General features: G+C 38.3%; 4 protein-coding genes and 1 long non-coding RNA gene across 6 annotated transcripts; 1 reads left to right on the top strand and 4 right to left on the bottom strand.

The window, feature by feature from the left end:
• Positions 1–77719: 77719 nt before the first annotated feature.
• LOC140837482 (uncharacterized) lies at positions 77720–78939 on the bottom strand. Its single transcript, XM_073203653.1, has 2 exons — positions 78804–78939; positions 77720–78345 (listed from the first exon to the last, which is right to left on the bottom strand). The coding sequence occupies exons 1-2, from the start codon at positions 78869–78871 to the stop codon at positions 77805–77807; spliced, it is 609 nt and encodes a 202-aa protein (XP_073059754.1). The 5' UTR covers positions 78872–78939; the 3' UTR covers positions 77720–77804.
• A 41-nt stretch (positions 78940–78980) lies between these two features.
• On the bottom strand, positions 78981–79607 carry LOC140837483 (probable calcium-binding protein CML29). Its single transcript, XM_073203654.1, has one exon. The coding sequence runs from the start codon at positions 79563–79565 to the stop codon at positions 79098–79100; it is 468 nt and encodes a 155-aa protein (XP_073059755.1). The 5' UTR covers positions 79566–79607; the 3' UTR covers positions 78981–79097.
• A 499-nt stretch (positions 79608–80106) lies between these two features.
• Positions 80107–90076, bottom strand: LOC140837480 (mitogen-activated protein kinase homolog MMK1-like). The gene is made up of 6 exons (XM_073203651.1): positions 89792–90076; positions 89558–89687; positions 88403–88540; positions 81583–81915; positions 80538–80718; positions 80107–80459 (listed from the first exon to the last, which is right to left on the bottom strand). The coding sequence occupies exons 1-6, from the start codon at positions 89995–89997 to the stop codon at positions 80284–80286; spliced, it is 1164 nt and encodes a 387-aa protein (XP_073059752.1). The 5' UTR covers positions 89998–90076; the 3' UTR covers positions 80107–80283.
• LOC140837481 (uncharacterized) lies at positions 83802–87560 on the bottom strand. Of its 2 annotated transcripts, XR_012119333.1 has the most exons (5): positions 87546–87560; positions 85704–86683; positions 84809–85617; positions 84596–84714; positions 83802–84483 (listed from the first exon to the last, which is right to left on the bottom strand). XR_012119333.1 is itself a non-coding variant. In XM_073203652.1 (3 exons), exons 1-3 carry the CDS (start codon positions 85161–85163, stop codon positions 84331–84333), a joined length of 627 nt encoding a protein of 208 aa, XP_073059753.1. In that variant the 5' UTR covers positions 85164–85595; the 3' UTR covers positions 83956–84330. The 2 variants fall into 2 exon arrangements, 1 of the variants encoding a protein (XP_073059753.1); XM_073203652.1 differs by lacking the exons at positions 85704–86683; positions 87546–87560 and having other exon boundaries at positions 83956–84483; positions 84809–85595.
• Positions 90077–121985: 31909 nt separating the features above from the next.
• LOC140836219 (uncharacterized) lies at positions 121986–122533 on the top strand. Its single transcript, XR_012119034.1, has 3 exons — positions 121986–122068; positions 122182–122233; positions 122366–122533. It is a non-coding gene; the product is annotated as an uncharacterized lncRNA (long non-coding RNA).
• The last annotated feature ends 21646 nt before the right edge of the window (positions 122534–144179 follow it).

Genomic DNA, 144179 nt, shown 5'->3' with positions numbered 1-144179 from the left:
GCCCTCGTTTGTTGTGGATGGTTGGACCCCGTTGGCCGACGGTGGTCAGGTCACCGGTATATCCACAGGTTTATTTTGGTATGGGAGCCACCTCCTGGTGCGACGGCGCAGAGTGCTACATACCTTGACGTCATTTACCTGAGCAGTATTTCGTTATACCCAGATCCTGGTATCCAGTACATTTTGCATACATGCATGTCATAGTCTTGTATACTCATGCTTTCGGTGCTGAGCGTTTTATGCTCACGTCCTCGGTTTATCTCTGTTTTGGACACCCTATTCGATGGGGCAGGTCTCAGGTTGGACGGTCCAGGAGGGAGTGGACAGGGAGCTGGCAGAGGTTGACTTGTAGTTGTCGGTATTTGTTCTTGAATTTAGTTCGATCTGGTTGTTTAAGTATTTTTGTACTTACAGATTCGATTGGGTTGTATTACTGTTTTTCCGCTGTTTACCTGATTCAGTTTAAATGTTAAATTTTGCATGCTTAAGTTCTGATTAGTAGGTGATTCTGGAACGGGTCACTACAATAGGTAAGGAGCAACACATGAGCCTAATCAAAGGAGCAACACATGAGCCTAATTAACTTGTTCATCTTCCTGATTAGCATTCGAGGGACCAGCCTCAGCATCTCCCCCATTTTGACCAGAATGCACACCGACCTCAAGGAGTAGTCTATAGTCCGCAATCAATTTTTCATAATAGGTTGGTTGCGGAGACAATGGTATCCCGGGCTTGTTGAATCTGTTGAAGCCCAAACGCAATTTGTGCATGAACCTCGGGGACCATCAAAGCGATATAATCATTTGAGTTTGAGTAGGACGAGGTAGGAGTGTAAGGCTCGAGAATTATCGGTATTATTGATGTGGGAATTGTAGAGATAAGAATGCATGAATTATGAAATTTTGAGCAGCAGGGCCGAAGCCCCACCGCACCCGCGGTACAAGAAGGACCGCACCCGCGGTAATAACATGACCGCACCCGCGGTCATCGAATTTTGGAAAATCATGGGGCTGCCGAGAGCATAGCGCACCCGCGCTCTTATGCTGCCGCACCCGCGGTCGTGCGTGTCATGTGACAAACATGAACACTCGTCTCTTTGCATGCAACATATGATATGTGTCTTCATTTCAGTAACATATTCAGAACAAGAACCGAGAGCATCCTTGAAGAGAGAACTCATGCCTTTTGATCTTTGCACTTGAGATTTTGCTATTTCCGGTTATTCGATTTTAGATCCGACTTAGGTTTTGAACTCACCTCGTCAAGGGCTATCAAAGGATGTAAGTATTGTTTATTTCCAGCATGTTTCGATATGTATGTATTGAGGGAATTCAGATTTGAATTGGAATATGTGGTCTTGAGATATAGAGCATCGGATATTCGTTGTCAGATTGAGTTTCGGACACAGTATGCTATTGTTTCGATTTTTCAGCATGTATTGTGTTGAGCATATGCAGATTTCAGCATGTATATTGATGTTAGATGAGATTATGAGTTGATTGTGATTGAGTATGCTATTACTGAGTTATCGGTATCGAAGAAGTACGCCGTTATGCCGTTCAACTGTATTGAAATCAAGTATTGTTTGTATATGAGTTGGTTGTGTTCTATATTGATAGAAGGTGCATCTATATTGCTATTTCAGATTTGAAGTGACATGTTTGACATTTGATTCGAGATCTCGACAGACTGTGCGACAAGAAAGGTATAATTCATGTGGTCACGGGATTGCATAACTCGATTCAGATTTGATACGAGTTTCCCTAAATCACATACTAGATTGTTATTACATTTGATTATGTAATGCCTTGTTTATTGATTTATATTCGAGTCCTGAGATAGGAGAGATTGGCAGACTTGCCAACACTAGACGTTTTGGTGTATCGACGCATAGGAGCAGATTTGCTATATGTGTAGACCCTCGATACAGAGTTGACCGAAGTCTAGGAATAAGACGTACCGTTGCCCCGAGTGGTTGGGTAGGTGACAGACCGTCTTATTCACACCGGGATCCCTAGATTAGAAATGAGTCGAGTCAAGAATGAAATGTTGAATACAGATTTGTATTCTTCTACATGTTTAGATTTTATTCATGTTACTTGATATAGTCTATGCTTTTGTACATGATTATGACATTGCATGCATCCATGTTTTATACTGGGTTATGTTCTCACCGGAGTTATCCGGCTGTTGTCGTGTCTGTATGTGTGCATGGCAACAGGTGGGGCAGGATCAGGGTCACGACGAGGAAGAGAGAGTTGATAGCGTGGAGTTCTCGGGCGTGGAAGATTCCTAGTGTTTCCTACTGGACTTGTAGCACTTATGTTTGTAGTTGTTATTGAACACTAGTGTATGTTTGTACGCACAGACTTGTATGTACATTACGTTGTTTAATTTCTATTGAGACATGTGATGCTTTCGTTAATACATTTAAATTAATGTTAAAAGCAAAATTTTGACCCACATTTTCGAACAAAGATCCAATTAAATCCCAAAAGAATAGAGTTAGAGCCCGGGTCCCCACAAGGAGTGTTGCCAACACGAGGGGCAACACCAGAAGATTCCACGTTGGCCGACCAGGGAAGGTCCACTTTCCGTTTACCTCGGAGGAAAGCAGGAGAAATTTTTAAAGGTTCTCCGATCGCCGTTAGTTGATAATCTTCATCCGGCACAAACCCTTGAGATTCAAGCAGCCCAAATATAAGAGAGGGAAAGGGCAATTTCACTGACTTCATCTGGCCTTCAGCAAACTGCATGACAGTAGTGAAGACCAACTGTCCAAAATTAAAAAGACGCCGGGTGCCTATAGAGAACAAGACAATGGCTTGTGGCCGTGTGACCACAGTGGAGTTTGTAGATGGGGTCCAGTTTCGAATTGCTGTTTTGTGTAGCACAGAGTAAAACGAAGTAAGGTTTGCTGCAGAAAGTCATTGAGGTAGGTATGGAAATGTAGAGATAAATCCGCCAGTGAGCACAGAGGTGATAGTGTCAATGTGAGGAAGGTCAGCAAAATCAGCTTCTGATGGGGTTCTGTAAAATTCATTTATCGATGACGGAGAGAAATCGTAGATACTATCCCGAACAAATACTCTCCCGTACTTGACTGAACGCTCATCTCCAGTAGCAGAGATCAAATTGCAGTAGAATTCAAGTATTGGTCTTCGAGCATAAGGCATGACCGAAATAACAGTGGAACTCAGCCTTCGTTGTTGCAAAAATGTGGAGACATTATACCTTCTGTATGCCTCAAAGTCGATATTGCGTTCTTCGATAAATTCACGATGAGCATACAGAGCCCATCTCCTAACAGCCGCCTCAGAGTAAAATCTTGTTGAAAAGGAATGAGCCAGATTGTAGTCTGTGTTGTCAACATTATCTGCAACACCATTGTCAACACCATCAGAAGGGTCTGCAACTTCAACTTCAGGAGCAGAGTCACTCACTGATTCTGTGGGTTCAGGGTTAGGTTCAGTCTCCTTAGGGATAACTGGGGTGCCGTCATCCTTAGAAGATCCCACTGTGTGCGCACCTGTCGCCGCTTTTAGACTGTTCATAAAGTCAGCCAGTGATTGTTCATCCTCAGAAGAGACACATACATCGGTCGAGGGCTCAGAAGACTTATCAGTTGGAGGAGCGGATGAGGATGATGGGACTGATGTTTTCTTGGTACGAGATGACTGCTTCCGATGGACCAACTCGAAATTGTCATCACCTGAGTCATCTCCGGACGAAAAATCTGGATCAAGTGTAAAATAGGTGGCCATTCGGGGTTTCTTTGGCACATCGAAGTTAGGACTGTAACCTGCTTGCCGCTTTGATCGCCTTCGAAATACTGGAGGTTGAGTGGGAAAAACCCTTCGATAAATCTCCTTGTCTATTGGGTTGTCAGCATCCAATGGATTACCAGGCTCTCCAGGGAGAATTTCTTCCAACGGGAGAGCTTCGGGGTCAACAGCCACCATCTGCAATGGGTTTTCAGGAGGTTTCTCAGATGGTGGTGTTGTTGGCGGTTTTGTTGCCGGAGGAGAAACACCTTGACTTGCCGCCATTTCACTTCGTATGTCGTGTGGATCGAATTGATGATCTGCCATTTGTTTTGAAGGAGAGGGAGAGTGAGACTGTAAATAGAGAAGAGGAATTTTTCACTGTTACGGAATGAAACTGAGAGCAATGATCAAATTTGATAAATCTGAAAGAAACGAGCAAAGAAAAATTGATCAGAAATTAATTAGGTGGGAATATAAACCCTCACATCAACGGTAACAAACATTTTAGATTTTGAAAGTTGCACAGTACCGGAAACAAAACTCGGACTCAATGATTACCATATTCGAAATTATCTTACTAAATTGCACTTTTGCTCCTTATACCCAACGGTACGGGATAATTCAAGGCGCAGTAACATTAAAGATCAGCCTGAACAAAAACACTTCGAGTTCATCCCATATCCATAAGACGTCATTTCTTTTGAGCATGGTCAATTAAAGTTTCTATCAATCGTCATGAGTCAACACTGATATGTCACTGAATATGATAAGTTCACGAAACAAAAAAAATTATGCATGACTTACATATGCCTACAATAAGATGATTTCTCAGAAAAAGTCAGGTAGTCTATAATTTTGTGCAGTGTCTGAACTTGGTGCTGGCAACACTTCTGGCAACACCACTGAGTTAGATTCGAACTTCCATAAAATTTTCTTTTGTTTCAGAGATGGTAGCTCCCACTCTAGAAGAACAGTCTTCAATGGACTCCCCTAGGTAGCTTTTTCCATTACTATTTTTACTTAGAAGTGGTAGCTCCCACACTAAAAGAACGGTCTTCAATGGACTCTTCTAGGTAGCTTTTTCCATTTTCTTCTAAATTTTTTTTTTCCTTTACGTTTTTTCTGTTTTTCTCCTTATGCTCACATTTTCCAAGTCACTTTTTCACATTGGACAAGATCACGATTTCTATGAACATCCTCAACTACTCGATGGCTTGGATTGAGCATAATTTATTCCTCAACATTTGATTGGAAGTATGAACACTCAGAGAGTACCTTTCAGAAATTTCCGTCACTGTTCAGACATTACCCAAAAAAACAAAATAGGATATTTATGATTATGCAGTATGCCTAGCATCCTAAAAATAGTCATGCAGAAATGGGTGTTGTCTCTGGTGTTAAAAACACCATGGACAACACGGAACAAATTTTTTTAAAGTAAACACATGCTGAGAGATTTTCGAAGATTTGAAAATCTCTCGAAATCCAAAGGTTTCGTGAAAATATCGGCCAGCTGGTTTTCAGTCCTGACAAACTCCGATCGTATAATACCTTTTTCAACCAAGCCTCTGATAAAATGATGTCTTATATCTATGTGTTTAGTTCGAGAGTGTTGAACAGGGTTCTTAGAAATGTCTATGGCACTAGAGTTGTCGCAATACACAATCATTATGTCACTATGAAACCCATAATCATTAATCATTTGATTCAACCACATAAGTTGAGTGCAACAGTTTGCAGCTGCCACATATTCAGATTCAGCTGTGGACAGGGAGACACAGTTTTGTTTCTTTCTAGCCCATGATACAAGGTTATTTCCCGAATAAAAACACTCTCCCGAAGTGCATTTCATATCATCTAAGTCACCCGCCCAATCAGAGTCAGAAAAGCCTACCAAGTTTGTGTTTGTGTCATGAGTGTACCACAACCCAAATTCTAGTGTACCTGCAATGTATCTTAGTATACATTTTACAACTTTAAGGTGCGAAATTTTTGGATCATCCTAGTACCTAGCACATAAGCACACACTGAACATAATATCGGGTCTAGTAGCTGTTAAGTACAGAAGACTACCAATTATGCTACGATACATGGTGTTGTCAACACCCTCGGCAACACCATCCTTAGATAACTTGTCACTTGACCCCATAGGTGTTCTCACATGTTTTAAGCTGTCACCAGAGAATTTTTTGATCAGATTTTTTGCATACTTGGACTGACACAGAAATATACCATCATACAATTGCTTAACTTGTAATCCAAGAAAGAAATTTAATTTTCCTACCATGCTCATTTCGAATTGAGATGCCATGCAGTCCACAAACTTACTCACAAGTATTTGGGATGAAGCACCGAAGACAATGTCATCAACATATACTTGAAAAATCAAAATATCATTATTTTTTGTTGAATGAAAAGGGTTTTGTCAACCTCACCTCGTTTGAACCCCAAGTCTATCAGATAGTCAGCTAACCTATCGTACCAAGCCCGTGGATCCTGTTTCAGTCCATATAGTGCCTTTTTTAGTTTGTAAACATGGTCCATGTGGTGAGGATCTTCAAATCCCTTAGGTTGACAAACATACGCTTCTTCATGTAGAATGCCATTCAAGAACGTGCTTTTCACATCCATTTGATACAATTTAATACGCATATGACATGCAACAGCAAGTAACAATCGGACAGACTCCATTCGTGCCACAGGTGCGAAGGTTTCATCGAAATCCACCCCCTCAACCTGTGTATACCCTTGAGCTACCAATCGTGCCTTATTTCAAATAATGTTACTGGATTCATCTGTTTTATTTTTGAATATCCATTTTGATCCAATAACATTGGCGTTCGAAGGTCTGGGAACTAAGTCCCACACATAATTGAGAACAAATTGTTCTAGTTCTTCATGCATGGCATTAATTCAAAATTCATCCTTAAGGGCCTCATTCAGATTTTTATGTTCAATTGAAGACACAAAGCATGAGTGGCTTACCTGGGCGAATGTGGAGTTCATACACACTAATCCGATCATTTTCCGGTAGTCAACCTTCTCCTTTTTCCTTGTTTGCACCTCATCATGTATTTCACCAATGACTTGTGACGATGGGTGATCCTTTTGAATTTTGCTTGGAATGTCTCTTCTTTCATTGTGTATTATCCCATCATCGTCGTCGTTTTCATTTTCCATGGTTTCGGATCTGTTTATTGGCGGTGTTGTACATGGTGTTGCTTCATTGGTCTCAACACTAACCTCAACACCAATGCTGGTTGAAGGCTCACTTGAATCCAACAGTCCCTCAATATCATCCTCTTTAGATTTTCCTGTTAGTCCTGCAAGATCATCAAAAACAACATTAATAGATTCAATGGTAGTTCTTGTTCTTAAGTTAAACACACCAAAAGCTCGACCATTCATTGAATATCCAAGGAAAAGGCACTTATCACTTTTGGAATCGAATTTCGCGAGATGTTCTCGATCATTTAGGACGTGGCAAATACATCCGAAAACTTGAAAGTATTTGAGGTTTGGTTTCCTCCCCATGATGATTTCATAAGAGGTCATATTGAATCCACTTCTTAGAAACACACGATTAGAAATGTGACAACCCGTGTTCAAGGCTTCAGCCCAAAACCTTTGAGACACATTCTTTGAGCTCAGCATGACTCGTGCCATTTCTTGAAGAGTTCGATTCTTCCTTTCGGCTATACCATTTTGTTGGAGAGTTTTAGGTGCAGAAAATTCATGAGAAATTCCTTTCTTTTCACATAGGGAAGTAAAGAGAGAATTTTCAAATTCTTTCCCATGATCAGTTCGAATTCTAACAACTTTCTCATCATGCAAGTTGGTTATTCGTGCATGCAGTTTCTTGAAAACATCAAACGTATCCGATTTTTCTCTTATAAAACTTATCTAGGTGAAACGGGAAAAATCATCAACACAAACGAGTGAGTATTTCTTACCTCCCAAGCTTTCAACATCCATTGGACCCATTAGATCCATGTGTAGAAGTTCAAGACACCGTGTTGTCCCGAAGTGTTGCAACACCGGGTGAGCAACACGGGTTTGTTTCCCTTTTTAACATGATCTACAAATATATGCATTATCAGAATATAAATTAGGCATACCTCTCACATCTTCATACTTACAGAGATTTTTCAAGGTTTTGAAGCTCACATGACCCAGTTTCTGATGCCATAGATCCAGATTGCTTACCTTGGCACTTCGAGAATCTTCACTATCTCCCACAAGATAGCAATTATCAGCAGACCGTGTTCCTGTCATAACACAAACATTTTCATCATTAAAAACTTCACAATTATTCTTGTTGAATCTCACATGTAAGTCATCATCACAAAGTTGACTTATGCTTATTAAATTCGAGTTAAGTCCTTCAACATGTAAGACATTGTGAAGCATGGGAAGTCCATAAACATTTAGGGTTCTTTTGCCTACAGTTCTCCCTTTGGCACCACCTTTATAAGTTATACGTCCACTTTTTAGTTCGGAATAATCAATGAGGTGTTCTTTAGAACCTGTCATGTGACGGGAACACCCACTGTCAAAGTACCATGCTCCTGCAATGTAAGTTTTCAGCAATGTATAAATGACATTACATGAATGACAGTTTTTGGTACCCAAATTTTTTTTGTGGAAGAACTTTTGGATGTGATGTTGGACATGGTGTTGGACAACACCTTATGCAACACCTGATTTGAATGCCACCTGAGATAGTCAGTTCTGAGTTTGTAGCAGAAAGATTTGATGTGCCCAGTCTTACGACATTAGTGACAGATGAAATGATGCTTTCGTTGCTTGGGATTTGAGATTGTTACATGCTTCTTGCCTTGAGCCATCTTTGCTGAGGAATGATTTTTTTGCGGTGAGGAGCCCGAACTGGATGTTTTCAGCGTTTGTTCCTCGACCAGCTTTGAGCTTTGTACAGTTTTCATTGGTGAATTTTCTGTTTTAGTGATAGCATAGACTCCTGCACCCTTTACAAATACTGTGGTCCTTGAACTGGAGTTAGACGACTCACCATGTTCATACATACTTGGAACATAACCAAGGCCAGATCTGCTATCCTTTCCCATAGTCAGTACTGCGTCAAGTTTTGATGAGCTTGTATTGAATTTGGCAAGAGTTTTTGATACTTTCTCAAAATCATCTTTGACTTTACATAGTTCGAGATCCTTTCTACTTAGCAAAACCTCTAGACGAGACAAGTTGTTCTTCAACTCAGTGTTTTCTTTTGACACAATGAATAAGCCTTATTTCTTTTGAGCCAGTCATCATAGAGTTCTTCATACATCCTTTGGACAATTTCAATAGAAAACTCTTCTTGGTCAGATTCCTGAATTTTGTTAGCTTCTGAAACTTCCAGAGAGTTGGAATTGAGACACAGTGATTCTGACACAGTGTTGCGCCTTGGCGTCGCAACACCAGCGGAAACACCAAAGGGATTGACCTGCAGTTTGTAGGTTTTATCCTGGACAGCGGATAAAAAGGTGCAATCATCTCCTTCCTTGGTTTCAAAATCCTCATCACTCAGTGTAGCTGCCATATTTTTGTTTTTACGAAGCCGATTTGCGCACTCATTTGCGTAATGACCAAATCCAGAGCATTCTCTGCATTGGTCTGAATCAAGTTTCTGTGTTTCTGTTCGAGCTGATGAATCATTTCTCGATCTGAAATTCCCTTGTGTTGATGCAATTATTTTATTTCTCTCATAAGGAACAACTGTGGTCTTGATGTTGATACAATCTTCTTTTTATCACTCATTCTTTTTAGGTAGTCACCAAATTTTTTTGTGATTAAGGAAATTGATTCCTTGCCAAGATCAGAGTCCTTTGCCTCCTGAATTAGATTATTCACATAATCATCCGTAGTTTGTAAGGCAACAGCCTTCCCAGTATCTCTTTTCCGTAGGTCTAGATTCATCTCAAATGTTCTGAGAGAGCTGATTAGATCCTCCAGATTAAGCTTAGAGGTGTCCTTGGATTCGTCAATAGCATAGATTTTGATATTAGAACGCTCAGGAAGAGATCTCAGTACCTTGCTAACTAGTCTTTCATTTGACATAGAATCACCGAGACTAAAAGTCTCATTTGCTATCTCACGCAATCTCTGATCATATTCCATAATAGTGTTTTCCTCCATCCTTAAACTTTCAAATTTAGAGGTCAACATTCTGAGTTTGGTTCTACGAACACTCTCAGATCCTTCGCAGTGCTTTTGAAGAATATCCCAGGCTTCTTTGGCGGAGATGCAGTTGGTGATGAGACGAAACATGTTGATATCAACAGAGGTGAAAATAGCATTTAGCGCCTTGGATTTGAAGTTCGAGATTTGAACTTCATCATTGGACCAGGAACTCTCAGGTTTGCTTCGACTGTCTCCATCATCATCAACTATCCTTGGTGGGGACCAACCATCTAAGACTCGTTGACATGCCCTTTCTTCTATAGACTTGATGTACATTTTCATCTTGACTTTCCAGAGAGCATAGTTCGAACCATCTAGGACTGGTGGTCTAAAAACCGTGTTAGACACTAGTGGATCCATTAAGCTATCAGTGTATTTCCTAAAAACTGCAATAAACCAGAATCAAACACTTAGTGTATCAAGTGATGGCTCTGATACCACTTGAAAGAATTATTACGCATTAACTGTCAGGAAATAAATATTAAAAAAAACTTGTATGTCAAAATTGAGTGTTTTGCTCAGTGTTGTCAACACGGCACACAACACAGCAGCGGAAATTTATTATTTAATATGGACGTAACATCAACAAATGAATGCTTGAATTTCACTTATGCACAAGTATAAATACTTGTGCAACGCCTCATGGCAAAAATTCACTAGAACACTTATATCAATCGTTTACACCAAAACAATCCTAGTGAAAAGAAAAACAAAATCAATTCCCTTGACACTCCAAGGAATTAAACATGCATCAAAATAAACCACCTAAAAACTAGATGCAGTAAATAAAACCGTATTGCTTAAAATCAAATGAATTCACTCTTCGATCAACACTCTGCGTCAGTGTTGTTCTTGAGTGTATGAAACACCAAACTGCAACACAGTCACTCGACTAACGAACTCCCGTGCTTTGTATGCAAATCTTCACATGTAAAAACTTTAGTGACCGTCGATCATCCCTCTTTATTGAGAATGGACCCTTGTATATATAGTCTCTCATTTGACATAGATCTTTATGGATCCTTCACACCTATAAACAAGGAAACTGGAGTTTAATAGGAATCAAACTTCAATTTAGATACCATATCTTATATCTTATAGATAATTTTCCAACTATATTGAATCATTTCTTATGATAGGATATAATAAATATCGAGAAAATCAAATCTATTAAATTTGTCTAGAAGTGCAAAATCAAAATAATATCTAAAATGAATTTGGAATACAATATTCCTTTCAATGTGGTTCGGTCGAAGACCTACATCCACGGGAGAATAACCAAGCTTGTTTTATTGATGTCTGTCACCCCAAATCCCTGGACAAGTTTTAAAAAAGAAAAAAGCTTGACTAATTACAGAGTTTTGCCTCCTTTTATAACCCTCGGATATTGTTCCACAAAACATGGATTCTTCCCCATGTTGTGCTTATCTAGATTTGCTGCCATATATCAGTTTTTCCAGCTGTTATGCTTATCTGGACATGCTGTCATGTAGGAGCTCTTCTGGCAGTAGGTTTATGAAATTCCCTATCAGTTATGGTGTCCAACTAATAGGCTTCTTATCCTGATGTATTTGGGTTGAATGGTCCAACTCTTTGTGAGTCACACTCCCACAATCTCCACCTTGTCTTCAAAGGTTGGCTACTCTCCATCCCCTTTCGGGTCAGTCTCCTGTTAAAATGTTAACCAAATTCAGACATGTTTGAACTTGGTTTGGGGTAAAGGTTTTGTCATGGCATCAGCTGGATTGTCATTGGTGGAAATCTTCTCAACTTTGACATGTCCCTTTGACAAAACGTCCCTCACAAAATGTAGTTTAACATCAATGTGCTTACACCTTTCATGATAAATTTGGTGTTTGGTAAGGTGAATTGCACTTTGATTATCACAATGTACTGGTAAGCATTCTTGTTCTATCTCAAGTTCACATATTAGCCCTTTGAGCCACATAGCTTCTTTGATGGCTTAAGCGAGAGCTATATATTCTGCCTCGGTCCTAGACATGACAACAACTTATTGAAGTGTTGCTTTACAACTGATTGCTGTACCAAAGAGCATGAAGATAAAACATGTTAATAATTTCCTGGTGTCTAAGTTTCAGCTTAGTCCGAATCCACGAACCCTTTGACTGGTTGGGTTACATCTTCTTGTTTCTCAAACTATAAACCCAATTCAGGTGATCCTTTCAAGTATCATAAGATCCATTTCAGTGTTTCTCAGTGTAATTTTCCGGGATTTTCCATGAACTTTGATACTACACTTATGGCATAAGCTAGATCTGGATGGCTGAACACCATACCATACATCACATTGCCTACTCCACTAGAGTATGGGACATATTTCATTTCTTCCTGCTGGTCATCACTTTCAGGTGATTGATCACGTGAAAAAATTTGAAGTGTTGTCCTAGTGGTGTTGACTCTTCCTCGGACTTATGCATGTTAAAACGTTGCAACACCTTTCTGATGTAAGATTCTTGACTTAAGAATAACCTCTCTGATCTCTTGTCTCTCTTGATCTCCATACCCAATATCCTCTTTGCTTCTCCCAGTTCCTTCATTTCGAATTCAGATCGTAACATGCCTTCAAGAGTTTTAAGCTATTCTTTGTTGACACTAGCAATTAGCATGTCTTCTATATATAACAATAGAAGAGTTCTCACTATATTATCCACCTTCTTTATGTATACGCAGCTGTCACATTTACTTCTTGTAAAGAATATTCGAGTTATAAATTCATCAAATTTTTTGTACCATTTTCGGGGACTTTGTTTGAGACCATACAATGATTTTTTCAGTAAACATACCTTATTCTCATCTCCATTTTTTATGTATCCCTCCGGTTGTTCCATAAAAATGGTTTCTTCGAGTTCCCCATGAAGAAATGCAGTCTTTACATTGAGTTGCACAAGTTCAAGTTCCAACTATGTTACTAATGCAAGCATTATCTTTATCGAATAGTGTTTCACAACATGTGAATATATTTCATAAAAATTCACTCCTTCTATTTGCGTGAATCCTGTTGCGACAAGCCTAGCCTTGAACCTAGTCGGTGTAATAGTGGAAAATCATATTTTACCTTAGAGATCCACATGCATCCAACTACTCTTTAACCTTGTGGTTTATTTACTAGCTGCCAAGTATTGTTCTTCTTTAGCGAACTGATCTCTTCATTCATTGCATCAAGCCATTTTTCCTTGTCCTTGTTGGTGATGGCTTCCTTGTATGAGGTCGGTTCTGAGTAGTCCACCTTCTCTGCTATTGTGAGTGCATATGAGACTATATCAGCTTGTGCCAATCTTTGTGATAGTGTTTTTCCCCTTCTTACTTGATCCCTAGCAAGCATGTAACTATTGACTTTCCCTTCTGATTGTCTTTCTTGTTCTATGTCCTAGCAAACATGTAAATATTGACTTTCCCTCTTTCTTTTTCTATGTCTCTTTGATCATTATCATCTTCATGATATTTACCAACCTCTTGTTTCATATCCTTTCTTTGATTCTCCACCTCAATTTGTAAGTCTAAGTCATTCATATCTTCCGTCAAGGGATTGTTTTTTCGGTAGGTGTATCCTATTTTGGATTCATCAAATATTATGTCCCTTGAGTTGAATCATCGAGTTCCTGTGGGCTCGAGATTCCAAACTTTATAACCCTTCACTACCTCTGGATATCAGATAAAGATACACCTGAGAGCCCTGGCATCCAATTTATCTTTTTTTACATGCACATAGGCCAAAAATCCAAATACTCTCAAGTGAGAGTAGTCCGTAGGAGATCCATTCCAGTGTTCCATAATAGTCTTTAAGTTTAAGGAACTTGATGGGCACCTGTTGATCAGATAGCAAGCAGTGGTGACTGCCTCACCATAGAAAGACTTTGGTAAGCCAGCGTTTAATATCAATGATCTAACACTTTAAAGTAATGTGTGGTTCATGAGCTCTGTCAGGCTATTCTGTTGTGGTGTCCCGCAACTGACCTGTGTATTGTAATACCTTTTAGCCTGCATAACTCCTTAAATTGTTATGAAAAATACTCTAACCCATTGTCAATCTTTAGATGTTTAAATATCTTGTCCAACCTATTTTCTATTAACATTAACCATTCCTTGAATTTAATGTAGGCTTCATCCTTTGATTTCAATATATAGACCCACACTCTTCTTGAGTAATCATATTTATTGACATGAAATATCTTCCCCCTCCATGCGTTGTGCCTTTAGAGGGCTCCCATAGGTCGGAATAGACGTATTCCAAATGAATTGATATATTATATTTTCCCGCTCCAAATTGAACTCTTTTAGCCTTCCCCAGTATACAATACTCACAAGGTTCTAGACCTTTAATCTTGTCTCCAAACAACAAGTTTTTTCTTGACAGATCACTTAAACCTCTCTCACTTACATGCCCAAGCCTTAAATGCTACAGCTTGGATATTTCTAGCTTTCATTGGACGGTCGAAGTTCTTCCAACCACTAAGTTTCCGAAAAGGATGTATAAAGAATTTTGTCTTACTGCTTTCATTATAACCAATGAACCCTTTGTTACTTTTATACAGCCTATCTCAGATTTAAAGGAGTAACCATTTGGTTCTAGAGTGTCGAGAGATATTAAATTGTGTTTTAGCTCCGGAACATTCCTTACATCTTGCAAGATTCTGTCTATTCCATCTTCCATCCTTATTCTGATGGAGTCTATCCGTTTGACTCTACATGCTTTATCATTCCCTAAAAGAAGGAGCCCTTGATCTGATTTCTAAAGTTCCTAAAACCAGGATTTAGTTGGGCACATGTGGAAAGTGCAGCCTATGTCCAGTATCCATTCTTTAGTGGAATCTTGATCTTATATGGCTAGCACTTTAGCAGACTCATAGTCATCCGAGGCTACTACTGCTTCTCCATCGTTCATGGGTCTTTCTTGAGGCTTTTTCTTCCTGTCAGGGCAGTCCCGTTTAAAATGCCCTTCCTTGTGACAATGAAAGAACTTATAGACTCCTTTAGTTCTTGATCAAGGCCTGCCTTTAAGTCCCTTATTAATCTTCTTTCTGTCCTTCCCCGAGCAAGCAAAGTTTCTCCATGTGATTCTCCATTGTTGTTTATTTTCTTTTGTAACTTCTTTGATTGGATGACAGATTGCACTTCTTCGAAGGATATTGCTTGTTCTCTGCCATAAAGCATGTCATCTCTGATGTTTTCATAAGACTTTAGGAGAGCATTTAGTAAGATTAGTGCCTTGTCTTCCTCCTCTAATTTGATTTCGATATTCTCGAGATCATCCAAAATCTTTATGAATTCGTCGATCTGATCCAGTAAGTTCTTATATCAAATGAATAGAGTCTTTGTTTCATATATAATCGATTTTCCAAGGACTTGGTCATATATAGGTTTTCGAGTTTGAGTCACATCCCAACGGATGTTGTCTCCTTGGACACTTCCCGTAGTGGTTTATCCCCGAGACATCAAATTATAGCACTTTGTGCCTTTTCCATGATATCGGTCTTCACTTTTTCTTTATCAGCATCATCCTTGTTTGAACCAGATGATCCATCATCTTTCTTTCATGCTTCAATTAGGCCTTTTTGAATCAAGATTGCTCGTATCTCGATTCTCCATAATCCGAAGTTGTTTCTTCCAGTAAACTTCTCATTATAAAATTTCATCGAGCCCATCTTGTGCTTGATTCCCACATACGACGCCAATTGTTATGCTTTTGTTTTATTTTGTTTATTAGAATTCTTGAAATAAGCTTCGATTGTTGTTTAAAGAAGGACACAAGAATCTCGAACCGAATATTGAACTCGAAACTAGATCGGTGACTATGAATCAAACACTACGAACAAAGATATTCGCAACAAGACACAAGAGAATTTACGTGCTTCGGTCAAAGACCTACATCCACAGGAGAATAACCAAGCTTGTTTAATTGATGTCACCCCAATTCCGTGGAAAAAGTCTGTCTAATTACAGAGTTTTGCCTCCTTTTATAGCCCTCGGATATTGTTCCACAAAACATGGATTCTTCCCCATGTTGTGCTTATCTCGATTTGATGCCATATATCAGTTTTTCTAGTTATTGTTCTTATCTGGACATGCTGTCATGTAGGAGTTCTTCCAGCCGTAGGTTTATGAAATTCTCTATCAGTTATGGTGTCCAACTGATAGGCTTCTATCCCGATGTATTTTGGTTGAGTGGTCTAACTCTTTGTGAGGCATACTCCAACAGTTAGTTTTAACAGTTATCTGATATGACAAACAATAGAACATATGTTGAGTTTTGAGGTAGTGCAAGAAATGGACATTTCAAACTTTCCATCACTTCCTCTTGGATTGGCCATTGAATTTTTTTGCAAGTCATTTCTATCTTTAAGATTGCCGGTGGCTTATTTTTTGAACTTCACGACCCCAAAGTTGGGTCATATCTTGAGAAAATTCCCTCTACTCACCAGTAAGACTTGTTTCTGCTGGAAGAAACTTAGAAAACCAGTAAACCATACATATAGAAGGTATAATAGGCAGCATCTTTTAGCAAACTTATTGCTCAGAGCATGCAAAATTTTTCTTTTCTTCGTTTTCCGAGATCTCATCACTAGGTAGAAAGGACACCAAAAGAGTGCAAATCGACAACATCAAGATATAGAATATTGACTTCGGAAAAAATCAAACGCGTTGAAACGACAAAATTGTGACTATTTTCAGGACGTGTCTGGTTGAAGAACCCAGCCACGACAAAGTACAAGTCCACAAATAAATCATGATGTATATTTGAGCCAACCAACAAGATTTGTAAATCCAAAACCTAAGTGCAACTCAAGCCCCACCGAATGATATTGGAGATCCAAATTGAGGTAACTAGAACCCAATGTAATATTTGTAATGTCACTGATAAATCATTAGTAATCACTAATGAAATGGAAAAATCCAAACCCCACGAGGAGGAGAAATTAGGATGAAGCAGTGGAACAATGCGACAAAGATTTATAATGGGAAGCGGTGTAGAATTGAAAACCCATAACTAGCCACAAATGCAACAACTGCCAGAAAAAATTGTCGGTCCATGGCCGAGATGGAAAAGATGGTGCTCGCAGTACTTCCCTAACTGAGATTACATTGAATCTTTGTCGTCGAATTAAATACAATTGGCCTCGAGATCTTCTCTTGAATATCTAAAGTAGTAAATTTGGTTTACTTTCGGTCTTACGCGGTAGTGATATGAGAAGTGAAGCAAGATGTGTGCTCAGGCGAGCAGCTCGTGGTGAACGCACTTCGGGTTGATGGCTCAAATCGTGGTTCTCGGTAGTGAATGTAAGAAAAATGGCATATATCAAAAGAAGAATTAATTTGTAGGAAATTACGACGATCATAAGTCTCAAATTTTGACAAATGATACATGCATTGCCTTAACTTTAGAAAATTGAGACACGCATGCACCTCTTTGGACTCTCGAACTCCCGATCAACTTATTGATGGTATGAGAAATGCCTATAAATAGCAGTGCTTGAGGTCCTTAAGCACACACCTCATAAGGAAAAAAATACATCATCTACAATGAATTGGAGTGCTTAGAAGACTTCAATCGGAGGAAAAACAAAAACTTAAAAATTATTAGATGGCCGGATGCAATGCTCAATCCTCTTCCATATATTGTTTATCATGTTAATAGATATGTAGAAACATGATTTTGCTGAAAAACCCTAAAATTTGGTATCAGATCCGTGATACTTCTGCTTTGAAAATATTTTTTTTCATTTTCTGAAAATTGGATATCATGAAATTTTGGAAAAAATTTATTTATGGAAGTTTTGCATATGAAACTTGAAGTTTGAAGGTCGGACATAATAATATTAAGAAACTTACCTGAAAATTTTGTTTTTGGTTGCATCTTGAAGTCTTCAAAACTAAATAAAGTTTCTGAATTTGAAAATAAAATGAGAAAACTTTTTAGATGAAATTTTTTGAGAGCAACAAAACATTAAAAAGATGAAGAAAACATGTAGAAGATGAAGGCTTTTGAATTGCATTCAATAATTATAATACAATCAAGTACATGTTGTAATGCTCGAGAATTAATCACTGTAATAAGCGGATGATTGATTTATAAATTCATGTGATTATAAAAAGAATTAATCGGGACACGATTTGAGTCGGCGTGGAACGAATTATGTGCGAGGATAGTGCCTCTCGCGCACATGCGCGACATGAGATGCGCACATGCGCGAAATGTCCAGAGAGCCTCGTGCATATGCGCGACGTGTATTCGCGCATATGCGCGAGACAACCCGAGAGGGGGGTAAAATGAACATGGCCTCGCGCATATGCGCCAGTAGGGGCACGCATATGCGCGAGATGCCGTGTACACACGCGCTAGGCTATATTGCCTAGCGCATATGCGCCAGATGCCGTGTACACACGCGCTAGGCTATATTGCCTCGCGCATATGCGGGGAAAAAGGTCGCGCATATGCGCGAGACGTGTTGCATGTAGGATCGGCCATTTGCTTTACATGCGTGAATTCAATATATATATATATATATATATATATATGTAACAAGCTTCGTTCCTCCTTCATTTTTCCGAGAAAAGAGTCGAGAAAGGTCTCTGTGAAGTTATAGAAAATCCTTACGCCTTTTGTGCAAAATCCGTCCGTCTGATTTTGAATCCGACTTCGGTACCGAGTTCCTAGCAACATAGGCTACAACTAGACGTAAGTTTTACTACGTTTTGACACGTCTTGAAATTATGATATTGTCAGAATTGAATAGAATTCATATATGACGTTCTTGGCATGCTAGACATTGTAGAATCGAAGTCAGATTGAGAAACGAACTGATTATAGATATTGATTTATACCGGACAGATGTGAATTGGAACTGGATTATAGATTGTATTGGTTATTGGTTATAGATTGTAACTGTTATCTGGTGATGTTGTATTGACGGGAATATTGAGAATGTACCGTTATACATTTGATTTTGAATTAAATTCAGATTAACCAGATTCAGTGTTGAATTGAGAATGGAATATTGATATTATGATTCTCAATATGTCGTTTCAGATTTACAGAGACAGTCTTGAGTTCAGATTTGATATTGCTTCAGACCGAGACTACAAACGGAAGGTATAAGTCAATGTGATATTGGGAGATCGACTTGAGTCGGTTTAGACTTGAGTTTTCCTAAATCACATACTTTACTTTATTGCATTGATATTTGCATTGATTGGACTGATGTAATTGTCTTCTTGAATTATAGATAACAGGTATTCAGACGAGTAATCTTGTGACAGAAGTGCCTGATAGTGGCGGGATCGCCACGGGCACATTGCAAGATGTCACAAGATAGTATAGAAATCTTGGGACGGAAGTTCCTGATAGTGGCGGGATCACCACGGGTACATTGCACGATGTCTCAAGATAGGATATTAGCGATAAAGCTACAGTCTATGACGGTTAGGTCAGGACACCGGATGTTTGGTTATATCAAGTAAATAGAATTGGAATTCCTTCTATTACGGAATTCGATATAGGAACACCATATTTGGTTATATCGAGTAAATAGAATCATTGTTCCTTCTATTACGGAATTCGATATAGGAACACCACATCTGGAAACCGGGATCCCTAGACTAGGATTGAGTCTAGTCTGAATTGTAGAGTTACGAGCATTGTCGACAGTCTGTGATTGATTATGTTTCAGATTTTGATACATATTAATGTTACGTGTTACATGCTTTATATTCTTGGTAATATGATTGCATGTTTCGTTGATTTATACTGGAATTATATTCTCACCGGAATTATCCGATTGTTGTCTTGTTTGTATGTGTACATGACAACAGGTGGGACAGGTTCAGGGTCCAGGAGATGAAGAGAGATCGTGATAGAGTGGAGACTTCGGACTTGGATGTATATAGGGTTTTGACACTTGACATTTAGATGTTGAACCTTAGTTTTACTGATTTGTAGACAGTACAGGACTTGTACTTTCTTTTATACTGAGTTGTATATTAGTTGATTTCACTATGTTCCGCATTTTAAAAAAAAAAAATTAGACCCTGTTTTATAATTGATTAATTAGTCCCAATGATGATTAAGAACTTGATTAGCGTCCGGGTCCCCACAACAGGTGGTATCAGAGCGATAGATCCTTGAGACTGAGATAGGAGCTAGTGAGCGGGGTAGATTGAGATTTTCTTTCCTTCTTTTGATTGCTAGCATGATTTACTGCTTTAATACATGTTTACCTGAATTATCTGATTTTGATATGGTAATATGTATTATTGAGTATGGATCAGAACCGATTCTTGATCAGAGGTAGGATGATCAGAAAGGGGCTGAGACATATTTATTATGTGATTGCTAACCTTTTTGATATTCAGATATGCCTCCCCGACATGTACCAGAACAGGGTAGCACCTCGAATCCTCCCATGGACGTTACAGCCACTCCAATGGAGAAATTGTTGAAAAGTGTTCAGTCATTCCATCCACCGACTTTGAAGGGTACGGAGAATTCCGTGGAGTGTGAAAGTTGGTTGGACGATATTGAAATGATGTTCGAATCATTGGAGTATACTGAGGAGAAGAGGGTGAAACTGATAGGACACCAGTTGCATGACATTGCCAAAAATTGGTGGATTACAACGAAAGGGGCACTGGAACAACGTGGTACGGCCATTACCTGGAATGTGTTTAAAGCTGAATTTTATCAAAGGTTCTTTCCGGTATCGTATAGGAAGGACAAGGGAGCCGAATTTGCAAACTTGAGACAGGGCCATTTAAACATTGAGGACTATGTGGTCAAGTTCTCTACACTGTTGAGATTTGCTCCCCATGTAGCTGAGCATGATGAGGCCGTTGCGGACCAGTTCATAAATGGCCTAAATCCAGAAATATTTACGTTGGTAAACACTGGGAGACCGAACAATTTTACCGACGCACTGAACCGAGCTAAAGGAGCTGAAGCCGGTTTATTGAGACAGAGAGAAGCTTTGTTTGTGCCTCCAGCACTGGCACCACAGCATCCACCTCCCAGATTCGAGAGTGGTAGTGGTAGCAGGAAGAAGGATTTCTTGAAGGCTAGAAGAAAGCAATTCAAGAAATCGGGAACTAGCTCGTCCAGTTCAAGCGGCTCGAGACAGATCAGTCAGGGCCAGAGTTATACAGGACCATATTGTAGCGCTTGTGGAGGGAGGCATTTCACAGAGCAGTGCTGAGGAGTGGTTGGTAGCTGTCGTATCTGTAGACAGCAGGGACACTTTGCCCGAGTGTGTCCCCAGAGGAGTGCCCAGGGATCACAGGCAGCTGAGTCATCGGGATCAGTTGCTCAGGCAGGTAGACGACCATCTGCCGTTCATTCTTTCCAGCCAGCACCGTCTACTCAGTCACAGCAGAGGCCTGGAGGAAGCCAGACAGTGAGCCAGCCTCCGAGACAGCAGGCCCGAGTGTTTGCATTGACTGAGGAGCAGGCACAGGATGCACCTGATGATGTAGTTGCAGGTAACTGTTTTATTTTTGGTTATCCTGCATATGTATTGATTGATACTGATGCATCACATACTTTTATTTCTGAGAGGTTTGCATTGAGTCGTGCATTACCTATTGAGTCATTGTCTGCGGTAGTGTCTGTTTCTTCCCCGTTAGGAACAGGTTTGATATCGGTGAAGTCTGTGAAATCTTGTATACTGCAGTACGATTGAGTTAGACTGTATTGTGCTTGGTTTATCTGATTTTGATTGTATTATCGGTATCGATATGCTAACCAAGTACCGAGCTACAGTTGATTGTTTCCACAAGATTGTTCGATTCAGACCTGAAATGGCAGAGGAGTGGAAATTTTATGGTAAGGGTTCTCGAGCTCGAATTCCTTTGATATCTACAATGAATATGACTCGATTATTGCAGAAAGGAGCGGATGGATTCCTGGTATATTCAGTTGATTTACTGAAGACGAGCCCATCATTGGCAGACTTGCCAGTGGTGTGTGAATTTGCTGATGTCTTTCCAGATGAGATTCCTGGATTGCCTCCGATTCGAGAAATAGACATCAGCATTGAGTTAATGCCAGGAACAGTTCCGATTTCGAGGGCTCCATACAGGATGGCACCGATCGAGTTGAAAGAGTTGAAAGAACAGTTGGAGGATTTACTGGCCAAGGAGTATATTAGACCGAGTGTATCTCCTTGGGGTGCTCCAGTACTGTTCGTAAGAATGAAGGATGGGTCGATGAGACTTTGTATCGACTACAGGCAACTGAACAAGGCAACGGTAAAGAATAAATATCCATTGCCTCGTATTGATGATTTATTTGATCAGTTGCAGGGTTCTTCGGTGTATTCCAAGATCGACTTGAGATCTGGATACCATCAATTGAGAGTCAGGGACTCTGATATCTCTAAGACTGCATTCAGAACCAGGTATGGACACTATGAATTTATTGTCATGCCATTTGGTTTGACGAATGCACCAGCGGTATTTATGGGATTGATGAATCGCATCTTTCAGAGATATCTGGATGATTTTGTTATCATATTCATTGATGATATCTTGATTTATTAAAAGAATGTGATGGAGCATGCTGAGCACTTAAGAAATGTGTTGAGAATTTTGAGGGCGGAGAAATTATATGCTAAACTGTCGAAATGCGAGTTTTGGTTAAAACAGGTGATATTTCTGGGACATATTATATCCAGAGACGGGATATCCGTTGATCCCAGTAAGGTTGAGGCAGTGATTTCTTGGTCGAGACCGACATCAGTACCCGAGATTCGTAGTTTTATGGGTTTGGCAGGATATTATCGCTGATTCATTAAAGATTTTTCGAGTATTGCCAAACCAATTACACAGTTGACTCAGAAAAATGCTCCATTTATTTGGTCAAAAGACTGTGAATCTAGTTTTCTGGAATTGAAAAAAAGATTGACCAGTGCGCCTGTGTTGACGATTCCTTCAGGTACTGGTGATTTTGTCGTTTATTGTGATGCATCTCACCGCGGATTGGGTTGTGTTTTGATGCAGCAGGGGCATGTGATTGCTTATGCCTCGAGACAGCTGAAACCCCATGAATCTCGTTATCCAATCCATGATCTGGAATTGGCAGCCATAGTCTTTGCATTGAAGATATGGCGGCATTATTTGTACGGTGAGAAATTTGAAATATATTCTGATCACAAAAGCTTAAAGTATTTGTTTTCCCAATCAGAATTGAATATGAGACAGCGAAGATGACTGGATTTATTGAAAGACTTTGATTGTGAAATTAAATACTATCCGGGAAAGTCCAATGCAGTAGCAGATGCATTAAGTCGAAAGGTATGTTCGTTATCCTTATCGACTATGGGAGTTTCCAATTTGATTGAAGACTGCTGTTTGTCTGGATTAGCTTTTGAAACAGATTGTCAGCCTCTGAGATTATGTACGATTCGAGCTGAACCAGAATTGATAGTGAGAATCAGAGAGGCACAGAAGGGTGATCAGAATATACAGAATTCGATTGCAATGGTCAGAACTGGTCATCAATCGGAGTATCGAGTTTGTGACGGTATTTTGTATGTGAATAATCGTTTGGTTGTGCTGAATGTTTCGGATTTAAGACAGCGAATACTGACAGAAGCGCACAACAGTCGTTTTAGCATTCATCCTGGTGGCAGGAAAATATACAATCATTTGAAGACACAATATTGGTGGAAACAAATGAAGACTGATGTTGCAGAATTTGTTTCCAAGTGTCTAAATTGCCAACAGGTGAAGGCTGAAAGAAAGAAACCAGGAGGATTATTACAGAGTCTGTCGATTCCTGAATGGAAATGGGATCACATTTCCATGGATTTTGTGACACAATTACCAAGATCCTCCCGAGGTAATGATGCAATTTGGGTCATAATTGATCGATTGACCAAATCTGCATGTTTTATTCCATATAAAATGACGTATAGATATGATCAGATGGCCGATATCTATGTCAAAGAGGTTGTTAGATTACATGGAGTGCCGAAGTCCATTGTTTCAGATTGTGATCCTCGATTCACTTCGCACTTCTGGCAGAGTTTGCAGCAAGCTCTAGGTACAAAACTACATCTGAGTACTGCATATCATCCACAAACTGACGGACAGTCAGAACGGACGATTCAGACATTGGAAGATATGTTGAGAGCTGTAGTGCTTGATTTTAGCACTAATTGGCAAGATGCATTGCCTCTTTGTGAATTTTCGTACAACAATAGCTATCAAACGAGTATTGAAATGGCACCATTTGAAGCGTTGTACGGAAACAAGTGTCGATCCTCTCTGTACTAAATTGTTATCTCTGAAGTTTCTGAGACTGGACCGGATATGATCAGAGATATGACTGAAAAAGTGAAACTTATCCAGAAGAAAATGAAGGCAGCTCAGGACAGACAAGCCAAATATGCCAACCTTCGACGACGACCGTTGGTATTTGAGGCAGGAGACCGAGTATTCCTAAAGATTTCTCCTTTCAGAGGCGTCCGATTTGGGGAAAAAAAAAAATTGTCTCCACGATATGTCGGTCCTTGTGAGATTCTTGAAAAGATAGGAGATCGTGCCTATCGACTTGCCTTGCCGCCTTGATTATCTGGAATACATAATGTTTTTCATGTATCGATGCTGCGGAAGTACCTCCCTGATGATTCTCACGTGATGCAGCCAGGCGAGACCGAGCTGGATGAGACATTGAGTTATGTCGAGAAACCAATTCGGATTATCGATCGTAAAGAAAAACAACTCAGAACGAAGATGATTCCGTTGGTGAAAGTACAATGGACTCGTCATGGCGTGGGAGAAGCTACTTGGGAGACTGAATCAGATATGAGACGAGAATTCCCAGCATTATTTCACTGATGTAAAAAAATTTTGTTCAGTTTTATTACATACCTTCTTATGGATATGATGAATTGCATGTGATTTCGGGGACGAAATCATATCTTAGGGGGGAGAAATGTAATGCCCGAGAATTAATCACTGTAATTAGCGGATGATTGATTTATAATTTCATGTGATTATAAAAAGAATTAATCGGGACACGATTTGAGTCGGCGTGGAACGAATTATGTGCGAGGACAGTGCATCTCGCACACATGCGCGACATGAGATGCGCACATCCGCGAAATGTCCAGAGAGCCTCGCGCATATGCGCGACGTGTATTCGCTCATATGCGCGAGACAACCCGAGAGGGGGGTAAAATGAACATGGCCTCGCGCATATGCGCCAGTAGGGGCGCGCATATGCGAGAGATGCCGTGTACACACGCGCTAGGCTATATTGCCTCGCGCATATGCGCGGAAGAAGGTCGCGCATCTGCGCGAGACGTGTTGCATGTAGGATCGGCCATTTGCTTTACATGCGTGAATTCAAATATATATATATATGTAACAAGCTTCGTTCCTCCTTCATTTTTCCGAGAAAAGAGTCGAGAAAGGTCTCTGTGAAGTTATAGAAAATCCTTACGCCTTTTATGCAAAATCCGTCCGTCTGATTTTGAATCCGACTTCGGTACCGAGTTCCTAGCAACGTAGGCTACAATTGGACGTAAGTTTTACTACATTTTGACACGTCTAGAAATTATGATATTGTCAGAATTGAATAGAATTCATATATGACGTTCTTGGCATGCTAGACATTGTAGAATCGAAGTCAGATTGAGAAACGGACTGATTATGGAATTGTTATGAATTTTTAGGGTATATTGATTTATACCGGACAGATGTGAATTGGAACTGGATTATAGATTGTATTGGTTATTGGTTATAGATTGTAACTGTTATCTGGAGATGTTGTATTGACGGGAATATTGAGAATATACCGTTATACAGTTGATTTTGAATTAAATCTAGATTAACTAGATTCAGTGTTGAATTGAGAATGGAATATTGATATTATGATTCTCAATATGTCGTTTCAGATTTACAGAGACAGTCTTGAGTTCAGATTTGATATTGCTTCAGACCGAGACTACAAACGGAAGGTATAAGTCAATGTGGTATTGGGAGATCGACTTGAGTCGGTTTAGACTTGAGTTTCCCTAAATCACATACTTTACTTTATTGCATTGATATTTTCATTGATTGGACTGATGTACTTGTCTTCTTGAATTATAGATAGCAGGTATTCAGACGAGTAATCTTGTGACAGAAGTGCCTGATAGTGGCGGGATCGCCACGGGCACATTGAACGATGTCACAAGATAGTATAGAAATCTTGGGACGGAAGTGCCTGATAGTGGCGGGATCACCACGGGCACATTGCACGATGTCTCAAGATAGGATATTAGCGATAAAGCTACAGTCTATGACGGTTAGGTCAGGACACCGGATGTTTGGTTATATCGAGTAAATAGAATTGGAATTTCTTCTATTACGGAATTCGATATAGGAACACCATATTTGGTTATATCGAGTAAATAGAATCATTGTTCCTTCTATTACGGAATTTGATATAGGAACACCACATCTGGAAACCGGGATCCCTAGACTAGGATTGAGTCTAGTCTAAATTGTAGAGTTACGAGCATTGTCGACAGTCTGTGATTGATTATGTTTCAGATTTTGATACATATTGTTGTTACCTGTTACATGCTTTATATTCTTGGTTATATGATTGCATGTTTCGTTGATTTATACTGGAATTATATTCTCACCGGAATTATCCGGCTGTTGTCTTGTTTGTATGTGTACATGACAACAGGTGGGACAGGTTCAGGGTCCAGGAAATTAGGAGAGATCGTGATAGAGTGGAGACTTCGGACTTGGATGTATATAGGGTTTTGACACTTGACATTTAGATGTTGAACCTTAGTTTTATTGATTTGTAGACAGTACAGGACTTGTACTTTCTTTTATACTGAGTTGTATATTAATTGATTTTACTACGTTCCGCATTTTAAAAAAAAAAATTAGTCCCTGTTTTATAATTGATTACTTAGTTCCAATGATGATTAAGAACTTGATTAGCGTCCGGGTCCCCACACATGTGATGTGTTGAATTATTAAAATTAGAACACAATTGAAGACAATTGTCCGGAAATAAATTCAATTTATTATTTTTAAATTTTTAAACAAATAATAATAACAATAATAAATAAATAAATAGTTAATGTGTTATTAAGTTATATGTATAATTTAGTATACATATAATATTTAGTTAAATAATTATACACATTAAAACTAGTTCTAAAGTTTTTGTTTAATTTAATTTGTGTACAAAAATATTTATGCTTTTTTTGTATGGATAATTTATTTTTTATGTATATACATACAATATTCAGTGGAATAATATTAGTACACTGAATTAAAATCATAAATTCTTTTTATATTTTAATATGATATTTCATAATATTAAAATTCACATTATGTTCATATTAAATTATATAAAATTGTTTATAATTTTAAATGAACATATCAAGTAAAAATGTGAATATAAAGTTATTTAATGAAAAAAATTTGCTTATAAAGATTCACATAAATATGGATAATTAAGTTAAATAATAATTATAAAGTGATGTAAGAAAACATGATCTGAGAGAGTTCTTCATAAATCAGTTTTAACTGTCTTGACTTGCCACTGGTCTCCCTAAGGAACGTTCCTCTGTCTAGGCGTTAGGTATTTAAAGGATTTTGCTCTATCTATCTTTCGTGAGAGCACTATTAAAAAATGTTGATTATGTCACTAAATAATTATTATATAAAGTGTTAAGTAAAGCTGAAATTTTGTTCAGTGAACCGTATAATTTTAAATGATTGAGGAATAGCCACATCATCCTTAATTATGAAAAATTATGCATTAAGTGGATTTGGATCACATAATAGAAATCAATTGTAACTAATTATATAAACATAATAAATTTTACCCCACAGGGATTTTGTTATATTTATATAACTAATTAGGTTAAAAACTCAAATTTTATTTTTCTTAATTTACCCACAGGTGTTAAAGAAAATATATTTTGATAGTTTTGTCATAAAGTTCCAGAAAATTCTTATTGAATTAGAATATTATCTCATAGGCAAATTTTATGTTACTAGATTTTTAAAATATGATTTACATTGGTAAAACATGATATTATCTCAAAATTATAAAAATAATAAGCATATTATACTTTTATGCGTATGCAACCTGCGAGTTTTTCAGATATGAAATTTTGCATTCCTGAACTGAAGGGCGATACCTATAAAATATGAAAAGAAAGAATTATTCTTCAATTAAGGTGGATGGATAATGATTATGCTATATGGAAAGACGAACCATCTGCTAGTACCGAAAACAACATTCAAAATGATCTTAATCTTTATGAAAATTGGGAGCGATCTAATAGACTCTACGTAATGTTCATAAAGACCAAAATATCTGCTGGTATGCGTGATTCTGTCGATCAGAATAATAATATAAAAGAATTACTAAATGCTATTGATGAACAGTTTCAGTTTTCAGATAAAGTACTTGTCAGTACCCTAATTATGGAATTCTCTTCATTAAAGCTCATCAGTGTGAGAGATGTGCTGAGCACATCATGAAAATACGAGATATAGCAGCTCGACTCAAGACAATTGAAGTGGAAATGTTTGAAACTTTTCTTGTGCACTACATTTTATATACTATTTTACAACAATATAGACCATTCAAAATTTCCTACAACACACGTAAAGATAAGTGTTCCATAAATGAATTAATGACTATGTGTGTTCAAGAGAAAGGAATGTTGTTAATGGAAACGAGTGACAATATTTTTATGACTACACAAGGAAAATATAAAAAGCAAGCCAAAGTCAAAGGAAGAGGAAATGAATAATTCCACCCCAAACTGAAATGAAGAAAGAATTAAAGTGTTTCTTATATAAAAAGACGGGACACATGAAGAAAAATTACAATAAATTTAAGGATTGGCTTGAAAAGAAGGGTATTCCTATTTCATTTGTCTATTATAAATCTAATATTGATTGATATGATTTATAACACATAGTGGATTAATTCTGGTTCTATAATTCACGTTACTAATGCCTTGCAGGGTATGCAGAGCCAAATTAAACCTCTAAGAAATGAGTGGGACATCCATTCAGGAAGCAAGATGTCTTTGCATGTGGAGGATATTGGGAATTGTTGTCTTATATTGGATAATGGTTTTATTTTAAAACTGGAAAAGACATTTTATGTTCCTAATTTTTCTAGGAATTTAATTTCAGTTTCAAATCTTGTATCCCTTGGTTATTCATTTTATTTTTTGGATAAATCAATAAATTTATTTTATAAACAAATATTGTTGGAAATGGTACAATGATTTATAGTATTTTCTCTATTTCTTTACAAAATAAAAACACAAATATGATTGTTCAAGGAAGTATTAAAAGATGTGTTATAAATGAAGATTCATCTATCTTATGGCACCTGAGATTGGGACACATCTCAATAGAGAGGATTAAAAAATTAGTAAATGATGGAGTACTTAGTACTTTAGATTTTACTGATTTTGAGATTTTTGTGGACTGCATAAAGGGAAAGCATATCAATAAATCTAAAAAGGGTGTCAAGAGGAGTACAGAAATATTAAAAACCATACATTCAAATATTTTTTGTCCAGAAATGAACATGCAATGTCCGAAAGACTTCTTCTTCTTCATTGATGATTACTCAAGATACATGTATATTTACATGCCTCTTAACAAAAATGAAACACTTGAAGTCTTTAAGGTTTTCAAGGCTGAAGTGGAGAAGAAATGTGACAAACAAATTAAGATAATGAGAACTGATAAAAGTGAAGAATATTACGGTAGATACACTCAGAATGGACTGGCACCTGGTCCATTTGTGAAGTTTCTCCAAGAGTATGGGATTGTTGCCCAATATACTATGTGTGATTCTCATTACCAAAATGGCGTAGCTGAGAGAAGAAACCAAACATGATTGGACATGGTGAGAAGCATGTTTAGTATCTCCAAACTTCCTAAATCCTTGTGGAATAAAGCTCTTAAGATAGCTGTGTATATATTAAATCGAGTTCCAACTAAGGTTGTCCCAAAGACGCCATTTGAATTATTTAAAGGTTGGAAACCGAGCTTACAACATATTGTCCTTCAGAAATAGGAGTTTACAAACCACATGAAAAGAAACTGGACCCAAGTACTCTAAGCGGATGTTTCATCGGGTATGCCGAAAAATCCAAATGGTACAGATTCCATTGTCCATCTCACAACACTACAATTGTGAAATCAAGGGATGCAAAATTTCTAGAATATGACTTGATTAGTGGGAATGATCATTAAAATGACATAGTTCTTGAGAAAGATCACATTAATTCACAACCCTCTTATTCCAATGATAGATTGGTTGTTATTCACACCCCTCAATACAAAACGGGTGTCAAGCAATCGGTTATTGAAGTTCCACAAATCGCTGATGAAAATCCAGTAGATCAAGTTGTCAATAAAGAACAAAAGGCATTTTTGATCAACCAAACAACCTAAGGAGATCTACTAGATTAAGAAGATCAGCTATATCTAGTGACTATGTTGTGTATTTAGAAGAATCCGATTTTAACATTGGAGCCGAAAATGATCCTGAAACGTTTGTACAAGCCATTAGTTGTAATAAGTCAAAATTATGGTTTAATGCTATGAAAGAAGAGAAGACATATATGGCATTTAATAAAGTCTGGGATCTTGTTCAGTTGCCTGATGGTGTAAAAGCCATTGGATGTAAATGGGTCTTCAAAACAAAGAAAGACTCATTAGGCAACATTAAAAGCTATAAAGCAAGACTCATAGCTATAAGATTCACTCAGGAGGAAAGAATTGACTATAAGGAAAACTTTTCTACTGTATCTAAGAAAGATTCTTTACGTGTCATTCTAGCATTAGTTGCAAACTTTGACTTAGATTTACAGCAAATAGATATGAAAAGGGCTTTTCTCAACGGAGAATTAGAGGAATAGATTTATATGAAATGTAACGTCCCGAAAATTTAAAGGTCCACGCGAACCACGTGCATTTGAATTATTAAATTCTCCTGTATTTTAATTAAATGTTTTAATTGCATAAATTAATTATGTTGTGTATATTTGCATGTTTAAAATATATTTTTTTCATTGTTGCATTAAAATGTATTTTTAAAGGCTATTCGAGTTGCGATCGAGGAACGGAGACCGAGGACTAAAAATAGAAAATGTTTTTATTGGTTAATTGTTTTTAATTGTTTAAATTAAGGGTGATGCATTTTATTATTTTTGAAAATAAGGGGTTTTGAGGTGGTTTTATACGCCGGGACGTAAATTTTATCGGTGTTGGTTTTTCAACAAAAATGCAAAAGTTTTGGCAACCCGGCTAATAAATTCACAAACTTTATTAAACAAAATAATTTTTATTATTTAATCAAAGATAATTGGGCCTAATTTGAGGGCTTATTAGGCCTAAGCCTTGATTAATAATTATATGAGTATTTAAAATAACAAAACCCTTTCCCCCACCCACATTCACACGGCCACACACTTTCTACCAATTCAAACTCTCTCCATCACATTAAAGTCACGACACACACACGCCCACTTTTAATTTTTGAAAACTCTCTCCCAACCACTCTTATCTCACGGCACACACACTCACAACTTTAGAAAGGAAAAGTCGCAAGGTTCAAGCAAAAACAAAGCCAAGGTTGCGTCCCGTTCTTCGTCGTCTACAGTTTTTCGTGCGTATAAAATACAAAGGCACGCCATATTCTCATTTTACTCATCATCACACCATATTATGATTTATTGCATATTTTGAATGAAAAATTAAGAACCATGATGATTATTTTCGAAGTTGCATGCACATGGATTCTAAACTTGAGTTTTGTTTACCAAAAGCATGTATTTGTATTATGGAAGGGCTGCCATGATATAGGCTATGATCAAGCAACATTTTACATGATTTTAGAGCCTTAGGATATCACTATCAGATGCTACAAACGAAAACACACATGCTGGTATGAATTCCTATCACGAGAGCAGAAGAGTTCGGCTTTGGGTCTTGATGTCTTATCTTGGTCTTGGCTTGGTTCCAGGGCTAGCCAGGGCCGTGGGGGAGTCAAGGGTAGGGTCTTAATTTTTCTAGGGTTCGAAATAAGTGGGCTGGGAGGAGTCCTATCTATCAAGGACTCCTACCCGAGAAGTGCAACATGTATCGTGCAGGGTTCAGCGCTTGTCCAGGGTTAAGTGGCCCGGTCTGGGGACTTCGGGCTGGGCTAGGGGGTGACTTTAGGGTCCTAGGAGAGTGCTTGTGAGGATGGTTCAAGGGTGGGCTCGGTGGTTGGGGCCCTAGCAGCAAAAACGTGGGAAACGTGAGTGGTGGCAGCAAGATAGGCGAGGAGGCTGTTGTCTTTTTCAGTGGGTTCGCTGCTTGCGTCCAGGGGCTGGGTTGGTCTGGGCTGGGTCTAGGCATGGTCAAGGAAGGTTAGGGTCAGGTTGGGTCGAGTGGTTAACAGCTAGTAGGGTCCTAGAAGGAGGAGGAGTCCTAGTGTGCCAAAACACTACACACGTACACATGCATGTAAATTGGGTTGAGAGGCAGCAAGTTTTGAGCGGGTTAGGGTCATCTTCTTTGGGCTGGGCTTGGTCAGTAGGGTCCCTAGATGGGTTGGCTAGCTTTTGGCTCAAGGTGGCTCGGGCGTGGCTCGAGTAAGTTAGGAGATGGCTCGGTGCGTTCTATTAAGGGTCAAAAACGAAAATTAAAAGGCTAAAAATGAATCCATGGGTCCACGGGGGTGGATCGCGACTTGGAAGGGTAGAATAAATATTAAAATGCTATGTATAAAATTTGGGATCAATATATTGAGTTTTGGATTTATTCTGGATTTGATCGCCGCACGAAACACTAATTAACGAGTTAATTGAAAAGCCTAGAGTTTAAGCTTTATAAAATTATGAAACATTATGTTTAAGCTTAAATAGTTATTATAAGTCTAAGTTTTTAATTTGGGAATTTTATATTAAGGTTTGGTTTAATTCGGGATTAAAATGCATTAATATGTCATATTTAAAGAATAAATTAAAAGTCATCGTTTTAAACCAAATAAAAATATGACAAAATTCATGTAGGCTTAAATAATTATTTGGGACATGTTAGAGTCAAGAAATCAAGAAGAAGTCAAGAAACATAAAATGTTTAGTCCGAGGGTAAAACGGTCTTTTTACACCTAGAAATTAGTAAACGTCATGGCAGTGCCCTAAATGCTGTTTTTATGATTTTATGATTATTTTGAAATGTTTATAATGTATCCATGATTAAATTATGATTTTTTTTATGTCTAAGGAATTTTTATGATTTAAAAAGGACATTTAAAATACATGTTGCATGCTTGGTTTCAAAAATGAAAAATGTAATGTTATTCATGATTTTTCTAAAGTGATGTGAATGAAAAATTTTGAAGGAAGTGAAGTGATTGTGACTAATTCATTAATAATGGCGATGTCGTGAGGGTGATGGTCTCAGTGGGAGCCCGACGATCGTGTTTCCATTATTGCGAATATGAGGTTATGAGGATATGAGGTTTGAGGTAAGAATGGGAATATCGTGAGGGGAGAAGGCCCCAGAGGGAGCCCCGACGATTGTATTTCTATTCGATCATGATAGGCCAGGGGCCAGTTGACCGGTGAGAGTGTTGTTGGTGTCCCCCGCCGCCCAGTACTGTGGTTACATGTAGATGGATCCATCGACTTTTGAGGTTTGAGGAAAGTCATAATTAACGATCTGAATTCAACAAAGAAAAAAAAAGGAAAATTTTATGATCATGTTAAAATGTTTTTATGTCATGATAAGGAAAAGGTTAAGGTTTATGTTTGCATGTCATGAAAAAGTATTTTACGAAAATGTTCATGTTTGAAGTTTATGCATCTTCATGAAAACGTATTACTCGTTATCAAGAATATGACGTGTTGAGTCTTTAGACTCACTAGGTGTGATTGATGCATGTTATATTGATTATGAATATGATAATGGAGGTCTTGATGGTTGACTTGACTTGGCTGAAGGTGCACATAACCCGAGGACCGACGCTAGTTTTCCGCACTAGTTATTATTTATGATTTTAAGTAATGTTAAAGATATTTTTACGTCTTTTATTTATGTTATGAGAGATTTTTCAGAGGTTATAGTATGAGCTATATTTTTCAAATAATGTTTTTATGTTGGTAAAATGTTTGACGATTTTATGCTTTAAAATATTTTATGGTTCGGCCGGTGCTAAGTGAGGTTTTTTTTTAAAAAAAAATTAGTACTTTTAAGCAATAAAAAAGGCAGACGTTTCAGTTGGTATCAGAGACAGGTTCCTGTAAAAGGTTGTGCCACTGTTGCGTGTTTTCTTGATTGCTCGCAAGTGCACGACGTCAAATTATAGTAAAATATAATTTTGAGTACAAGTGTCGATCCCTCGAGGAATGTATTTCTAAACTTATATTAATGCTTGTAATTGAAATAGTCTAGACTTTATTTAGAATAATCAATTGACAGATTTGTTTGCACCAATAACTAGATTGAAAATAAATTTAATTATAGTACCAAATAGTAGTAAACAACAATGGAATAAAAGGTCTAGAGGTCCGATTTCACTCAACTATCCACCATGTGTTATTTTATGTAGCTATATTATAAATGTCCTTCTTATTCATTAGCCAAGAATTCTATAATTATCTACTCCTTCTCCCGAGTGCTAAGTAGATACTAATTATCTAACAAAGGATTGTAACGTCCCCGTCAACAATCTATAATTAAATAACACAATAAGCAATAACTTCTTTTAACAGCTTCAATAGCAATATATGTCCTCCCGAACTATATAAATACCATCAATGTATTTTTTCCTTTCTTGTTTAAAAATTCCCTTTTCCAAGTGATAAATTATAAACATAAGAATCATTCAAGATATGGCCAGCAAAATGAAAGCATTAAGATTGGAAAAATACAAATGAACAATAAGGAAAACTTATATAGCATAATTCATAAATCCCAACACATGGTTTCTAGTTTTGTTCCATAATTCCTCTAGAAATAAAAATTAGTTCATAATAAAACAAACAAAACAATAAAACATGGTTTTAAAACAAGACATATAAAATGAAAAATAAAAGAAAGAAGATTTAGAACAAGATGTTGAAGTGCTGATTCCGTCCCCGGATTTGTGCAAAAGAATTCTCAAGAACTTGATGAACTTGATCTTCAATCTTTCTTCAGCAGCCTCCACTCCTTCCTTAGCTCTGCAATAACCTAGATGGTAAGTAAAAGATTCTTTTTTATAGTCCAGACAAGCCTCCCCACGCAGCACACCATTTTCATAGACTTTTATTCGCAGTCCACAAAGTTACAGATTTTTCGGAGTCTGTTTTGCGAAGGACCGTGGGTGCGCTACAACACAGACCGCGGGTGCGCTGCTGTTTCGGGGAAACTTTCATTCTCGAAATTCAGTGACCGCGGGTGCGGTAATGCTTCGGGGAAATCTTTTAATTTCTAACTTCAGTTACCGCGGGTGCGGTCCATATGCTACCGCGGGTGCGGTAATGCTTCGGCCATTTTATCTTTTGCACTTTCCAATTCAACACTTTACTACTCCAAATTCTCATTCTAAGCTTCCAAACTACAATAACAAATCACATAAAACCTGCTCAATAATAACAAAATTCCAAGTTAAAAACAAGTAATAAAAGTACAATAAATTGCACTTATCAAACTACCCCAAACTTAATATTTTGCTAGTCCCGAGCAAAACAAAACAACACAAACAAACAAGTCATGAAATATTTTAAAGAACTTGGCCTCAAGTTAAATTAACAACTCTTCATGCATTCACAAGTAAAATCAATCCAACCACTTTTTTCATCCGGATAAAATCATGCAATCGGTTAATTTTCTTAACTTCTAATCTCTTCAACTCATGTTTCAAAGCATTCTCAATCGATTTCAATTTTTACAAACACAAATCAAGAGGTCTTTTCCGGTAAAGATTGGGTTCAAAGCAAAATTCATTCAAGAAAGGGATACCCAATAAATATTAGATGCAATGAGGTGTGTGTAAAGTTGATCAAGATTCTTACTTAATGAAAGTGTTTATCGATTTTCCATAAGCTACATCCTCCCAATCACTCTCCACTAGTATATTGGACAACTATGACTAGGTTAATAGGATTTTCAATGGTTGTAATGTTAGGCCTTAGCTCATGGCTACAAATAAAGATTAGGAGTTCAAATAAAGGAGTAAGTTGAATTTTATCTCTTTTGCAAACTCCACTTTTTTCTTTTACCTCCATTTTTTTTATTCATTTTATCTCTTTTTCTCCCCTTTTTCTCCAACTTCTTCAATCAAACATCATTCATCATTTTTCTTTTCTTTTCTTTTGTAGGAGAATATCACTTTCTTTAATCTTTTGAATTCTTACTCCCTTGAGAAGGTAGGAAATAATTGTATAAGATATTCAAAGGGTCGGTAAATGTGGGATAATTGAAAGAATATTCGAATGGGGGTCTTTTAGACATATTTACGTGTGTCATTCAAATTCATATAAGCTCAAAGAGGTGACAAATGATAAATTAATTTTATTTGGTGGCTTGAAGGCTCAATCGATCCAAAAATCACCTAAATCATTCCTAAATCATAAGTTGTCTGTATTTCGCCTCGAGTGTTGTTTGGATAGTTCTAGACAAAATCTCGATTCACCAACACAGAGTAGAATCTAATCATCGTGAAAAGTGGTGTCTCAATGCATCAACCAAATACATATATATTCAAAAGAAAAGTGCTTGGCTTCCAAGAAATTTCAAGAACACAATTCTTTTCTCATATAGGCTCAAGAGGGTTTCAAATGAATATTTATGAACTATATAAATAAGCCCAAATAGAATCAAAGATTGCCTCAATCATATATGTGTTTGAAAAAATTATTTCAATGTCAAATGAAAATCACAGAGTTGTATAGAAATTATAAGTCTCAAACTTACCAAATCTCATGATTGTTCTCTAAATTTTTCAAATTGATCGATTAACATGAATGAAATGCATGACCTTTCTTTTCAATACAAAAAATTTTTCATCATTGACCATTTCAAAATAAAATATTTCATGACTAAAACACTACAAACACACAAGCAAACAACTCAAAAAAAATAAATAAACACACAAAAGAAAATAAACACAAAATAAAATAAAATAAATCACATCTCCCCCAAACTAAAACATGTGCATCGTCCTCGATGTAAATAAGCATGAGAATTAGGAGAATACACATACCTCAGGCAACGACCGTCAGTGGTCATCGCCATCCTCATCATCTACGTCATCTTGGGATGGTTGGAACTCCGGCGGGTGGTATATGGATTACCAGAGGAAGAAGCTGATGGAAATTGCTGAGCCAAGACAGACGTAAAATCCATCATATATCCCATAAATGTATCGGTCCTAAACCGAAACGCATCCATATCTTGGCGTTGTTGGCGCATATCTTCTTCCAACTGGGTCAACCTATCTCCCCTATTCCTTTTTTGTGGTTGTGGATGTGGTTCTTGAGCTTGAGCTTGAGCCTGGGCACGTCTTTTTGCAGCTCTTCTGTTAAATTCCATTTCAGCTCGACGTGCCGCAGCGTGTTCACCTCTGACTACCCTATGTGGTTGAATTACCACAATGACATTTTTCAGCTTTAACAATTCTTCATTCATTGCCCAAGTCACTCCCGCATTCTGACATAATGCAGTGATAAGAGAAGGGTAGAGGAGTCCGCTAGGAGAATTACCTCTTGCATAATCAAGTATCGAACTCTGAAGCAATTGACCTAAATCAATTGTCTTCCCTGTCGTAATGCAAAATGTAAGGATAGCCATCTCCTTGATGACGGTGGTGGTGTGTTCGGTAGGCTTAATCCTAGCAGAAATAAATGAATACCAATCTTTTGCAACAGTTTTCAGATCAGACTTTGCTAGGCTGACATGCACATCATCCCTCATTCTTCACTCTGCTCCCTCTATGCAAATTGTTTGAAGAATATTATTATAATCAACATGCTCAGTCCGGTATTCTTCATATTCATCGTGCATTACTGGAGGGATACCATATAACGTATTGATCGTATGTGCATCAAATGCTACCATTTTTCCTCGCACCAACACCTTCAATTGATCATGCCTAACCTCGAGGTTAGCATAAAATTCTCTCACCAATGAAATGACAGCATCTTGTGGCTGCCTGCCAAACTCCTCCCAATGCCGAGCAGTAAGCATTAATCCAATTTCGGATCGAGGAAAACTCAAATCAAATCCCCTTTCTTTTACAATGCTTTTGTTCAAAAATTTTCCGTAGTTCTCCTCCGCTTTCTCGTCCCAAAACCTGTTTGCATCGTAATTTACAGATGATGATGCACCCTTGGATTGTTTTTTTCTTGGAGGCATTTTATCGAACACCTTCCAATCACCAACTTCTCCTCAATAAAAATTACAAAATTTGATGATTCTTCACACCCCAAAACTTGTTAACCACAATAACAACTCCTCAACAATTATACACACCAATCCAAATAACAATGTCACAAATATACTCCACAAAAATTCAATTATCTTCCATAGCCAAGAGCACCAAAATTTCGAATTTTCAACAAATATACAATGGATTTGCTCACCTTGAGTGTGTTGAAATGTTTCTTGAAGAACAAAATCAAAGCTCCATTCAATTGTTGAAAAATTTTCGAGCCCCTTTGAAACCCTAGATTTGGTGTTGATTGTATGAAATGTAGATGGAAATTTGAGTGGAATTTGTGAAGTTATGTAGGTGTGGAGTGTATTTTTGTGCTTGAAAGATCAAAACGTGAGTGTGGAATGTATTTTGAATGGATTATTTCGAAGTGGAGGAGAGAAATTGGAGAAGTGTTCTTCGTTTATGCGTGAATTCTGCCTCATTCTGATTTTTAAAATTTCGACCGCGTGTGCGGCGTGCAAGAAACCGCGGGTGCGGCGTGCAAGGAACCGCGGGTGCGATATGCTTTCGTAAATGTTGCATATCTCAATTGTCGTTGACCGCGGGTGCGGTGCTCTTCCTACCGCGGGTGCGGTGTTCTCTCGGTAAATTTTTATATTTCAATATTTAGCGACCGCGGGTGCGGTCCAGTAGAGACCGCGGGTGCGGTGTTCCTTCGGGACATGTAGCACGGGGGCTGTATAAAACACAACGCGGGTGCGCTGTACTCTCGAGAATTTCTTGTATTTTGAATACACCATAAGCGCGGGTGCGGTGTTCCTTCGGGAAATTTTTTTCTTCTCCAAATTTTTAGTCCTGAAAAGAAAATAATTGGAATTCATTAGATTTGGAAAGATACAAGCACACACTATACTAAAAGTACACAACCAAAAATAATCATAATACAAAAAATAAAATCAAAACCAAAAACACAATGCAATAGAGAAACAAAAATTTGGGTTGCCTCCCAATAAGCCCTTGGTTTAACGTTTTCAGCCTGATTGTCATTTGTCTGATCAATTTGGTGCGCTCAGCTTGACACTGTCGATATTCCTTACTTCAGTCCCATAGTACGGCTTAACCCGCTGTCCATTGACCTTGAAGGTTCTCCCATCACTACACTTTAACTTGATAGCCCCATAAGGAGACACCGTTTCCACAACAAACGGCCCTGACAACGCGACTTTAGCTTACCAGGGAACAACTTCAGACGAGAGTTGAATAGTAGTACTTGTTGTCCTGGTTTGAGCTCCCTTCGTGTTAGAGTAGATGCACGTCGAGCCAAGTGTTGGCCGAGTGTTCATAATGAAACTCTATGTATAAGCAATCTTTATTTTAATAATATTTGAAATTATTGTTTTGGTACATCTTTATCTGTATACCCATGCTAGTTGCATAGATAAAGCCCTTGAATATACAAATAGTAGAAAGAATATAAGATGCTCATATGATGAGTATCATGAAACTCATATTTGGAATACCGTATATTCTAAACAGTTCCTAGTCGATTCAGCAGCCGCTAAGAAAGATATAGGCCGCTCGAGTTCGAGACTAGTATCTGCGATGTGAGTACCATGTTTCATTGGTAGGGGACATTGTGATGTCCGAGCATGCAGATAGGTACTCCAGGTAGAATGCTCTGATACCACTTGAAAGGGATCAATTTTAGGTGACCGAAAGCACAACGGAAGCAACAAAATTTCGAAAATCATATTTTCAAGAGAAATATTTTCGGCCACCTTGTGTACTAGGTGTAGCATATACAAAAACACAAAAATGACATTCATAGTGTGTTTAGAAATTTAACTATCAATCTTAAAAGATTGATATTGGCTCCAACTTAGTTTATGTACGACTAAGCTCTTCAATGGCAAGACAATCTTCAAGCTTCCCTTTGAGCCCACCTTGCTCAAATATTAAGCCCACCACCAACTAGCTAGAACCACTCTAATTTTGCACTAGAAAAATTAGAGCATTTTTCTTTGAGAAGTGTATTGTTTCCTCAACCATTGAAGAACAAAAAAAATGGGAGAGAAAAATAAAGAGAATTTCGTCCAACATAGTGTAGGAGAGAAGGAGAAAACATTTTTCTTGGTTGGGCAAAAAGCAAAAGCAAAAAAGTTGCATGTCATGCCTTGGTTATTGAAAAAGTTGCCTCCAACCCTTCACCTCCCTTGCATGCCTTCTACTTGGGCTTGTAACAATTACAAAGCCCATGGACTTTTATTTAAATGTCTCAAACACATTTGAGACCATTTATCATTTACTTGATTTTACTCAAACCCACTAGTTTAATAATTATTTCTAATTGGGCTCTACAAGACCCAATATTGTTTAATTAATTCAACAATTGAATTAATTTAATTATTTTGACTCTACTAGGTCCACTAGTGTTTAATTAATTCAACACTTGAATTAATTTAATTTAGTCCATAATAATGTATATGAAAATCACAATTTTAAAATATATTATTCACTTGGCCTACTTTTAATTTAGGAACTCTTCCTCAAATTAAAAGTTACATTCTCCTTATAGAAGTCATACTTCTATTTTTTTCTTACGCTTATAAACTCATTTATAAGCCGTTCAACACATTGAACTATTTTACTTCTCAATGGGATCTAGAAAGCTAGCACTTGTGTGGCCCTCAATGGTTCATTGATACAACTAGCCGTGGGTTCACATCTCCATGTGATTCGGACTAAACATGTCCTTATATGAGCATACCCCAATTGCTCCATTCTTACTTATCAACTCTTTGATAACAAGAACGTCAGAACTCAAGTCTGATAGCACCCAACCAATCATGTTAAACGCCTAGAAGCATCGCTTACATGATTCCCTAGGTATCAAATGATCGTGCCTGCAAGAACCATTCAATTATGGTTAGCGTACAGTACGGTCCCTTCAACTCATATATCCCGACCGATTCGACAACCATTGGTTTATCGAGAGTTGTCAATGAATCGATACTATGTGTCATGTTGTAGTTGCATCGATGGTGTAATATATGAAACTCCTTTCATAATTACCATCATACTCTGATCAGAGATTTCATACTACATACACAAAGGATATCCATACCCGAAGGTAAGCGGTGAATCCCCGACTACAATGCATCGACTCCTATATGTTTCGACAGAACACCCAACCTTGCCACCTGATGACCCCTTGAGAGTCGGTAAACAAGTCAGTGTAATTCTAGCACATAGAGTCTCAATGTTGTCCCGGATCATAAGGACTAATGGTGTACAACCATAAACTAGGACGTTTCCACTCGATAAGTGAGAACCACTTGGAAAGTCCTTTATGGAGGGTTGTTCAGTGCACTCAACCAGGAGCACCTATCTGCATGCTCGGACATCACAATGTCCCCTACCAATGAAACATGGTACTCACATCGCAGATACTAGTCTCGAACTCGAGCGGCCTATATCCTTCTTAGCGGCGGCGGAATCGACTAGGAACTGTTTAGAATATACGGTATTCCAAATCTGAGTTTCATGATACTCATCATATGAGCATCTCATATTCTTTCTACTATTTGTATATTCAAGGGCTTTATCTATGCAACTAGCATGGGTATACAGATAAAGATGTGCCAAAACAATAATTTCAAATATTATTAAAATAAAGATTGCTTATACATAGAGTTTCATTGTGAACACTTGGCCAACACTTGGCTCGACGTGCACCTACTCTAACAATCTCCCACTTGCACTAGAGCCAACTACCCAAATGCTACAAACCCATTGATTCGCGATGCATCTCGAATAATGGTCTAGGTAAAGGCTTAGCTAGTGGATCAGCAACATTATCTGCGGAGCCGACTTTGTCAATCGAGACATCTCCTCTTTCCACAATCTCTCGGAGGATGTGGTACTTTCTCAATACATGTTTGGACTTCTGATGAGAACTGGGCTCCTTTGCTTGAGCTATAGTGTAATGCCCAAGAATTATCGTTGATAAAAAGAAAATGGAAGATTTCTTGAGCATGCAGGACCGCACCCGCGGTCTGGGAAGTCCCGCACCCGCGGTTGGCACAAGAAATGAAATATTTCTACAGTAGCAATGGCGCATATGCGCGGAAAGAAGTGGCGCATATGCGCGACAACTACAGTAGCATTGGCGCACATGCGCGAAGAGTGGCGCGCATATGCGCGGATAGTCCAGAGACATCGGCGCATATGCGCGGAAAGAAGTGGCGCATATGCGCGACACCTCCAGTAGCCTTGGCGCATATGCGCGAGAAAGAGTGGCGCATATGCTGAGATTGAGATGTTGGGGAAATTGTAATATGATAGTTATATTGTGTTCTTGATGTATTGAACATGATATATTCGCAAACGGATCAAAGAACAGATATCATATGCTATTGTTGCTATTTTCTAGCATTTTTAGAAGTAAGATATTCAGATTTTGAGTAATATCATGTGTTTCTAATGATGATTATGAGTTGATGAGTTTACATTGATGAATTGGTGATATATGTTGAAAGTTGGATTGACCGGTATCAGGAATTTACGTCGTTATGCCGTCAAATTGTACCAAGATCAAGTATAGATTGTATAAATGTCTTGGTTGAGTTAGAGATTGATAGATTGTGTATCAACATTTCCATTTCAGATTCGTATTGGTGACAGCGACAGCAATTGTGCGACGAAAGGTATAAATCATGTTTTGTTTGGGGAAGACAAGACTCAAATAAGATCTAATTTGAGTTTCCCAACCAAAATCACATACTAGTATGATTATATATATGGTAACATGTTTATGAATTGTTTATAGAATTATATTCAAATCTTATAACATGATTATGCTTTGATTACAGAATTGTGTTCAAGCAAATAAGATCGTTGTGATATTCAGATATGAATATGAGCATGCTTTGTTTACAGATTGATATTCATTGCATTTAAGATAGGAGAGTCGTTAACAGCCATTGTCAACTATCTAGATGTTCGGTGTATCTCAGCTTAGGAGCAGCCCGACTCCTATTGCAGTCGTTGATACAGCTCAGACCGAAGTCTAGGAATAAGACGTACAGTCACCCCGAGTGGGAGGGTAGGTGACAGCCATTGACGTCTTATTCACACCGGGATCCCTAGAGTTCTAGTCGAGTCGAGTCCAGACATGGTTTGATTCGCATTGCATTGCATGTTTATATGGATGTCATTCATTATATCATGTTTCATGTTTTAGATTGATTATATGCATGTATACATGTTTATACTGGGATTTGTTCTCACCGGAGTTTTCGGCTGTTGTTATGTCTATATGTGTGCATAACAACAGGTGGGGCAGGATCTGGGTCACGCAGAGGATGAGAGATGGACATAGCGTGGTGATCTCGGGCATAGCAGAAGAACTAGTAGTTGTACCTTTGATATGTACTGTATTTAATTACTAGTTGTTGAAAATGGATGGAACAAGACATGTCGTACCTGAAGTTTGTAATTTAAATAAAGAATTTATGATTGTTTATATACATTAGATTTAATGTTGAAAAGCGAAAATTTGACCCACTTTTTATATTAATGATCCATTGAATCCCAAAGAAAAGAGTTAGAGCCCGGGTCACCACATATAGCTCCCGTGTTGTCACACAACACCGGGACAGGAGCAACTCCATTAGGAATGACGCCCAACTCTTGGACGAAATTCCTTATCCAAACAGCCTCCTTTGCTGCATCTGATGCAGCAATGTATTTGACCTCTATGCTGGAATCCGCAGTATTGTCTTGCTTGGAACTCTTCCAAGATACAGCAGCACAATTGAGCATGAATACAAACCCAGAGGTTGACTTCGAGTTATCGATATCGCTTTGGAAGCTAGAGTCGGTATAGCCTTCCAATTTCAGTTCTCCACCCCACAGACCAAGAACAATTTATTGGTCCTTCTCAACTACTTGAGGATGTCTTTCACAGCTTTCCAGTGTGGAAGACCAGGGTCGATTGATATCTACTCACTACACTTAGTGCGAAAGCCACGTCAGGACGCGTAGATATCATCCCATACATGATGCTACCAATCGCAGATGCATAATGAATGCTTGTCATCGCCACTATCTCAGCATCAGTCTTGGGAGACAGACTTGGATAGGGACACGCCATGACACATTGGTAGATGTCCTCTCTTGGACACATCCATTGAGAACCGCTTCACGATGGTATCAATGTATGTGGACTGGGTGAGACCAAGCAATCTTTTCGATCTATCTCTATAGATTTGTATTCCCAATACAAACGATGCTTCACCCAAGTCCTGTATCGAGAACTTACTTGCTTACCATATTTTAGTTGATTGCAACATTCCTACATCATTCCTAATGAGTAGAATGTCATCAACATACAACACCAGGAATGTCACAGCACTCCCACTGACCTTCTTATACACACAGGGTTCCTCAGGATTCTTAGCAAAACCAAACTCTTTGATCGTACATCGAATCTGAGGTTCCAACTCCTAGATGCCTGCTTTAGACCATAAATAGATCTCTGAAGTTTGCATACCATATGCTCACTTCCGACAGATGTAAACCCTTAAGGTTGAGAGATGTAAATATCTTCCTTAATATCCCCATTAAGAAAGGCTGTCTTGACATCCATCTGCCATATCTCGTAGTCATACCATGCAGCTATGGCTAGCAATATCCTTATAGACTTGAACATTGCAACTGGAGAAAAGGTTTCCTCAAAGTCAACTCCTTGTCTTTGAGTATATACTTTTTCCTCCAATCGCGCCTTGAAGGTCAATACCTTCCCATCCGCCCCAAGTTTCCTCTTGTAAATACATTTACACCCTATGGGAACAATTCCTTCAGGTGGATCCACGAGATTCCACACTTGGTTCGAATGCATGGAATTCATCTCAGATTCCATTGCTTCAAGCCACTTGGATGAATCGGCATCAGATAATGCTTCCTTGAAGGTCCCTTGGATCACATCCATGGATAGGCTCATCATGGCCCTCTTCAAGAAGCAGAACATACCTCGTAGGTGGTCTCGAGACTCTCTCGGATGTTCTAGGAGCTTGTATCTCCTCTCTTGGCTCTTCAGGTGTGGATTCTATAATTGTGGGTGTCTCTCGAACCTCTTCGAGTTCTATCATCTCCCCTTTTCTATCCAATAAAAAATTCATTTTCCAAAAAGGTTTCATTCCTAGAAACAAACACATTTGTTTCTTGGGGATGATAGAAATAATATCCAACAAAATTCTTTGGATATCCCACAAAGAAACATAAAATGGATCGACTATCCAATTTATCTCCCACTACCTGCTTCACATAAGCAGGGCACCCCCATATTCTAAGATAAAATATTTGGGAGGCTTACCCATCCATATCTCGTATGGTGTCTGCCTTTGAATGGACATTTAATGGAATATCTTTCAATTTTAAATTACAGAGATCGTTTTCAAGTTTATCAGTACCAATCAAACATTCATTCTTGTAAATGTTGCAAATACCTTTGCTAAATAAACAAGAATATCCATCTTTATCAAGCATAGAAATGGAAATAATGTTTTTCACCAAATCAGGTACAAACAAAACATGTCTTAAAGTTAACTTAAAATCATTGTTCAACAATAAGTAAACATCATCTAAGGTCTTGGCAGCAACTCTTGCTCCATTGCCCATCCTTGAGAAGGTCTCACCTTCCCTAAGTCTCCTACTTCTTCCCATCACCTGTAAATCATTACAGAGATATGAGCCACAACCGGTATCTAATACCCAAGAAGTAGAGTTAGTTGAAATGTTTACTTCGATGTAGAACATACCATTTCCAGAACCTTTCTGAACAAGATATTCTCTGCAATTACGCCGCCAATGTCCAGACTTCTTGCAGTGATGACAAACATCACTAGTCTTGTCAGCCTTAATTGGTGTGGCTGCCTCAACGGGATTCGGAGATTGCCTCATCAAGGGCACGTTCTTCTTGGGACGTTGGAAAGAACTCTTCTTTCCCTTCCCATGTGGATCAATCTTCGTACCTGATGAAGAACCCACATAAAGAACCAGCTTCTTTTTCTTGATGGTGGATTCAAACGTAACAAGCATGTTCACCAACTCCTCAAGGGTCGGTTCCATCTTGTACATGTTGAAGTTCACCACAAAAGGATCAAATGAGCTAGGCAGCGATAAGAGCAACACGTCGGTGGTCAACTTCGAAGGCAAGATTAGATCCATGCCAACGAGCTTGTCCACGAGCCCAATCAACTTCAGGCCATGCTCATGGACCGAGGTCCCATCTCGCATGCGCAAAGTGATCAGCTCCTTGACGGTAGCATGCCTAAGAGGTCGTGTTTGCTCAGCAAAGAGCTCCTTGAGATGTAAATGAATGTCAGGAGCACTCTTTGCATCCTCAAAACGCCTCTGCAGCTCATCATTCATAGAAGCCTGCATATAACACATGGCTTTCAAGTCATGGTCACACCATTCCTTGTAAGTCTGCAATTCCTCAGGAGTGCAGTCAGTCGGAGCCTCAACAGGGGCGACTCAGTCAGTGTATATACTATCCTTTCCGAATTCAAGACGATTTTCAGGTTTCTTAGCCAATTGAGGTAATTAGGTCCGGTTAATACATGTTTGTCGAGTATTATAGATAGCGGATTGCGAATTGATGACATTGTCAATTTGTACTGAAAAGTAAAAACAGATAAATGTTGATGACTATTTTAAAATATTTAGTAAGATATGAAGTTTGGAATTTTACTTCATAAATATTAGCTCCCACTGTTTTGACATATTTCACTACTCTCTAGTGAAAACGGGAAACTCCTTTCCTCAGTAGGTACGTAAGGTCCAATTAGCGAATTATGATCCCGAATAATATCAGCCACTCACAATTCCTAAAAGGTAGTTTCCAATTGCATCTCCATGCAACCCTCTACGTAAACTTTTGTCTCACATTTGATTAGGACCCAATAATATGACGTCTTTCATCTTTACATGTCAAGCCTTACCCATCGATGTTGAACCTTAATGGACGGTCGCCATGATTTCCCCCAATAATATGAGCCGAAATCATGGGAGTTCCACGTAGTTCACATCACCATGTCAATGGATGTCACAACTTTCCGGCACCCAGGGCCCCCCCCCAATAATATGAGCCGAGCCCCAAGCACGGGTAGCGTTCATCATGCACCCATTGTCGATGGAAGACATGGAAATTATAAACAAATTTATAATTCTCCTTTTCGGGCTTGATATTAATTTTGAATCTTATTCAAAATGAGGGTTTTTAATTTTGAAAGTTCTCATCATTAATTTTATTTAAAAGCTCGCCATGTTTGATCGTAGGTTTGCCGGATTCATGCAACTTTGTTATTATCATAATAATAACGCACATACTCATCATTTACAACATATCATGCATATATTATAAACAGTAAACAAACAAGGATGATCAATCGCCCCAACACTAATGGCCCGTGTGAGCTAAACACGGGCCTAGGTCCAATCCTAGGGAAAGCATGGAATGCAAATGCAACTATTACAGTAGCTTCCAATATTTACATGTCTTCGATCTTCATAATCATCATGGCCACCATCTTCCAATCTTGATCTTCCACTATACTAATATTTAAAAATAAATATCCATGGCAAATAGGGATACATCTCATGGGGGTGGGAACGGGCCATAAACCAAGCACACTTTATAAATTGATAATTATTACAATCATTCAACACAAAATATCCTAGCATACACCTAGCAAATTAGGCTTGGGCTTTTGATCATCCTTCATGCATAATATCACATATCATACACCATCAATTAATTATCACAATAATTAATTGATCCAATATTATATATCTTGATCCAATTACTAACCGCCACGATTATAAACTAAATTAACAAAGTATACAAACACCTTTGTCTACTTTCAAATTAATTTATTTATAACCCAATTTCTGGTAAATCACCATGTACTATAAATAATTAAAGTCCAACTTCAATTATTTATTTCATGAGAAAATATTTGCAACTTTTGTAAATTTAAACATAAGGGCCCAAAAAATCATTTTTCACCAACAACATTTTGGCTCATTTAAAATTCACAAATGTGTTAGCCATCCAATGGCCCAACAACTTCAAGGCCCATGACACTTTGATAATCCAAAACACTTTTGGAAACCCTAGTCGTCATCGCCGTCGCCGGATTCCGGCCAACAAAATTTTTTTTATTATTTTTAAAGGAGCGGTTCGGGAGCCCCTCGGGCTGCCCTTGCTGCCCGAAATGGGCAGCCCCACGGGCAGCCCGAGCTGCCTGAAATGGGCAGCAACAAGCTGCCCTAAAACCCCTTTTCAAAGCCTTGATTTTTGTTGCAAAAACTCATCTCATGCGGTTAGAAATCGACCTCAATATAATATTATGTATATGCTACACAAACTAGTACCCTTAGCTCATGATACCACTTAAAAGGGATCGATTTTAGGTGACCGAAAGCGCAACGGAAGCAACAAAATTATGAAAATATTTCTAACCACTTGAAATGGATCGATTTTAGGTGACCGAAAGCGCAACGGAAGCAACAAAACCGATCTCTTTCACTTCGTACAATGAGTTTATCGTGCCACTTCTTGGTCTGCTCTTTGTAAATCTTGGCATTTTCATATGCATCATTGCGGAACTCATCCATCTCGCTCAACTGCAGTTTTCTAACGTCACCAGAAGCTTTCAAATCAAAATTTAATTTCTTCACAGCCCAAAATGCTCTATGCTCCAGCTCCAACGACAGATGACATGCTTTCCCAAACACTAGCCTATAGGGAGACATCCCAATAGGCGTCTTGAATGCAGTACGATAAGCCCATAACGCATCATCCAACTTCATAGCCCAATCTCTTCGGTTGGTGTTGACAGTCTTTTCCAGTATTTGCTTAATTTCTAGGTTTGATACTTCATCTTGTCCATTCGACTGAGGATGATATGCTAGTGCCACTTTGTTCTTCAAATTGTATTTAGCCAAAAGTGAGTTGAAAATTCTATTGCAAAAATGCGTACCTTCGTCAATTATGATGGCTCTCGGTGTTCCAAATCTGGTGAAGATGTTCTTGTGCACAAACTTAACTACAACACGAGCATCATTAGTACTGGTGGCAATTGCTTCCACCCATTTCGAAACATAATCTACAGCTAATAATATATAAGATTGACCAAAAGAAGGGGGAAAGGTTCCCATGAAATCTATTCCCCAGACATGAAAAAGTTTAACTTCCAAAATATTTGTCAGTGGCAATTCGTGACGCCTAGAGATGTTTCCTAACCTTTGGCATCTATCACACGATTTTACTAAAGTATAACTATCTTTGACCAAATTAGGCCAATAAAAACCTAACTGTAATACCTTAGCTGCTGTTCTAGATGCTCCAAAGTGTCCATCGTAGGGTGAGGAATGACACTGCTCTAGAATCTTACCCGCTTCTTCCTCTGTTACACATCGTCTAATTATCTGATCAACGCATCTCTTGAACAAGAAAGGATCTTCCCACAGATAAAACTTAACATCATGAAGAAATTTCTTCTTTTGGTGATAAGTTAACTCTGATGGTAATTCTCCTGCAGCAAGAAGATTAGCTATATCTGCAAACCAAGGATGTGTAACACTTACCTTGAAAAGTTGTTCGTCTGGGAACGACTCATTGATAACTCCACCTTCAGTTCTTTCTTCCTGCTCTAGTCGTGACAAGTGATCTGCCACCTGGTTCTCACAACCTTTCTTGTCCTTGACTTCAAAGTCAAATTCTTGAAGTAGGAGTATCCATCGTATCAACCTGGGTTTGGCATCCTTTTTGGCAAAAAAGTAGCGAAGAGCTGCATGGTCAGTAAAAACAGTTACCTTGATGCCAATGAGATATGTTCTGAACTTGTCAAATGCAAACACCACTGCTAGCATCTCTTTCTCAGTAGTTGTATAGTTCTGTTGGGCTGCATTAAGTGTACGACTTGCATAGTAGATAGCCTTGAACATCTTGTCTCGCCTCCGTCCCAATGCTGCTCCCACAGCATAGTCGCTAGCATCACACATGAGCTCAAAGGGCTCCTTCCAATCAGGCACTATCATATTGGGTACAGAAATCAGTGTTGTCTTGATCCTGTTAAACGCCTGCAAACAATCATCGTCAAAAATAAATGTCGAATCTTTCTCTAACAAATTACATAAAGTTCTAGTAATTTTAGAGAAATCTTTGATATAACGACGATAGAACCCGGCATGTCCCAAGAAACTTCTGATCCCTTTCACATTCTTCGGTGGTGGGAGATTTTCAATTGCCACAACTTTGGCTCTGTCAACTTCATTTCCTTTAGCCAAAATTTTATGCCCAAGCACAATACCTTCTGGAACCATGAAGTGACGTTTTTCTCAATTCAAAACTAAATTCTTCTCCTGACATCTCTGCAAAACAAGCATTAGATTTTGCAAACAATGATCAAATGATGAACCAAAAATAGATATGTCATCCATAAAAACTTCCATTATCTCCTCGACCATGTCAGAAAATATGGCCAAATACACCTCTGAAAAGTAGCAGGTGCATTGCATAGACCAAATGGCATTCTCCTGAAAGCAAATGTACCGTATGGACAAGTGAAAGTGGTCTTATCTTGTTCCTCAGGTGCTATGACAATTTGATTGTAACCTGGATAACCATCTAGAAAGCAATAATAATGATAACCACCTACTCTATCAAGCATCTGGTCAATAAAGGGAAGAGGGAAGTGATCTTTCCTAATCGCATCATTCAATTTCCTGTAGTCTATGCATACTCGCCAACCAGTCACTGGACGAGTTGAAATCAATTCATTATTCTCATTTATCACTACAGTTATTCCCCCCTTCTTAGGCACTACTTGTACTGGTGAAACCCACGAGCTGTCAGATATAGCATAAATAACACCAGCATTTAACAATTTTAATACCTCAGCCCTCACAACCTCTTTCATTGCTGGATTAAGCCTTCTCTGATGATCAACATAGGGTGAATATGACTCATGCATCAAGATTTTATGCATACAAACAGTAGGGCTAATCCCCTTTATATCAGCAATTGTCCATCCCAAAGCAGATTTAAATTTCCTCAACACTCTCAACAATTTCTCTTTTTCAGTACAAGTAAGAAAGGAAGAGATGATTACCGGATATGTCGAATTTTCACCTAAAAATGCATAACAAAGGTGGCTTGGCAGTTCCTTCAATTCAGGGGATGCTTTTGGTACATCTTTACTTGCATCTTCAAGTAGCTCTACATGATGCACATCACTCTTTTCTTTAGGCAGTGTATTGAGAGCAAGTAACTCCTCTTGCACATCCCAATCATCTTCATCCAGTGTAGACGTCGATTCCAACAAGCATCTTTCTAAGGAATCTTTCGTCATCCTACCTGCACCAACATGCGATACACATGAATCAATTACATCAATACTATTACAAGTACTTACCTCATTTGGTTCTTTGATTGTTTTGTAGATGTTGAACATGACTTCTTCTCCACCTACTCTCAATGTGAGTTCTCCTTTGTGTACATCTATCAATGCTTTTCCAGTGGCCAAGAATGGCCTTCCAAAGATAAATGGAGTCTCCTTATCTTCTTCCATATCTAGAATGACAAAATCAGCAGGAAATATAAATTTGTCTACCTTTACCAGAACATCCTCCACTATCCCCCGTGGATATGTAAGTGATCTGTCCGCCAGCTGCAAGGTAATAGTGCTAGGCTTCACCTCGCCAAGCTCCAAAGTCCTGTAAATAGAAAAAGGCATTAAATTAATACTGGCACCTAAATCACATAAGACTCTATTTATTCTAGAACCACCAATAACACAAAAAATAGTAAAACTCCCTGGATCTTTGAGTTTATGTGGTAGTTTCCTTTGAAGTATGGCGCTACACTCTTCAGTCAACTTCACTGTCTCGAAATCTTGCAACTTCCTCTTCTTTGACATCACATCTTTGATGAACTTTACATAGTTTGGCATTTGCTCTAAAGCATCAGCAAATGGAATGTTGATGTGAATCTTCTTGAAAATCTCCAAAAATTTTGCAAATTGATCATCCAATTTCTTCTTCTTGAACCTCTGCTGATATGGAAGAATTGGCTTAAATACCGGAGGTTGTTCAACTTCAACTTCAGCTTTGGATTCCTCAGTTTCCTCTTTTTCAACTGTCTTCTCCTTGTCCATCCTCTCTTTGGAACTTTGCACCTCTAGTTCTCTTCCACTTCTCAAAGTTACAGCTTTGCATTGCTCCTTTGGATTCACTTCAGTATTACTTGGGAATTGACCTTTATTTTGATCTCTCAATGCATTAGCCAATTGTCCAATCTGTGTCTCCAATGATTTCATTGTGGCACCCATATTTCCCATGTGAGTTTTGTAAGGCTCGAGATTATTAATTTTCATTGACGTACGACTCGGAGGATATGAGAATGCATGTCATAAGATGAAAGTACAAAATATTTCATGTGTAAGAGGCCGCACCCGTGCTTAGAACAAGAGTGCACCCCCGGTCATAAATTATGGAATTTTGAATGTGCTGCCGAAGCCACACCGCACCCGCAGTGTTAGGAGACACCGCACCCGCGGTGTATGGACAGAAAGTTGGCCATTTTATTCGTAGCATCACCGCACCCGCGGTGCAGAAAGACCGCACCCGCGGTGACAAGACCGCACCCGCGGTCGCTACTTTTGGAAAATGAAAATAGGGCCGAAGCTTGAGCGCACCCGCGGGGCCGGTGCTGCATGCGGGAAATCCACCTTGATTCTTATGTTGACACATGGCAGAGGTATATATATGAATTAGTGCTGATTCATTTCTTTCTCACTTCCAGCAGCTGAACCGAGAGCACTCTAAGAACTCTTCAATTTCTTCAAGGCTTTGGAGTAAGGTAATTCATGATTTAACCATCCGAATTTCATTCCGAGTTGAGATTCTTGTGTCTCTCATCGAGGGCTTTAAGAGATGTAACTTTCATTCATTTCCTACATGATTTAAGATATTGAGGTTGGAGAAACTGTATTTTGCTTATAGATAAATGTTCTTGTGATGATTACGAGTTTATAATCGAAACCGGAACGAAGAAATGATAACGTATGCGTTTGCTATGAATTCTAGCATATATGTGCTGAAAAGATGCAGATTTTGGGGAGATTAAGAGTGTTGTTATTGATGTAATGGCTTGTAGAGAATAAACTGATTATTGGTTGAGTTATCGGTATTGAGAATTACGTCGTTATGCTGTTAAAGTTCATACCGAGATTGATCATTGATAGTATATGTATTGAATTGAGTTGGGAATTGATATTGTATGTATCAACAATTGCCATTTCAAATTTGGAGTGACAGAGTTTGTACCCCGACTTCGAGACTTCGATTTATTTCACAACAAGAAAGGTATAAGCCATGTTTGTTTGGGAAGCCACAACTCAAATAAGATATTATTTGAGTTCCCAACCAAAATCACATACTAGAATTATTGTATATATGGTAACATGTTTATGAATTGATTATAGAGTTATATTCAAATCTTGTTACATGATTATGCTTTGATTATAGAATTGTATTCAAGCATGTAAGATTATTGTGATATTCAGATATGAATATGAGCATGCTTTGTTACAGGTTGATATTCATTGCATTTAAGATAGGAGAGTCGTTGACAGTCATTGTCAACTATCTAGATGTTCGGTGTATCTCAGCTTAGGAGCAGCCTTGACTCCTATTGTAGTCGTTGATACAGCTCAGACCGAAGTCTAGGAATAAGACGTACAGTCACCCCGAGTGGGAGGGTAGGTGACAGCCATTGACGTCTTATTCACACCGGGATCCCTAGAGTTTTAGTCGAGTCGAGTCCAGACATGGTTTGATTCGCATTGCATGTTTATATGATTGTTATTCATAATAGCATGTTTCATGTTTAAATTGATTATATGCATGTATACATGTTTATACTGGGATTTGTTCACACCGGAGTTTCCGGCTGTTGTTATGTCTGTATGTGTGCATAACAACAGGTGGGACAGGATCTGGGTCACGCAGAGGATGAGAGATGGACATAGCGTGGTGATATCGGGCATAGCAGAAGAACTAGTAGTTGTACCTTTGATATGTACTATATTTTATTACTAGTTGTTGAGAATGGATGGAACAAGACATATTGTACCATATGTTTGTAATTTAAATAAAGAATTTATATTTGTTTATATACATTAGATTTAATGTTGAAAAGCGAAAATTTGACCCACTTTTTATATTAATGATCCATTAAATCCCAAAGAAAAGAGCTAGAGCAAAAGAGTTAGAGCCCGGGTCCCCACAACAGGTGGTATCAGAGCCATAGGTTCTGTAGATTGAGATAGAATAGAATGAGCGGGGTAGATCGAGTCATCTTCCTTGTTTATGTCATGCTAGAATATAATGATTTATTACTTTCATTATTACATGTTGTATGGTTATCTGACTTGTAATACAGCATGTATTAGTAAAGACTGAATCAGAGCCGATTCTGGATCAGAGGTAAATGATCAGAGGAGGACTGAGACAGTTTGTATAGCGTGTATACTAACTTGTTGACTATCAGATACATGCCTCCTCGAAGAGCAGCAGTGCCATTGCGACCCATCCCACCAGAGCAGGGTAGCACATCCGGGGATCCAATGGACGTTACGGCTACACCTATGGAGACTCTGTTAAAACGATTTCAGTCCTTCAGACCACCTACCTTAAGGGGTACAGAAAATGCAATTGAATGTGAAAGCTGGTTGGAGGATATCGAGATGTTATTCGAGTCTCTAGAATATAGTGACGAGAAGCGAGTGAAACTCATTGGCCATCAACTGCAAGACGTGGCTAAGTATTGGTGGTTGAATATTAGGAGAGCATTAGAGCAGCGTGGCACAGAGATTACCTGGAAGGCGTTCAAGACAGAGTTTTATCAGCGATTCTTTCCTGTGTCCTACCGTAAAGATAAAGGCGCTGAATTTGCAAACCTGAGGCAAGGGCAATTGAACATTGAAGAGTATGTTGCTAAATTTTCTTCTCTGCTTCGCTTTGCACCTCACGTTTCAGGTAATGATGAAGCCGTAGCAGACCAGTTTATAAACGGCTTAAATCCTGATGTCTTTACATTGGTTAATACTGGGAGACCTAATAACTTTGCTGAAGCTTTGAACCGTGCCAAAGGAGCAGAAGCAGGATTGCTTAGGCAACGGAGTGTTCCGTATGTTGCTCCGAGTCCGAGACCGCCACTACCTCCAGCACAACCTCCTCCTAGATTTGATAGCGGCGGAAGTAGCAGCGGGCGGAAGGATCCGTTAAAAGCAAAGGGCAAACAGTTTGAGAGGGCAGGGAGCAGTTCGTCGAGCTCCAGTGGGTCAAGACAGAGAGGTCCTGGCCAGAGTTTAGAGGCGATGAGTGGATATTGCAGTACGTGTGGAGGTAAGCATGCCACAGAACAATGTCAGGGTATAGTGGGCAGATGTAACATATGCAAGCAACCGGGGCATTATGCCAAGGTCTGTCCTCAGAGAAGTGGTGCATCGAGATTTCAGGCTGCAGGGTCGTCTGCCTCAGTGACTCAGCCTGAGAGGCAAGCTTCATCTGTTCACTCTTTTCAGCCGCCACCTACACAGACCCAGCCTGGAGCCAGAGGTGGTCAGACCGGGAGCCAGCCGACCCGACAACAGGCTCAGGTGTTTGCGTTGACAGAGGAGCAAGCACAAGATGCCCCAGATGATGTCATTGCAGGTAACTGTTCTCTTTGCGGTTATCCTGCTTATATATTGATAGATACGGGTGCATCGCATACATTCATATCGGAACGATTTGCATTATTGCATTCTTTGCCTGTTGAGTCCTTGTTAGATGTCGTGTCTATTACTTCTCCGTTGGGAAGTGGTTTGATAGCTGTGACCACGGTTAGACATTGCATCTTACGGTTTGAGGGTCATGAACTTGATCTAGATTGCATTGTACTTGGGCTAGCTGACTTTGATTGCATTGTTGGAATTGATATGTTAACAAAGTACTGAGCCACCGTGGATTGTTTCCATAAGATTGTCAGATTCAGACCAGAAATGGCAGAAGAGTGGAAATTCTACGGAAAGGGTTCCAGATCTCGGATTCCCTTGATTTCGGCTTTGTCTATGAATAAGTTGTTGCAGAAAGGAGCAGATGGGTTCCTTGTGTATGCTGTAGATGTACAGAAATCTAGCCCGACATTGGCAGATTTGCCAATAGTACGGGAATTTGCAGATGTGTTTCCAGAGGAGATTCCAGGGTTACCTCCAGTGCGAGAGGTAGATTTTAGTATTGATTTGATTCCAGGTACCACTCCTATTTCGAGAGCTCCGTATAGGATGGCACCGATAGAGTTGAAAGAATTGAAAGCACAGTTGGAAGATCTTCTAGCCAAGGGATATATCAGACCTAGTGTATCTCCTTGGGGCGCTTCGGTGCTATTTGTGCGAAAGAAAGATGGATCGATGTGGTTATGTATCGATTACAGGCAACTGAATAAGGCAACGATAAAGAATAAGTATCCTTTGCCTAGAATTGATGATTTATTTGATCAGTTACAGGGATCCTCTGTTTATTCTAAGATTGATTTGCGATCCGGATATCATCAGCTCCGAGTTCGAGATGTGGACATACCGAAGACAGCATTTCGAACCAGGTATGGGCATTACAAATTTATTGTTATGCCTTTTGGTTTAACAAATGCTCCGGCGGTATTTATGGGCTTGATGAATCAAATCTTTCAGAGGTATTTGGATGATTTTGTGATTGTCTTCATCGATGATATTCTTGTGTATTCTAAGAGCAGGAATGAGCATGCAGAACATCTCAGAATTGTGTTGCAGACACTGAGAAATAAGAGATTGTATGTCAAATTGTCAAAGTGTGAATTCTGGTTGAATCGAGTTGTCTTTTTGGGACATATCATTTCTGGAGATGGTATTTCTGTAGATCCGAGTAAAGTGGAAGCTGTGATCAATTGGTCGAGACCGACTTCTGTGCCAGAAATACGCAGCTTCATGGGTCTAGCAGGATACTATAGACGATTCATCCAAGATTTCTCTCGTATTGCCAAGCCAATCACACAATTGACACAGAAGAATGCGCCATTCCTATGGTCTGAGGAGTGTGAGTCTAGCTTTTTAGAATTGAAGAAGAGGCTGACCAGTGCACCTGTCTCGATGATTCCTTCAGGTACGGGTGATTTCGTTGTATATTGTGATGCCTCTCACAGAGTTTTGGGATGTGTTCTTATGCAGTGAGGTCATGTGGTCGCATATGCCTCAAGACAGTTGAAAACTCACGAAACTCGATATCCCATTCATGATCTTGAATTGGCGCCTATCGTATTTGCACTAAAAATCTAGCGTCATTATCTTTATGGCGAGAAATTTGAGATCTATTCAGACCATAAAAGCCTAAAATACTTGTTTTCTCAGTCAGAGTTGAACATGAGGCAGCGTAGATGGCTTGATCTGTTAAAAGACTTTGATTGCGAAATCAAATAATATCCAGGGAAGTCAAATGCAGCAGCGGACGCCTTGAGTCGAAAGGTTTGTTCCCTATCCTTATCGACGATAGGTGTTACAAAACTCGTTGAAAATTGTTGTTTATCTGGACTAGAATTTGATACAGATAGGAGGCCACTACGACTTGCTGCTATTCAAGTTGAGCCGGACTTGATTATAAGGATCAAAGAAGCTCAACGAACTGATCAGAATGTACAAAGATCGATTCAGATGGTCAGAGCATGACATTTATCAGAATATCAGGTACGTGATCATGTGCTGTATGTGAATAACCGCCTTGTAGTGCCAGATGTTTCAGACTTGAGACATCAGATTATGTCCGAAGCACACTGTAGTCGGTTCAGCATCCATCCTGGTGGCAGAAAGATGTACAATGATCTGAAGACACAGTTCTGGGGGAAGCAGATGAAGTCAGACATCGCAGAGTATGTGTCTAAATGCTTGAACTGCCAGCAGGTGAAGGCCGAGAGGAAGAAGCCCGGAGGGTTACTTCAGAGTTTGTCTATTCCTGAATGGAAATGGGACCACATTTCCATGGATTTTGTGACGAAGTTACCCCGATCTTCCCGAGGCTGTGATGCGATTTGGGTCGTTATCGACAGATTGACCAAATCAGCTTGTGTCATCCCGTATAGAATGACTTACAGACACGATCAGATGGCGGAGATATATGTTCGAGAGGAAGTCAGATTACATGGTGTGCTGAAGTCTATCGTATCAGATTGTGATCCACGATTCACTTCACACTTCTGGCACAGTTTACAGCAGGCCTTGGGTACGACATTACACCTGAGTACTGCTTATCATCCTCAGACAAACGGACAGTCAGAGCGGACTATCCAGACACTAGAGGATATGTTGAGAGCCGTAGTGCTAGATTTTGGCACTAGTTGGCAAGATTCCTTACCTCTTTGTGAATCTCTTACAATAATAGCTATCAGACGAGCATTGAGATGGCACCGTTTGAAGCCTTATATGGTAAGAAGTGCAGATCTCCGCTATACTGGGATGACATCTCCGAGGTACCAGAACTTGGACCAGATATGATTCGTGACATGACTGAGAAGGTAAAAGTCATTCAGAAGAGAATGAAGACAGCATAGGATAGGCAAGCGAAATACGCCAACATCAGACGTAGAACGCTAGTATTTGAGCAAGGAGACAGGGTATTTCTAAAGATTTCCCCATTCAGAGGCGTTGTCAGATTTGGTAAGCGTGGGAAGTTGTCTCCTAGATACGTCGGTCCTTACGAGATCTTAGAGAAAATTGGCGATCGAGCATATCGACTGGCTCTTCCTCCTTCTCTATCCGGTATACATGACGTTTTTCATGTATCGATGTTGCGTAGATACATGCCAGATATTTCTCATGTCATTCAGCCTGACGAAGCTGAGCTTGATCAGACATTGAGCTATATTGAACAACCGATACAGATTCTGGATCGGAAGGAAAAGAAGCTCAGAACAAAGACTATTCCTCTAGTGAAAGTCCAATGGAGTCGTCACGGCACTGAAGAAGCGACATGGGAGACAGAAGCCGACATGCGACAGAAACACCCCGAGTTATTTCAATGATGTAAGTATTGATCTAACTTTGATGTTATTACTTTTGATGCTTGCATTGATAGAATGGTGTGCGATTTCGAGGGCGAAATCATTTCTTAGAGGGGGAGAAATGTAAGGCTCGAGATTATTAATTTTCATTGACGTACGACTCGGAGGATATGAGAATGCATGTCATAAGATGAAAGTACAAAATATTTCATGTGTGAGAGGCCGCACCCGCGCTTAGAACAAGAGTGCACCCGCGGTCATAAATTATGGAATTTTGAATGTGCTGCCGAAGCCACACCGCACCCGCAGTGTTAGGAGACACCGCACCCGCGGTGTATGAACAGAAAGTTGGCCATTTTATTCGTAGCATCACCGCACCCGCGGTGCAGAAAGACCGCACCCGCGGTCTTGCAGGGACCGCACCCGCGGTCGCTACTTTTGGAAAATTAAAATAGGGCCGAAGCTTGAGCGCACCCGCGGTGCTGGAGTGACCGCACCCGCTGTGCTGCATGCGGGAAATCCACCTTGATTCTTATGTTGACACATGGCAGAGGTATATATATGAATTAGTTCTGATTCATTTCTTTCTCACTTCCAGCAGCTGAACCGAGAGCACTCTAAGAACTCTTCAATTTCTTCAAGGCTTTGGAGTAACGTAATTCATGATTTAACCATCCGAATTTCATTCCGAGTTGAGATTCTTGTGTCTCTCATCGAGGGCTTTAAGGAGATGTAACTTTCATTCATTTCGCTACATGATTTAAGATATTGAGGTTGGAGAAACTGTATTTTGCTTATAGATAAATGTTCTTGTGATGATTATGAGTTTATAATCGAAACTGGAACGAAGAAATGATAACGTATGCGTTTGCTATGAATTCTAGCATATATGTGCTGAAAAGATGCAGATTTTGGGGAGATTAAAAGTGTTGTTATTGATTTAATGGCTTGTAGAGAATATACTGATTATTGGTTGAGTTATCGGTATTGAGAATTACGTCGTTATGCCGTTAAAGTTCATACCGAGATTGATCATTGATAGTATATGTATTGAATTGAGTTGGGAATTGATATTGTATGTATCAACAATTGCCATTTCAGATTTGGAGTGACAGAGTTTGTACCCCGACTTCGAGACTTCGATTTATTTCACAACAAGAAAGGTATAAGCCATGTTTGTTTGGGAAGCCACAACTCAAATAAGATATTATTTGAGTTCCCAACCAAAATCACATACTAGAATTATTGTATATATGGTAACATGTTTATGAATTGATTATAGAGTTATATTCAAATCTTGTTATATGATTATGCTTTGATTATAGAATTGTATTCAAGCATGTAAGATTATTGTGATATTCAGATATGAATATGAGCTTACTTTGTTACAGGTTGATATTCATTGCATTTAAGATAGGAGAGTCGTTGACAGTCATTGTCAACTATCTAGATGTTCGGTGTATCTCAGCTTAGGAGCAGCCTTGACTCCTATTGTAGTCGTTGATACAGCTCAGACCGAAGTCTAGGAATAAGACGTACAGTCACCCCGAGTGGGAGGGTAGGTGACAGCCATTGACGTCTTATTCACACCGGGATCCCTAGAGTTTTAGTCGAGTCGAGTCCAGACATGGTTTGATTCGCATTGCATGTTTATATGATTGTTATTCATAATAGCATGTTTCATGTTTAAATTGATTATATGCATGTATACATGTTTATACTGGGATTTGTTCTCACCGGAGTTTCCGGCTGTTGTTATGTCTGTATGTGTGCATAACAACAGGTGGGACAGGATCTGGGTCACGTAGAGGATGAGAGATGGACATAGCGTGGTGATCTCGGGCATAGCAGAAGAACTAGTAGTTGTACCTTTGATATGTACTATATTTTATTACTAGTTGTTGAGAATGGATGGAACAAGACATATTGTACCTTATGTTTATAATTTAAATAAAGAATTTATTTTTGTTTATATACATTAGATTTAATGTTGAAAAGCGAAAATTTGACCCACTTTTTATATTAATGATCCATTAAATCCCAAAGAAAAGAGTTAGAGCCCGGGTCCCCACAAGTTTCCATGCCATCAAGACGAGATTCAGTCCTAGCCATCCTTTTACTAGATTCAGCAACAAATGTCCCAACTAGGTCCTCAAGTGAAGGTTTTCCTTCCCCCTTTGATGTATTGAACCCCGGTGGAGGATTCAACACATTCTTATTATTAGCATATGAAAAATTCTCATGATTTCTCAAACCATGATGATAAATGTTAGAGGGAGGGTTACCTCGATATCCTCCGTAGCCACCAAAATTCCTATTGTTGATATAATGAGCTTCATCAGGAATATGTGGTTCTTCAGTAACAACCGATGCATTTTCAAACTCTGATATACTAGCCTTATTCATTGCTGCAATTTGAGTTGTTAAAGCTGAAACTTGAGCGGTGAGTGATGTAATAGGATCTATGGCATAAATTCCAGCTTGCTTCTTTACTCCTGACCTTTCAGACGGCCACTGATAATTGTTAATGGTCATCTGTTCAAGCAAATCATATGTTTGATCAGGTGATTTTGCAAATATCGTGCCACCAGCTGCTGCATCCACAGTGCCTCTTGTTTGTCCATTCAAACCATTGTAAAACAATTCAATCTGTACCCAATATTCAAAACCATGGTTTGGACACCTCCTCAACAACTCCTTATACCATTCCCATGCCTCATATAATTGCTCAAAGTCAGTCTGCCTAAAAGTACTTATCTCAATTTTCAACTGTGCAGACTTCGCAGGTGGAAAATATTTAGCAAGAAACTTGGTTGCTAACTTCTGCCATGTAGTGATACTCCCCAAAGGAAGCGATTGGAGCCATCCTCTTTCTTGGTCCCTAAGAGAAAAAGGAAACACGCGCAATCGAATTATATCATCAGAAACACCATTTATTTTTACCGTGTCAGTGATTTCAAGGAATGTTCTTAGATGTAGATGAGGATCTGCAGTAGCGGTTCCCCCAAACTGATTCTGTTGAACCATGTTTATCAATGCAGGCTTGAGCTCAAAGTTGTTTGCATTTATAGTCCCTCGTGCTATGCCCGAATAATGAGCATGTAGTACCGGCCTAAAATGATCTCTGATGGGTATTGCAGGGGGTGGATTTTAATTATCTCTGTTGTCAGCCATTGCTTGAAACTCTTCTCTTCTTGCCTTTCTTAATCTTCTTACGGTTCTTTCGATCTCAGGATCCAAGATAAGCAAGTCAAGATTTTGCGATCTTCGCATGCACTGTCGAACAAAGACAAAAAACAAATCAATGTTTAATGTAATACAATAAAAACAGCTCTAAATTAAAATCAAGACTAATTGGTAACAATACTAATATAAATTTAAAATAAACACTCCCCGGCAACGGCACCAAAAACTTGTTGCGTGTTTTCTTGATTGCTCTCAAGTGCACGACGTCAAATTATAGTAAAATGTAATTTTGAGTATAAGCGTCGATCCCACGAGGAATGTATTTCTAAACTTATATTAATGCTTGTAATTGAAATATTCTCGACTTTATTTAGAATAATCAATTGAAAGATTTGTTTGCACCAATAACTAGATTGAAAATAAATTTAATTATAGTACCAAATAGTAGTAAACAACAATGGAATAAAAGGTCTAGAGGTCCGATTTCACTCAACTATCCACCATGTGTTATTTTTTGTAGCTATATTATAAATGTCTTTCTTATTCATTAGCCAAGAATTCTATAATTATCTACTCCTTCTCCCGAGTGCTAAGTAGATACTAATTATCTAACAAAGGATTGTAACGTCCCCGTCAACAATCTATAATTAAATAACACATTAAACAATAACTTCTTTTAACGGCTTCAATAGCAATATATGTCCTCCCGAACTATATAAATACCATCAATGTATTTTTTCCTTTCTTGTTTATAAATTCCCTTTTCCAAGTGATAAATTATAAACAAAAGAATCATTCAAGATATGGTCAGTAAAATGAAAGCATTAAGATTGGAAAAATACAAATGAACAATAAGGAAAACTTATATAGCATAATTCATAAATCTCAACACATGGTTTCTAGTTTTGTTCCATAATTCCTCTAGAAATAAAAATTAGTTCATAATAAAAAAAACAAAACAATAAAACATGGTTTGAAAACAAGACATATAAAATGAAAAATAAAAGAAAGAAGATTTAGAACAAGATGTTGAAGTGCTGATTCCGTCCCCGGATTTGTGCAAAAGAATTCTCAAGAACTTGATGAACTTGATCTTCAATCTTTCTTCAGCAGCCTCCACTCCTTCCTTAGCACTGCTATAACCTAGATGGTAAGTAAAAGATTCCTTTTTATAGTCCAGACAAGCCTCCGCACGCAGCACACCATTTTCATAGACTTTTATTCGCAGTCCACAAAGTTACAGATTTTTCGGAGTCTGTTTTGCGAAGGACCGTGGGTGCGCTACAACACAGACCACGGGTGCGCTGCAGTTTCGGGGAAACTTTCATTCTCGAAATTCAGTGACCGCGGGTGTGGTATGGATGGCACCACGGTATGGTACTGCTTCGGGGAAATCTTTTAATTTCTAACTTCATTGACCGTGGGTGCGGTCCATATGCTACCGCGGGTGCGGTAATGCTTCGGCCATTTTATCTTTTGCACTTTCCAATTCAATACTTTACTACTCCAAATTCTCATTCTAAGCTTCCAAACTACAACAACAAAAACAACAACAAATCACATAAAACATGCTCAAGAATAACAAAATTCCAAGTTAAAAACAAGTAATAAAAGTACAATAAATTGCACTTATCAGCCACCATCAGCGCCGGAAAGATCAGTCGTCAAGCCTCAAATTTGTAAGTTTTTACATGCTTTATATGATTTTATGATGTTACCTGCATAAGTACATGAATTATATGTTCACGTCACATGTTTAATAGCTTCATGATAATATATGACTTACATGCTTTAGAATTTTTATACGTGATACGATATGAAATAAGAAATTATTTGATTTCAACGCATGTTGGCTTTGTGGTGGAATTGTACTATGTTGATTTTTGGGTTTTAGTATCGATGTTCTACTTTTTGGGCTATAAGTTAATCGTGAATATTATGAATGCTTTGGGACACGTAGAGTTTCTAAGAAAATATTTATGATCCGTGGTTACTAGTTGAATTAATTTTTTGGAATTACTCATAAGTTATAAAATAAGTTTAAAATTTTTGAAATTATGTTATGGGAAACCAGTATAAGGAAATTAAGAATGATAAGAACTTATGGGTTAACCGTAGGATTTTTGAAATTAAGGACCAATTAAGATAATTTTTGAGGAAATTAAGAATTTGTTTTGCAATTATTACGGAATTTGGAGGAATAGTTTATCAAAAAGTGAGAATTGAATGGGTTAGTTGATAAGAATTTTGATGATTTAAACTTTTTAAGAATATTTGAAAACTTGGAATATCATGGATATAGTGTTATAAGGAATGTTAATCAAGGGTTTTTAGAATGAATCGATGTTAGGCTTAAAAAAAATCTGAGCGTTAGCGGATGTGTTTGGGATTTTAAGATTGTAATTTGATAAGTCGACGAACATTTTGGGTATAAAATAAAGAAAACAATATATGATATGTATGGTCATCCATATTTTTATATTGGGAATTTTAAGAAAAGTTGAAATTTGAGGTTATAATAGTATAGCACTAAGTTATCATGGGACATTTTAAGTGCGAATTTGCAAATAAGGATTTAGAAGAAAATTTATTTGGGATCAAGCAGACGTAAGAACATCTTAGAACTTAAGTTTTATCAGAGTAGCGCAGCGGAAGCGTGGATTTTTGGGATACTAGAACTAAGTCTAAACTTTGATTATCGAGGATAAGCGAATTTTGAGGACGAAATTCAATTTAAGGGAAGAAGATTGTAACGCCCCGAAAATTTAAAGGTCCACGCGAACCACGTGCATTTGAATTATTAAATTTTCTTGTATTTTAATTAAATGTTTTAATTGCATAAATTAATTATGTTGTGCATATTTGCATGTTTAAAATATATTTTTCTTCATTGTTGCATTAAAATGTCTTTTTAAAGGCTATTCGAGTTGCGATCGAGGAACGGAGACCGAGGGCTGAAAGATAGAAAAATTTTTTATTGGTTAATTGTTTTTAACTTTTTAAATTAAGGGTGTTGCTTTTTATTATTTTTTAAAATAAGGGGTTTTGAGGTGGTTTTATACGCCAAGATGTAAATTTTATCGGTGTTGATTTTTCAACAAAAATGCAAAAGTTTTGGCAACCCGGCTATTAAACAAAATAATTTTTATTGTTTAATCAAAGATAATTGGGACTAATTTGAGGGCTTATTAGGCCTAAGCCTTGATTAATAATTATATGAGTATTTAAAATAACAAAACCCTTTCCCCCACCCACATTCACACGGCCACACACTTTCTACCAATTCAAACTCTCTCCATCACATTAAAGTCACGACACACACACGACCACTTTTAATTTTTGAAAACTTTCTCCCAACCACTCTTATATCACGGCAACACACTCACAACTTTAGAAAGGAAAAGTCGCAAGGTTCAAGAAAAAACAAAGCCAAGGTTGCGTCCCGTTCTTCGTCGTCAACAGTTTTTCGTGCGTATAAAATACAAAGGCACGCCATATTCTCCTTTTACTCATCATCACACCATATTATGATTTATTGCATATTTTGAATGAAAAATTAAGAACCATGATGATTATTTTCGAAGTTGCATGCACATGGATTCTAAACTTGAGTTTTGTTTACCAAAAGCATGTATTTGTATTATGGAAGGGCTGCCATGATATATGCTATGATCAAGCAACGTTTTACATGATTTTAGAGCCTTAGGATATCACAATCAGACGCTACAAACGAAAACACTCATGCTGGTATGAATTCCTGTCACGAGAGCAGAAGAGTTCGGCTTTGGGTCTTGATGTCTTAGCTTGGTCTTGGATTGATTCCAGGGCTAGCCAGGGCCGTGGGGGAGTCAAGGGTAGGGTCTTAATCTTGCTAGGGTTCGAAATAAGTGGGCTGGGAGGAGTCCTATCTATCAAGGACTCATACCCGAAAAGTGCAACATGTATCGTGCAGGGTTCAGCGCTTGTCCAGGGTTACGTGGCCCTGTCTGTGGACTTCTTGCTGGGCTAGGGGGTGACCTTAGGGTCCTAGGATAGTGCTTGGGAGGATGGTTCAAGGGTGGGCTCGGTGGTTGGGGCCCTAGCAGCAAAAACGTGGGAAACGTGAGTGGTGGCAGCAAGATAGGCGAGGAGGCTGTTGTCTTGTTCAGGGGGTTCGCTGCTCGCGTCCAGGGGCTGGGTTGGTCTGGGCTGGGTCTAGGCATGGTCGAGGAAGGTTAGGGTCAGGTTGGGTCAAGTGGTTAACAGCTAGTAGGGTCCTAGAAGGAGGAGGAGACCTAGTGTGCCAAAACACTACACACGTACACATGCATGTACATTGGGTTGAGGGGCAGCAAGTTTTGAGCGGGTTAGGGTCATGTTCTTTGGGCTGGGCTTGGTCAGTAGGGTCCCTAGATGGGTTGGCTAGGTTTTTGCTCAAGGTGGCTCGGCGTGGCTCGAGTAAGTTAGGAGATGGCTCGGTGCGTTCGATTAAGGGTCAAAAACGAAAATTAAAAGACTAAAAATGAATCCATGGGTCCACGGGGGTGGATCGTGACTTGGAAGGGTATAATAAATATTAAAAATGCTATGTATAAAATTTGGGATCAAGATATTGAGTTTTGGATTTATTCTGGATTTGATCGCCGCATGCAACGCTAATTAACGAGTTAATTGAAAAGCCTAGTTTATGCTTTATAAAATTATGAAAAATTATGTTTAAGCTTAAATAGTTATTATAAGTCTAAGTTTTTAATTTGAGAATTTTATGTTAAGGTTTGGTTTAATTCAGGATTAAAATTCATTAATATGTCATATTTAAAGAATAAATTAAAAGTCATCGATTTAAACCAAATAAAAATATGACAAAATTCATGTAGGCTTAAATAATTATTTGGGACATGTTAGAAACAAGAAATCAAGGAAAAGTCGAGAAACGTAAAATGTTAAGTCCGGGGGTAAAGCGGTCTTTTTACACCTAGAAATTAGTAAACGTCATGGCAGTACCCTAAATGTTGTTTTTATGATATTAGGATTATTTTTAAATGTTTATGATGTATCAATGATTAAATTATGATTTTTTTATGTCTAAGGAATTTTTATGATTTAAAAAGGACATTTAAAATACATGTTGCATGCTTGGTTTCAAAAATAAAAAATGTAATGTTATTCATGATTTTTATAAAGTGATGTGAATGAAAAATGTTGAAGGAAGTGAAGTGATTGTGACTAATTCGTTAATAATGGCGATGTCGTGAGGGTGATGGTCCCAGTGGGAGCCCGACGATCGTGTTTCCATTATTGCGAATATGAGGTTATGAGGACATGAGGTTTGAGGTAAGAATGTGAATATCATGAGGGGAGAAGGCCCCAGAGGGAGACCCGACGATCGTATTTCTATTCGATCATGATAGGCTAGGGCCCAGTTGACTGGTGAGAGTGTTGCTGGTGTCCCCCGCCGCCCAGTACTGTGGTTACATGTAGATGGATCCATCGACTTTTGAGGTTTGAGGAAAGTCACAATTAACGATCAGAATTCAACAAAGGAAAAAAAAAAGAAGTTTATGATCATGTTAAAATGTTTTTATGTCATGATAAGGAAAATGTTAAGGTTTATGTGTTGCATGTTATGAAAAAGTATTTTACGAAAATATTCATGTTTGAAGTTTATGCATCTTCATGAAAACGATATTTTAAGTACAAGTATTTTTCACTGTTATATGTTAACTGTATTACGTATTACTCGTTATCAAGAATATGACGTGTTGAGTCTTTAGACTCACTAGGTGTGATTGATGCAGGTTATATTGATTATGAATATGATAATGGAGGTCTTGATGGTTGACTTGACTGTACTGAAGGTGCACATAACCCGAGGACCGACGCTAGTTTTCCGCACTAGTTATTATTTATGATTTTAAGTAATGTTAAAGATATTTTTACGTCTTTTATTTATGTTATGAGAGATTTTTGAGAGGTTATAGTATGGGCTATACTTTTCAAATAATGTTTTTAGGTTGGTAAAATGTTTGACGATTTTATGCTTTAAAATATTTTATGGTTCGGCCGATGCTAAGTGAGGTTTTAAAAAAATAAAAAAATTTAGTACTTTTAAGCAATAAAAAGAGCAGACGTTTCATTAAACAACCTGAAAGATTCTTCTCTAGTAATGGTGAGCACTTGGTATGTAAGCTTAAGAAATCTATATATGGATTGAAACAAGCTTCCCATCAATGGTACTTGAAATCTCATGACGTTATCTTTTAATTCGGATTCGTAGAGAATATCATTGATCAATGTATATACCAAAAGGTCAGTGAGAGTAAGATTTATTTTCCTATTCTATATGTGGATGATATATTATTTGCAACCAATGACAAGGGTTTGTTATATGAGGTGAAACAATTTCTCTCTAAAAATTTTGATACAAAGGATATAGGTGATACATCCTATGTCATTGGAATTAAGATAAATAGAGACCATATTCGAGGTATTCTAGGTCTGTCTCAAGAAACCTATATCATCAAAGTTTTAGAGAGATATCGAATGAAAGATTGTTCATCAAGTATAGCTTCCATTGTGAAAGGAGATAAGTTCAATTTAAGCCAATGTCCAAAGATGATTTAAAGCGGGAACAAATTAAAAACATTCATTATGCTTCTGTTGTAGGAAGCTTGATGTATGCTCAGGTTTGCACTAGACCTGACATTGCATTTGTTGTTGGGAAGATATTAGAGTAATCCAGGTTTAGAGCACTAGAAAGCTGCAAAGAAAGTGATGAGGTACCTTCAAGGGACCAAAGATTATATGCTTATGTTAAGACGAACTGAGAATTTGGAATTAATTTGCTACTCTAATTCAGACTACGATGATTGCATTGATTCACGAAAATCCACTTCATGATATATTTTCACGTAGCTAGTGGAGCTGTATCTTGGAGGAGTGCAAAGAAGACATCGACTACTACTTTCCCTATGGAAGCTGAGTTTGTAGCTTGTTTTGAGGCAACCTCACATGGTGTATGGTTGAAGAGTTCTATTTTGAGGCTTAAAATTATGGATTCTATATCTAGGCCATTAAGAATATATTGTGACAATTCAGCTGCGGTGAAGAATCGGTTCTAACACCTGCGAGGGTGCTTCAAACACAATATTCTCCATGAACTTCAATAGCTCGTGTTCTAAGAATGTAAACACCGATAAATTAAATCGAGTTTGGTTTTTAAACCAAGCGGGAGACATTCGAAATAATCTTTCGTTAAGAAATCCGACTAATTTGAGATCCTTTTAACTTGTGTCAACTAAATAACTGAAATAAGGGGAATCAGTTCTTGCATATATCAGTTCAGTTATGGTGAGAACTGAACTGATAACAGCTCGAACTGATCAAATCAGTTTGAAAACAATAGTTAAACAATTAAGTACACAAGATATGTTAATGGATATTCGGAGACTTCAATTGCTTGTACGTCACCCTTTCTACCACCTCGGGTAGGATCCACTAGAAGAATTTGATTTATACAAAGCCTTGTACAAACCCAATCAGCTAGAGCCTTACACCACTGCCTAACTAAACTCCCAGCCTAGACAGAAGGCAACATCTTCCAGCCAACACTTGTTAAACGTCTGTGTGTTAAAAATTATACACAAAAGTTTAACGCCTTTATGCAAGACTCACTCAACTTATCAATAAGCTCTACTCTCTGTACATGTGAGTGATTGGTATGTGAGTGTGTGAGAACCGATCTATGAATACAACATGAAAGTGTGCTCACACACTCAGGGAATTGTGCTTCTAATCTAAGCTCATAACATGTTGAAGTGTTCCCTCGAATACGGGCGGATTGCTTCTTGTAAGCTGATAAGTGTTGAGCGTGCCCTTCTCTCTTGATTTTCACACATGTTTTTTGATGATCTTGATCTTGTATTTATAGAAGCTTCATGACCGTACAACAAGACTCAGCAAATATGTACCTTGCAGTTGAATCTGTTCCTCGAAATTTTTCGTGTACTTTTTGACAACCATTTTGGAACATATTGAATTTAAACTCTGCTGCAACGTCCATTATTGTCCTTTGACTGGACAATTGCTTTTCCTTAATGTCCACAGCTTGATTCCACTTAGATAAGCTTGTCGTATTCTGCAAACTGATCGGCCCCTAACTGATGCTCAGAACTGGTCAGTTGAATTGGTCTTGAATTGGTATGCTGAAATCAGTTGGCTCGTCAGCTGAACTGATTTCACTGGTTCAGTTGAACTGGTCAGCTGGGATTTTCATCAGTTGAGCTCTTCATCAGTTAGCACTTCATCAGCTGACCGGACTTCTGAAGGTCTTCTGTTGAACTACCTATCAGCTGAACAATCAGTTGAACGGATCTTTGGTATTTTAGTTGGAACTTTTCAGTTCGGACAATCAGTTGATACTTTCAGTTTGCGTCTCAATGGCTTCAGTTTTGGCTCGATAACTGATCAGTTCGAAACTTGATCAGTTTCAGCTTTCTGAGCACTTAGGTAAATTCATTAGAAACAAAATAACAAGTTTTGTTAACATCAAAATCAAGATTGCGAACATGAAATGTTCCAACATGCTGTTTTATGGCTAAAAATAACAAAGTATAATTCGAAGCAATCACATCGACATTAAGTATTTAGCCATATGAGAACGTGTTAAATATAAGAAATTAATTATCAGGCACATTAGTACTGAATTGACAATTGCAGATCCTTTGACAAAAGACATGTCACTGTTGAAATTTAAAGATCATACAAAAAGAACGAGACTTAGTTCCTTTTGTAATTTTGTTGTAAAAACAAATTAATGAAACTTTGATGTGATATTTTCACATATTTGTTGTACACACATTCATTGATTCGAGAAATATCAATTAAGTTAGACCTCCAATAAACATAAGGTTTATTTATTATGTTGTACATATTGAGATACATAATGCATTGTAATACATGGAAAATGATACTCGCTTTTTTATTTGAAAAAATATCATACTCGCTTTTAGAGCACATATCGTCATGATTCATGTGTTTTGTTTTTCATATGGTAAATGAGATATGTATGGGCCAAGTGGGAGAATGTAAGAAAAATGGCTCATATCAAAAGAAGAATAAACATGTAGGAAATGACAACGGTCATAAGCCTCAATTTTTGACAAACTTACAATTGAAATGGAGTTTTTAGAAGACTTCAATCGAAAGAAAACCGAAAACTTGCAAATTATTTGATGACCGGAGGTAATGCTCGATCTGCTTTCGCATATTGTTTATCATGTTCATAGAAGTGTAGAAACATGATTTTGTTGAAAAACTCTAACAGTGAATTGTTAAAGAGCAGTGTGTGCGCTTGGCGGCGAGGAGACGTATATAAAGCACAACGGCAGAGTTCTTGATAAAAAAAAAAAGACACGACAACAGAGTGAAATGTTTTGGTTCCTTCACCAAAGATTTTGTAAAGGACGTTGTATTTTTTGTTTTCCTACTTAATTCAACTGGATAGAAAACAAACCATGAGTTTATATTTCGTTTTTCACATACATAACCATTGATGTGAAGAAAAAAAAATCACATCCATTAAAATATCTTGAACCGATTATCACTAACTGATTTCTTCAATGGAATCGAATTGAACCGTCCAAAAACATAAGAATTGAACCATCCAAATTACATAACCGTGTATCAAAAAAAACAGGTGAGATGACTCTGCTTGGAGGCAAAGCCACTCCGACGCTGAAATCAATATAATATTTGAGAGAAAAAATACAAGATTAACATAGATAATTGTACATAAAAGGGGTACCCTGATTAGGGTTAGAAGCTCTTAGTTAAAATGAAATTTTATTATACATGAAAACTAAATATGTGCATATCCAAGTAATATTCAGTAATATATGAAAAATATATTTAAGGATTTGATAATATTTTTACCATATCATCAAATATATTTATCTAATTTAAGACCATACATAAAACAAATAAAATTCCTGTAACGTACCGTACTTTTCGTACTCAAAATTTGCGGAAAAATTAAAAATTTTCTTGAATGTAAAAATGCTTTCAATGTCTGCCATAAAATAAGTCAACCAAGTCCCCCATAAGACATGGTTGCTCAAAATAGCTTAAAAAAGGTTTTCTCACGAAAGGTGTGCTCAAAGTATTTCCCTCGAAATAAGAAATCAGATTAAAATTAATATTTGCGTACAAACATAAACTTTGCGGTCCTCGGGTTAGCCTCCCGCTCAGTCCAAGCCTGCCCCTTGGTCGCCACCTCCTGTCTCCTCATCAACATACTCACCTGCATCGATCAAGTCTAGTGAGTCTAAAGACTCAACACGTATAAACTGGAAATAACGAGTACTACGTAATAAAACCACATGCAACTTTAAAATAAGACATACATACTTTAAACTTGAACTTGCAAGATAAAACTTGAACATACGTACATACTTACTTAGACGTGCCATAAACTTTTCTTAAACATTCTTGCATACTTGAACATACTTAAACATACATGGCTTCATCATTTTGCGTAGAGGATGTTTCAAAGCAAGTGACCCATACATAATAAACGCCTGATCAGACAAACCACAGTACTGGGCTGACAGTGACGTATCCACTGCCACATACATGAGATCCCCGTTCATAATTTAACGGGTTGGTTGGTCCCCATTCATAATTTAACGCTTTCCAACCACGATCTAACCCGTTCATAATTTAACGGGGTGGAGAGGTCCTCGGCCACGTTCTCCGACTTCCAAACCCATTCATAATTTGGTCACGAGACAATTAGCATACTTCAAAAACTTAAAATATTTTCTTTTGCACGTCGACATACTTACTTGGCGTTGAGGGATTCGTTGGACTTCGACTGGGGCCGTTGCTGCACATACTAACATGAATTTGCATACTTAACGTGCATAACTTAACGTAGAAATCATACTTACTCTCGAGTTCGACCACTACTTAGGACATTCTAAAATTTCCCATGACACGACCTTGATAATCCTTGCACTAAACCATGACATCAAACCTCAAAGCATGCTAAAATATTTTCCCCAAATTATGCAAGACACGGACCCCGTGCCTACCTCCGTGTAGGGGTTCGTGTAGACTCGGGTGAGAAGACTCAAAAGGAAAGGTGGACACGAACCCCGTGCTAGGGTCCGTGTGTGGATCCGTGTACCTACGGGACAAGTAAACTCACGAAAATTCAATACATGCAATGCTTATCATTCTAGACTCGATTGTACGGATCATGAGTGGACACCTCGAGACCCATCCTAGCTTGCCATAACATCAAAACACATTCGTATAGACTCCCAAAGCAACGATGTTCACCTTACGACACATATCATTCAAAAACGTGACAATTGACACCGAATCGTTTCCTACGACTTATAATTAATCCAGTGCCTATCGACATGAAGCAAAACCTCGATAATACTCCCAATATCATTACCAGTATACCTTTATGCAGCAACGGTCACCCGTCGATCCCCAACGAAGCCTGCAACATTAAAACTTCAAGAACACATCAATATCATAATTTTCTGAAAACGCAGTTTGAACAGCCCCACGAAAAACACCATAACTCACTCAATTTTATCCAAATATTTTGAATTTACTGTCAAATCGAAGGTATCAAAAAGTTCTACAATTTTTACGTTTAAAGTTTTCTCAGAATCACGACCTGAAAAGTCGCAGTATTTAAAAAGACAATAAAAACGTGATTTTAGATCTAAAATTAATTCAAAACTGATCCGAATCGTTTTCTGCTCAAATTGACGAACGTCACACATATATTTTTACGCATAAAATAACACAACACATAATATGACGAGATCGATGCAGAAAGAACAGAATATACGTGTCTTTGATGATAAACGTTACCGAAATGACGATACCGAAGCGAGATGGATGCGAGGGCTGAACCGGGATGAACGTGGCACGATTTCTTGAAATAAAACTCATTAAATTTGCTGGAATTATTTAGAGGAGGGGCGGCTGCTGCTCTTGCTTTAGAACCCTAGGTCTTTTCAAAAGAAAAGAGAATGCAAAGTGTGTGTGTGAGTGTGAGAGTGTGTGTGTGGGGTGTAGAAACGTGTAGGGGGTTTTGTGTATTGATTAGGGAGATAATTAGGGGAGTTAATTATGAGTTAATTAGGTCAATGAAAATACTAATAACTAATTAACATGCTAAATAAAATACTAATCCCCCACTAATTAAGTAGCACCCCTAATTTAAAATAAAATGCACAAGTGTCAAATTTTTAATATTTAAAATCCCCAACTAATCAAATTAGTATTTTTGAAAAGCTTAAAATCTTAAAATCGCCTAATAAATTAAATTAGGCTTTAAAAATGATAAAACTTAATAAATCGTTTAAATGTCATTTTCTTGACTTGAAATAAAATGCCCCATTTTAAAATCACCTAAATCGTCGCCGGTCTCATTTCCTCGATCCCGTCTCGAATAATCGCCTGAAACATAAAACTCAAGGAAAACGTTTTAACGTGGATCAATTAAACATATTATAATTTAAAAATAATGAAAATTCATAAATCATGAATTAAAACCCAAATTAATGAAATAACCATGCATTAAAACCATTTAATACAATACATAAGGAATTTAATAACTTGCATGCAGGTGGTTCATGTGGAACTCAAATTTTCGGGACGTCACAATCTATCCCCCTTAATTTGAATTTCGTCCCCGAAATTCGCTTATCCTCGATAATCCAAAATTTAGATTCTTAGTAGAGTATTCCAACGATCCACGCTACCGCTGCGCTACTCTGAATAAAATTAAGTCTTATGTTGTCCTTACGTCAATTCAATCTTAATTAGATTGCCAACCAAAACCACGTTTGCGAATCGCAACTTAAAACGACTTATGGTAACTTAGTTTACTTTATTACGACCTCGAATTCTGACTTTTCTCGTCATTCCCAATATTAGAAATGGAGGTTCAAACTTATCATATCTTACCTTCTTTATACTATATCTGTAATGCTCATCGAACTATTACACACGCATTTATGCAGTCCAACCTAAGAGGTCTTAGCACCAACGGTTACTGATCAACTTACATCCTCAGCAATACACTTAAAAGTTAAATCTTATCTTAATCCTCATATGTTAATATTTGCCTACAATCCTTGAATCGAATATTTACCTTACGATACAAACTTACATAACTTAGCTATTTACGAGTACATCCCAAATATAAAATTGTTGCCAACCTTTAATTTCGAGTAACATAAATCCGTAAAACCCCAAAATATATAATATCGATCCTTCCTTAAATAAGAAAAACCTTCTAGCATCAATCACAAGCTTAAACTATTTTATTCACGATTACAATATAGTTAAAGCCTAAGACACTTGAGTCTTCCTCATTGAAACAAATGTCGCATTCTTAAGTATCCTCAATGCTTAATTAATCCTAGCATATAAAACTTAATAAGTTATCCATATTAGCTTTAGACTAACTCTAATAAATCAAATTCACTTATAAACCATAGAATTCTAGAATCCCCATATCAAGCTTGTAGATTTCTTACTCAATAAAAATCTTAATATTTCTTCATTGATAACTCATGTTGAACACCACTAATTCCCTTTTGTTTTTATTTCACCCAAAAATTCCGTATGAACAAATGTCCCCATAAATTTGAAATTCACCCTTACTCAGCCCAAATAGTTTTGGATAACATAATTCCAACACACATATTCACTTACTCCCAAGTTTCTTAATAATTTACAAAAATTTCCCAAGACAAGGTGTCTACCTCAATTCTTACATGCGTCGTCTATCAAATAACCAAATCATCAACCATACCCAACCTTCTAGAAAGATCAAATTCCAACAAAAGTACAAGCTTAACTATTACAATCATGACTAAAACTTATGACACATCAACTTAAGTTCCCAAAAAAAATTTCGCTAACTCAATGTCTATTCTTATAACTTAGCTAACCAATCAACTTTACCTCAAATCGTTATCACCCTGAATTTTAAATTTGCCGCAACATTAATTCACTAGCGCTTAACTTTTTCGAGCCCAATGTCGATTCATCTTACAATCCCCTTGATTACCATTTCTTATAATATTATAACCCAGATACTTCAAGGTTCTAATGATCCCTTCGAGCTTAAATCATCGAAAATCCCTATCATTTAAACCATTCAATTCTCACTTACTGCTAAACTAGTCCCCCAAATTCCTTAAAATTGTAGCATTAATTCATTATTTCCTCAAAATTATCCAGTTTGTCCTAAATTTCGGAAATTCCACATTTACCCATAAGTTCTTGGTGTTCCTAATTCCATTGTGTAAGTTCCTCGCAACATAAAATTCAAAAATTTTAAACTTATTAGACCCAAATTCAATTCTCATAGCCTCGAAATTTACTGATTTAACCCAAGTGTTCCTCAAAAATTCGAATTAAATCCCCAAAATTTTCCGAATTTGCAATTTGACCCTTAAAGTTATCGAACTTACAAATTAATTGCAATTTTACTGATTTATTTTATTGTCTTCATGCATGGTATTTAGTGCAATTACTTTTTAATAATTTTTGTAAACGAAGTTTGTTTGAGTAAAGTATATCATAACTTGAGTACAAATGTAACAGACGATTTCGTCCGTTCTAATAAGCATGTAGCTATTCGAGTCCACCAAAATGGAATAATATGGGCCAATTTGTGTTGCCTAAAGCCCAATGGGCTTTTATGAAGGCCCGAGCTCATTCAAACGTTATTTTTTCCCCCTTTTTTCTTTTTCCATTGATTGTATTATTTTTAAAACTGATCTTGCTTATAGATTTAATGAAAACTACATAGGAAAAAAAAGAATGAAATTCCTAGGCTCGAGTAGATTAATCTTTGAATTAACTTTCCCTAATTTAAACCAAATTTGTTTTAACATGTATAAATAAAACATTGTGTTTCAAGTATGAGTATAGCTAAACAAATTCAAATTATCCAATGCAATCAAACGCATTACAAAAGACAGAATAACAACATACACCAAAATAAACTTCTTATTTCTCATCATTACATCACTTTATATAGTATATATTATAGATAAAAATGCAAGCAGATTTTGCATCAAACAAGGGCATTCACCACAAGTTCCAAATCCTTGAAACTTATAACAGCTTGAGTCCCAAAATTAGTAATCGATGCCACGAGTTCTTCAGAATCAGAGGAAGAGAACTGAATCCCTTCTCCGACCATAGCGTTACGCAGGTCTTCCCCTGTCAAAGCATCCCTTCCCGAGTTCATACGCGATATAGCACTTTTAAGTGCTTTTCCAAATTCATCACTAGGCCCGAATTTGTCAACGCACAGATCAAGAAACTTTGAGATGCTTAGTTCCCCGTTTCTGCGCAATGTGGCCCTGATATTCGCCACTTTCGTCAGAGGTAATCCTCTGATTTTTTCAAGTTCTTGAGCATTGATAGATCCATTCTGGTCGGAATCGGCAGCATGGAATTCTTTGATGAGACTTAAGGCATGCTTGAACGGCTTGATTTGTTTGTTGTAGGACTGAGCCATGGTTTGCGATGTAAGAGCTTTCATGCACGGATATCTATATATAGACATAAGAATCCGTTGTTCAGATAACGAAAATTCTTCGAGAAAACACCTGCAATATTCAAGATTCGATTCCCACTGATTAAAGTTGAGAAAATAACATGCATAAGAATCAATACTCTATTTCTTTAATAAAGAAAAGGAATAAAAGAATAGAATCGATGCTTCCTTATAAAGAGAGGAAAATAAAGGATAAAGATCCAAGGAAAGAATCAATGCTCTACGTACCATTAATATCTTCACACACAAGATAAACTTGAAAAATATATCTCATAACCATGAAGTTTGATCCCGAGATAAACAAAAATTAACCACGTCTTCTACTCTTATCATGATCATATATAAACGATATTTTATCGTATTATTAATATAGAAACTCGTAATTGCACAACGTATTTTAAAATTTTCATTTTGTAAAAAATCATAATTATTTGAAATATGTTATACTTGACATATTATAACTCCAATGTAAATCGCCTCTATGAACATTAATTATATGAAAAAGCTTACCGGGCATCATTAGCTTCAGAGAAAATACAAGTATTGATGTGTGAGGAGATTGGTACAGGTGCCTCCATGGAGTGAAAGGAATGCAAAAGTAAGTGTATTGTATTTTATTATTTTCCATAAAGAGCCAAAGATAAAAGAAATAAAATACATGAAATTTAATTAAAAAAATTATAGAAGTTAATCAAATGTTGTTTTTCATAAGATATTAATTAAAAGAGGACAACACCAACCACAGACTGGATTATTTGTACTTATTTTACATTACATGTAAATTAAAAAAGCCACTGGTAAATTTCAAACAAGTGCATTCACAATCAATTCCAAATCTTGAAAACTTATTGTCCCATGCCCATCTCCACCTATTGATGCCACAATATCTTCACAATCATCCAAAGACAATTCAATCCCCACATTCTCTATGACTTCACACAGCTCTTCCCCTGACACCAAATCATCCTCTTTCAACTTCAGTTCTTGCAAACCACTTTTCAGTGCACTTCCGAAATCACCGAAACCCAAGTTTTGCACGTTCAAATCAAGAAACTCCGATATATTCAGTAGCCCATCTTTGTTTGTGTCTCCCTTCTGCATCATGTCATTGATATCTTGTCCACTTAGGTTGTACCCAAGTGATCCCATGATCCCGTTTAGCTCTTGAGCGTCGATCGAACCGTCGTTATCTGAGTCGAAGGCATGGAAGGCTTCTAAGAGCCTTAAGGCGTGCGTTAGTGACTCGATTTCGGTGAGGATGGATTGAGCCATGGAGAAATGAGGTTGAGTTTGAGGTGGGTTCTTGTAGGAAGAACTATCATGGAGTTATATAGTTGGGGAATATGTTGCATGGTGGTGGTCATTGTCAAGCTTGTCTTGTGTGCTTCAATAATGGTAGAGCATTGGTTCATATGCTTCGGATGTTCTATTCTCATATTTAGTTATGTGGAATATAATTTTTATTATTCATAACTTTTTCAAAGATTTATTGTTCGATCCCTTGATTCGTACGAGTAAGTTGTTTCTGTCTATGCCATGGTAGCATAATTATTGGAATTTTTTGTAGGTTAAAACATTAGATATAGTTGAAAGAAATGACATTTGATTACATTTTATGTTTTAGGAATTTTGAATTACATATTTAAAAAAAAAAATTGATTTATCTAATCACTCACACATCAATCAAGACAGTTTAATCTGCCTTTGAAATAATTATACGATCACATATTTCTTATATTTAAACAAAAACTACGTTTCACTTCCACATAAACCCATCAACCTGAACCACCTTTGAGCGTAGAAAGCTTGCAGAAAATTAAGAACAAATGAAATAATTCCAGAACAACCAAATCATAACTCACCGGATGCATTCTAAAATCGAATCCATCCAAGTTTTTGTTCAATAGATATATACATAGATCCATCAATGATCAAATAAAACAGTTGAAACTTGACAAAATACAGTAATTTAGTACCAAATGACAACTGTTCACACACGTCGATATTCGGGATTGAATGCAAGAGCCTCCATGTAAATCAGCTCCTTCATCTGTTCCTCGGTCAGAGCATGCTGCTCAAAGTCGAAGGTAAAAGGTGTCGTGCAAATAGGCTCATCACTTATATCATGCAATGAGTTCAGATATGGATGAGCCAATGCATCTTCAACTGATATGAACATAATTTCTAAGATATAAGAACAGTTTGAATTCAATGAATCAAACAAGGTAGGACAAAGTTTCTTACCTGTAATCCTTTGTCTAGGATCGAATGTCAGCATCTTCTCAACAAGATCGATAGCGAGAGGGTGGACATGAGAAAACTTTTCGGTAAATGATTGACGATGATAAGGAGGGAGTTGCTGGATGTATCTTTTAGCATTTTCATTCAGACAACCCATTTCAGATTCTGATGGGGTACCGATCAACTGCAAAGCAAGAAGAATCGTATTTATGAGCAAGCATGGTTCTACGAGTCCGTATAAATTACATACATCAGCCAAAGTTTTTAAGAGAAACAGGCAATTGCATAAGCATTACCTTAGTCAAGACAGCGTGGACAGCAAAATAGTTTCATGCATGCTCCAATATTTTTTATTTATTTTTAAGGTATATATACACAGATAATGTTCCTTTAGTAAAGGAACCATATAATGTCCAAAACCAGTTCCTTTTAATGAAAATCACATCGCCAACAAGCCATTCCTGATATCAGATAACCAAGTATTTCAACTCATACGAAATTATTTGCTAGTCAAAACCATCCAATTCAACTAGGTTTTTTGGAATCTGCATGATGCATCGAGTACATATAAGGAACCGTATAATTTCCAAAACTAATTCTGATTAATGTATGTCACATCGCTGACATGACAAGCTATTCCAAATATCAGATAACCAATTATTAAACTCACACGAAAGTATCTGCTAGTCGAAACAAAATCCAATTCAACTGGGATTTTGGAAGCCGCATGATGCATCAAGTACAAAAGCTTATGCTGCCAGTATTTTCTTAAATTAAAGTATCATGTAATCATCTCTTATACTAGAGATTCTTGAATCGGAAGAATGAGAAGTTCTGGCTCAATAAAGTCTACATTCACAAGTACAAAGAAAGGAACACAATTTCCTGAGATTCTGTTATTATGTATTCAATAGCAATAACAATACAATGAATTCTAAAGGGTAAAACTGAATCAACATAGTCAAACACATGTCCAAGGCAATAAAAAAAACTGATAATCTCATACAAAACTTTGATATACAAATGGAATTTCCGAAAGAATAGATACCTCCAAAAGTAGCCGTAACTGATGAACGTGATCTCTACCAGGAAATAAGGGCTTACGATCCATTAATTCCACGAAAATGCAGCCCACCGACCATACATCAATAGCTGCAGTATAATCAGACGAGTTTAGCAAGAGTTCAGGAGGCCGATACCACCTTGTCACAACATATTCAGTCATAAAATCTGTTTCGGATGTGACACGTGCCAGTCCAAAATCACATATCTTCAGGTCACAATTTGCATTCAGGAGAAGATTGCTAGGCTTCAAATCCCTGTGCAGAACATTTGCTGAATGAATGTATTTCAACCCACGGAGGATTTGATACAAGAAATACTGCACCAAAACACGAATATAACTAGTTTACATCAAAAATATTAATAACAAAAAATACATGATTCCACAAACATAATTTTTTTCTAATACTAAAGTAGAGGTGTGTTGTATTTATTAAATGTTAAAGAACAAGGCAAAAGATGGAATAAAATCTACTTGGAGAAAACGTTAGATCTATTCAAGCGAAATATTTAGGGGTTATTCGGTTTCATTTTTTTCGGGGAGGGGACCAGAGTTTTGTAAGGCTTAAGGATAAGATCGATACCTCTGAGTTATATAAGATCCATACCTCTGAGTTATTTGAACTCGTGGCTAACCATATAAAGAGTGGGGCGAGGGAAGTACTTGGAGAGGCTAAAGGGAAGTGACAACACGACAAGGAGAGATAGTGGTGGAACAATGCTGTACAACAAGCCATTAGAGAAATGGAAAAGAAAGTTCAAGAACTGGCAAGAACTAGAGACCAAGGATCATATGAACTATATAAACAAGCCAAAAGACTCAGTAGCAAAGCAGAGTACGGAAAAGTTAAGCGTGGGTAGACATGAGATGCAGAAAGTAAGACATCTAGTGTTCCATCGTAGAACTAGTTCTAAGGAAGTCACAGAAGCACTGAAGAGGATGATACCGTGGAAGGCAATTGGAACGGATAGATACCAATTGAGGTACGGAAATGTCTAGAGAAAGTTGGGATTCAATGGCTGACTAGTCTCTTTAATAGGATTCTAGATATAAGGAAATAGTCAGAAACTTGGAGACATACTATTATAGTACTAATTTATGAGAATAAAGGAGAACTACAGGACTACTCAAAGGGATTAAGCTTATGAGTCATATGATGTAGGTATGGGAGCGAGTGATATAGCGGAGACTTTGGAGTATCACTATTGTATCAGAGAACCAATTTGGTTTTATGCCAGGTAGGTCAACAATGGAAGTTATTTTTTTGATTAGACAAATAACAGAAAATATAGAGAACAACAGAAGAGCCTGCATATGATATTTATCGACTTAGAGAAAGCCTATTATAGAGTGCCTAAGAATTAATGACGTGGATATTTAGGAGGGAGCATGTGCTTCAATGCTACATCAAATCATTAAAGATATGTATGTAGGTGCCATAACTAGTGTGAGGTCTAGATAGCTCATGTGAATTTCATGTGGTAATAGAACTTCATCAAGGATCGACTTTAAGCCCTTACCTCTTTGCTTTGGTTATGGATGAGCTGACGGGACATATTCAAGATGAGGTACATTGGTATATGTTATTTGCAGATGATATTGTCCTGATAGACGAAATTAAAAGTGTAAATAAAAAATTAGATAGATGGCGTGAAGCTCTTGAGAAAAAAGGTTTTAGAATAAGTCTCTCAGAAATGGAATATTTAGCTTGTAACTTCGGTCTTAAATCTAGACGAATAGGTAGCCCAACTGAGATTGACGGTCGAGAAGTCCTAGAGAGTGATGTTTTTCATTATTTAGTATTAGGATTAAAGCAAGGTGGATGAAATGGAGGATGACATCTGGAGTCTTGCGCGATAGAAGGATGCTTGCGAGATTGAAATAAAAAGTTATGATACTATTGTTCAACCAGCTATGCTTTATGGCTCGGAGTGTTGGGTCATGCAGGACTACATATGCATAAAAAGACAATAGCAGATACGCGTATGTTAAGATGGATGTGTGGCAAAACGTGCAAAGATAGAATTAAGAATGAAATGATTATCAGCTCTTTAGGTGTAGGCCACATAGATAATAAGATTAGGGAGAGACGTCTAACACTGTTTGCTCGTGTGAAGAGAAGATCAATCACGGATTCAATCCGAGTATCCGACATATCTTAGATTGGAAGGTTAATAGAAAGAGCACAAGGAAAGGTAGATCATTGAAAACTTAGATAAAGGTAGTTAAGGAGGATAGTTGTCAAGGGCGCAAGGCGCACCGAGGCGCACAAGGGCTCTGGAGCCTGAGGCGCAAGGCGAGGCGCTATATTTATCTTAGAATAATATATTAAAATATGAAATAATTAAGTCACAATGTCACACAAAACAATAAATAATTAATAAGCTCATAATAATAAGTAACACGATTAAAATTCTTCAATCATCCAAATCAAGTTATCTTCTTCAATCGAATCATCGGAGTCACTAGAACTTTCGGACTTGTATTCTTCTTGATCTTCACCACTTTCTTGATCAACATCAATTTCTTCTTCCTCTTCATCCAAAAGATGTGAAATTGGCCTTTTTCTGGTTGTTTTGAATGTAGATGCCCTTACCTCGTTTGAAGAAGATGAAGCACGAGATCTAAAACCATAAATCGGTTCCCCAACCCCAGCCGCTCGGCCTACATCACCCCATGTCAAATCATCATCCCCAAAGACTAGATTATTTTCTTCATTGTCCAATCCTCCCATCAACCATTCATGCTATCATCGATATCATCCAATGAAATAGGATCAATTTTGTCGCGCAAATCATATCGACGTTTCAATGCCCTGTTATATTTAATGAAGACTAGATCATTCAAACGCTTCTGCGCCAACCTCTTTCTTCTTTTCGAATGAAGCTGCAAAAATTTTAAAATACATTTATCCTTCATGAATTGTTCAAAATAATAACTACAATTAATATGTCAAGACTCAAGAGTATCTATTCAATGTTAAAATTGAAATACTTACATGCTGAAACATACTCCAGTTCCGCTCACAACCAGAAGCACTGCACGTAAGGCTGAGAATTCTAACAGCAAAATCTTGCAATTGTGGGGTCGTAGAACCATAAGCCAACCACCATTCAGCTGTCAAATGAGATAAACAAAATTTCAAAGTTAAAATTCTTCAAGTTTTCAACAATATGTTATGATCTTGAAATAAAAAACAAGAATTATTTACCTGGTGATAATTTATTTCTATGTCTAATAGCCATAGAACCGCCAAAAAGCCCATCAGCATTTTTATATTTTGAGAGTTGATATGTGATTTTATCTTGAACGTCAACATCTTCACACATCTTTTCAACACACTCGTACAACCCCTTCATAACTTCAGCATCTTTTTCTATCTCTGGATTCGTATAAAAGAATTCCTGGTTCAAAAAGTAACCAGCTGCATGCAAAGGCTTATGAAGCTGATCCGTCCACCTTTTATCAATGATTTCAAAAATCTTTTGGTACTTCTCTTCATTGTTGTTGAAAGCCAAAGCAATAGCCTCCTTAGCTCGATCCATAGCCTCGTATATATACCCCATGGCAGGTTTTTTTCACCATCAACTAATCGAAGCACTTTAATAATTGGGCCACCAATTTTAAGGGCATAAACAACATGATTCCAAAACGAAGGCATCAATATAATCTCTGTTGCACGTTTACCTTCTACCTCCTTCGCAAATCGACTCGTGTTCCACTTTTCTGAAGTGAACATCTTTCTTAAATTCACCTTCTGTTTTTGAAACCTTTTTAATGTCAAAAAAGCAGTGGCAAAACGAGTTTTCCCAGCCCTAACCATTTCTCTTCGACCTGTGAATTCTGTCATCATGTTCAAGACTTGTGGCCTATTATATATATAGCCATTCATCATCATCCCCCTTTCATAAACCTTCTTCAGTACAGGAATTTTGAACAAATCTTCAAGCATTAAATCCAAACAATGGACAGCACATGGAGTCCAGAATATGTGTGGAAATCTTATCGTCAAATACTTCTCTGCATATTAAAGATTAATGTTATTGCTTATAAATAAAAAATTTAATAATTATTACAAAGTAATATCTTGAATTCACATTTCATACCTGCTGAAATATTTGCAGAGGCATTATCTATAACCAGTTGAACAACATTCTTTGGACCAATTTGTTCCACATACTTTTCAAGTAAGTTAAACAACTTGAGACCGGTATGAGAAAAGCCGGATGCATCCACAGATTCCAAAAATATTGTCTCTCTTGGACCGTTCACCAAAAAATTAATTAAAGTTCTATTTTTTCCATCAGTTCATCCGTCAGCCATTAATGAACATCCATATTTTTTATAGTCTGCCTCGTACTCTTTCAAAAGGATTTTCGTAATTTGTATTTCTTTATTTAAATAAGTTACCCTAACTTCATGGTAACTTGGGGGCTTCCAATCATGAGTACAATAAGATGCAGCTCTACAAAATTCCTTAAAACTATCATACTTTACAGTATTGAACGGAATACCTGCATCGTACATCCATTTGACAAAATACTGTACCACAGAGTCTCTCACTTTTTTCTGACTCTCATCATATTTCTTTGAATCTTTTGCTCCTTTCTGCTTTCCTCGACTACCAACCTGATCCATATTGTAGACAAAAAAATAATCAAGAAAACCAACAGTCTTTGTCTTTTGACTTGAGAAAACAGGAGGGATGGCGGCAGAACTCGCTGTTGAACTAAATATTGGTTGTTTCCCTTTTCGAGGGATTGGAACCACATCATCATCTTCCAAAATTTCCAGTTGCTCATCAAAATCATCAAAACTAGGATTAATGTCCATTTGCTGCTTGCTTTCTTTTTTTTTTGATATGTAAACTTGAATTTCAGTTCTAACATGCTCAGGGCATTTTTGACATGCTTTGGCATTTCGATGGCCTCCAGCAAGATGTTGCTTGAGACAAAAAATTCCTCCTTTGAGAATTTTGTCGCAAAAAACACATTGCAGGGAATTAGTGTCTTTTGGATTGATTAATTTCCCATAATTCCAGCCAGGATCTTTACGATTCTCCAAATTTTCAGAGGCAGACATTATCCTGGAGAAAATATTGCAACATATTAATTAATAATTCGGTATATATACAATAACATAATTTATAAAAAACCCGAGGTAGACATGACCACAATCTCAGTTTATGGCAATCAAAGTAGTTAAAAGATATTTCTCAATTATTCGTGGGTCATTCATCCACATCAAAGTTCTAATATTCATCTTCTCAAATATCAGATCTTACAATCAAATATTTCACAATTAAATATTTACGAGTCTCGTGCTCAAAATATTTAAGGTTTTACGATCAATTAATTAATATTTATTTACTTTTTTATTTAAGGTAAAAATTTATTTTTGAAAAAAGCTAACATGGACTGGAGCATGGTGGGATGCGGTTGGCAGCCACCACCGCGCTGCATGCAGCAATATATTTTAAAAAAAAAAATAAAAAAGTTGAAAAGTCGAGAGACAATTTGTAAAATAACATCATTGCCAATTATTTTCTTAAGATGAACTATGATACTCTCGAACATACACATAGTTATTGGATTTATCATGCCATAAAAAAGATATTAAACTCTTAAAGGTAGTGGGATCCCTGGTTTGTCTAAATATTAAAAAATATTAAAAGATATTAAAGGCAGTCCAATTGATATTATTGATTACGTGTTCCTTTAGATGTGGTTTCATGGATTCAAGACATGTGTAGTTTTAAATTTCATTTTAATTTAATAAAGCGGTCCAATCAAATATGCTTTGATTTCTGCATGCCTTTCTCCCAGCTCTCTATCTTTCTTTGCACATGTGCTACATTCTTTAATATGAATTCTAAAAGAGGTACCGGCATTTCTGCTTTTAAAAAGTAAAAAGGGAAATAAGATATCGACAATATCAAGAACCGATACCTGAGCTTTTTCAATAAATGGTTCTTGACCTTTCTCTTGTCTTATTCACGCTGTCGTCAATCGTCACGTTGTTGGCTGTATTATATGGTAGTCTTCACAGTTTTGTCATCTATATAATTTCTTACATAGGCTGCTAGGGTTTGGGATTGGGCTGGGCCTTTTACCTTTAAGTTAATATTAAAAAAAAAACAGAGAAGTTGAATTTTGAAAATGCAACTTCTCTGTTACAGAATTTTTAAAAAAAAAAAACAATCTCAGGCGCGCCTAAGGCGCGCCTAAGGCGCGCCCGAGAGCCCTTCCAAGGCGAGCCCAGGCGCGAGCCTGGGCTCGCCTTTGTAAATTGTTGCGCCTGGGATTGTCCCAGGCACAACACCCACGCCTGGTGGCGCCTCTCGCCTCAAGGCGAGAGCGCTCGCCTTTGACAACTATGAGGATATCTAGGATCTTGGTTTAAGAGATAACATGTGTGTGTGAAAATCACTTAGTTTGGAGAAGTAGTATCCATGTAGCCGACCCCGCAACTAGCGAGAACGTGCTAGGATGATGATGAACGGAAGAAAAGTTATGAAAGGACTTAGCTCAACTTGTTCGATATTTGATCAACACATGAAACTTCCAAGTTTACAGACTTCCTTTCCTGTGGTGATAGCTACCAAACTATCAGCCAAATTCCAAATTTTCTCCTCCTCATCCGACTACTCTTTTTCCGGCTTCTTCACACGACCCTTGCCATTTCTTTCTCTACAGAAGGATGTAACTCATTTTTTTTTTTGCCAAGAATCTTGGGGGTGCACACCATAAAGCCTAGATGCAAAGCCTTAATTTAATTTATATTTCAAATTTAACATTATAAGAACCTGGCAATGCTCCTCTGACAACCCTTGATTAGAACGGATAATTTGATGGAGATCGGTGTCCATAAGTTCATACGCAATGTACACATCGTTAAATGACTTCCTCTGAGAGGGTGGAATTATATCTCTGATAGCAACCACCTGCAAAATTAGAATGCATCAAGTGCGACTAAATGTACTAAATTATTAACGAAAAGAACGCCAATGTGTTTGTTTTTGCCCCACAAAAGTCACTTATTCTGCTTAGTTAATAAAGTAGCGGAAGATCTGAATTTAGTAATTAAACACGCATGACACCTTTAGACCACGACTCGCATACTAATTTTATCCAAAAATGATTTCCTTTTAATCTGTAATTCTTGATTGATTGACCATCAAATTTTAATGTGCTTGAATTAACTTGAAGAGAGTAAACAAAATAGAATCGTTTCCTTTACGAAGCCAAGAATAGAACCTTTCTCCTCAAAAATTACTATCCTCTGACAACGCAAATCAACAATATTTTTCTCCAACAAACTAAGAACCAAATGCTTTACTAAATCGAAATTATAAATCATCCAAATGAGAAACATTAATAATTTCTGAAAGGTTTCTTTGTCTAAATAGATTCATTGATTCAATGCATCTATTACATTCTTAGGAATTTCAAAGCTAAAAAACAAAACTAAAAACAAGCCCCACGAGTCCTCAAAATCAACCATATCAAGCATAGCATGACTGAAAATAAAGCAAACAAAGTTTAATCGACATAGATCACAATTTTTTCCCCACGAGTCATCAAAATCAACCAAGTCAAGCATATAATGACTGAAAATAAAGCAATCAAAGTTTAATCGACATGACAAAAATAAACAAGGAAATGCTCCACCGATCAATTTTTTTTTTAACACGGCTATATAAAAAAAAAAACCATCATAAAATAACACAAAAAGTCAGGTTTGTTCTTAATACACGAATGTAGTTTCTTTGAGTTGTTCGATTCTATTAATTGATAAAAGATTAACCACCCCACAAAATATAAAAATTGCACACATTACTATAGTCTATCGAAGACATCACTTAAACTGAATGAATTTTCTTAATTAACCGGGCTAAGCTGCCTCTGTCATGCCCACAAGAATAAATATACAATCAGCACACAAGTATTAATCTACTAACGTTTTCATGATCCATATGACGAAGCAGCTTTATCTCACGCAGCGTCCTCTTCCCATCAATTTTATTGTCGAAGGCATTAGCCACCTTCTTAATAGCCACATGCTCATTAGTCTCCGAATTCCATGCCGAGCTTTTCAGCAAAAATCAAGTCAATTAGCGCACACTGACAACAGAAATCAGTAATTAAAGACATTGAAAAAACACAGAAATGCAAAGAGATAGAAATCTTCATACCAGACGATGCCGTATGCGCCTTTACCGATGGGCATGATTGGGGGTTTATACTTGGATGTGACCTCGAAGATGTTGCCGAAGATGTTGTATTGGATAAATCTTCCTCCGTGGCTCAGAGTCGCCGGAATATGATCGATCGGCGGCGTCGGAGGAGGTAACTGCGCCTCCGACATCACGGCGTCCCCCGGCTGAGCACCGCCCTCCATTTTCCGTTGCTCTGATTTGCCAGTTAACAAATGAAACACTGACTCACTCACTCGGCCATTTATTATGTGTCGGCTTTTTCAGTTTCCTACCACTATCGGTCGGCAGGGTATTAAATTAAATAAAGACTATTTTTATTTTGCTACTAAATAACCAATTCACAGTATACACGAGACAGTTTCATGAATCAATTTTTGAAAAATATATATTTTTTTAGATCACCTATTAAAGAATATTATTTTTATATCAAAATTATTATTTATTTATTATTGTAAATATGAGGAACGTTAGTCTGAAATTCACTCGTTTGAACGGATTTGAAATTCACTCGTTCCAAATCATATGATCTAAACACGATCAAACTTTTACGTTGTAACAGAAGTATCACGATACAAGTTGATTTATATTTTAATTATGTGTTGCCATATTAATTAATTAATGAAATTCAACAACAACCCAATAAACCAAAATGTACGACTCGAGAACAATTAGAGTTATGGAAAATTATGAAAGCATTGACAAAAATTGTCGTTGAAAAGTCATTAGTTTTGACATTTATGACGTCAAATATTTATTCTCAAAAGTCAATAACTGTGTGAAAATAATTATTCCCAATTAATAAGTTGGTATGGGTAGAGTCAACGACTTCGTATCACAACTTCGTAAATTAAAGACCACGAGCTAACTTGCATTTCTTCAACTGTTAAGTCATTACGAACTCTGTGGAAATAACCATCTAACAGCAGATGGGGAACAATACACATGGGGGCCGATAGGAGAGAAACGGCTCTTGTAATAAAAAAAAAGCTCCCACCTTAACTCCAACTCTCATAATTTTTCCATATAACTGGTAGATCTCTTACTACACAATTTAAGGCGCTGTACCGAATTCGGAAGTCCGCTCAGGCGGCATGAGCTATGTCATGAACTGAACAATAAGAATGAATTTTTAAATTATCCCGAAACACTATCTCATATTTGTCGTCCGGAATCAAGAGGAGACGTTCCTGATTGGAGTAGTCGCTTGACAAAAGGATGATCTAGGAGCTGAGCAGCCATTGTCCGTGAACTTGGATCTATCAGAGTAGGTTTCCAGAGAACCAACTTATGACGTGGATTTTAGTGTTTTTTATGTAAAAACGATCTTTATTTTAATAATATTTTATAATTTTATCTAATTATGACTTTTACTTTATCTGTTTACATATGCAAGCTGCATAGATAAAACTCTTGAATATACAATAAGTATCATGATATCTACCACTCAACTTAAGATCATGAAACTCATTAGAAAGTTTAATGTATATTCTAAACTGGTTCCTAGTTGATTAGCTGCATAATGTAAAATCTAACATGATTTTACATGACAAATTATAATTCAAACACATATAATTTGACATATATATTGTAGTGACCCGTTCCAGAATCACCTACTAGGCAAGAACTAAGCATGCAATTAACCTAATTAACAATAATCAGAGATAACAGCGGAAATAGTCAACAAAATACCGATTATACAACCCAAATGAAGTCTAGAATAACTCAAAATAAAATACCCAATACAACCATATCGAATCAAAACAATACCGATAACTAAACCAACCAGCTACTCAACGTCCTCCTCCTGCTCCTCCTGAGCTGTCCAACCTGAGGCCTGCCCCGTGGGAATGGGGTGTCCAAGAATAAACAAAACCGAGGACGTGAGCGATAAGAACGCCCAGTACAAAAGTATGAGTATACAGACCTATATGAAATGCACATGCTATGATATGATACCAGGGTAGTCAAGAAACAGGAATCACAAAAGGATCTCAACAATGCTCAGTCTAGAGGCGCCAAGTGGATAGTGCCGCGCGGTACACCTCTGGGTCACTGCATCCACTACAAGACAGACGTGGACCTAAAATGTCCCGGACCACCGAAGCCCTCCCGACCCGTCGGCCACTGTGTACTCTCGGTGTCCATGCGTCCACAAGACAGGGCTGAGCGGCCCCAAGATATAGCTTATCTCGAAAGAGATACAGCTCAACAGCAAAGGCTATCTCGAAGGAGGTACGGCTCAACATGAAATGCAACGTGCAGTAATAAACATGACATAATAGCATGCATCATATGACATATATCAATGCACCACATAATCATGCAACACATATAAGAATGTATACTCAACCAGGATATCTCGGATAGTACTTTCGTACCTCTATCACAGCAAGCCTAGCCTTACGCAACACCGCTAATCAGGTCTAGCACAAGCCTACGCATCAAAAGCACCCAATGAACAATACTACCATGCTAGACTAGCAAAACCAGCACTCCCTAGTACTACCAAAGGTTTAGGGTTTACCTTCGTCCGTCGACAGCCCTTTGATGTCGATTGCCTCGTAACTCAAACGCCGCTACGCTACTACTCCTGGCAGCTCTTGGCTATCGCTCGACCAACAACTTAACCCTGGATTCAAGAAATGGCAATACCAAAATGAGGAATTCGAGCACTATTTATAGGCCATGTTCGGATCCTCCGAACAACACTTCGGAACGTCCGAACGCTACGTGTCCATTGGCTCTTGACAGCTCATGATCGGATCCTCCGATCATACACTTCGGACCGTCCGAACATGCACGTGTCCAGCTGCTCTTGACACCTCATGATCGGATCCACCGAACCTACACTTCGGAACGTCCGAACTCCCACGTGTCGATCAACTCTTGACACCTAATGATCGGATCCACCGAACCCACTTCGGACCTTACGAACTCTTCGGTGCTTCCGAACCATCTTCGGTCCGTCCGATCATGACTCGGTCAAAATTACACATTAAACCTTACCAATACTCCGTTAATTACCCAATTTGGAATTCGGGCTACTACATTCTCCCCCCCTTAAAAAGATTTCGTCCTCGAAATCTAGGCAAGAGAATAAAACACCATTGTAATACACTGCAAATATTCGTCATTACAACTGTATAACAATTACATCCCAGGCTGATCCTGGTTCAGCGCAAAAACCTGACCTTGGGCACGAGGTCGAAGATTCGAACTACCCACTGCCTGACCCTGTCTCCTCTGCTGAACAGTCGTCTGGGATCCAGAACCAGATCCTGCTCCACCTCGCAGCTGAGGACAATTCTTCTTGAGATGACCCATCTCTCCGCACTGAAAACAAGCTCCTGCTGCTAATCGGCATTGCTCCGATGGATGGTTCTTCCCACAATGCGCACAAGAATCCTTCTTCTCACCAAAGCGAACAACACCGCTAGACCTTGATCCAGATCCAGAAGAAGAAGAACCAGATTTCTTGAAAGACTGAGGTCGAGGGCTCAAAACACTCGGAGGTCTAGAAGAAAGAATAGCCCTACCACGCTGGAGACTGATCTCTGCTTGACGACACCGGTTCACCAACCCATCGTACGAAGTAGGATTATCACAGACAGTGACTCGATCAAAGATCTCCTGGTTAAGGCCCTGAAGGAAATGATCGTACTTGGCTTCAGAACTGCCACTGATATGAGGAGCGAAGGGTAACAACTCAAAGAATTTCTGCTGATACTCATCAACAGACATACTCCCCTGCTTCAGGTTCAGGAGCTCAATCGTCTTGGCCTGGCGAAGGGCTGGAGGAAAGTACAGCTGCATGAACGCTGCACGGAAATCGACCCAAGTCGCTCTACCCTGCGACTGAACTATCGGCGCAGAAGTCGATCGCCACCACTTGCGAGCACGGCCCTCGAGGAGAAAACTAAGAGTCTCTATCTTCTGCTCCTCGGTGCACTGGAATGCACGGAAACAACTCTCCATGCGCTCTATCCAATCCTCAGCATCATCAGGAGTCTCTCCACCAACTAGAGGCTTAGGCCCCATCTGCATGAAACGATGCATATCGAAACGCCTAGGACCATCCCGACGATGACGATGCTCACGATGACGTCTATGATCGTCCTGGTCACCCCATCGACCTACACTCCCCTGACTACTCCCGTCATCAAAATGGTCAGCCATCGCTACAAGATAGAATTGGGAAAACTAGTAAATTGGTCAACGGAAATCCTAAAACAGAAATCTATATCCCAAAATCGTACGCATGCTCTGATACCATAAATGTAGTGACCCGTTCCAGAATCACCTACTAGGCAAGAACTAAGCATGCAATTAACCTAATTAACAATAATCAGAGATAACAGCGGAAATAGTCAACAAAATACCGATTATACAACCCAAATGAAGTCTAGAATAACTCAAAATAAAATACCCAATACAACCATATCGAATCAAAACAATACCGATAACTAAACCAACCAGCTACTCAACGTCCTCCTCCTGCTCCTCCTGAGCTGTCCAACCTGAGGCCTGCCCCGTGGGAATGGGGTGTCCAAGAATAAACAAAACCGAGGACGTGAGCGATAAGAACGCCCAGTACAAAAGTATGAGTATACAGACCTATATGAAATGCACATGCTATGATATGATACCAGGGTAGTCAAGAAACAGGAATCACAAAAGGATCTCAACAATGCTCAGTCTAGAGGCGCCAAGTGGATAGTGCCGCGCGGTACACCTCTGGGTCACTGCATCCACTACAAGACAGACGTGGACCTAAAATGTCCCGGACCACCGAAGCCCTCCCGACCCGTCGGCCACTGTGTACTCTCGGTGTCCATGCGTCCACAAGACAGGGCTGAGCGGCCCCAAGATATAGCTTATCTCGAAAGAGATACAGCTCAACAGCAAAGGCTATCTCGAAGGAGGTACGGCTCAACATGAAATGCAACGTGCAGTAATAAACATGACATAATAGCATGCATCATATGACATATATCAATGCACCACATAATCATGCAACACATATAAGAATGTATACTCAACCAGGATATCTCGGATAGTACTTTCGTACCTCTATCACAGCAAGCCTAGCCTTACGCAACACCGCTAATCAGGTCTAGCACAAGCCTACGCATCAAAAGCACCCAATGAACAATACTACCATGCTAGACTAGCAAAACCAGCACTCCCTAGTACTACCAAAGGTTTAGGGTTTACCTTCGTCCGTCGACAGCCCTTTGATGTCGATTGCCTCGTAACTCAAACGCCGCTACGCTACTACTCCTGGCAGCTCTTGGCTATCGCTCGACCAACAACTTAACCCTGGATTCAAGAAATGGCAATACCAAAATGAGGAATTCGAGCACTATTTATAGGCCATGTTCGGATCCTCCGAACAACACTTCGGAACGTCCGAACGCTACGTGTCCATTGGCTCTTGACAGCTCATGATCGGATCCTCCGATCATACACTTCGGACCGTCCGAACATGCACGTGTCCAGCTGCTCTTGACACCTCATGATCGGATCCACCGAACCTACACTTCGGAACGTCCGAACTCCCACGTGTCGATCAACTCTTGACACCTAATGATCGGATCCACCGAACCCACTTCGGACCTTACGAACTCTTCGGTGCTTCCGAACCATCTTCGGTCCGTCCGATCATGACTCGGTCAAAATTACACATTAAACCTTACCAATACTCCGTTAATTACCCAATTTGGAATTCGGGCTACTACATATATAGATCTTAGAACTTCATAATAATCACATTCCATTAGTTACAAAATTATTAATTACTAACCTTTGTTTGCCATAGATTCCTTCTACTGCGCAATTGAAGAAAACGTTTTCCTTCTCTTTCCAATTCTCAAGTCACAGAACTTTCTCTTTTTATGATAGATTATGATATATGTGCTCATCTCTTATAGGGAGAGAGAGGACCGTTTCACGTAAATGGCAAAAAAAATTGACATGTTCTATCCACGTGTGTTAGTAGTCATGTAACCACTTTGACCAATTCAACTTCCAGTGAGTTGAAAAGAAGGCCCTAGAATATCTTTATTACATTTAATAATAAGCATTATCTATTAAACCATAAATTAGATATTAAAATATTAATTAAATATCTAATAATAATGTGGCACGTGGGCCACAAAACTAACATTCTCCCACTTGGCCCATGTGGTAGAACTAATTATTATGGTTTAAATAAATAACAACTTAATGCTTAGAGCATAAACATAAAGATATTTATTTATTGGTCACATCGTAACATCATATAATAAATATTAATATGATTCATGGCGGTTCTACATCATTAATTCGACATAGTCCCTTCCATGTACCACAATATTAATGTTTACTTAATATGACTCATAAACGAAAAATTAACAGCGGTCCACATTAGTGTCTTTGTTAAGACTAAATCAGTCAACTTCATTCACACTAATAACAAACATAATGTTGTTTGATATAAAAAACAATATATTAATGAGCTCACATTGAGATGTCAAATAAATGAAATTCATCAGAATCTTTTTATGATGCTCATTCGTTCGACATGTTCAATAAATGTCTTGGTAGGTAACCCTTTTGTCAATGGATCCGCAATCTTAAGATCTGTACTAATATGCTCAATTGACACCTTTTGTTTTTTAACTTCTTCTTTAACGGCAAGATATTTTAATTCCATGTGTTTTGCACCTTTAGAATACTTGTCGTTTCTTGAAAAGAAGACTGCTGCAGAATTATCACAATAAATTTTCAGCGGCCTGGCAATACTGTCGGATATTCCAAGTCCTGAAATAAAGTTTCGCAGCCAATTCCCTTGAATTGTGGCTTCAAAACATGCCACAAATTCAGCTGCCATAGTGGATGTTGCAATTATAGACTGGTTCGCACTTTTCCATGAGATTGCTCCTCCAGCATAAAGAAACAAATAGCCAGATGTAGACTTTCTTGTATCAACACATCCGGAAAAATCTGAATCTGAATATCCAATCACTTCTAGATGATCGGATCTTCGATAAGTAAGCATATGATCTTTTGTTCCTTGCAAGTACCTCAATACTTTCTTTGCTGCTTTCCAGTGTTCTAAACCTGGATTACTCTGAAAACGACCAAGCATTCCAACAACAAAATTGATGTCTGGCCTCGTACAAGTTTGTTCATACATCAAGCTCCCAAAAATGGATGCATTAGGAATGTCATTCATTTGTTTGCGTTTCAATTCATTCTTTGGACATTGCATAAGACCAAATTTATCTCCTTTCTGAATTGGAACTATACTTGATGAGCATTTTTCCATCTTAAATCTCTCAAGAACTTTGTTAATGTATGCTTTTTGATACAACCCTAGCATTTCTTGTGATCTATCTCGAAATATTTCAATTCCGGTCACATAGGTTGCTTCACCCATATTTTTCATTTCAAATTTCGTAGAGAGAAATTTCTTGGTTTCATGTAATAAACCAAGATCATTCGTTGCAAGCAAGATATCATCAACATACAGAATAAGAAAAATAAACTTGCTCCCACTGATTTTCAGATATATACATCGATCAACAGTGTTTTCCTTGAAACCAAAAGAAGTGATGGTATCATTGAACTTAAAATACCATTGGCGAGAAGCTTGTTTAAGTCCGTATATTGATTTCTTAAGTTTACACACCATGTGTTCCTTTCCATCTATGGAAAAACCTTCAGGTTGATCCATATAAACTTCTTCCTCCAAATTCTCATTCAAAAAGGTAGTTTTCACATCCATTTGGTGAAGCTCTAAGTCATAATAAGCCACCAAAGCCATTATAATATTAAACGAATCTTTCTTAGAGACGGGTGAAAAGGTCTCTTTGTAGTCAATACCAATTTTCTGAGTTAATCCTTTGGCGAAAAGTCTAGACTTGTATCTTTCAATATTTCCATTAGAGTCGTATTTGGTCTTAGAAACCCATTTACATCCGAATTTCTTACAACCTTCTGGTAATTCAACAAGATCCCAGACTTCATTATGAGCCATTGATTCCAACTCTTCTTTCATGGAATTTAACCATTTATTAGAATTAGTTCCCTTTATGGCTTGTGAAAAAGAAACTGGATCATCATCGATTCCTATATCGAATTCATGTTCTTGAAGATAAACCACATAATCATCAGAAATAGCAGGCTTTTTTTGTCTTTCAGACCTTCTTAATGTAATGTCATGTGTTTCATCCACGGAAGGTTCATTGATAATGATTTCATTTATAGGAGTTTGATCATTTACATGTCCTTGCAAGTTGTTTACGGGTTCAACAACTGTAGGAACAACAACATGAGAAAAAGTCTAAGGTAAATGAATATCTACCCTTACTTCTTCAATGTCCACTTTACGTGGCTCTTTACTCCCACTAATGTCATCATTTTCAATAAACCTAGCATTTCCAGATTCAACAATTCTTGTACTATGGTTAGGACAATAAAATTTATATCCTTTCGATTTTTCTGGATAACCAATGAAAAAACCACTGATTGTTCTTGCATCCAGTTTCTTTTCATGTGGATTATAAATTCTTATTTCTGCTGAGCAACCCCAAACATGCAGGTGCCTTAAACTAGGTTTCCTACTAGTCCATAACTCAAAAAGAGTTTTAGGAACTGCTTTACTAGGAACCCTATTCAATAAATACGCAGCAGTTTTTAACACAGCCATCCACAAGGACATGGGTAATGATGATTTACTCATCGTACTCCTAACCATTTCTAATAAAGTACAGTTACGCCTTTCTGCTACACCATTTTGTTTTGGTGTACCTGGCATAGTGTATTGAGCACAAATGCCATGTTTCTCAAGGAATTTAGCAAACGGACCTGGACATTGTCCTGACTCATCATATTTTCCATAATACTCACCACCTCTACCAGATCAAACAATTTTCACTTTTCTATCTAATTGTCTTTCAACCTCGTTTATAAATACCTCTAAAGCATTTACTGACTGAGATTTTTCATGTAATAGATAGACATAACCATAACGTGAAAAGTCGTCAATAAAGGTGTTGAAATATTTTTCCTTTCCTATAGATGAAATATCAAAAGGCCCACAAATATCGGTGTGTATTATTTCAAGGAGTTGTGTGCTTCTTGTGGCTCCTCTTTTTGTGTGTATTGTTTTTGTTTCCTTTAATACAATCCACACAAATGCCAAGATAAGTAAAATCCAAATCTGGTAGGATTTCATTCTTTATCAATCTCTCTAATCTTTCTTTGGAGATATGCCCCAAACGTTTATGCCACAAGTTAGCAGACCTTTCATTTACTAAACCACGTTTAGTTCCAATATTATGATGCAAGATTAAAAGAGTCTCAGCAAAGAGATTATCAAGCCTAAATTTATATAAGCCATCACTGATAATACCAGAACCAATGAAAAGATTTTTTTTGAACAAACTGAAACATCCATTTCCAAATTTAAAACAATAACCAACAGAATCAAGTCTTGACAAGGAAAATAAATTGCGAGAAACAGTAGGTATATAAAGATTTTCAAACAAATCTAAATGATGCCTAGTATCTAGAATTAAACGATAGATTACAATGGCTTCAACTGGAGCTTTGACTCGATTTCCCATATAAACATACTTTTCATTTGGATTTGTGATTCGGGTCGTAAGGAATCCCTGCATCGAATTTGAAACATGAGCGGTACAGCCAGAACCAAGCCACCATATGTTATTAGGAACTTAAACTAAATTTGATTCAAAACATATGAAAGCATGAAACATACCTTTCTTTTCAAACCACGCCTTACGTTTCAGGCAATCTTTCTGAAAGTGTCCTTGTTTTCCACAAAAGCGACACTTAAGATTATTGTGTTCCTTTTCCTGGATTTGGGCAGATGACTCATTCACTTTATGTAGTCTTTGTTTGCCATTTCCATGATTTTTTCCAGCTCCTTGATTGGTTATGAGATGAATAGAATGAGTTCCTTGATTCATAAGTCTTGTTTCCTCCTGAACTAGCATACTGTGAAGTTCATTCACATTCCATTTGTCTTTCATGGTGTTATAGTTCATTTGGAATGGACCATACTCAGATGGTAATGAGTTTATGATAAACTGAACCAGGAAATTCTCATCCACATTCATCCCCAAGGACTTAAGTCTTGCTGCAATGTTCGTCATTTCAATAACATGCTCATGCATGAAACGAGAACCATCAAACTTCATAGTGGTTAAAGTAGCCATTAACGTCCCAGCAAGAGACTTATCAGCAGTTTGGGAACGTTCTCCCACAAATTTCATAAATTCCTTAGCACGTCAGTATGAGGAAGAGCAGACTTGATGTTGTTTGCCACACTCATTCGCATAAGCATTAAGCTCAGTATATTTGATCTTTCCCAGCTTCAAGAATGATCTTTTCATCATCACTACTAATATCAGTAATAGCAGCAGGTTTCTCAACTTGAAGTGATAAATCAAGACCCAAAACACCAAGGTGAAATTGGATTTGTTCGCACCAATCAGAGAAGTTGAGACCATTAAACATGGAAATAGATGAAGCATGCGATTGAAGTGAAACAGAAACAGATACTGCAAGAATAATATATTGATCATGTGTTAAATGCTTTGCGTACAACGTAATTACAGATTCAGTACCAATATATAGTAATTTATATTGATGTTCACCTTTGGGTAATACAACAATATATAAACATTATGATGCTTAATTATTGGAACATTTCATGTTCGCAATCTTGATTTTGATGTTAACAAAATTTGTTATTGGTTTCTAACATATTTACTCAAGTGTGAAGTTGCAAACACAAGAAGCAAGCTGAAACTGAATTCTGCACAAACTGAACTTCTGGCGAGCTTTGGTGTTTGGAAGACATCTCTCAACTGGACAATCCAAATGACAATCCGCCAACTATTCTGACCAGAAAACTCAATTTGGAACAAGTTTTATCTCACGTCAGTTGGGCAAAATCGGATGTTATCATGGTCTAAATGATCGCTCAATTACCGAACTGATCACAAGAAAACAGCAGTCAGTTGGGTTTGAGCAGCTGCGGTATTTTGGTCATATCTATCAGCCCGGTTATCGAAATGAAGAGATTCAGTATGCGTTGGAAAGATAAGACAAAGATCTACAAATCATCTTCAGAAGTCAAAGTCTGAATCGAAGCTTACAATGCTGATAAATGACGATGAAGCTACTGGTTCTGCACAAACTGAAATCAGCTAGGCTGATTTCAGCACACAAGCTGAAATTGAACCAACTGAACCAGCTGTTGACCAGCTGACCAACCAACTGAACTGAACCAGCTGCTGACCAACTGAACTGAACTGAACCAGCTGCTGACCAGTTGAAATGAACGACCAGTTGAGTTGACCAGAGTTGACCAGTTGACGAAAGTTGACCAGTCGGGAAAATGCCCAGCAAGCTGAATTTGACCGTTGCAATTTCAGAAACAGTACATAAACTTTCCAAACGGTCATATTCTTTTGTGTCTAACGTATATATCATTGTTGGGGCTTATAAATACAACATATTGAAGATCAAATAAGAGCTTTTGAAGATGATTCAAAGCATGGGCAGTTAGCATGAAGAAATCAGCTAGTTGATAGCACAAGCCCTTGTGTGAGGATACATTTGAGATGTACACTGTAACTGATAAATTCCTCACACACGATCACTCACACATATACAAGAGAGTTGAAGTTCAAAGATTAGTTGAATGACTCTTGCACAAAGACGTAAAACTTGTGTATGTAATCTTTGCATATGAGACATTAAACAATATGATGATTCTGAGGTGCTACCTACAATCTTGAGTGCTAGGAGTTCAGTTTAGGCAGTAGGTAAGTCCTAGCTGAATGGATTTGTACCAAGTGTTGTATAATTCAAAGTCTTCTAGTGAATCCTTCCCAAATGGAAGAAGGGATGACGTAGGAGTGTTGAAATCTCTGAACATCCATAAAAAATTCGTGTCTATTTATTTATTGCATTTACTTATTATTTCCATAGTTTTAAATATGCATTGTTGAAGCATTTTATGTCTTCTTCAAATTCCAAAATATTGTATACCAAATGTTTGATAAAAGGCTTCAACTAAAATATTTTTCTCATTCAACTTGCATATATTTTAAATACTTTACAAAATATTTAATCAGTTTCTACGAATGATTATTTCGAGTATCTTCCGCTTGGTTTTTAACAAAACTCGATTTAATTCATCTATGTTCAATATTTCAAGAACCGAGTTATTGTAGCTCAATGATTATCCCCCTAGTCGATCCCAACAAGTGGTATCAGAGCGGGTTGTTCTTGAAATAACATTGAAACTGATTTTGATGTTTAAAATTCGAAATTTCAGATTTTTTTACACATATATATGCAAAACTGAATTTTCGTGCAACTTGTAGCGACCATGGAAAAATTACATATCTCCTTGCTCGAGTGTCCAAATGACAAACCGCTTTTTGCGTTGCAAACTAGACTTGTAGATGTTTACAGCGGTATAAAACTTGTAGCCTAATTATGCATGGGAAAATACAGTTTATTTGTTGAAAACAGAGCATATGTGCTGCAGCAGAAAATGAGCCATGGAGAAAATTGGTTAGTTATCCCTCCTCTTTTATAATTTTCCAATTTCAAAAATATAGGGGGAGAACTCATTATAATTTTAATGAGTAGATTATTTTTAAATATTGACGGGAGAAATTTTTTTTAAAAATGTTTTGAAAATATGACTTTTTGATTCACACAAAAAGAGGGAGAAATATGTTAGTTGAGTTGATTGTTTATCCAAGTTTTGTGATCATAAAAAAGGGGGAGATTGTTGGAACATTTCATGTTCGTAATCTTGATTTTGATGTTAACAAAACTTTTTATTGTGTTTCTAACATATTTACTCAAGTGCGAAGTTGCAAACACAAGAAGCAAGCTGAAACTGAATTCTGCACAAACTGAATTTCTGGCGAGCTTTGGTGTTTGGAAGATATCTCTCAGCTGGACAATCCAAATGACAATACGCCAATTGCACTAATCAGAAAACTCAATTTGGAACAAGTTGTATTTCTCGTCAGTTGGGCAAAATCGGATGTTATCATGGTCTAACTGGTCGCTCAATTACCAAACTGATCACACGAAAACAGCAATCAGTTGGGTTTGAGCAGCTGCGGCATTTTGGTCATATCTCTCAGCTTGGTAATCGAAATGAAGCGATTCAATATGCTTTGAAAAGATAAGACAAATATCTACAAATCATATTCAGAAGTCAAAGTCTGAATCGAAGCTTACAATGCTGATAAATGACGATGAAGCTACTGGTTCTGCACAAACTGAAATCAGCTAGGCTGATTTCAACACACAAGCTGAAACTGAACCAGCTGAACCAGCTGCTGACCAGCTGACCAACCAACTGAACTGAACCAGCTGCTGACCAACTGAACTGAACTGAACTAGCTGCTGAACAGTTGAAATGAACGACCAGTTGAGTTGTAATGCCCGGAATTTGCAACGTTATTAATCTGAAATGATTTGTTAGTTAATTGAGGCGATTATGAGAGGATTAATCGGGACATGGTTTGAATTGAACTTGTTGAAGGCTTTCTCTAAGTCTCTTAGGTTTGTCTTGAGCCTAGTGTTGTCATGCATCCTAGCTTCTAGTTCAGTTTTAAGTTGCTTATTCTCATTTCTAAGTGACTTAGCCTTATTGTACATACTAGCGTAAGCGGAGAGTAATTCATCGTAAGAGGGTACCTCGTCGTCATCCGAGTCGGTCAGATGATCTTCCTTCGCCATGAAGCATAGGGTAGACTCCTCTTCGTTGTCGCTGTCGCTCCACGTGGCTAGAAGGGCCTTCTTCTTGTCTTTGCCGGCCTTCTTCTTGGAGGGACACTCGTGTTAGAGTAGGTGCCCGTCGAGCCAAGTGTTGGCCGAGTGTTCACAATGAAACTCTATGAATAAGCAGTCTTTATTTTAATAATATTTGAAATTATTATTTTGGCAAATCTTTATCTGTATACCCATGCTAGCTGCATAGATAAAGCCCTTGAATATACAAATAGTAGAAAGAATATGAGATGCTCATATGATGAGTATCATGAAACTCATATTTGTAATACTGTATATTCTAAACGGTTCCTAGTCGATTCAGCCGCCACTAAGAAGGATATAGGCCGCTCGAGTTAGAGACTAGTATCTGCGATGTGAGTACCATGTTTCATTGGTAGGGGACATTGTGATGTCCGAACATGCAGATAGGTGCTCCTTGTAGAGTGCACTGAACAACCCTCCATAAAAGGACTTTCCAAGTGGTTCTCACTTATCGAGTGGAAAAGTCCTGGTTTATGGTTGTACAGAATTAGTCCTTATGACCCGGGACAACATTGAGACTCTATGTGCTAGAATTACACTTTGACTTGTTTACCGACTCTCATGGGGTCATCAGGTGGCAAGGTTGGGTGTTCTGTCGAAACACATAGGAGTCGATGCATTGTAGTCGGGGATTCACCGCTTACCTTCGGGTATGGATATCCTATGTGTAATCATGTGTATGTAGGTTGAAATCTCTGGCCAGAGTATGGTTGTAATTATGAAAGGTGTTTCATAGATTGCACCATCGATGCAACTACGACATGACACATAGTATCGATTCATTGACAACTCTCGATGAACCAATGGTTGTCGAATCGATCGGGATATATGAGTTGAAGGGACCGTACTGTACGCTAACCATAATTGAATGGTTCTTGCAGGCACTATCATGTGATACCTAGGGAATCACGTAAGCGATGCTGCTAGGCGTTTAACGTGATTGGTTGGGTACTATCAGACTTGAGTTCTGACGTTCTTACTATCAAGGAGTTGATAAGTAAGAATGGAGCAATTGGGGTACGCTCGAATAAGGACATGTTTAGTCCGAATCACATGGAGATGTGAACCCACGGCTAGTTGTATCAATGAACCATTGAGGGCCACACAAGTACTAGCTTTGTAAATCCCGATGAGAAGTAAAAATAGTTCAATGTGTTGAACGGCTTATAAAGGAGTTTATAAGCGTAAGGAAAATTAGAAGTATGACTTCTATAAAGGAGAAAATAGTTCAATGTGTTGAACGACTTATAAATGAGTTTATAAGTGCAAAGAAAAATAGAAGTATGACTTCTATGAGAGAAATGTAAATTTTGATTTATGGAAGTGTTCCTAAATTAAAATTTGGCCAAGAGAATAATGTATTTGAAAATTGTGATTTTCATAAACATTATAATGGACTAAATTAAATTAATTCAAGTGTTGAATTAATCAAACACTAGTGGGCCTTGTAGAGCCCAAATGATTAAATTAATTCAAGTGTTGGATTAATTAAATAATATTGAGTCTTGTAGAGCTCAATTAAAATAATTATTTAACTAGTGGGACTTGGGTAAATTCAAGTAATGTTTAATTAGTCTCAAATATGTTTGAGATAATTAAATTTAGTCCAAAGTTTTTAATTTGATTAAAAACTATATTGTATGCATGCATGGGAGGTGAAGGGTTGGAGATTACTTTTGAATAAAATAATGGCATGGCATGCTACTTTTCACTTTTGCTTTTTGCAACACCAAGACATGGAATTAAAAAATGATTCTCCCTTCCCCCCACAACACAATATGGCCGAAACATCATCTCCATTTTCTCTCCAAGTTTTTCTTCCATTTTGTGTTCTTGAATTGTTTAAGAACACACACTTCTCTTTGAAAAATCCTCACATTTTTCTAGTGCAAATTGTGAGGGGATCTACCTAGTTGGTGGTGGGCCTAATTTGAAGGAAAGATTCAAGAAGAAAGGAGGAGAGCTTGTAGATTCATCTTCCATTCAAGAGCTTTGTTGTTCAACAACAAAGTTGGAGCCACAATCAACTTTTTAAAGTTGATAGGTACATTTCTTTAACATCCTATGTATGGTTTTGATTTTGTAAATATTACACAAGATATATATGTGGTGGCCGAAAATATTTCCCTCAAAAATTCGATTTTTGTGATTCCGTTGCGCTTCCGGCCACCGTAACCGGTCCGCTTTCAAGTGGTATCAGAGCTAAGGTTACGGATTTTGTGTAATATTTACGTAATATTATGTTGAGATCGATTTCTAACCGCTTGAGAAATTTTTTGGTGCATGTATGGTGAAGGCCGAAATTTTTTGAAGAAAAACAAAAAAAAAAAATGTGTTTTTCGGGCAGCCCGAGGGGCTGCCCGAAAATTTCGGGCAGCATAGGGCAGCCTGAGGGGCTGCCCGAAATGTTCAGTTTTTAAAATAAAAAAAAAAATTTTTTGTTGTTGCCGGAATCCGGCGACGGAGCTCCGGCGACGGCGATGACGGCTAGGGATTTCCAAAAGTGTTTTGGACAATCTTAGTGTCATGGGCCTTGAGATGTTGGGCCATTGGATGGACAACATTATTTGTGAAATTTAAATGGGCCTAAGTATTTTTGGTGAAAAATGGGTTTTGGGCCCTTAAGTTTAAATTTACAATTGTTGCACATATTTTCTCATAAAATAAATAATTGAAGTAGGAATTCAATTATTTATAGTAAATGGTGATTTACAAGAAATTCGATTATAAATAAATTAATTTGAAAGTAGACAAAGGTGTTTGTATACTTTGTTAATTTAATTTATAATTGTGGCGGTTAGTGATTGGATCAAGATATATAATATTGGATCAATTAATTATGGTGATAATTAATTGATGGTGTATGATATGTGATATTATGCATGAAGGATGATCAAAAGCCCAAGCCCAATTTGCTAGGTGTATGCTAGGATATTTGTGTTGTATGATTGTAATAATTATCAATTTTTAAAGTGGGCTTGGTTTATGGCCCGTTCCCACCCCATGAGATGTATCCCTATGTGCCATGGATATTTATTTGTAAATATTAGAATAGGGGAAGATCAAGATTGGAAGATGGTGGCCTTGGTGATTATGAAGATCGAAGACATGTAATATTGGATGCTAATGTAATAGTATAGTTGCATTGCATCCCGTGCATTTACCCTAGGATTGGACCCAGGCCCGTGTTTGGCTCACACGGGCCATTAGTACTTGGGGCGATTGATCATCCTTGTACTGTTTTCTATTTATAATATATGCATGATATGTTATAAATAATGAGTATGTGCGTTATTATTATTATAATAACAAAGTTGCATGAATCCGGCAAACATACGATCAAACATGGCGAGCTTTTAAAATAAAATTAATGATGAGACCTTTCAAAATTAAAAACCCTCATTTTGAATAAGATTCAAAATTAATATCAAGCCCGAAAAAGGGAATTATAAATTTGTTTATAATTTCCTTGTCTTCCATCGACAATGGGTGCATGATGAACGCTACCCGTACTCGGGGCTCGGCTCATATTATTGGGGGAGCCTCGAGTGCCGGAAAGCTGTGACATCCATTGACATAGTGATGTGAACTACGTGGAACTCCCATGATTTCGGCTCATATTATTGAGGGAACTCATGGCGACCGTCCATTAAGGTTCAACATCGATGGGTAAGGCTTGACACGTGAAGATGAACGACGTCATATTATTGGGTCCTAATCAAACGTGAGACAAAAGTTTACGTAGAGGGTTGCATTGTGATGCAATTGGAAACTACCTTTTAGGAATTGTGATTGGCTGATATTATTCGGGATCACAATTCGCTAATTGGACCTTACGTACCTACTGAGGAAAGGAGTTTCCCGTTTTCACTAGAGGGTAGTGAAAGATGTCAAAACAGTGGGAGCAAATATTTATGAAGTATAAGTCCAAACTTCATATCTTACTAAATATTTAAAATAGTCATCAACATTTATCTGTTTTTACTTTTCAGTACAAATCGACAATGTCTTCGATGCGCAATTCGATATCTATAATACTCGACAAACACATATTAACTGGACCTAATTACTTCACTTGGCTAAGAAATTTGAAAATAGTCTTAAATTCGGAAAGGGTAACATATACACTAACTCAGTCGCCCCCTGTTGAGGCTCCGACTGACTGCAATCCTGAGGAATTGCAGGCTTACAAGGAATGGTGTGACCATGACTTGATAGCCAGGTGTTATATGCTGACTTCTATGAACGATGAGCTACAGAGGCTTTTTGAGGGTGCAAAGAGTGCTGCTGACATTCATTTGCATCTCAAAGAGCTCTTTGGAGAGCAAACGCGTCCTCTTAGGCATGCTACCGTCAAGGAGCTGATCACTTTGCGCATGCGAGAGGGGACCTCGATCCATGAGCATGGCCTAAAGGTGATCGGGCTCGTGGACAAGCTCGTTGGCATGGATCTGATCCTGCCTTCGGAGTTGACCACCGACATGTTGCTGTTATCGCTGCCTAGCTCATTTGATCCTTTTGTGGTGAACTTCAACATGAACAAGATGGAACCGACCCTTGAGGAGTTGGTGAACATGCTTGTTACGTTTGAATCCACCATCAAGAAAGAGAAGTTGGTTCTTTATGTGGGTTCTTCATCTGGTACGAAGATTGATCCACATGGGAAGGGAAAGAAGAGTTCTTTCCAACGTCCCGAGAAGAACGTGCCCTTGTTGAGGCAATCTCCGAACCCTGTTGAGGCAGCCAGACCAGTTAAGGCTGACAAGACTAATGATGTATGTCATCACTGCAAGAAGCCTGGACATTGGAGGCGTAATTGCAAAGAATATATTGCCCAGAAGTGTTCTGGAAACGGTATGTTCTAAATTTAAGTAAACATTTTAATTAACTCTACTTCTTGGGTATTAGATACCGGTTGTGACTCACATCTCTGTAATGGGTTACAGGTGATGGGAAGAAGTAGGAAGCTTAAGGAAGGTGTGACCTTCTTGAGGATGGGCAATGGAGCAAGAGTTGCTGCCAAGGCTATTAAGGATGTTTACTTATTGTTGAACAATGACTTTAAGTTAATTTTAAGAGATGTTTTGTTTGTACCTGTTTGGTGTAAAACATTGCTTCCATTTCTATTGTGATAAAAATGGATATTCTTGTTTATTTAGCAAAGGTGTTTGCAACATTTACAAGATTGAATGTTTAATTGGTACTTGAGAACTTGAAAACGATCTCTATAACTTAGAATTAAAAGATATTCCACTAAATGTCCATTCAAAGGCAGACACCATATGAGATATGGATGGGTAAGCCTCTCAAATATTCTTATCTTAGAATATGGGGAGCCCTGCTTATGTGAAGGAGGTAGTGGGAGATAAATTGGATTGTTGATCCATTTTATGTTACTTTGTGGGATATCCAAGGAATTAAGTTGGATATCATTTCTATCATCCCCAAGAAACAAAAGTGTTTGTTTCTAGGAATGCAACCTTTTTGGGAAAAGGATTTTCTATTGGATAGAAAAAGGGAGATGATAGAACTCGAAGAGGTTCGAGTAGAAACCCACAATTATGGAACCCACACCCGATGAGCCAAGAGAGGAGATACAAGCTCCTAGCAGATACGAGAAAGTCTCGAGACCACCTATGAGGTATGGTCAGCTTCTTGAAGAAGGCCATGATGAGCCTAACCATGGATGTGATCCAAGGACCTTCAAGGAAGCGTTATCTGATGCCGATTCATCCAAGTGGCTTGAAGCAATGGAATCTGAGATGAATTCCATGCATTCGAACCAAGTGTAGGATCTTGTGGATCCACCTGAGGGAACTGTTCCCATAGGGACTTGGGGCGGATGGGAAGGTATTGACTTTCAAGGCGCGATTGGTGGCAAAAGGATGTACTCAAAGACAAGGAGTTGACTTTGAAGAAACCTTTTCCCAGTCGTAATGTTCAAGTCCATAAGGATTTTGCTAGCCATAGCTGCATGGTATGACTATGAGATATGGCAGATGGATGTTAAGACAGTCTTTCTTAATGGGGATTTTAAGAAAGTGATTTACATGTCTCAACCTGAAGGGTTTATATCTATCGGAAGTGAGCATATCGTATGCAAACTTCAAAGATCTATTTATGATCTAAAGCAGGCATCAAGGAGTTGGAACCTTAGATTCGATAGTACAATCAAAGAGTTTGATTTACTAAGAATCATGAGGGACCCTGTGTGTATAAGAAGGTCAGTGGGAGTGTTGTGACATTCCTGGTGTTATATGTTGATGACATTCTACTCATTGGGAATGATGTAGGAATGTTGCAATCAACTGAGATATGGTTAGCGAGTAAGTTCTCGATGCAGGACTTGGGTGAAGCATCTTTTGTATTGGGATACATATCTATAGAGATAGATCGAAAAGATGGCTTGGTCTCACCCAGTCCACATACATGATACCATCGTGAAGCGGTTCTCGATGGATGCGTCCTTGAGAGGACATCTACCAATGTGTCATGGCGTGTCCCTATCCAAGTCTGTCTCCTGAGACTGATGCAGAGATAGTGACGATGACACGCATTCCGTATGCTTCGGCAATTGGTAACATCATGTATGGGATGATATCTACACGTCCTGACGTGGCGTTTTCACTATGTGTAGTGAAAAGATATCAATCGAACCCCGGTCTTCCACAACTAGAAAGCTGTGAAAGACATCCTCAAGTTGTTGAGAAGGACCAATAAGTTGTTCTTGGTCTATGGGGGTAGAGGACTGAAATTGGAAGGCTATACCGACTCTAGCTTCCAAAGCGATATCGATAACTCGAAGTCAACCTCTAGTTTTGTATTCATGCTCAACGGTGCTGCTGTCTCTTGGAAGAGTTCCAAGTAAGACAATAATACGGATTCCAGCACAGAGGCCGAATACATTGCTGCATCAGATGCAGCAAGAGAGGCTGTTTGGATAAGGAATTTCGTCCAAGAGTTGGACGTCATTCCTAATGGAATTGCTCCTATCCCGGTGTTGTGTGACAACACGGGAGCTATAGCTCAAGCAAAGGAGCCAAGGTCTCATCAGAAATCCAAACTAGTACTGAGAAAGTACCACATCCTCGGAGAGATTGTGGAAAGAAGAGTAGTGTCTATTGACAAAGTCGGCTCCGCAGATTATGTTGTTGATCCACTAGCTAAGCCTTTACCTGGACCATTATTCGACAAGCATCGCGAATCAATGGGTTTTAAGCATATGGGTAGTTGGCTCTAGTGCAAGTGGGAGATTGTTAGAGTAGGTGTCCGTCGAGCCAAGTGTTGGCCGAGTGTTCACAATGAAACTCTATGAATAAGCAGTCTTTATTTTAATAATATTTGAAATTATTATTTTGGCAAATCTTTATCTGTATACCCATGCTAGCTGCATAGATAAAGCCCTTGAATATACAAATAGTAGAAAGAATATGAGATGCTCATATGATGAGTATCATGAAACTCATATTTGTAATACTGTATATTCTAAACGGTTCCTAGTCGATTCAGCCGCCACTAAGAAGGATATAGGCCGCTCGAGTTAGAGACTAGTATCTGCGATGTGAGTACCATGTTTCATTGGTAGGGGACATTGTGATGTCCGAACATGCAGATAGGTGCTCCTTGTAGAGTGCACTGAACAACCCTCCATAAAAGGACTTTCCAAGTGGTTCTCACTTATCGAGTGGAAAAGTCCTGGTTTATGGTTGTACAGAATTAGTCCTTATGACCCGGGACAACATTGAGACTCTATGTGCTAGAATTACACTTTGACTTGTTTACCGACTCTCATGGGGTCATCAGGTGGCAAGGTTGGGTGTTCTGTCGAAACACATAGGAGTCGATGCATTGTAGTCGGGGATTCACCGCTTACCTTCGGGTATGGATATCCTATGTGTAATCATGTGTATGTAGGTTGAAATCTCTGGCCAGAGTATGGTTGTAATTATGAAAGGTGTTTCATAGATTGCACCATCGATGCAACTACGACATGACACATAGTATCGATTCATTGACAACTCTCGATGAACCAATGGTTGTCGAATCGATCGGGATATATGAGTTGAAGGGACCGTACTGTACGCTAACCATAATTGAATGGTTCTTGCAGGCACTATCATGTGATACCTAGGGAATCACGTAAGCGATGCTGCTAGGCGTTTAACGTGATTGGTTGGGTACTATCAGACTTGAGTTCTGACGTTCTTACTATCAAGGAGTTGATAAGTAAGAATGGAGCAATTGGGGTATGCTCGAATAAGGACATGTTTAGTCCGAATCACATGGAGATGTGAACCCACGGCTAGTTGTATCAATGAACCATTGAGGGCCACACAAGTACTAGCTTTGTAAATCCCGATGAGAAGTAAAAATAGTTCAATGTGTTGAACGGCTTATAAAGGAGTTTATAAGCGTAAGGAAAATTAGAAGTATGACTTCTATAAAGGAGAAAATAGTTCAATGTGTTGAACGACTTATAAATGAGTTTATAAGTGCAAAGAAAAATAGAAGTATGACTTCTATGAGAGAAATGTAAATTTTGATTTATGGAAGTGTTCCTAAATTAAAATTTGGCCAAGAGAATAATGTATTTGAAAATTGTGATTTTCATAAACATTATAATGGACTAAATTAAATTAATTCAAGTGTTGAATTAATCAAACACTAGTGGGCCTTGTAGAGCCCAAATGATTAAATTAATTCAAGTGTTGGATTAATTAAATAATATTGAGTCTTGTAGAGCTCAATTAAAATAATTATTTAACTAGTGGGACTTGGGTAAATTCAAGTAATGTTTAATTAGTCTCAAATATGTTTGAGATAATTAAATTTAGTCCAAAGTTTTTAATTTGATTAAAAACTATATTGTATGCATGCATGGGAGGTGAAGGGTTGGAGATTACTTTTGAATAAAATAATGGCATGGCATGCTACTTTTCACTTTTGCTTTTTGCAACACCAAGACATGGAATTAAAAAATGATTCTCCCTTCCCCCCACAACACAATATGGCCGAAACATCATCTCCATTTTCTCTCCAAGTTTTTCTTCCATTTTGTGTTCTTGAATTGTTTAAGAACACACACTTCTCTTTGAAAAATCCTCACATTTTTCTAGTGCAAATTGTGAGGGGATCTACTTAGTTGGTGGTGGGCCTAATTTGAAGGAAAGATTCAAGAAGAAAGGAGGAGAGCTTGTAGATTCATCTTCCATTCAAGAGCTTTGTTGTTCAACAACAAAGTTGGAGCCACAATCAACTTTTTAAAGTTGATAGGTACATTTCTTTAACATCCTATGTATGGTTTTGATTTTGTAAATATTACACAAGATATATATGTGGTGGCCGAAAATATTTCCCTCAAAAATTCGATTTTTGTGCTTCCGTTGCGCTTCCGGCCACCGTAACCGGTCCGCTTTCAACTCGTTTGCATAGTGACCCTTCTGTTGACAGTTGTAGCAGGTCACTTCCTTCTCAATCTTTTTGTCCTTCTTGTTGAAGTTGGAACTCCGCATGAATCTTTTGAACTTTCTAGTGAGGAGTGCCATTTCTTCATCGTCGCTATCTTCAAGTTGACTGGTCAAGGCGATCCCTTTCGCCTTTACTTTGTCGTCATCTTTCTTTGTCTCCTTTCGGGTAGATACTTCAAGTTCATGGGTCTTTAGGGTCCCATGAAGTTGATCAAGGTCGTAGGATGCCGCATCTCGCTTGTTGGATTCAATGATAGCCGTGCGCTTTGCATCCCATTCCGCCGGTAGTGCTCGAAGGGCTCTCCTCTAAACTTATTTAGTTGGGTAGTTCTCACCAAGTTGGGCAAGCTCATTGATGATTTGGGTGAGCCGCCGGAACATGGTGTCGATATCCTCCTTGGGTTCCATCTCAAAGGTCTCGTACTTGAGTTGGAGAAGATCTATCTTCGTTTCTTTGACTTGATTGGTTCCCTCGTGGCAAATCTCCAATTTGTCCCAAATCTCTTTGGCGGAGGTGCAAGCCGAGATTCGGCTGTATTCATTCATATCTAGGGAACAATGAAGAATATTCATAGCTTTAGCATTTTGAGAGATAAGTTTCATATCGTCCTTGGTGAGGTCATCCATTCCCTTAGGAATTTCCTTATCATCCACCGTTTTCATGGGGATATAGGGACCTTTCACCGTTATTTTCCAAAGGTCGTAATCGACGGATTGGATGTATAGAGATATTCTATTCTTCCAATATCCGTAATTAGTACCATTGAAAAGAGGGGGACGATTTGTGGATTGTCCTTGGGCATACTCGCTTGCTAGATTGGCCATTTTTAAAAGATTTTGAAAAACTTGGCTCTGATACCACTTGAAGAACCTAAAGGGGGGGGGGGGGGGGAGGGGGTGAATAGGTTCTTTAAGGCCCTTTAGCGTTTTTAAAACGAGTTTGCAAAAATTGCAAGTGGAAGACTTGAGGGACAATCACAAATAAATACGATAAATGAATGCGTAAAGTAAGTGCGTAAAATAAATGCGTAATTTAATTGCAATAAAGTAAATGCGTAAAGTAAAGAGGGATAGAGATGTTTATGGAAGTTCGACGAAGAATCGTCTACGTCTCCCCTTCTCGATGAGGATCGAGGTATCACTATAACGACTTGGCTTTAGGAGCTCCAAGCAAGCTTTTACAACCACGCCTCGATGCGTCTACTTGGCCTTGAGGGCTCCAAGGATAGCCACGAACTTTACAACCCACTCGAGAGTATTACTTTCACTCTTTTTCTACAACTCTTTTGATATTACAACTCTTTTAATCAACGCACACAAGAGATAGTAGAAAGCTTTGTAAGAGACAAGAGAGAATGGAGTGGGATGATTGAGAATGCATCCTCAAAGGCCTATTTATACTAGTCTTGGACGCCAAGGTTCGGATCTTCCGTTTGTGCTTCGGAACTTCCGATGTGATTGAAATCAATTTGCGTAATTCTGGCATGACTTCGGATCTTCCGTTCTTGACTTCGTAGGGTCCGAACATATGCTTCGGAGGGACCGATCAAACTTCGTTTCTTCCGAACAATTCTTTCAGACAGTGTATGAACAACTTCGGAAGGTCCGAACTCCAGTTCGTATCGTCCGAACATTCCCTGCGTTCCGGAGATTTGAAATCTTCAACACTTCGTAGCTTCCGATCATGTCCATCGTAGCGTCCGAAATCTACTCAATCAATCAGTCAGATCAAATTGTCTCCGGATTGAAGTGATTTGATTGCTTGTGTTCGGAACGTCCGATCCAGTCTTCGGAACGTCCGAACTCGCTCCTCGCATCTTCCGAACAGCTTCTATTTTGCTTCTGATTGGCACAATTTCGGAATGTCCGAACCAAATTTCGGATCTTCCGAACGTAACCTTGTTCTTAATTTCCTGCATGCCTCAATATAAAACATTAGTACATTTTTAAGCCAAGTTTTGGTATCATCAAAACAAAAACTTTGGGATATGTTACAGCATTAAAAACATTAATCTCATCCTCGAGATTTGTATGCGTTTAAGGCGTAACACACCGTACCGATTAGCTCCAGCTGAGATGTTAGAGCTCAAGCAGCAGATTCAGGAGCTCCTCGACAAAGGATTTATCCGCCCTAGTTTCTCACCATGGGGCGCACCAGTGCTCTTTGTAAAGAAGAAGGATGGGAGCTTGAGACTGTGCATCGATTACCGAGAGCTGAACAAAGTAACGATCAAGAATAAGTACCCACTTCCTAGAATCGAAGACTTGTTTGATCAATTGCAGGGAGCTACAGTTTTCTCTAAGATAGATCTTCGATCAGGGTATCACCAGCTGAAGGTTAAGGATGCAGATATTCACAAGACGGCCTTCAGGACCAGGTATGGGCATTTCGAGTTCTTAGTAATGCCATTCGGTCTGACGAATGCTCCAGCAATTTTCATGGACCTCATGAATCGAGTATTTCAGTCCTACCTTGATCAGTTCATCATAGTGTTTATTGACGACATTCTCATATACTCGAAGAGCCATGAGGAGCATAACCAGCATTTGAGGACAGTTTTACAGACCTTACAGAGCCGTAAGTTGTTTGCAAAGTTTAGTAAGTGTGAATTTTGGCTGCAGAAAGTTGCATTTTTGGGGCATATAGTATCTAGCAGTAGCATTGAGGTGGATCCAGCGAAGGTAGCAGCCGTAAAGGATTGGGTTGAGCCAAAGAACGCATCAGAAATCCGCAGCTTTTTGGGTTTAGCCGGTTACTACCGTAAGTTCATTAAGGGATTTTCGTCCATAGCAGTGCCGCTCACTTCACTAACCAAGAAAAATGCGAAGTTTGTGTAGAGTGAGGAATGTCAGAAGAGCTTCGACACCTTGAAGCAAGCTCTTATTTCAGCGCCAGTGCTAGCCACGCCGTCAGGGTAAGGCGAGTTTGTGCTTTATACCGATGCATCTAAGCTCGGATTAGGCGCAGTGTTGATGCAGCAAGGTCGAGTCATAGCTTATGCCTTCAGACAGTTGAAGGTGCACGAGAAGAACTACCCGACGCACAATCTTGAGTTAGCCGCCGTCGTCTTCGCACTAAAAATTTGGAGACACTACCTATACGGCGAGAAATGTCAAATTTTCACCGACCACAAGAGTCTCAAATATTTATTCACGCAGAAAGAGTTGAACATGAGACAGAGACGGTGGTTAGAACTTGTGAAAGATTACGACTGCGAAATTAGCTACCATCCGGGAAAGGCTAATGTTGTCGCGGACGCATTGAGCAAGAAAGTGGCAGTTGTAGCTCAGTTGTCGGTGCAGAAACCGCTTCAATCTGAGATTCAGAAGTTTGGCCTAGAGATTTATCGTGAGGGCAGAGCTCCTAAGCTGTCTAATCTGACAGTCAGATCTGATATGCTAGACCGTATCCGGGCAGGACAGTCTTCAGACGAGCAGCTACAGAAATGGAGATTGAGAGATGAGGCCAAAGGCAGTGTTCTTTATACAGTGTCAGATGGGATAGTGAGGTACAGAGGTAGAATGTGGGTGCCTAGTGGTGACTCGATTAGACAAGATATTTTGACAGAGGCACACGCATCTCCGTATTCTATCCATCCAGGATGTACCAAGATGTATAAGGATATCCAGCTTTTGTATTGGTGGCCAGGGATGAAGCGAGACATCCGCAGGTTCGTGTCTGAATGTCTCACTTGCCAGCAAGTAAAAGCTGAACATCAGAGGCCAGCAGGATTGGTTAAGCCACTTCCCATTCCCGAGTAGAAGTGGGAGAACATTACTATGGATTTTGTGGTTGGATTACCGAGATCAGTCAGAGGATCGAACTCCATTTGGGTTATAGTAGACAGACTCACTAAGTCAGCGTATTTTCTGCCAGCGAAAACGACTTTCTCCATGATGCAGTATCCGGAGCTTTATATCCGGGAGATAGTCCGGTTGCATGGTTTCCCAGTCTCTATTGTGTCCGACAGGGACCCGAGGTTTACATCGTCCTTCTGGAAGAGCTTACATGCAGCTATGGGGACGAAGTTGCTTTTTAGTACAGCTTTTCACCCGCAGACAGATGGCCAGTTTGAGCGAGTGATACAGATTTTAGAAGACTTGCTAAGAGCTTGCATGATTGATTTTCAGGGAACATGGGAGTCTAGACTACCTCTAGTGGAGTTCACAAACAACAACAGCTTCTAAGCATCTATTGGTATGGCTCCCTATGAGGCGTTGTACGGGAGAAAGTGCAGATCACCAGTTCATTGGGATGAAGTTGGTGAGAGGACAGAACTTGGTCCAGAGATAGTGCAACAGACTGCAGACGTGGTGGTCAAGATTCGTGAGAGAATGAAGACTGTCCAAAGCCGTCAAAAGAGCTATGCCGATAAAAGGAGAAGAGATCTCGAGTTTGCCGTAGGAGATCACGTTTTTATCAAGATAGCACCTATGAAGGGTGTCATGAGATTTGGAAAGAGAGGCAAACTGAGTCCGAGGTTCATTGGGACGTTCGAGATTTTGGACAAAGTTGGGACACTAGCCTATCGTGTTGCCCTTCTGCCGAATCTGGCCGGTGAGGAGAAACCAGTCCAAATCCTAGACAGGCAAGAGCGTAGGCTTCGGAACAAAGTGACTAAGCTAGTCAAAGTTCGGTGGCTAAACCAATCAGTGGAAGAGGCCACATGGGAGTCAGAGACAGATATGATACTTCGCTACCCGGAGTTGTTCGGTAAGACTTAATTTCGAGGACGAAATTATTATAAGTAGGGGAGGAACTGTAGTGCCCAAATTCAGTACACGTATAACTCATGCATTTATTTAATTCGTTAAATCATTTATTTAAGTGAGCTTAGCCATGCATAGTTTATTTAAATTCATTATTTTAAATTATTCATGTTTATGTGATGCACGTTAAAATATTTTTTTCGAGTTTCATGTTTCAGACGTTCATTCGAGGCGGGATTGAGGAAAAGACCCGGCGACGATTTTTGACAATTTTAAAGTCGGTATTTTATTTTAAGTTAGGGGTGGGGTATTTTTAACTAATTATTATGTGGTTAGCATTTTAAAGCCTAATTTAATTATTAGGTGGAATTTTAGAATTGAAAACTTTTAAAGTCTAGATCATGTACCATTTAAAATTTTATTAGAGGTTGTGTTATGGTTAAGGGAGAGTTAGTATTTTTAAATTAGTGATAATTATTAATTAAGCTAAATTATCTCCCAATTAAACACCTAAACACACGCACACACCCATTAACACACGCACACACTCACGATAACACACACTCACTTTCAATTTCAGTTTTATTATTTTTTAAAAAGAGCAAAGCTAGGGTTCTTGTGAAGATAGCAGCCGCCCCCTCCCTTTAAATTCCAGCAAGATTTTGTTGCATTTTATTCAAAGAAAACGGTGCCACGCTCGTCCCGGATCAAGCCTCGCTCCATCTCCGCTTCGGTGTCGTCGTTACAGGTATTTTTAAATATCAAAAGGCACGTATATTCTGTTCTTTCTGCATCGATCTTGTCATAGTATGCGTTGTGCATTTTTATGCGTGAAAATCCATGTGTGACATTCGTCGTTTCAGCGGAAAATAGTGTGAATGCGTTTGAAATACTTTTTTATTTCTGAAATCTCGTAACTCACTGTTCTGTTGAAAACTGCGATTTTTCTGTCGGGAGTTTGAGAAAACTTTCAACTAAAAAATTGTAGAACTTTTTGATGCCTTCTATTTGATATAAAATTCGAGATTTTTGGATGAAAATTGAGTGAGTTATGATGTTTTTCGTGGGACTGCTCAAACTGCGTTTTCAGAAAGTTATTATATTGATGTATTCTTGAAGTTTCAGTGTTGCAGGCTTCAGTTGGAGATCGACGGGTGATCGTTGCTGCGTCTAGGTATGATTAGTATGATGTTGGGATGTTATTTGATACGTCGTATAGCGTCGATAGGCACTCGAATGCGTTAGGAGTCGTAGGAAACGAATTGGTGTCATTTGCTATGCTTTGAATTGTATGTGTTGTAAGGTGAACTCATTGCTTTGGGTGTTTGTACGAATTTAGTTGATGTTATGGCATGCTAAGGTGAGTCTCGGGGTGTCGTTTCATAGTCCGTGCAACCGAGTCTAGAAAGTTGAGCGAAGCATGTACATAATTTTCGTAAGTTCGCGATTACAGTGGGTACACGGACCCGCACACGGACCCAGTCACGGGGTCCGTGCCTTTGTTTTCTTCTCGGCGTCTTTTTCCAGTATCTACACGGACCCCTACACGGATGAGGGCACGGGGTCCGTGCCTTTGGGTTTCATTTAGTGTATATTTCCAGTATCTACACGGACCCTCACCCGGACCCTGACACGGGGTCCGTGCCTTTGCTTTCCTTTGGTGTCTATTTCCAGAGCCTACACGGACCCCTACACGGATGTAGGTACGGGGTTCGTGTCCTTCTTTTTTGGGAAAAATAATTTAGTATGCTTTGAGGTTAGACGTCATGGTTTAGTGCAAGGATTATCAAGGTCGCGTCATGGGAAATTTTAGAATGTCCTAAGTAATGATTGAACTCGAGAGTTAGTATGATTTCTACGTTAAGTTATGCAAGTTAAGTATGTAATTTCATGTTAGTATGTGCAGCAACGGCCCCAGTCGAAGTCCAACGAACCCCTCAACGCCAAGTAAGTATGTATGACGTGCAAAGAAAATATTTTAAGTTTTTGAGGTATGCTAATTGTCTTGTGACCAAATTATGAATGGGTTTGGAAGTCGGTGAACGTGGCCGAGGACCTCTCCGCCCCGTTAAATTATGAACGGGTTAGATCGTGGTTGGAAAGCGTTAAATTATGAACGGGGACCAACCAGCCCGTTAAATTATGAACGGGGATCTCATGTATGCGGCAGTGGATACGTCCCTGTCAGCCCAGTACTGTGGTGTGTCTGATCAGGCGTTTATTATGTATGGGTCACTTGCTTTGAAACATCCTCTACGAAAAATGATGAAGTCATGTATGTTTTAGTATGCTCAAGTATGCAGTTACGAATATGAAAGTTTCACGTTATGGCACGTCTATATATGTATGCAAGTTCAAGTTTATTATGCAAGCTCAAGTTTCAAGTTATGTACGTTCTATTTTTAAGATGCATGCGATTTTTATTACGTAGTACTCGTTATCCCAGTTTATACGTGTTGAGTCTTTAGACTCACTAGACTTGATCGATGCAGGTGACTATGTTGATGAGGAGACGGGAGGTGGCGACCAAGGGGCAGGCTTGGACTGAGCGGGAGGCTAGACCCGAGGACCGCATACGCTATTTTAAGTTTTTAAGAAAATAAATTTATACTCTGATTTTATGATTGGGTTGTGAGACTTTTCGAGATAGCTTCTCTTTTAGCAAATTTTTAATTGTGATGGTTGATTTTAAAGATATTTTATGAATGATGAGTGACGACCGTGTGGATGTTTTTATTTAAAGAAAATTTTTAATTTTTCCGCAAATGTTAAGCATGAAAAGTACGGTTCGTTACAGACCGTCCATTAAGGTTCAACATCGATGGGTAAGGCTTGACACGTGAAGATGAACGACGTCATATTATTGGGTCCTAATCAAACGTGAGACAAAAGTTTACATAGAAGGTTGCATTGTGATGCAATTGGAAACTACCTTATAGGAATTGTGATTGGCTGATATTATTTGGGATCATAATTCGCTAATTGGACCTTACGTACCTACTGAGGAAAGAAGTTTCTCGTTTTCACTAGAGGATAGTGAAAGATGTCAAAACATTGGGAGCAAATATTTATGAAGTAAAAGTCCAAACTTCATATCTTACTAAATATTTTAAAATAGTCATCAACATTTATCTGTTTTTACTTTAAAGTACAAATTGACAATGTCTTCGATTCGCAATCCGATATCCGTAATACTCGACAAACACATATTAACTGGACCTAATTACCTCACTTGGCTAAAAAACCTAAAAATTGTCTTGAATTCGGAAAGGGTAGTATATACACTGACTGAGTCGCCCCCTGTTGAGGCTCTGACTGACTGCACTCCTGAGGAATTGCAGGCTTACAAGGAATGATGTGACCATGACTTGATAGCCAGGTGTTATATGCTGACTTCTATGAATGATGAGCTGCAGAGGCGTTTTGAGGATGCAAAGAGTGCTGCTGACATTCATTTGCATCTCAAGGAGCTCTTTGGTGAGCAAACACGGCCTCTTAGGCATGCTACCGTCAAGGAGCTGATCACTATGCGCATGCGAGATGGGGCCTCGGTCCATGAGCATGGCCTGAAGATGATTGGGCTCGTGGACAAGCTCGTTGGCATGGATCTGATCTTGCCTTCGGAGTTGACCACCGACGTGTTGCTGTTATCATTGCCTAGCTCATTTGATCCTTTTGTGGTGAACTTCAACATGAACAAGATGGAGCCGACCCTTGAGGAGTTGGTGAATATGCTTGTTACATTTGAATCAACCATCAAGAAAGAGAAGTTGGTTCTTTATGTGGGTTCTTCATCTGGTACGAAGATTGATCCACATGGGAAGGGAAAGAAGCGTTCTTTCCAACGTCCCAAGAAGAACGTGCCCTTGTTGAGGCAATCTCCGAATCCCGTTGTGGCAGCCACACCAGTTAAGGCTGACAAGACTAGTGATGTTTGTCATCACTGCAAGAAGCCTGGACATTGGAGGCGAAATTGCAAGGAATATCTGGTCCAGAAGAGTTCTGGAAACGGTATGTTCTATATCGAAGTAAACATTTCAATTAACTCTACTTCTTGGGTATTGGATACCGGTTGTGGCTTATATCTCTGTAATGAGTTACAGGTGATGGGAAGAAGTAGGAAGTTTAAGTAATGGAAGAGGAAAACTTTTCCTTTTAGCAAAGGTTGCAGCTTTTATAGGCTGAATATAATCAATGGCCAGAGGCAAATAATGTGAGTTTTTCTTGGTTGCTCTTCGCTATGGCTTCATGTTAAATGAATCCATTTATACACGACATAGGTTGATATTTCTTGCACATATACTGAAGGTGTCTTTTGTACAACAGTTATGGAAGAGACTGTGTTGAACCCGCAATTAAGCCTGGGGAGACAGCTTTGGTATATATTTTCTTTTCCTCCTACTCCTTGTCAATCCAGTATCTGGGACTGCTTACCAGTTACTCTTGTTATGTGCTGTTTTAGATTACAAAACTCGATATTTACAAGGCCTGTGTGTGTATTTTGATTCAGGTTGCTATCATAGGAGTGACATGGCTGCTGCAGAAATTTCCAACTTTGGCTGATAAGTTATGAGGGAAGCAGCATGTCGGACCAAACTCCACCCGGAGTGAGTTCAACAACATGTATATATGGGGACTGCATATTGGATTTTATACAAAAAGTCCTAAGAAAAGACAGTCGTGTGGCCTGGTCCGACTTCTATCATCTCCTGCTCCTCCTCTACTACAAAATGCACTTCCCCTTTCTCCACCACTCTTCCTCCCATTTCATTCACCCTTACTTTCTTCCTTCCCTCTTGGTTTTGCTCTGATCAGCCCGGACTACTTCCACATAGCATTTCCGAGAAGATGGCTGATCTCCCCAGACTTCTCCTACACGGTCTCCCACAAGAAACTTTATCTTTTGGTGGTAGGTAGATGCCACAGCCCTCAGCTCATTCATAGCCGGCCTCCTCAGAATGATATTATACGATGATGGGGGACCTCCTCAAATCTTTTTTTTAACTCTCCATTTTTTTTTAAATTTTCAAAAATATCCTTAATCTTCCAATTATGGTACGTGATATTGTTTTTACCTATTGAGTTTGTTTTTAAAAGAATATAGCCTAAAGACATGTAGCTACGCAAGGTTTTCAGCCAATATACAGCAAGGTCATGGAGATAAATATAACACTCAACTTTTTGCAAATTAATCACCTCTGATTCCGTCCCTCGTTCTGAGTTCGAATATCCAGACTGAAAATCCTTAATTTCATGAATTCATGTAGAATTATGCAATTAATCATGTAATCATATTAAAAATGTACCATTTATGCATATAAATAAAATAAATAAACAATTTATATAATTCTCATGCATGCGGTTTACGTGTACTGATTTTTCGGACGTACAGGTTTAATAGGTTCATTGTTGTACCTAACTACTAGACGTCCTGATATTGTATTTGTTGTTTGTATGTGTGCTAGATTTCAGGCAGATCCTGAGTAATCGCATTTTTTAGCTGCTAAACGCATCTTAAAATATCTTAAAGGCACACAAAATGTGCGCTTATGGTATGCAAAGGACTCTTCTTTCAATTTAGTTGGATATTCAAACGTCTTAGTTTTGAATTTGAGAATTTTATATTAATGTTTGGTTTAATTCGGGATTAAAACGCAGTAATACGTTTTATTTAAAGATGAGAACAAGTAAGTGTTATTCGAGATCGGCCAACGTCTACTACTATTGGTCAAGTTCGAAACTTTCACGGGCTTTTACCTGGGGATAGGGGAGATTTCCCGGACTTTGGCCTTGCTATATCATCCCTTCCCAAGGATGGGGAAGAAGAGAAGAAGGAGGCTTCAGGAGGACAACCAGAGTCCGAGCCAAAAGATTTTGACAACGGTTTTTTTAAACTGTTGTCTATTAGCGTTTTTTTTGGACAATCGACAATGGTTTTACAAACCGTTGTCGATTAGCGTGTTTTTATCTCTCAAGAAAAAAAAATTAAATTCGTTTAAACTCGTTTTTAAATTTATTTCTTGAGGGGGAGCTTTCTCATCCCTCGAACTGAAATTTTTTTTAATCATTTTAATTGTTTTTCTACTGGTACTAGGAGGTTTTGGCATCAGTGGCTCCCGGTATATGATATACTCCAGCGTCATGGCTTTGAATTGGCTTCTCGATGCCAGTGTTGTGATATGTCGGAGACATTCACACACGTCTTCATTGATGGTCCGATTGTTCTGTCTGGCATTTCTTTGGGGCCATCTTTCGTGTCTGGATCCCCTGCACTGGGGATGAACTTTTAAAATTTCATGAATTAAATCCTATCATGCATGAATTATGCATAAAATAATTAAGCACATATTTAAAATAAAAATCCTAGATTGCATGCACTTAGGTTACGCGAATTAAATTCCTGGATCTTACATAACTCCCACAATCTTTCCTGCGCATAGATTTCCTGAGATGGTTCCCAGTACTGAATCTTGAAGGTTACCCATTCTTTTATCGCATATAGCAATATCAATGGCTTTTTTTTAGGCTACAACAACGGTTTTTAAAAACCGTTGTCTTTCGGATGGTTTTTTCGGGCTACAACAACGTTTTTTCAAAAGCCGTTGGGGGGTGGGGGGAATATTGTGTTAAGCGTTCATGAGTGGAGTAGTACTTGGATACGTGACTTCCTGAGAAGTTCTCATGCGTCAAACTGATGATGTTGTGCCGCTTGATTTGGTTGGATCGGTGGGCCGTAAAAGAGTGACCAGATCTTAACGGATAATGTTGTTCATTTATCGCATATTTACCGGGAAGCCAATTCAGTGGCGGATGCCTTCGCGGCGAGGGCCCATACTTTTAGGCAGCATACCTTAGAGTTAGGTCATTCCCTACCTCGAGAAATCTCCATCCTTGCTAGATCTGATCGTTCTTGGCTTCCATACCTATACCTAGTTAATCAAATGGACAAGTATGCATTGCCCCAAGTGCTCTTCATCTCTTTCTTGTTGATAGGTGTTGGTTGGTCTCCGTCCCTTATATAATGATTTCTTGAAATTACACATCGCTCATAATCCATCGAGTAAACGTTTAAAACAAAATCGTCGCTGCATGTCACTCGTAATTTTTTTTATTTAAAAAAATAAGTAGCGACGGATTAAGTATAAACAGTCTCTACATTTAGCGACGGTTAAAAAACCGTTACTACATTTAGCGACGGTTAAAAACTGTCGATGTCTTGGCCGATAGTTTCTTGTTCATGCATGTAAAACCATTGTTTCCTTGGGTTATCACGTTTCTGCACAAAAACCTGTTTCCTACTCACGTTTGGTGCGATCTGTGTTGTCAAGGGGCTGCTGGTGTAGTGTTTCAGGGTCGTTTCTGTCAAGGGCCCGAAATTTAGCTCACCAACCATGCTCATTTCAAATGTGGATGACATGCACTCAACGAAATCATCAGCATGCTTTTGAGAGGAAGAACCAAAGATTATATCATCAACATATACTTGACAAATAAGAATCTCACCTTTGGATTTTTGAATAAAAAGAGTTTTGTCTACCTCACCTCGTTTGAAGCCAATTTCGAGTAGATATTCAGTCAATCTCCCATACCATGCACGTGGTGCTTGCTTCAAGCCATAAAGTGACTTCTTCAACTTGTAGACATGATCCAAATGGTGTGGATCATCAAAACCCTTAGGTTGTTTAACATACACTTCCTCGCTCAAAATACCATTTAAAAATGCACTTTTAACATCCATTTGAAAAAGTTTGATTTTCATGTAGCATGCAACGGCTAGTAGTAGTCTGACTGACTCAATACGGGCTACATGAGCAAAGGTCTCATCAAAATCAACCCCCTCAACCTGTGTGTACCCTTGAGCAACCAATCTTGTTTTTTTCTAATGATGTTTCCAGACTCATCTGTTTTATTTTTGAAAATCCATTTTGTACCAATTATGTTACCATGGTCAGGAGGTGGAACCAAGTCCCACACATCAATTCGAACAAGTTTCTCAAGCTCATCAAGTATGGCATTGATCCAAAACTCATCTTTCAAAGCTTCATCAACATTTTTAGGCTCAATATTGGATATAAAACATGAAAATCTAACCTGTGAGTATGTAGAACTCATGCAAATTAGTCCAGCCATTTTTCTGTATTCAATCTTTTCTTTCTTCCGAGTTTGAACATCTCCATGCATGTTTCCAATTATTCGGCCACCCCCTAGTGGTTAGAACATTTCTTTGACAACTCACCACCTTTGACTCCTTCTTTATTATTTCTTGGCATGATAATCCTTTCATCTATTAAACCCCAATAATTAATATTAGATCATTATCCTAGCCTTTTTTAGCATGTAGAATCACTGAAACTGATGAATCAGTTGATTTGTTGAGTCTTAAACGAGAGATTGCTGAGCTCAGTGCTGAGAGAAGCAAGAATCAATCAATGATTCAGCAGTTAATGCTTGAAAATTCAAAGCAAACTAAGCTTATCCAAGCATGGAATAATTTTGACAATAATATTTTCCTCGTATCTAACTGACATCTGAAGTAGGTTGGAAGAAATATGAACAATAAAAGATGAAGAGTAGATCGTCAACAAAAGATGAAACTTTCTCAACCAATATTATAAGATTGATGAAACCGTTAACAAGAGAATTAGAGAGCAGCCAACATTTTGATTTACTCCAAGAACATGATTGAGCATGCAGAACATCTGAGAACTGTGTTGAAAATATTGAGGGCTGAGAAATTGTATGCCAAACTGTCAAAATGCGAGTTTTGGCTGAGAAATGTGGTATTTCTGGGGCATATTATATCCGGAGACGGTATATCGGTGGATCCTAGTAAGGTTGAAGCCGTGATTTCGTGGCCGAGACCGACATCTGTACCCGAGATTCGAAGTTTTATGGGTTTGGCAGGATACTACCGTCGATTTGATTGTGCTTTACCACATCCTTTAATCAAGTCTACAGGACCTGATATTATATTCACCGTTGTTTTTGTTGGTTTTAGTTCCAAGAAATATCTTTTATCTCGGAGGATAGAACATCAGTTTGGAGCAATCATTTGCAGATCAAGAAAAGCTAATTTAAGTGGAATCCAGCTGTGCGTGAATGTACAAATCCATTGATCAGATAAAGGACATTAATGTTCGTTGGATGGAAGACATGGAAATTATAAACAAATTTATAATTCCCCTTTTCGGGCTTGATATTAATTTTGAATCTTATTCAAAATGAGGGTTTTTAACTTTGAAAGATCTCATCATTAATTTTATTTTAAAAGCTCGCCATGTTGATCGTATGTTTGCCGGATTCATGCATCTTTGTTATTATCATAATAATAACGCACATACTCATTATTTATAACTTATCATGCATATATTATAAACAATAAACCAAACAAGGATGATCAATCGCCCCAAAACTAATGGCCCGTGCGAGCTAAACACGGGCCTAGGTCCAATATTAGGGAAATGCATGGGATGCAAATGCAACTATTACATTAGCTTCCAATTTAGGTTGTATTCTACGATCTCTCCACGATCTTCCATGTTGGGTAGTGGCTTTGACATAAATGGTTGAATCATCTCAATTTTAGATTGATTAATTACTAGCGTAAACTGAATATAGTTTATAGACTTCCTGAGATAAAATATGTTAAAACAATGTATGTTCAACATGTTAGTTAGGTAAACAGATTAGATATAGCCATAAAAATAAAATTAGCAAACTGAAAAATAGATGTATGGAAATACTGCATATTGATTTATTTGGATCAATACTTGTATTTAGCTTCGCTAATCACTTGGACATCAAGTCCATCGGCCTTGACGTGAACTATTCGGTGATAGTCCCATCAGAGGAAAAGCTATCAGCTACTAGCGTGGTCACACGCTTATAGGTTTATGACGTGGAATCATTTTTAACCGCTCAAAATTGTTCACACGCTTATAGCACACGTACACACTTTGTTTTTTCAAAATTTCTACGGACTGACACTTGTCCAGAACCGAACAACCCTCCCTCGGAATTTTTCAAGTGGTTATCATTCATCGAGAGGATAAGTCCGTGGTTATGATTGTACACCATTATTCCTTACGACCCGGGACAACACTGAGGCTCTATATGCTAGGGCTGTGCTTTGACTCTTTTACCGGCTCCAGGAGAGTCATCAGGTGGCGAGGTTGGGCACAGTTGCGACACATATAGGAGCCAGTGCATTGTAGTCGGGGATTCACCACTCACCTACGGGTGTTGATATCCTATGTGATCTAGTTCAATGTGTTGAACGGCTTATAAAGGAGTTTATAAGCGTAAGGAAAAATAGAAGTATGACTTCTATGAGAGAAATATAACTTTTAATTTGTGGAAGTGTTCCTAAATTAAAAGTTGGCCAAATAAATAATGTATTTGAAAATTGTGATTTTCATAAACATTATTATGGATTAAATTAAATTAAAAACAAAACATGAATTATACCTTCTTGTCGTTATACTCAATCGAAGTCTCAAAGTCGATATAAAATCTGTCACTCCAAATCTGAAATGACAATGTATAGATATAATATATCAAGATACAATTCAAAGCAAATCCTGTACACTCATTATTCCATCTCAATACAATTCGACGGCATAACGGCATGAGTTATCGATACCGATCAACTCATATAACAATAATCAATAACCTCAACTCATAATGAGTAATAGATAAACATTTTCAAATATTTTAAAATTGTATGAAATAATTTTAAGTATCTTTTCACACTATTTTAAAGTAACATATTTTTAAACACAGTTTTTTTCAAATGTTCTCTTAGAACAACTAGCTCTGATACCAATCATCAGTGTACTCTTTCTTATAATGATTTCTTCCGCTAGGACTCTGAAAGTTGCCCTAATATTCCCAAATTTATTAAAAAATAATGGAATTTCATCATTACTCAATTTGTTTGACAAATTTTTCTTTGGAAACTGATGGCTCGATTGTTGCCACAACTAGCGTTTGATCACTTTTGACTTAATAAAAATCATGCATATACGTATCGTTTTTATTTTTGAAACTAAGCATGCAACATATCTTTTAAATGTCTAGATTAAATCATTAAAATCCATGAACATTTAAAAATCATAATTTAACGTATTAAATCATCACATTTAAAATAATATTTCAACATATTAAATCATAAACATTTTAAACAACATTTTAACATATAAAAATTCCTTTTGCTAAAGCCAATTATCTTCCTTACGACATTGATTTTAATGGCGGTCCCACTGGAAGATTTTCCAATGGTTACACCATGGTCGATACAATTGGTAATGTGTATATATATATATATATATCAGTATTTTATTGTACAAAGATTTGTATATCATGGCGATCATGATAATAATATAGTACCAAAAGTGCGGAATAAAATAATCAACAAGAACACAAAGATTCACGTAGTTTACCCAAGATAGGCTACGTTCACGGAATTACTGTAAATCTTTATTATAGAGAGAAAATTACAAGTGTATACAAAACACTTAATATCTCACAATCTCGACCCTCCGAGTATAACCCAGATTTTCTCCAACTCACACAAGAGAACCTCACAACACTTTGCTTTCTCTTATTTAAGAAGCTTTGAAATTGCTTCTCCTTTGGGATGATTTAAAATGGCTACCACCCGAGTAAAGCTAATGTAGTTGCGGATGCATTCAGCAGAAAAGTCACAGTAATGGCTCATTTGACAGCTTCGAGACCTCTTCAGACTGAGATGCAGAGGTTTGGTCTAGAGACTTATCCTCGATGTAGAGTTCCCCGTCTATCTACCTTGACTATTCAGTCCTCTCTTCTAGACCGTATTCGCATTGCCAGGAACAAATTTAGTGGTGTTTGCAGGGGGCAGTAAATGAAAGTATGGAGACAGGTGCTGAATCAACAGTAATAACCTAATTACACGAGCAATCACAAGTTCCAAAATAAGATATAACCAAAGTAGCTGGTCTAAATTTTGAAAGGCTGAAGACTGTTTTTCTTGGATTCCCTTTTGGCAACACGTTTTGCTTTCTTGTTTTAAGTTTTATTCTGGTTCTGGTGTATGCAAATCAACATCGCATTAAACATTAACGACAAAACAAGCAATCTACTAAAAACACAATTTTTCACGTGAAAATGCGTCTGGTGTTCCGGAAATTAGTATGTCTGAAGTGAAGAAGAGAAAGAAGGACGATCTTGAAGATCCGTCGCCAAAATGTCTACCCGCATCCTCAATTTTCTTCACACAAAGTTTCTTTCTTCTATGATTTTACTTTCGCTTCAATTTTAAGTGTTAAGAATGAACAAATCTAAATTTAAACGAAAATTACATTTTGGAAGGATTCAACTCAGATATGATGCTGAAAAGATGAGTCGTTTCAGAATTCAATTTTGGAATAGATAAATTTAGTAAGATAAATAAAATAAAATTGATTTTTAATTTTGGTCCCCATCAATGCATGCAGACTCTTCTAGAAAGACGATGTAAATCTCGGATCTCTGTCAGAAACAATAGATAATGGAATCCCATGAAATACAATGAATTTAATAACTTGCGCGCATGTGGTTTACGTGGACCTTAAAATATTCGGGGCGCTACAATCTTCCCCCCTTAAATAAAGTTGAGAATGCTCACCTCAAATTTCGAGAATCTGATAATGGAAGAAACAGAAACAATAACATACTATGATCGACGTCTCAGGGAGGCGCTTTGGTCCTAACTGATTCCTTTTTGGCACCAACTGAAGCTTCTGGTGGAATGATTTTCAAAGGAACTGCTTCTATTGGTTGCTGAGCATCTGAAGAAATAAACAAATCTGTGTCTATTTATTTATTGCATTTAATTATCATTTCTAATGTTTTAAAGATGCATTATTTAAGCATTTTATGTGTTCTTCAAATATAAAAACAGCAGATGGGGAACAATACACATGGGGGCCGATAGGAGAGAAACGGCTCTTGTAAAAAAAAAAGAGCTCCCATAAACCTGTTCGTCCTCGACGTACTAACCATGCTCCTGGTCAACCTTCCCCTTCCACAGAGTCTGCACCTCAAGGGGGTGTGACGCCTGTCTTTAACCTGGGACCCCAGCCCCTGTCCAGAAAATGAAAAAGAGGAATAAAATGCTTCGATCCAACCCCATATATTGAAAAAGCAGTTTATTACAAGGATCTTATTCAAATATACCAGTTTGAGGATATTTCCTCAGACGAAAGTATATAGAAGTAGCATGAACAATGTCCTTGATTCATATCGGAGTATGCCCAGCCTTCTTTGGATGGTGCACGCCCCAGCATTGTGAGTCCTATTGTGGTGGCAAACCAATTCGAAATCAAGCCAGCTATAATTCAGATGATCCAGAATACAGTCCGGTTTGGGGGATCTGCGTTAGATGACCCAAACACGCACATCGCAGATTTAGAATGAGGACATTAAGGAATACATGCATTATCTGGAAGCAGGCAGACCGATCTCAAAAACGGTAAACTCTAGGATTGGGGAGCTGCTGTCAGGGGATGCTAGACTATGGTGGGAGAGTGCGTCCGTGGCAGTAAACTTGCAGACTCTGTCTGAAGAGGTATCTGTATCGACAGTTGTGTAATAACTTCTGCTTCAACTGCCTGGAAGCATAAGCTATAACCCGACCCTGCTGCATCAACACTGCGCCCAACCCGAGCTTAGATGCATCGGTATATAGCACAAACTCACCTTGCCCTGCCGGCATGGCTAGCACTGGCGCTGAAATAAGAGCTTGTTTCAGAGTATTGAAGCTCTGTGACTCCGGTCCAAGTTTTAAAACGAATAGGTTAAGTTTTGAAACGAGCTCGATTTTACGTCTAAGAAATTCTTAAAAATATGTCCTCATCTGAGTAATCTGGAAAAGTGATATGTGAAATAACATTCCTATGTGGTCGCATATCTGTATCACCCACGGATTTAGAACAACAGTAATATCGGATTAGATTCGAAATTTCAATTACTGCTCTATTAACTCATAAAACGCAATGTCTGACAATACTGTCGATTCGGACTAACCTATCACATCTTCAAGTTGTTTAGATCAACTGCTCATGTTCCTTTTCTTCCACCTGTTCCTCATTCACATCTGGAGAGCATGAAGGTGAGTCGCGAAGGATGGAAGTCAAGAAAAAGTTAGCTGACCAAGATAGGGAGCGGCGTGCATATGAAATCTCAAAAGGAAAAATGATTGAGAGCAAGGGAACAAAGCCCAGGTATGTCCTCCCAGCCAGAGGCAAGTTCAGTGAGTCTTGAGTTTTTAAGACGAATAGGTGTTGTGAATCTATTTGAGCATTCGATGAGGTAGATAAATATTGACATATCACATACACACACGTGACTCTCGAGTAATTACGAATCCTATGAAAATAATTTAATCTGTAGTCGATCGCGACTAATAAATATTTTCCTTGACCCAAGCCTACGAAAAGCCTACGAAGAAGGGCGGGATCGAGGAAGAGACCGGTGACGATTGTGACAATTTAAAACATGGTATTTTATTCCAAGTTGAACGAGAATTTACGGTGCGATGTGCCAAATTGACTCTCGAAAGAGCGTTTCATGTTTTTGCCTCCATTGTGACTCGTATTCTTAAACGTATTGGGCGATGAATCCATCTACATGTAACCACATTACTGAGCAGCGGGGACACTAGCAACACTCTCACCGGTCAACTGAGCTTTGACCTATCATATCCTCATATGAAACATTTAAACCTTGGTTTAATCAAAGAAGGAAAATCAGCATATAGTAGTCATGATTTTCTGATAAAAATCATAGTGCAATAAAAAAGAACAAACCCAGATTAGGCAAGTGGAATGGATTTAGGGTAATTTAGGAATAATTCAAATATATTGATTAGGTTTAAACTAATTAATCGCTAGGTCAGGTGGTCAGGGTCCTAGGAGGGTTTTAGGGGCCAACCTAAGAAATCTTAGCACCAAACTCCCTTGTTGCATCTGATGCAGCAATGTATTCGGCTTCTGTGCTGGAATCCGCAATATTGTCTTGCTTGGAATTTTAGTTTCAGATGATTTCAGTTGTTAAGTCCAGTTGCTGAATATAAATGCGTGTATCAGTTGGTCCATATTTTGTCAAATGTAAGTTGGCATTTTCTTAAAGTAATACATGAGTAATATTATGATTTCAAATATTTCCGTTATATCATGTCATGAGCAATTATAATACGTGCATAGCTGAACTGAAAAGCTCATGATAGAAATGTCCAAATATGAGTTTTGGTTGAGATAAGTTGTGTTTTTGGGACATATTATATCTGGAGATGGTATTTCTGCTTTTATATCTCAGGATGAACCAAAGAAAATTGAAGAAGCTCTTCTGGATCCTAGTTGGATTGAAGCTATGCAAGAAGAGCTGAATCAATTCAATTTGAGTTGTGAGTATGATTTGTAGATCATCGTCGTAGCTTCGTAATTCATATTGAATCATTTCATTTGGATAAAAATAACCAAGCTGATAATGCTGACCAAAATACCGCAACTGCTCATGTCCAACTGATTAATTTTTTTGTGCAATCTCTGCGCTGATAACTGAGCTATGACTGCAACCTTTCTGCTCAAGGCATCCGCCACAACATCATCTTTTCTCGAATGGTAGCTATCTTTCTTCCTTGGATTGCAAGTTAAACAACTGCATGGTAGTTTATTGTGACAACTCTAGTATTATAGACATTTCTAAGAATCTTGTTCAACACTCTCGAACAAAACACATAGACATAAGATATCATTTTATTCGAGATTTGGTTGAAAAACGAATGGGTGATCTTGGGAATCAATTGGCACAACAGTTGGAATAGCTTGTTCAGCAGATAGATCTTGTTGAACTGGTGCATGCATGCATAAGATGGTAATTTTGGAAAATGAGACCTGGAGTAGGGGATTCAAGTACCTCTCATATCTTGACTGACTCCAAGGGCAAAGGTAAAATACAAGACGAACCAAGACCTTCGAATGCCATTCAAACCAGACTATCCCTCTCTGTGCGATCGGATTGCCTGGAACCTCCCTCTTCTTCCCCTTTGGCACTCTCGCTCATCATTCCCTGCTTCCCCCGGAAGGCCATTACTTCTTCGCCATTCTTTCAAAACTTCATCTTTACAATTTCAAGTGTGACAAAAATCATATTTCTAGCTATGCAAGGGAGTTAAGTGATCGTTGTTGGAGGAAGAATGAGGAAGAAAGTTGACTCTGAAATTTCGGTGGAAATGGAGAGGGGAATGTCTAGGGAAGAGAATAGGAAGTTTGCAAGACAGATAACAACAATATATATCAAAAGCTGAAACATAACCAATATCAAACTGTCGACATTGTCATGCTCAATCATATTTTTTGAATAAATCAATATATCATCAATGAATATGATAACAAAATCATCCAAATATTTCTGAAAGACGCGGTTCATCATTTTATATAGAACCTGATTTTAACCTTCCATAGACTGTAGTTGGTTCCATCTAGGACTGGTGGTCGAAGTCGAGCGCAACAAATTCGAGCTTTGTTAAATTTGACATGGTGGTACTAAAAAAATTACGATACATTTTATTAGTTAATGAATATTGCAATACAAAGTAATGGATAAACAACAACTACAAGCTCCTTGAATTTATTTTTTCTCAAATTTAATTATCATAAATTCAACTTCTTGAATTTAATATATCATAATTTTATATTAACTATTTGAATAACAATACAACTAACATTCATCAAATATTATAAACTGCACAACAAAGTTTTTGAATCCAAAAATTCTCATTTTTCGAAAATACACTTAAAATTCTTTAACTTAATTTATAAAAATAATTCGTGAAATAAAAATAATTTTCCTGAAAATTCCTCGGTCTCCGATCCTCGTTCGAACGTCTCGACGATCCAACATCAAATGAAAGACTGATCAGCAAGGTCTTAAGATCTCTTCTAGAATGGTTCAACATCAAGATATGTGCTAAAGACACGAGTATGGTACAAGTTTCGAGGTAGCCCGGGTAGTAGAGTACCCGGGTGGTTGGTGGAGAGCCCAGGCTTATGATGGTTGCCCGGGAAGAGCCGCAGTGCCCGAGAAGAGAAGATCTTCCCGGGTCTTCAGGAAAGTAAACGGCAATTTTTCGTATATAACATTCAGAAAGCCCCTTGAAAAAACTCTATGTTGCATAGTTATATTCATCCATTAGATAGAGTTTTGTCAATAAACACTAGAAAATCGGGACGGAGAGGTCCTCGGCCACGTTCACCGACTTCCAAACCCATTCATACATTTGGTCACAAAGCATTTAGCATACCTCAAAGTTTGGATAATCATTCTAGAACTTGAAGAATGCATTGGAGTTTGGATAATCATCCTAGAGCTTGAGGAAAATTATTTTTAAACTTCCGTTGCGCTTCCGGTCACCGTAACCGATCCTCTTTCAAGTGGTATCAGAGCTATGGTTAGAAATTTTGGTGTAGCAAATACATAATATTATATTGAGGTCGATTTCTAACCGCATGAGATGATTTGTTGCAACGTTTTCAAGGCCAAAATGGGGAGAATTTTGGGCAGCAAGGGCAGCCCAAGGGGCTACCCAAACAGCCCCCCTTCGAAAATTTTTTAAAAATTTTTTTTGTGCAAGTTGGCCGGAATCCGGCGACGGAGCTCCTGCGACGACGATGACGACTAGGATTTTCAAAAGGTGTTTTGAAATATCAAAGTGTCATGAGCCTTGAGTTGTTGGGCCATTGGATGGCTAACATATTTGTGAATTTTAAATGGGCCAAAATGTTTTTTGTGAAAAATAATTTTTTGGGCCCTTAAGTTTAAAATTACAAAAGTTGCAAATTTTTCTCATAAAATAAATAATTGAAGTTGGACTTTAATTATTTATGGTAAATTGTGATTTATAAGAAATTCGGTTATAAATAAATTAATTGGAAAGTAGACAATGGTGTTTGTATACTTTGTTAATTTGGTTGATAATTGTGGCGGTTAGTGATTGGATCAAGATATATAATATTGGATCAATTAATTATTGTGATAATTAATTGATGGTGTATGATATGTGATATTATGCATGAAGGATGATCAAAAGCCCAAGCCCAATTTGCTAGGTGTATGCTAGGATATTTTGTGTTGAATGATTGTAATAATTATCAATTTATAAAGTGGGCCTGGTTTATGGCCCGTTCCCACCCCCATGAGATGTATCCCTATATGCCAAATATAGTATAGTGGATGATCAAGATTGGAAGATAGTGTCCATGATGATTATGAAGATCGAAGACATGTAAATATTGGAAGCTAATGTAATAGTTGCATTTGCATCCCATGCATTTCCCTAGGATTGGACCTAGGCCCGTGTTTAGCTCACACGGTCTGTTAGTATTGGGGCGATTGATCATCCTTGTTTGTTTACTGTTTATAATATATGCATGATATGTTATAAATAATGAGTATGTGCGTTATTATTATGATAATAACAAAGTTGCATGAATCCGACAAACATACGATCAAACATGGCGAGCTTTTAAATAAAATTAATGATGAGACCTTTCAAAATTAAAAACCCTCATTTTGAATAAGATTCAAAATTAATATCAAGTCCGCAAAGGGGAATTATAAATTTGTTTATAATTTCTTTGTCTTCCATCGACAATGTGAGCATGATGAACGCTACCCATACTCGGGGCTCGGCTCATATTATTGGGGGAGCTTTGGGTGCCGGAAAAAACTGTGACATCCATTGACATGGTGATGTGAACTACGTGGAACTCCCATGATTTTGGCTCATATTATTGGGGAAACTCATGGCGACCGTCCATTAAGGTTCAACATCGATGGGTAAGGCTTGACACGTGAAGATGAACGACGTCATATTATTGGGTCCTAATCAAACGTGAGACAAAAGTTTACATAGAGGGTTGCATTGTGATGCAATTGGAAACTACCTTATAGGAATTGTGATTGGCTGATATTATTTGGGATCATAATTCGCTAATTGGACCTTACGTACATACTGAGGAAAGGAGTTTCCCGTTTTCACTAAAGGGTAGTGAAAGATGTCAAAACAGTGGGAGCAAATATTTATGAAATAAAAGTCCAAACTTCATATCTTACTAAATATTTTAAAATAGTCATCAACATTTATCTGTTTTTACTTTAAAGTACAAATTGACAATGTCTTCGATTCGCAATCCGATATCCGTAATACTCGACAAACACATATTAACTGGACCTAATTACCTCACTTGGCTAAGAAACCTAAAAATTGTCTTGAATTCGGAAAGGGTAGCATATACACTGACTGAGTCGCCCCCTGTTGAGGCTCTGACTGACTGCACTCCTGAGGAATTGCAGGCTTACAAGGAATGGTATGACCATGACTTGATAGCCAGGTGTTATATGCTGACTTCTATGAATGATGAGCTGCAGAGGCGTTTTGAGGATGCAAAGAGTGCTGCTGACATTCATTTGCATCTCAAGGAGCTCTTTGGTGAGCAAACACGGCCTCTTAGGCATGCTACCGTCAAGGAGCTGATCACTATGCGCATGCGAGATGGGGCCTCGGTCCATGAGCATGGCCTGAAGATGATTGGGCTCGTGGACAAGCTCGTTGGCATGGATCTGATCTTGCCTTCGGAGTTGACCACCGACGTGTTGCTGTTATCATTGCCTAGTTCATTTGATCCTTTTGTGGTGAACTTCAACATGAACAAGATGGAGCCGACCCTTGTGGAGTTGGTGAATATGCTTGTTACATTTGAATCAACCATCAAGAAAGAGAAGTTGGTTCTTTATGTGGGTTCTTCATCTGGTACGAAGATTGATCCACATGGGAAGGGAAAGAAGCGTTCTTTCCAACGTCCCAAGAAGAACGTGCCCTTGTTGAGGCAATCTCCGAATCCAGTTGTGGCAGCCACACCAGTTAAGGCTGACAAGACTAGTGATGTTTGTCATCACTGCAAGAAGCCTGGACATTGGAGGCGAAATTGCAAGGAATATCTGGCCCAGAAGAGTTCTTGAAACGGTATGTTCTATATCGAAGTAAACATTTCAATTAACTCTACTTCTTGGGTATTGGATACCGGTTGTGGCTTATATCTCTGTAATGAGTTACAGGTGATGGGAAGAAGTAGGAAGTTTAAGAAAGGTGTGACCTTCTAGAGGATGGGCAATGGAGCAAGAGTTGCTGCCAAGGCCATAAGAGATGTTTACTTGTTGTTGAACATTAGTTTTAAGTTAATTTTAAGAGATGTTTTGTTTGTACCGGATTTGGTGAAAAACATTGTTTCCATTTCTATACTGATAAAAATGGATATTCTTGTTTATTTTGCAAAGGTGTTTGCAACATTTACATGAATGAATGTTTGATTGGTACTGGTGAATTTGAAAACGATCTCTATAACTTAAAATTGAAAGATATTCCATTAAATGTCCATTCAAAGGCAGACACCATATGAGATATGGATGGGTAAGCCTCCCAAATATTCTTATCTTAGAATATGGGGAGCCCTGCTTATGTGAAGTAGGTAGTGGGAGATAAATTGGATTGTTGATCCATTTTATTTTACTTTGTGGGATATCCAAAGAATTCGGTTGGATACTACTTCTATCATCCCCAAGAAACAAAGGTGTTTGTTTCTAGGAATGCAACCTTTTAGGAAAAGAAATTTCTATTAGATAGAAAAGGCGAGATGATAGAACTCGAAGAGGTTCGAGAGACACCCACAATTGTAGAACCCACATTCGAAAAGCCAAGAGAGGAGATACAAGCTCCTAGAAGATCCGAGAAAGTCTCGAGACCACATATGAGGTATGGTCTGCTTCTTGAAGAGGGTCATGATGAGCCTAACCTTGAATGTGATCCAAGGACCTTCAAGGAAGCGTTATCTGATGCCGATTCATCCAAATGGCTTGAAGTTATGGAATCTGAGTTGAATTCCATGCATTCGAACCAAGTGTGGAATCTCGTGGATCCTCCTGAGGGAATTGTTCCCATAGGGTGTAAATGGATTTACAAGAGGAAACTTGGGGCGGATGGGAAGGTATTGACCTTCAAGGCGCGATTGGTGGCAAAATGATATACTCAAAGACAAGGAGTTGACTTTGAGGAAACCTTTTCACCAATTGCAATGTTCAAGTCTATAAGGATATTGCTAGCCATAGCTGCATTGTATGACTATGAGATATGGCAGATGGATGTCAAGACAGCCTTTCTTAATGGGGATATTAAGGAAGAGATTTACATGTCTCAAACCTGGAGGGTTTACATCTATCGGAAGTATGCATATGGTATGCAAACTTCAAAGATCTATTTATGGTCTAAAGCAGGCATCTAGGAGTTGGAACCTCAGATTCGATATTACAATCAAAGAGTTTGGTTTTGATAAGAATCCTGAGGAACCCTTTATGTATAAGAAGGTCAGTGGGAGTGTTGTGACATTCCTGGTGTTTTATGTTGATGACATTCTAATCATTGGGAATGATGTAGGAATGTTGCAATCAACTAAAATATGGTTAGCAAGTAAGTTCTCGATATAAGACTTGGGTGAAGCATCTTCTGTATTGGGAATACAGATCTATAGAGATAGATCAAGAAGATTGATTGGTCTCACCCAGTCCACATACATTGATACCATCGTGAAGCGGTTCTTGATGGATGAGTCCAAGAGAGGACATCTACCAATGTGTCATAGCGTGTCCCTATCCAAGTCTATCTTCCAAGACTGATGCAGACATAGCGGCGATGACAAGCATTCCTTATGCATCTGCGATTGGTAGCATCATGTATGGGATGATATCTACGCGTCCTGACGTGCCTTTCGCACTAAGTGTAGTGAGTAGATATCAATCGAACCCCGGTCTTCCACATTGGAAAGCTGTGAAAGACATCCTCAAGTAGTTGAGAAGGACCAATAAATTGTCCTTGGTCTATGGGGTGGAGAACTGAAATTGGAAGGCTATACCGACTCTAGCTTCCAAAGCGATATCGATGACTCAAAGTCAACCTCTGGGTTTGTATTCATGCTCAATGATGGTGCTGCTCCTGGAAGAGTTCCAAGCAAGACAATACTGCGGATTCTAGCACATAGGCCGAATACATTGCTGCATCAGATGCAGCAAGGGAGGCTGTTTGGATAAGGAATTTTGTCTAAAAGTTGGACGTAATTCCTAATGGAGTTGCTCCTCTCCCGGTCTTGTGTGACAACACGGGAGCTTTAGCTCAAGCAAAGGAGCCAAGGTCTCATCAGAAGTCCAAACATGTATTGAGAAAGTACCACATCCTCGGGGAGAAGTGTCTTTTGACATAGTCGGCTCCGCAGATAATGTTGTTGATCCACTAGCTAAGCCTTTACCTGGACCATTATTCGAGATGCATCGCGAATCAATGGGTTTGAAACATATGGGTAGTTGGCTCTAGTGCAAGTGGGAGATTGTTAGAGTAGGTGCCCGTCGAGTCAAGTGTTGGCCGAGTGTTCACAATGAAACTCTATGTATTAGCAATCTTTATTTTAATAATATTTGAAATTATTGTTTTGGCAAATCTTTATCTGTATACCCATGCTAGTTGCATAGATAAAGACCTTGAATATACAAATAGTAGAAAGTATATGAGATGCTCATATGATGAGTATCATGAAACTCATATTTGGAATACTGTATATTCTAAACAGTTCCTAGTCGATCCAGCCGCCGCTAAGAAGGATATAAGCCGCTAGAGTTCGAGACTAGTATCTGCGATGTGAGTACCATGTTTCATTGGTAGGGGACATTGTGATGTCCAAGCATGCAGATAGCTGCTCCTGGTAGAGTGCACTGAACAACCCTCCATAAAAGGACTATCCAAGTGGTTCTCACTTATCGAGTGGAAAAGTCCTAGTTTATGGTTGTAAACCATTAGTCCTTATGAACCGGGACAACATTGAGACTCTATGTGCTAGAATTACACTTTGACTTGTTTACCGACTCTCATGGGGTCATCAGGTGGCAAGGTTGGGTGTTCTGTCGAAACATATAGGAGTCGATGCATTGTAGTCGGGTATTCACCACTTACCTTCGGGTATGAATATCCTATGTGTTCTCATGTGTATGTAGGTTGAAATCTCTAATCAGAGTATGGTGGTAATTATGAAAGGGGTTTCATAGATTACACCATCGATGCAACTACGACATGACACATAGTATCGATTCATTGACAACTCTCGATAAAACCAATGGTTGTCGAATCGGTCGGGATATATGAGTTGAAGGGACCGTACTGTACGCTAACCATAATTGAATGGTTCTTGCAGGCACTATCATTTGATACATAGGGAATCATGTAAGCGATGCTGCTAGGCGTTTAACATGGTTGGTTGGGTACTATCAGACTTGAGTTCTGACATTCTTGTTAACAAGGAGTTGATAAGTAAGAATGGAGCAATTGAGGTATGCTCATATAAGGACATGTTTAGTCCGAATCACATGGAGATGTGAACCCACGGCTAGTTGTATCAGTGAACCATTGAGGGCCACACAAGTATTAACTTTCTAGATCCCGTTGAGACGTAAAAATAGTTCAATGTGTTGAACGGCTTATAAAGGAGTTTATAAGCGTAAGGAAAATTAGAAGTATGACTTCTATAAAGGAGAAATTAGTTCAATGTGTTGAACGGCTTATAAATGAGTTTATAAGCATAAAGAAAAATAGAAGTATGACTTCTATGAGAGAAATGTAAATTTTAATTTATGGAAGTGTTCCTAAATTAAAAGTCGGCCAAACAAATAATGTATTTGAAAATTGTGATTTTCATAAACATTATTATGGACTAAATTAAATTAATTCAAGTGTTGAACTAATTAAACACTAGTGGGCCTAGTAGAGTCCAAATAATTAAATTAATTCAAGTGTTGAATTAATTAAACAATATTGGGTCTTGTAGAGCCCAATTAAAATTAATTATTAGACTAGTGGGCTTGAGTAAAATCAAGCAATGGTTAAATGGTCTCAAATGTGTTTGAGACATTTAAATAAAAGTCAATGGGCTTTGTAATTGTTACAAACCCAAATAGAAAGGCATGCAAGGGAGGTGAAAGGTTGGGAGACAACTTTTTGTATAACCAAGGCTTGGCATGCAACTTTTTTATTTTAAATTTTCCCACAACCAAAAAAATGTCTCTCCTTCTCTCCTAGCATGATTAGTGGCCGAAAATACTATTCACCCTCTCCAATTTTTTCTTTCTTCAGTTGTTGAGGAAAGCCTACACTTCTCAATGAAAAATACTCTAATTTTTCTAGTGCAAAATTAGGGTGGTTCTAGCTAGTTGGTGGTGGGCCTAATTTGAAGGAAAGATTCAAGAACAAGGAGAGCTTGTAGATAGTTTCTACCATTGAAGAGCTAAGGTGTTTACACCTTAGTTGGAGCCATACATCAATCCTTGTGATTGATAGGTACATTTCTTAACACACTATGAATGTCATTTTGTGTTTTATTGTATTTGCTACACACTTTCACTAGGTGGCCGAAATTTCTTGATGAAAATTAAAATTTTTAAACTTCCGTTGCGCTTCCGGTAACCGTAACCGATCCCCTTTCAAAAGCAACGGTCATGTATAGGGTTGTGCCACCGCCAGCTTCTGGAGCTCAGTTTTCAAGCCTCAAGTCTGTAAGCTTTATGTTTTAAATGTTTTAAATTATTTACTGCTATCACCTACATGGTGATGCCACATATATGTTGCGAGACGATGCATCTTTATGGTGAGAGGGAGCCGCGCATGCGGTGGACTTGGCTACCATCACCTGGGATGGATTCAAGGAGATGTTCTACGGAAATTATTTTCAAGCTAACGTCAGGGGCCGCCTGACGAGGGAGTTTATGAGTCTCCACTAGGGGGACTCATCTGTGGCGGAATTTATCCAGAATTTTGATAGGGGCTATCATTTTGTGCTCGTTATTACCAGAGATGCCGATCAGAAGCTGAGGTATTTTATGGATGGACTGAGAGCCACCTTACATCGGGATGTTATGCTGATGAGACTGGCGAGCTACGATGAGGCAACTTTCCGTGCCTTCCAGGCGGAGCAGGCGCTCCGAGACATTGACTCTGAGATGTAGAAGAAACGGCATCAGACTCAGTCCAGCTCCCAGGCAGAAGAAACAGTATACAGTCCAGCTCCCAGGCAGAAGAAACAGTATACTAAGCCACCGAGGCAGCTCGGGCAGCAGAAGCCCCAGTGACAGGTTAGAAGGTCCCAACAGTAGATAACTTCTCAGGCGCCAGGGGCGTCTAAGCCAGAGGGCAGACCGCTATGCACGCAATGCAACAAGTTCCACCTCGGCCAATGTTTATGGGACCTAAAAATGCTTCGTTTGCGGGTATGAAGGTCATAAAGCAGCAGATTGCCCTAGGAACAAGGGCCTTACTACTGGCCGAGCATATGTGATGCATGCTGAGGAGGCCGAGGCAGAGCCAGATTCGACATTGATTACTGGTAACCCTTATGTTTAAGATTTTAATTTATCGCTTGATTGCATGGATTTTTATGCTTGCGATTAGAATTAATTTATGGAATTGATAACATAGAAGGAATTAGGATGCATGCTTTAAATAGTTGGGATTAAGAACTTAATTGTTTAATTGGAGGATTTTAGGACCCAATTGTAATAGCCGTTAATATATGAGGACCTAATTGCTAAAATTGAGATTTTTAGGGGACTATTGGCAAAACTTCTGAACTTTTTGGGGATTTAATTATAAATGTTTCAACAATTTTATGATTTTACAGGGTTAGTATTCGAAAATGTTTAGGGGTCGAATTGCAATTTTCGAAAATTGTCATGGGGCCAAAAGGTAATTTTCAAAACTTTAGGGGGCTAAATTGGTAAATCTAAATATTTTGAAGATTAATTTCAAAATTTTTGGAACAATGTTTGGGTTAATTTTCGGTAAGAAAATTCATAAGTTTCAACATGATCAGATTTGATGGTATGTTTTGTCGCATGGAGGATATATATTTTAGGTGTAGCCACGCATGAATTGCTAGATTCAGGAGCTACGCATTCGTTTATATCTGAATCTTTCGTCAAGCGACTAGGGATCATACCGGTGGCGATGGATTCAGGGTTCGGAGTACCGATTCCATCCGGGGATCAGATGTTCACTTCTCAAATAGTGAAGAGATTGGAGCTTCGGTTACAGAAATATACGGTGCAGGCAGATTTTATAGTACTGCTGTTCCCGGAGTTCGACATCATTCTGGGTATGGACTGGATTTCTTCTTGTGGAGCATTCATAGATTTCCGATGAAGTTCAGTGTCCGTCCAAC

The sequence above is a fragment of the Primulina eburnea genome, chromosome 7 (genome assembly GCF_022965805.1).
Source record: "Primulina eburnea isolate SZY01 chromosome 7, ASM2296580v1, whole genome shotgun sequence".
In the NCBI taxonomy this organism is placed as follows: Eukaryota; Viridiplantae; Streptophyta; class Magnoliopsida; order Lamiales; family Gesneriaceae; genus Primulina; species Primulina eburnea.
This window is presented reverse-complemented; position numbering and strand designations above follow the sequence as displayed.

Excerpts from the sequence above, each read along its gene's own strand:
- LOC140837482 (XM_073203653.1), bottom strand. The coding sequence starts at position 78,871 with ATGGAGGCACCTGTACCAATCTCCTCACACATCAATACTTGTATTTTC. Across the intron at positions 78,346-78,803 it reads TCTGAAGCTAATGATGCCCG|GTGTTTTCTCGAAGAATTTT; the intron begins GTAAGCTTTTTC and ends TGAATATTGCAG.
- LOC140837483 (XM_073203654.1), bottom strand. The coding sequence starts at position 79,565 with ATGGCTCAATCCATCCTCACCGAAATCGAGTCACTAACGCACGCCTTA.
- LOC140837481 (XM_073203652.1), bottom strand. The coding sequence starts at position 85,163 with ATGGGGTATATATACGAGGCTATGGATCGAGCTAAGGAGGCTATTGCT. Across the intron at positions 84,715-84,808 it reads TAGAAATAAATTATCACCAG|CTGAATGGTGGTTGGCTTAT; the intron begins GTAAATAATTCT and ends CTCATTTGACAG. Across the intron at positions 84,484-84,595 it reads ACTGGAGTATGTTTCAGCAT|CTTCATTCGAAAAGAAGAAA; the intron begins GTAAGTATTTCA and ends AAATTTTTGCAG.
- LOC140837480 (XM_073203651.1), bottom strand. The coding sequence starts at position 89,997 with ATGGAGGGCGGTGCTCAGCCGGGGGACGCCGTGATGTCGGAGGCGCAG. Across the intron at positions 89,688-89,791 it reads GGCGCATACGGCATCGTCTG|CTCGGCATGGAATTCGGAGA; the intron begins GTATGAAGATTT and ends TTTGCTGAAAAG. Across the intron at positions 80,460-80,537 it reads TCCTAGACAAAGGATTACAG|TTGAAGATGCATTGGCTCAT; the intron begins GTAAGAAACTTT and ends TGTTCATATCAG.